The sequence below is a fragment of the Myxine glutinosa genome, chromosome 3 (assembly GCF_964187855.1).
Source record: "Myxine glutinosa chromosome 3, kmMyxGlut1.1, whole genome shotgun sequence".
Classification (NCBI taxonomy): domain Eukaryota; kingdom Metazoa; phylum Chordata; class Myxini; order Myxiniformes; family Myxinidae; genus Myxine; species Myxine glutinosa.
The window spans coordinates 88,376,759-88,520,937 of record NC_136263.1 but is presented as its reverse complement, the minus strand read 5'-3'; the positions used below and the strand labels follow the sequence as shown (position 1 = coordinate 88,520,937).

General features: G+C 44.6%; 1 protein-coding gene across 2 annotated transcripts; it reads right to left on the bottom strand.

Annotated features, from left to right (window-relative positions):
• Nucleotides 1-59,904: 59,904 nt before the first annotated feature.
• SRPRA (SRP receptor subunit alpha) lies at nucleotides 59,905-129,500 on the bottom strand. Of its 2 annotated transcripts, XM_068110535.2 has the most exons (15): nucleotides 129,313-129,500; nucleotides 122,385-122,465; nucleotides 117,488-117,648; nucleotides 117,206-117,378; nucleotides 116,981-117,058; nucleotides 114,520-114,667; nucleotides 95,831-96,005; nucleotides 94,110-94,234; nucleotides 93,820-93,929; nucleotides 80,270-80,356; nucleotides 79,776-79,948; nucleotides 69,237-69,450; nucleotides 67,227-67,390; nucleotides 62,235-62,333; nucleotides 59,905-61,372 (listed from the first exon to the last, which is right to left on the bottom strand). In XM_068110535.2, exons 1-15 carry the CDS (start codon nucleotides 129,427-129,429, stop codon nucleotides 61,244-61,246), a joined length of 2,034 nt encoding a protein of 677 aa, XP_067966636.1. In that variant the 5' UTR covers nucleotides 129,430-129,500; the 3' UTR covers nucleotides 59,905-61,243. The 2 variants fall into 2 exon arrangements, with proteins under 2 accessions (XP_067966636.1, XP_067966637.1); XM_068110536.2 differs by lacking the exon at nucleotides 116,981-117,058.
• Nucleotides 129,501-144,179: the final 14,679 nt, after the last annotated feature.

The following is a 144,179-nucleotide window of genomic DNA, read 5'->3' as shown; positions in this document are numbered from 1 at the left end:
ATATTCTCAGTGACAATGTAATGCACTGCTGATTTTGGTATTCTCAACTCTGTCTAAAGTTATTGAATTAGAATTCACTAAACTTGATGAAAGAGTTAACATTCAAACAGTGACATTGTCCTTACATCATCGGGTGGAAGGCATCCCTGAATCTTACACATCCGTTTTTCCTCCCTGAAAGAATGATGCCCTCAATGAACGTTGCTCAAGCGTGGACAAGTGTCAAGAATAACTGGAAAAAGTTTGTTGGTGAATTTTATGTGTGCACTTGTGCACTTTTATTCTGCATCACAATGGAGTAAACAAAAGTTTGAATGCCATTTTTTCCTGAAACTTTCTTCTGTGGCCAGATCCTTCATACTGAGTGTAATTTTTATTTTTTTGCAACAAAAACTAGTATGGAAACTTTATTTTTTTTGTTTACAAGACAAAGCAGTCAGTAAAATGTTCAACTGTTGATATGTAAATTCTGCAATATCGAGATAATTTACTTTAAAAAAAAAGAAGAAAGATGCACATAAATTTTGGGATGACCCTCAGATCAAGAGAATATTATTGGATATATTTTTCCCATCATACTAAAATACACAATTTGGTGTCTGTCTGACTGACCGCGATACATTCAGTCATTACTTATCCAATCTCAATCAAACTTAACAGAAGTACTAAGGGTCACATCATGGAGGATGTAGGGACTTCATTTGCCCCTCTCCCTTATGGGTTTTTCCGCCTTGCACGAAATCCATGATAAAAGTGTATATTTGTGTTAAGTTAGCTTATCATGGCGTTTTTCCAAGATACCAAAAGTAACTATAGAATGGCACTCGGTAGAGTGCATCCCTCCACCAGGCTGATTCTTGTCACAGACTGAACCTATCCACCTCGTTTCTTCCGGATCTGTTCAAAACCTTTTGCGTTATCGTGCTATATATCATTTTTCACCCTATCACCCAATAGTGAAGAATCACTTGGAAAATTATCTCCTCCAGATTCGGATCTTCACCAAAATTGAATCAATTCTTTCTTGTCACACACCCAACCTGTTCACCAGGTTTGAATGCATCCACAACCTTTTGAGATATCATGCAAAATATCATTTTTGCACTATCTCTCAATGGTGAAGAATCACTTGAATAATTCTTGTATCTGGATCCAGATTTTCACCAAATCAAATCAATTCATCCTTGTCACATACCCAACCTCTCCCCCAAATTTCATCCGAATCTGTTTACAACTTTTTGAGATATCCTGTTCACAGACAGACAGACAAACAGACAAGCAGATAGGGTTGAAAAAATAACTTCCATCCACCATAGGTGGCGGAGGTAATAACAATAGTAATGATAATATGAATGTTATTACAAAAACATGTTAATGCTAAAAAAAAGACCTCCCCAAGGGTTTTTTCCTACTTGGATAAATGCCATTTTACTGTGTATAATTAGCTTATGGTGGGACAAGCCTACCAGAAGTAAAAACATATTATAAACCACAAACACGTATGATTACCTTTTTAAACATTCGCTACTGTTTAACATGAAACAAAGAAATTTGGAGGAATCCCGACATCCTTGAGGCATTATATGCTTATCGCAACCACCACAGACTAACAGACCTGAGCCTAGATCTACTGTAATCTATATATCTGAGAGGGGAAAAAACATGATCCTTCCTGCTGCTCCCGTAGGGAGTGGGTTTACTATTCACCAAAAAAATATATTTCTGGTTGATTAGCCAGGACTGCAATTAAATTTGAATTGACTCGACCTTTTCCGTCATGCATACTTATGGTTGCCAAAGCCTCTTCCCTTTTCTTGAAAGGTTCTGCAAAGTTAAGGAATTATATTTCTGCCTGGTGTCCATTTTGTCCCAAGCATACTTGTAGGTCTGAAGCATTAGTGCAATAGGCACACTCTTTGCATCAGCCAATAGTAACATTATCCAACTGTTTTGTTGTGTTTATAGACAAGCTTTAATCACCGTGCCCAAAAATACAATGAACAATTTTCACACAAGTTTCTCTTGACAAGCTATGCAATGTATGGCATTAACAGTGATTACTTACCAACCTGGAAATAAAAGAAACAATCATTATTCCATGGATCACCCTATACGAAGAGTGATCTTGGCATTTTGTTTTGGGAAGCAACTTCATCTCACAAACCTAGCAGAGCGAGGGCCATCAAATTGTATTGGAAATTTTATATAATTAAATAATTATATAATTAATAATTTAATTGTACAATTAATTGTACAATTGTACAAATTAATAATTGTACAATTGCTCGTACAATTAATAATTAAATTTAAGAATTTTTGGATTTCCATTTTCACTATTGTGCATGAAAATAGTAATTGAACATAATAAAACTGTTTAGTATTCGTAGGGAATTGTATGATTAAACCAATACAAGCTGCAGGCCTCTTTATATAATGGCATTTCTTGAAAAATTCTCATTCAAAGCAGTCAGGTCACTTCCCTTAAGTCTGTTACGATGGGCACAAAAAGTTACACACAATAGTCCAAAACATGCCAAAACGAATTTATTTATTTTTCAATAAACAAGAAAATATTATTTGAAAGACAATCTACAAGACAGTGTATTTCTGTTTAGGTATAGGCTGTAAACTTTTTACCTCCGCGACCGAAGGTGGATGGAGGTTATGTTTTCACCCCTGACTGTTTATTTGTCTGTGTGTTTGTTTGTGAACAAGATATCTCAAAAAGTTGCGGATGAATTCGGCCAAAATTTGAGTTAGTGGATGTAACAAGGACGAAATGATTAGATTTTGGTGAAGATCCGCATTCGGCTCGTACAATTTTTTAACTGATTCTTCGCCATTGGGAGATATGGCCAAAAACAGGATATCTCAAAAAATTGTGGACGGATTTGGACGAAACTTGGTGGACAGATTGGGTGTGTGACAAGGACTAATCGATTCGATTTTGGTCAAGATCTGAATATGGTTTCGGATAGGATAATTATTTAATTCTTAAGTGATTCTTCACCATTGAGTGATAGAGCTGAAACCGATACAGTATATAGCATGGTATTTATAAAAGGTTATGGACTGATTTGGACGAAACTTGCTGGACCGGTTAGGCGTGTGACAATGAATGATCGTTTTAAGGCCATTTTCCCCGCTAGAGCGGGGGTTAGCCTTGCGGGCCCCATGACAATCATGGTTCCCTGTTTGAGGCAATGTTTTTTTTATAGCCGGATGCCCTTCCTGACGCCAACCCTTGGTCGCCTCTTACGATGCGCAGGGATACGGTGTACCTATTCTAAACCGGGGTACACACCGGGAGGAATGTGCCAAGGACGAATTAATTCGATTTTGGTCAAGATCTGAATATTGATTTGGATACGATAATTAATTAATTTATAAGTGATTCTTGACCATTGAGAGATCGGGAGAAATGCGATATATAACATATTTTAAAAAGTTATGGACGAGTTATGACTAAACTTGGTGGATGAGTTGGTAAGGTGACAAGATCAAGATTAGATTTTGGTTCAGGTCCTAATCCAGATCCGGCCGCCTATCAGTGGGATAGAAAACATAAACTGTTCAGGCTGACATGGTATACGCCGTTCTCGTTTTTTCTGTGTCTTGGACAATTGGATCCCGCGTATAGAATTATTTGAATGCCTCACGGATCCAATGTCAATGATAGAATCAGAGTACAGTCAACGTTGGACTTGGATTCTTGTAACAACTATTGTTTTTTTGTTTAGATGTGGCCACATTTTGACCATATTATTTAAATGTAAAATAGACAAGGGACACTGCCTGAACCTCTGCAGATCTTGTCCACAGGAAGTGCTACTGTTGGCTTGGCTTTTGAAAATATTCCCCTTGTGTCATCCTAACATAGGGAGATGACATACTGTCAAGAATATTGAAATGATATATTCATTAACAGTTGTGCGAATTCAAAATATGTTTTTGGAACAATTACAAAGGACTCATGGAGGAGCTTGCACATATTAAAATGCAGTAACAAGTTACAATATTACATTTCGGGACATAGACATGAAGAGGAGCTTGTCCCTATATTGCAATGCAAGACTTGGATGTAAGGAGACATCAGCGTACTTTTATATAAATTACAAGAACATGTGTAGACAATGGACAAATATGCAATACGTGGAATTTTAACACGCAGGAATTAAAGAAATGAGTCATTGTTCGTAGCAGAGTTCAAGAAGGTACCAATAATTGGGTTGTGCATTCAAAAGCATTATACTGTTGCGAATATGGAATTTGGCCTCCATATCCGCTTGTAAATATTCCCCTATTTTCTCCAATACTCCCCAACTTTCCCCAATCCCCCATTCCCTAGTCCCATTGCATGTAAACAACAATCAGTAGAGCCGACCTTCCCCTTATTCCCCCATTAAATGTCGTGCCCAGGTCCACCGCACCACACGTAGACAACTTTCGGACATCTTCCTAGTTATTCTTAATCTATGTCAGTTAAGGCCTCGTTTCCATTAATTATGACTCTTCGTTGCACCAGAATGTGATTATATGGCATCAGTAGTGAGTTTAGGACCTTTCCCATACCTCCTCCCATCTTCTTCCCCAAACAACAACAATAACAACAACTACAACAACAATTACAACTACAACTACGACTACAACAACAGAGGGGCGGGGAGTGTGCGTCCTCACACCGGCTCGGTTACCCGCCATGACCATGCGCTCCACGGCGTTACCCCGAAGGGGCTGGCTGTCAGCTCCTCGTCAAGGGCGGAGCCTGGTAAACCCCCCGCACGCACCCAATGAGAAGCAACGTGCCGATTCCATCTGGGGCGGAGCTAACGAGCCGAGGGCGTGTCACTCCCCGCCGGATATACGCGGCCCCGCGCCGGATGTGACGTCAGATGCGCCTCAGCTTGGAGAAAGAACGTCGCCTTCCGAGCGCTGTGACCTCCCTGCATCTCTGGACCGGACCGAGTCGATTCTGCCTTGAGCCAAGAGTGCACCTTGAGCCATCGACTGCCTGCCTTTCCTTGCCATCAATCCCCGTGTGAGTCAGCATTTTGTCCCGTTTATCTGTCGTCTGTTGGGGTTAATATAAGAGTGTGTCTAAGTGCTTGTCTTTCTATGCTGTCCCTCTTGTAGTTGTAATCTAACCTTCCGCCTTAATATAACCTCCTCCGGAGGTCTTGAGAACTGAACCCCTGGTGTCGTATTGTGTTATTGTAATCCAGCCGGGTGTCTTCTTTTTCTTATTGAGCCAGCATCGCGCGACTAGTCAACGTTCGGGCACAATCGGGTAACTTGTGCAGACGTGGTCATACCATAAAACCGCTCGGTAAATAACATCCAAGCCACGTCTGCAACAATTGGTGTCGAGGAGTGGAATTCGAACCCGGGACTAAATTTATTAGGCCCAAATTTGTAACAGTTAGAATCGATTTGGAGCGCGTTTCCCGCGCGAAATTATAACGGCGAAATTTGAATTTGTTTTACGAAAATAAAAAAATAAAAACCGAATTTTGAAAGTCGCGCTATGGCGGATCAAGACAGCTGGGGTCCGGTAGAGGAGAGAGAGGTAGGGTCGATCCAGGACCAAAATGAGGGACAGGAGGAGAGCGAAGCAGTGAGGGCGGCAGGTTCGCAAAATAGCGCCGTCACGCACGAAGAAGCGGGCGCGCAAAATGGCGCCTCGCTCATCACCGCGCCAGCGACCGTGGCAGCGCCCCCGGTGGATTTGAACTTGTTTTTTATGCAAATGAAGGCCCTTATGGACAAGAATAATGAAGAAATGGAAAGCAGAATAATGATGGGAATGAGGGCTGATAGGGAACAAATGGGGAACCGGATGGATGCTCAGAGTGAGCAAATGAGGGTTAATAGTGAGCGATTAGAGGGCCAAATGGGGGTAATGAGGGACGAAGCGAGGGGTACCGGTGAGGGGTTAGACAACGGGATAAAAGAAGTAAAACATGGGTTAACGGGGGTAGAAAACAGAATGGCCGCTCAAGAGAATCAAATGGAAGGGATGCAAAAAGGGTTAGAGGGGTTAGAAAACAGTATGGAAGGCAAATTGAGGGACATGAGGGACCAAGCGGAAAGGGAAGTTAACCAAATGGGGCAGCAGATAGAGGGGGTCAGAATGGGGGTAGAAACCAAACTGGATGCTCACAGGGAGGAAATGGAGCAGATGAGGGTGGCATCTGGGCAGGAGATGCAAGTGATGGGAGAGCAGATCAGAAGAGGAGTGAGTGAGGAGGTCGGAGGAGTGCGCGAGGAGGTGAGGCACTGTAAGGAGCACATGGAGAAGGAGGTGAGAAAGGGGACTGTAAAGTTACAAGGGGGCATAGAGGACCTGACGCAGGAGGTGGAGCAGCTGACGGTGGGACAGACGGAGTTAGTGGAGCAGGTTCAAAAGAACACTGCGGTATTAGGAGGTTTAAAAGCGACACAGAAAGAACTAAAAGATGACTTGATAGCGACGAAGAGGGAATGTCAGATGGTACGTGAGGGACTGACAACGAGGCTGGACGAGGTGATAGAGGTAATGGAGACGAAGGACCGGCAGGTGAGGACGCACATGGAAACGGTCAAGGTAGCCTTGGAGGACGAGCTTGAGGAGACGTACCGGGGAATAAAAGAAGTGAAGCACAAATTAGAAGAAGTGGAAGAAGGGATGAGCGAAATTAAGAAGCGACGGAGAGGGGATAAGAAAGAAATAAAAGAGGAGATAAAAGAATTGGTCCAAAGTCTGTGTTTGGATCGTGATGATGTGCTCATTAACCGGATGAGGGATTCGCAGGTGATGGAGGAGAAGCGAAGAGGAAGAGGACCCGGTGTAAGTGGTGACCAATATGGTCGTGCGTATGATGCGCCAGGTGATTTAAGAGGCTTGGGGGTCGAGATAGACCCGGGTGTTCGTGAGAGGCCGTGGGTGAAGTGTGCGACAGGTCTGGTGTGCGAAAGAGGAGGTGTGCAAGAAAGTCCGACTCTGGGGTGTGTGAGGAAAAAGTGTGTACCAAGGAGTGAGTGTGCAGGCGAGAGTGAGTCGGTCGTAGCGTGTGTGCGAGGGAGCACATGGGAGCGCGGTGTGGTGAGTGTTACAGAGGGTGTGACGGGAGAGTGTGCGCAGGAGTGTGCGCGAGAAAGGTGTGTGACGGACAGGTGCATGAGGAAAGAGTGCGCTGTCAGAAGTAAGGAAGAGTGTCCACCTGTGGTGAGTGTTACAGAGGGTGTAACGGGAGAGTGTGCGCGAGAAAGGTGTGTGACGGACAGGTGCATGAGGAAAGAGTGCGCTGTCAAGAGTAAGGGTGAGTGCGCTGTCAGGAATGGAGGTGAAAGTAGTGAGAGTGACATGGAGCGTGAGTTAGTTGTGACAGGTGAGCGAGGATGTACACCTGGGATGGAAGGATGCACACCTGGAATGGTAGAGCGTGAGTGGGAATGCACGCTGGAGTTGGTGGTGAGGCACGTGGTTGGGTGTGCGAATGAGAGCACACCTGTGATTGTCACAGAGGAGGTGACCGAGGAGGGGGCGCGAAGCGGTGTATTGGTGAGGTGTGCGAGCAACGAATGTGTGCCAAAGTGTTCGGTGGTCAGGTGTGTGACCAAGGCTGTGAGTGGAATGGGTGTACCTGGGTGTGTAAGGAAGGGTACGAGGAGCATGGGCACAGCTGGATGTGTGAGCAAGGAACGGGCTGCGGGGTGTAAGCGTCCAGGTGAAGCATCGACGTTACACGGGTTAGAGGTTAGAGCGACTTTTAGCCGAAGCAGGCCCTCGGTGCGTGCCGGGCCTCGCTTTGAACGGCCGCGTCCAGGCTCCACTAGGCGGAGCTGGCAGCCCGATAGGAAGGGTCGTTATGGCGACCACGTTTTGTTGAGACGTGCCGGCAGGTCGAGATCGGGGCATTGGATGGCTCCGTGCCGAGAAGGTGCGTGGGATCTCGGGCCGGGTAAACCTCCTTCCCTGCACCGAAGGCAGGATGCAGCCAGCCACTGGCACAGAACAACCAGCATCCATTGCTTGGCTTTACGAAGCCGGGCTTTGGACGGGAATTGGCGCACCGAGAGGTATTAGTGAGTAGACGGGTGATGAGGTTAGTGTTTTGGACCCAAAATTGGAGAAAAACAAAATTTGATGATTGGCAAAGGATTGGCAGAGTGATGATTGGTAATGGTACAGTGATTGGCAGATGATTGGCAAATTTTTGATTTGTTGAAATTTGATGTGCAAAATTGGTAGTGAGAGACCCCCGATGTGGTGGGATGGCATCCCTGCCACCCTTCCCATGAGTGGGGCAAAGGAGCAATAGATTATGGGGTGTATGGCAGTGAAAACTAGCCCGGGTGGGTTAGGTTATATTGTAGGGATCTAGCGAAGATGACATTAGGTGACGTTAAGGTTACTTAGTGACTGATACCTGTAGTGGGGACGCAGGTAGATTAGTGTGGATGATAATGACGTGGGAGCGCAATAGTTTAAAGGGACGACTGGGAAGCGCAAGTTTCAGAAGGGAGTAGTTAGCTGAGATGATGCCGTGTGTGTGTGAGAATTGAACAGGTGTGATTGCACAGGTGTGCAACTGGACAGGTGTGTGGAGCAGTGTATGAGTAGTGAGTGTGTGGATCAGCGCGAATGCGCTTGGGGAGAGAAGGGTGCAGGTGGCACCAGGTGTGAGAGCACAGGTGTGCAAATACAGGTGTGTGGAGAGAGTTGGAGTAAGTGGTACGGAGTGGTGTGCATGGTGTGAAGGTGTGAATGGGGGAAGAGTGGACCCCCATCACGGATACCCGGGGCGGGTAGTGTAAGTGTTAGGTAGAGGGTGCAGGTAAATTGTGGTTGGATATTGGCATTTGTGGTGCGGTGGCAGAATGGTGTTGTGGATGGGTGCATTAGTGTTGTGGAAATGGCTGGGCGTGTAGCCTGTTAGTGTGTGTAGTTGGTTGGGCACTCCACCACTGTGAGGATGTCGGCCAGGTGAGGCCGCAGGTGGGCTCTGGGAGCCGGTAGTTGTGAGTGGGTGCCTGAGGATCCCGGGTGTGGATCGGGCAGCCCAGTGCCAGAGAGGGCACGGAGTGGGGAGAGCGCCAGAGGGCCTTCCCCAGGTAGATAGGTTAGGGTAAGGAGCAGGTAAGCTCGGAGGCAACTGCAGTGGTGGAGGGGTGCAGGTGGGTAGACCCACTGGGAGAGGTCCACGCCACAGCCCAGAAATTGTACGAGGGCACCGGGAGATGAATCGGGGGAGTGAGACCCCAAATTGAAGAGCACCACAGTTTGGCCAATGGGAATTGGTTTTTAGAACCCATAGTGTAAGAGGGCCAATGGTTTGGCCGGAGAAAGACCCCGGGTAGTGTAAAGTTGTTAAAGTCATTTAGGAAATAGTTAGGATTGATGAACCTGTCGCACCATACGCAGCCACTTACCTGTGGTGATGATGATGACTCCACACCTGTGTTTTCTTTGTTTGTGTTGCAGAAATGAGAATTGCTGTTGGATTTGTGAGACGCATCACGACGTGGATGAGACATTGGGGTGATTCCATCTCTCCCTCCCTAGGAGGGACTGATGATGAATTGGTGATGGCAAATTTTGATGTTGAGTTGGAGATGGCAAATTTTGATGAGAGTTGAAAATGGCAAATTTGATTGGTTAGGAGGGAGAGAAGACGAATTTGGTATATGGGAGGAACGGGGAAGACAGTAGGGATGTTTGTTGATTTGTAAAGTAGATGTTTATGGGTAGTGTTGTGTTGTGTGGATACAGTAAGGGGTAAGGGAGGGGCCATGTAGGTTACCTGGTGGGGGGGGGGGGGGCGTACGATAGGAACGTACCTGTCTCACCTGGTTCCCATGTGCCCCCAGTGTGCATCACCTTACATTGCGTGCACTTTTGCGCCCTTACCACCTTACTCACTTGTTTCTTCTTTTGTCTCCCACCTCCGAGGATCTGGCTTTGGGGTAGAGAGAGAGGAGAGAGAGGTGCTGGCTGCGCAGTTGTGGGCCTGCACTTTCGCTGTTTGCTGCCGGGATCGATACACCATATGGACCGCAATGTTTGTGGCCACCCACAATGGACCGCAGTTCGTTTGCGGCCAAGCACCACCCGGGGATGGACCTATGGGTCAACGTGGCACCTATGCCATAAAGGTGAACCACTGTTAATTAACACCACTGAAGGCCACACGAAGAGCAAGAGACACCTGCAGGGTTAGGGGTTGTCGAATTTATTTTTATTCCAATGAACAATGGTGACTGCACCGATTGGTGGTGGGGTGGTGCTGTTGATGCTCGGGAAGGGTGCTCTGCACGTTATTAAAGGCCGTCGGCCACAGAGCACTCGTGGGTTGGTGTATCGATGTTGGCAAGCGCGCTCTCTCTATGCATAACATCTGCATGTGTTCCTCCAAAAACAGGTCCTGGATCGTAGTGTAAATAGCAGCGTAGTCTTGTAAATAATGCTCCCTACCGGCTGTATGTTTAGTTTGAGGATTCTTTCCGGATTCGGTTATCCTGTGGGTGTGTTTCTGTGAGGAGAAGGGTGCAACGTCGCAGGGGGACATATTTACTCATTTGTGAATATCTGTAAAACTGTCGCACTCAGGGTAGAGTTAATAGTAGAGGGAACTACATTGCGTGCCACACTAAAGTAGGTAAAAATTTATCGGGTCGGGACGCCCCGAGGGTAGAGAAGGGTGCAATGTTGCGAATATGGAATTTGGCCTCCATATCCGCTTGTAAATATTCCCCTATTTTCTCCAATACTCCCCAACTTTCCCCAATCCCCCATTCCCTAGTCCCATTGCATGTAAACAACAATCAGTAGAGCCGACCTTCCCCTTATTCCCCCATTAAATGTCGTGCCCAGGTCCACCGCACCACACGTAGACAACTTTCGGACATCTTCCTAGTTATTCTTAATCTATGTCAGTTAAGGCCTCGTTTCCATTAATTATGACTCTTCGTTGCACCAGAATGTGATTATATGGCATCAGTAGTGAGTTTAGGACCTTTCCCATACCTCCTCCCATCTTCTTCCCCAAACAACAACAATAACAACAACTACAACAACAATTACAACTACAACTACGACTACAACAACAGAGGGGCGGGGAGTGTGCGTCCTCACACCGGCTCGGTTACCCGCCATGACCATGCGCTCCACGGCGTTACCCCGAAGGGGCTGGCTGTCAGCTCCTCGTCAAGGGCGGAGCCTGGTAAACCCCCCGCACACACCCAATGAGAAGCAACGTGCCGATTCCATCTGGGGCGGAGCTAACGAGCCGAGGGCGTGTCACTCCCCGCCGGATATACGCGGCCCCGCGCCGGATGTGACGTCAGATGCACCTCAGCTTGGAGAAAGAACGTCGCCTTCCGAGCGCTGTGACCTCCCTGCATCTCTGGACCGGACCGAGTCGATTCTGCCTTGAGCCAAGAGTGCACCTTGAGCCATCGACTGCCTGCCTTTCCTTGCCATCAATCCCCGTGTGAGTCAGCATTTTGTCCCGTTTATCTGTCGTCTGTTGGGGTTAATATAAGAGTGTGTCTAAGTGCTTGTCTTTCTATGCTGTCCCTCTTGTAGTTGTAATCTAACCTTCCGCCTTAATATAACCTCCTCCGGAGGTCTTGAGAACTGAACCCCTGGTGTCGTATTGTGTTATTGTAATCCAGCCGGGTGTCTTCTTTTTCTTATTGAGCCAGCATCGCGCGACTAGTCAACGTTCGGGCACAATCGGGTAACTTGTGCAGACGTGGTCATACCATAAAACCGCTCGGTAAATAACATCCAAGCCACGTCTGCAACAATACGTATCAACCGATACATTTTATGAAACGGGGAAACCTAATACACACTTTTGTGGTTTTAAAATGACAGAATATGTCTTTATTTATAGAAAAAAATAAAAATGAACATTGAAGACGATGCTGCTAAACAATACACCGCTCTAACGCATAACCACGAGTTTAAACTAAATTTACAACAAATATGAAAACTATTTTCATATCACAATGTTAAATATAGAATATATAGAAGATAATGTTTAAAAAAAATGAGCCCTATCTTCCAATGGTAAAAAAATTCCCCAAATAAATTCCTGGATCCGGAATAATATACTGAGCTTCACCAAAAACTAATCAATTCTTCCTTATCCCAAGGGCAATCATCCCACCTAGTTTCATCCAAGTCCGTTCAGAACTTTTCCAGATATCTTGTTCACAAACACACGAACACACACACACACACACACACACACACACACACACACACACACACACACACACACACACACACACACACACACACACACACACTCGAATGCATTACTCGAGTAATAATTTGTATAGAACACCTTTCCAAAAATTTTATAAGTTTTAACATTCCGGTTTACCCCCTTTGCAGAAGGGCACCTTCAAAACGTTTAGCATATGACATAAGAGGTATGTGCTATTTAAATATTTTATTTCCAAATGTAAGATACTCTTTGAAGAATTTCACATAACACTAAAGCTTTTAGTAAAAGAGGTTATATATAATCTGTTCTTCAACAAGAACAATAATTGGGGTGTCACGAAGGCAGGATCCATTACCGCACCTTCATTACTCATATGTTCTCCAGATGTAGCTAAAGCAGGAATTTGGGATTCGGTTAGGACGTCAGCACACAATGACTTACAACTATATTTCAAAATGTACCATGGAATGCTTAACATTCTTGTTACTGCAACAGCTGACTTTTTTGAAATTACAAAACAGTGGTTAAAGGCATAATAAGGAGCTTGTATATCACTTGTAGGATAATGACATAATAAGACATCAGTGTACTTTGACGTGAATTACAGGGACATTAGCAGACAATGGAAAAATCAATACAGTGCAATATATGGGATATAAACCTGGGATACAAGCTTCATGAGCAATGAGCTCAGCCGGGAAAGCGAAAAAAAAATTTGATGGTGAATTAAAGCAATGCGTAGTTTAGCAAGCCTAGGTGGTGCCGAATAGAGCCTTTGAAAAACACCTGGTCTTATTCTGAAATGTAATTGAAATAACCTGCCATTTGAAAGGACAACAGTTTACAACAACACTGCTCTATTTTCTTGAAACCAATATTAGGGCGCCATCTTGTGACCGAACACTCCCAAATATTATTCGCAAGACCAAAAATTCAATCTAATCTGGATTTGACATTCTAGCTCAGCTTAGAAAGACCGATGGGATTTTAAAAGGGAGAAGACTTGAAATGATTTATACTTGTGAAGGTGTTCAGGAATTTTTTTTTGCAGACTGCAAGAAAAACATTTTAAAAATTGAAAATTAAACGACCACAAATCTGCATGGAAAAGCAAATGAATTGAATTTTTAATGCAAAAGCTACATTTTCTCATGCTACCTTATTATGAAAGAAAAATATATGCACAAGTCATCTTGCTTTATAATATAACTACTGAGGTACCCGGCTTCGCCTGGGTTGAATAAGAATAATACAAATATATGGTGAAAAGAACATGTATATTTTAGAGCAATATCACAGTACATTTCCTACATGACGTTTTCTCAATTGTCAATTTCTCAAAACCTCTTGGTATACAACATTTCTGGTTTTCTTACTTGGTGCCAAGACATAAAGATTGCTTGGTTTTCCAACCCTCGAGCAGCCCACGTACAGCTGGCCATGGGAAGTACCCGGCATTGCCGGGCGGGGGAAGGGAGGGGAGGAGGATGGGGAGGGGAGGGGGGACGGAGAGGGGAGGGGAGGGGGAGAGGGGGGGGGGGAGATTGGGGGGAAAGGGAGGGGCATGGGGGGAAGGGAGGAGGAGGAGAGGGGGAGGGGATGGGGGAGTGGAGGGGAGGGGGAGGGGAGGGGAGAGGGGAGGGGAGGGGAGAGGGAGGGGAGGTGAGGGGGGAGGGGGAGGGGAGGGGGAGGGGGGAGGGGAGGGGAGGGGGGAGGGGAGGGGAGGGGGAGGGGAGGGGGGAGGTGAGGGGGAGGGGGGAGGGGGAGGTGAGGGGGAGGGGGGAGGGGGAGGTGAGGGGGGAGAGGGGAGGGGAGGGGGGAGGGGAGGGGAGGGGGGAGGGGAGGGGGGAGGGGGGAGGGGAGGGGGGAGGGGAGGGGATGGGGGAGTGGAGGGGAGGGGAGGGGAGGGGAGAGGGGGAGGGGAGGGGAGAGGGAGGGGAGGTGAGGGGGGAGGTGAGGGGGGAGGGGAGGGGGAGGGGGGAGGGGAGGGGGAGGGGAGGGGGAGGGGGGAGGGGGAGGGGAGGGGGGAGGGGGGAGGGGAGGGGGGAGGGGAGGGGAGGGGGAGGGGGGAGGGGGGAGGGGAGGGGGAGGGGGAGGGGAGGGGATGGGGGAGTGGAGGGGAGGGGGAGGGGAGTGGAGGGGAGGGGGAGGGGAGGGAGGGGGGAGGAGGAGGGGGGTGAGGGGGGAGAGGAGGGGGAGGGGAGTGGGAGGGGGAGGGGAGGGAGGAGGGGAGGGGAGGGGGAGGAGGGGAGGGGAGGGGGAGGAGGGGAGGGGAGGGGGAGGAGGGGAGGGGGAGGCAGAGAGGTGAGGGGGGAGAGGGGCAGGGAGGGGGGAGAGGGGAGTGGGGAGGGGAGGGGAGGGGGGAGGGGGGAACGGCTAGCTTGGCAATCTATAACAGGCTTTTTACTTTTATTTTTACCTCAATGAGGGCTATATATATCGTCCGTGCTTGGAGCCTTAAAGTTCAACATAAAGTTTTTTTATGAAAAATAATGCAGATGTATAACAATCCACCAATGCAAGTTCAGAAATGAATGCAGATCCTTTACTTTGCGATACAAACGCAATTCCGCCATTTCCACTCACGATCGTGGCCTCCACAGAACCACGCCTCTTCTTCCTCCTATAACTTCGTCTCACTTCTTTCACTCAAAATGCACGAAATTCTGCCGCATGAAATTATGTAGAGGCCTCGTCGGGGGGATATAAGGTAGATAAGGAAGGCGTTGTAACAGAAGAATCAAAATAAAAGTGGAAGAACATAAGGAAATGGGAGCTATTCTGGACCCACAGCCAAACCCAACAAACCATTGCAATACACCCCGAACGTCTAGCGCCGCCACAAACTCCACCATGGAATTGCAGCTGGCGCGTTTTTTAAAACCATTGATATTAAAATAAAACGTAGCCTAAAACCACCGGGATTTTATGCTGATTCCGAATCTGGGTCTAAAACTTTTCTCCGATGTGTAGTTCTTGAGTTATAAGCAGACATCCAGACACACACACACACACACACACACACACACACACACACACACACACACACACACACACACACACACACACACACACACACACACACACACACACTCCTCCTTTATATATAGAGATTGCTTCTCCTATCTCAAAAAAAAAGAGGCCTGGTGTTGGCTTAGCGGTTAGGGTATTGGTTTGGGATCCTAGGATCCTGGGCTCGAATCCCGGTTGGTCGCTGAATTAACGCCAGGGGGGGTTGACTCAGCCTGTCATCCTTCCGGGGTCGGCAAATTGAGTACCAGTTCACTGGTAATTCCCTGTGTGTCGCAAGAGGCAACCAACAGGGTTGGCGACAGGAAGGGCATCGGGCCATAAAAACATCGCTTCAAAAAAGGGGGACCAAGGTGCCCAAACCCCCGCTCTGCGGGGAAAAATGGCCTCTAAAGGTGGTTCTTCTTTCTCCTATGTCAAAAAGAACAAGTACTTGAAACAAGAGATACAGATAAACCAATAAAAAAGACAAAATATTTTCCTTTGACCCTCAGGAATAAATTCAATCTCCATTAAAAGATTGTAAATGGTACAGTATGTAATGATTGTTAAAAAGTGAAGCTGCAAACCTATTGTCAGTCAGTAACGTCTATTTTCAAAATTGTTTTGCAATCTAACCTTGATCTGATGATATATGAGTATTTACAATTTATGTCTGTAGATATCGATCACCAAATACAAAACAAGATCTAAAAACTTTCCAAATATAAATACATGTGAAGGAAGGATTTCTAATTGAAACATCAACAAAAGTGACAGGATAACATGCATCTCAAAGTACAAGATCAAAATTGCTGAGACATTGCATACATCGAATAACTTTGTTGCTTTTCTCTTGATTTTTTTATTTTATAATTTTTAAAAATCTGATCAAAACCAAATATAACCACCGCAGATAAAAGGTAAGTTTTATTACATTTGCCATTGAAGGTGAACGGAGGTTGATTTTTTTCACCCATGATTGTCTGTCTGTCTGTGAGCAGGATATCTCAAAACGTTTTGGACGGATTTGGATGAAACTTGGGACAGGTTGAGTTTGTGACGAGAACGAATTGATTCAATTTTGGTGACGATCCAGATCTAATTCCGGATACGATAATCTTTTAAAATTTTCCAAGTGATTCTTCACCATTGAGCGATAGGGCCAAAGCCGACAAATTCACGATATCTCAAACAGGTACTGACGGATTCGGATGAAACTTGGTGGATGAGTTGTGTAGGTAACAAGATTAAGCTGATTCGATTTTGAGTAAGATACAGATGCAGATCCGGCCTACCAGTGGGCTAAAAAACGTAAACTGTTTAGCCTGGCGGAGGTATGTGCTCTACCGATAGTACCGTTCTAGTATTTTATATGTTATGGAATCTTTGAAAGATGTTCTTTATGGTGTACAGTTAATTGAGAGGGTGAAAAGGTGTGTGCCTGATGTTTTCACATCGACCGTATTTCTTCCAATAAACGCTTTGGGCATTAATTATTTTCAACCCCCTATGAGGCCAGTTGTTTATTAGAGGGAACATCCTGGACTGCAGGTGTGGTGGTTTAACATTTTTTGCATCTTAGCATTGAACTTCCATTTTTCTTCACACAATGAAGTCATTTATCGCATTCACATCAATGGACTTTCCCTTTGTTATAGCCGGCGAAGCCGGTGTTGTCAATAAACGCATACGTATTATGTCGAAAACCAGATTATGCCTTGGCTTGAGAATTCCGAAGCTCAATGGAGGCCGCCATCTTGCGGATGCAGAAGTATGCATAACAAATTGAAAAACGTTCAATAGGTGTTTCTTTCACCCGTCTTTGTTTGATTCACAATCTTATGCACCTCCAATTTATTATTAAAATACTTAAAGACCAACCTCGGCCCGCACGGGCCTGGTTATCTTCAACGAAAAGCGTCACCAAACACCGGAACCAATGAGATTCGAGCATTTGAAAAAATATTTCTAAAACTAAATCACGCAATGGAGGCCGCCATCGACCGGATGCGGAAGTTTGCATAAAACAATTGCGAAAAAGTTCAATATGAGTTTGTTTCACCCATCTTTCTTTGATTCACAATCTAATGCACCTCTAATTTGTAATTAAAATACGTTAAGAGCAACCTCGTTATCTTCAACGAAAATCGTCACCAAACACCGGAACCAATGAGATTCGAGCATTTGAAAAATATTTTTTAATAGCTCATTAATACGCGTTTCAGAGGGTGAAAACGGCGTCAAATATTCTAAAATTGACGAAGAATTATTTTTTAGAAATCTTGCGGCCGTAGGGGATAGTTTTTCACGGCCAGAAATACGGTATAAGCGGTTTACATAAAGAAAGAAAGCTCGGTTTGATTAACGACAGTCACACATTGCCGTTGCAACGGTGCTATCGTCTGATCTGTCGGCACTGATCTTACTGCAAGCTAACTTCTTCTGGTGGAGGAAGCCGCAGTGCCCATAGAGAACCAGTCCTGACAGCGACTGAAGTTAGAAGACTACACACATACTGTGAAAACGTATGTTAAGCCCAGTTAAAATTTCTTAAAATAGGCCTTAAGCTAGCACATCGTATAGTTACTTCCTTAAGCTTCTTGTGACATTTATTGTATGTAGGTATTGGGGAGGACTGTCTTCTCTTCTCTTTTACCAAGTCTTACCAGGTACGGTACCTACTACACCTACCTACTACCAACTACCTAACCTACTGATGCCATCATGATGGGTAAAATAGTGGCAAGAGGCTTTGGCTTCGCCGGGTCATTGCGGCTTTGCAGTCGGGTACTAGTAGCCGGCGAAGCCGGTGTTGTGAATGAACGCGTACGTATTATGTTGAAAAGCCAGATTTTGCTGGATCCCTTGAGAATTTCGAAGCTTTGACGCACCAAATCGCTCAATGGAGGCCGCCATCTTGCGGATGCGGAAGTATGCATAACAAATTGAAAAAAGTTCAATAGGAGTTTGTTACACCCGTCTTTTTTTGATTTACAATCCTATGCACCTCTAATTTGTAATTAAAATACTTTAAGACCAACCTCGTTCACCGGGCCCACACGGGCCCTGGTTATCTTCAACGAAAATCGTCACCAAACACCGGAACCAATGAGATTCGAGCATTTAAAAAAATATTTTAAAAAAGCTTTTTACCACAATTCGGATGCTGAAAACGGCGTCAAATATTCTAAAATTGACAAAGAATAGTTTTTTTTAGAATAGTTTAGAATAGAATAGGGGATAGTTTTTCACGGCCGGAAATATCCGAAGTTGAGAAGGAATTCACCGAATTAATCAAGAAGGAAGTTTTATAAATTTTAATCTCATCCAGAATGCAAATGGTGTCATTTTGAACGAGGTACGGTACCTACTACACCTACCTACTACCAACTACCTAACCTACTGATGCCATAGTGATGGGTAAAATAGTGGCAAGAGGCTTTGTTTGGCTACGCCGGCTCATTGTGGCTTTGCAGTCGGGTACTAGTAAGTACTCCCAGGACTTTCAATGGATGGAGAACAGAACTGAACTCAGCTAAACAAGCGGAGTGCATCTCACACATGACTGCCTTGCTTTGTTTTATGTACGACTAGCCGGGTATACCCGTCGCTTTGCTGATGGCTTTAATCAAAGGACAGCATGTTGCACTTCATAAACAAATAGCAAGTCTATCTGTGAGTCTCATTGAGGATGCAAAATTAAGTGAAACACACGAAAAAAGGAGCTTTTTTACCATGTTGTTGTTGTTCATTTGCTTCTTCCCCTGTACCATTACTATCTGTATTTTTAATGCTTCAAGAAGTATTACTACTTGTTACTCCCGCCAGGGAGTAATGCATTCGATCGTGTCCGTGTGTGTGTGTGCGTGTGTGTGTTTGTGAACAAGATATCTGGAAAAGTTCTGAACGGATTTGGATGAAAGTTGGTGGGATGATTGCCCTTGGGATAAGGAAGAATTGATTAGTTTTTGGTGAAGCTAAGGAGATTATTCCGGATCCAGGAATTTTTAGAAGGATTTTTTTACCATTGGAATACAGGGCTCATTTTTTTTTTTACATGATCTTCTATATATTCTATATTTAACATTGTGATATGAAAATAGTTTTCATATTTGTTGTAAATGTAGTTTAAACTCGTGGTTATGCGTTAGAGCGGTGTATTTTGTTCGCAGCGTCGTCTTCAAGGTTTTTTTTTTTCTCTAATAAAGCCATATTCTGTCATTTTAAAACCACCAAAGTGTGCAATAGGTTTCCCCGTTTCATCAAATGTATCGTTTGATACGTATAATGCTTTAAAAGTGTTTTTTTTTTTTTTTAACCTCAGAAGAGATATCAACATTTACCTCAACGAATGTCAATCGCGGTGTCAGTATTTGATGAACTTATAAAGACGTAGGTGAGTTATAAGTGTGACAAGCATGTGCACGGGATTCTTCCCAGAAGAATGAGTGGTCGCATTAGCTTGTACGACTTAAAATGAGCGAGTTTTGTTTTCACGTTTGGGCCGGTTTTACATGTTGTATCCCTAAGGAATGAAACGAACGTTATTCCTGGCTTACAATTTTATTTGAAGTCACACATGCCTCAAAATACACTCGCTTATATAGAATTGAACGCTGAATCCGAAAATGTAAATGAAATTGCCTTGGTTTTTTTTAAACATTATCTTCTATATATTCTAAATATATATCTGTGCAGTGTCTGTCTTGTGTTGTCTTGTCTTGTATTGTCACTGAACTACTCCCTCAAACTTTTGTGAAATCGTACTATTCCAACTTGACCCACGGCGGGAGTATGCGCTCTACTGAGTGGCGTTCTAGTGTTAGGTCAGTCTTTTGGGACTGCCGCTGGTAACATGTTACCTAGTGCTACCTACCGCATGGTCGGGTTGTCGGAGACTAAACTGACACCCCTCACTGGCTTTGCTATTGGGGAGGATGACTGTGATACCCTCGCAGGACTGAAAACAACACCTTCTTTGCAATACATGTCCCCTACTGGTCCCAATGAATGTTCTTCTTCCAAACACTCAGCAATTGTGAGCCATATACAGTAGTGTGGCGGACACGAAAGCACTGACGTGGTGACATCACCCCGCACACCAAGTGGGGATGGGCCACGCCAGGGAGAGAGGCGTGGCCTCACGATATACACGGGGCGCGCAGCCCTGAGGAGCTTAGTGCTGCAGTTTGAGTGCTTTGAATAAAGACTCTTTTATGAACCGCATTGTCCGCTTGCTCCTTGCGTAAGCATTAGCGCGCGCAGCATCGCGCTTTATATGGTGACCTCGACGTTGGATCTGCCGTAGCGATCCTTCCGAACACGACATCATTGCAATGGCAAACGACAAGGCAATGGCGATAAAACTTCCCGAATTTTGGGAGGCCCAGGCCGAAGTCTGGTTCGTTCAAGCCGAAGCCCAATTTCAGCTTCGGCGCCTCACCAACGACGACATGCGCTACTGCCACGTCGTTGCCTCCCCCGGGCCCGGCACGGCCGCTCGAGTTGTGTCCGTCCTTCGCCACCCACCGGACGGCCACAAGTACGAGGCACTCAAGCGGCTACTCCTAGCCACGTTCGGCCTCACGGACGACGCACGGGCCGACCGCCTCCTGGATCTCCCCGAGCTCGGCGACATGCGCCCGTCGGTCCGAATGGACCATATGCTGTCACTGTTGGGCGACGAAGCCCCCGGTTCTCTATTCCGGGCGCTTTTCCGTCACCAACTTCCAGCGCAGGTTCGCCTCGCGTTGGCCGGGACCGGGCGAACGGAACCCCGAGCATTGGCAGCCGAGGCGGACAGGTACTTCGCGGCTTCGGATATGCGGGCGAGAGTCGGTGCGGCCGTCACGGACCTCGAGGCTGATGCTGCTGATGATGCTGATCCACAGCATCAGCTTACACAGCATACGCAGCATGCTGATACGCCCCTCGTGACCGCCGCCACGCCCCGCCCACCGCCGCGGCGAAAACCGCCAACTCCACCGGCCTGGCGGAGCCAGCCACACTCCTCCAGCTCCACCACCTGGTGCTGGTTCCACGCCGTTTGGCCACGAGGCTCAGCAATGTCATCCGCCATGCTCCTTCAACAGGTCGGGAAACGCCCGGGCCGGCGCTCAATAGTGGCGATGAGCGCCGGCCGTTCGAGCAGCCTGCTGTTCATAACGGACACCTTATCCGGGCGCCGTTACCTGTGCGACACGGGAGCGCAGGTGAGTGTCGTTCCCGCCGGCACGTCAGACAAGCACGCCGCGGGCGGGGGCCCCGCGCTGCTTGCCGCGAACGGGACGCCCATCCGTACGTACGGAAAACGCTGCCTCTCTCTGCGGTTCGGAGGGCAGGTTTTCCGATGGACGTTCATCACCGCCGACGTGCCCATGGCACTGCTTGGCGCGGACTTCCTGTGCGCTAATGGGCTCCTGGTCGACGTAAAGCGCAGATGTCTTGTCCAGGCCGAGACGTTCAGCTCGCTCGCTTGTGCGCTGCTGAGCCCGTCGAGCAGCTCAACGAGCGGCTTGCCAAGTGGCTTGCCGAACGGTTCGGTTCCGGCCACGTTGATCTGTACGCTTCCGGCAGCGGACGCATTCACCCGCCTCCTCGCCGGCTTCCCGGCCCTCACGCGGCCCACCTTCTGGGCGGGGGCCGTCAAGCACGGGGTGGCCCATCACATCCCCACCGTCGGGCCACCGGTCTACGCCCGGGCACGCCGCCTCGAGCCGACGAAGCTGGCGGTGGCAAAAGCGGGGTTCGCTACCCTGGAGCGACTCGGCATCGTTCGGCGCTCAGAGAGCGCTTGGGCGTCGCCGCTGCACATCGTGCCGAAGCCCGGCGGGGGATGGCGACCGTGCGGGGACTATCGCCGTCTCAATGACGCCACCACTCCCGACCGCTACCCCGTCCCCCACATTCAGGACTTTTCCGCCCGTTTGGCGGGCATGTCCTTCTTCTCGAAGGTGGACCTCATACGCGGCTACCATCAGGTCCCCGTCAGGCCGGAGGACGTCCCGAAGACGGCGGTCATCACGCCATTCGGACTCTTCGAGTTCCTGCGGATGCCCTTCGGTCTGAAGAATGCGGCTCAGGCGTTCCAGCGACTGATGGACAGCGTCCTGCGCGACTTGGGTTTTGTCTACGTCTACCTGGACGATATCCTCGTCGCCAGCGCGTCCCGCGAAGAGCACCTACGCCACCTCCGCACGCTCTTCGAACGCCTGGGCCAGCATGGCCTGATTGTGAACCCGGCAAAGTGCCGGTTCGGCGAAGCCGTAATCGATTTTCTGGGGCACCGTGTCACCAAGCACGGAGCCGTCCCCCTGCCGGCCAAGGTGGAGGCGGTGAAGGGGTTTCCGCGCCCCCGCACGATCAGAGGGCTGCAGGAGTTCCTGGGCATGGTGAACTTTTACCATCGGTTCCTGCCCCGTATCGCCCAGCTCCTGCGCCCCCTGCACGAAGCTCTCCGAGGTAAGCCGGGCAAAGGCGACGTTACCTGGACTGAGCAGATGGACACGGCGTTCACGGGCGCGAAGCTCGCCTTGGCTAACGCCACCATGCTCGCGCACCCGGCGCCCGATGCACCGATCGCCCTCACCACCGACGCCTCGGACTACGCGGTGGGCGCGGTGCACGAGCAATGGGTGCGTGGAGCTTGGCAACCGCTGGCGTTCTTTAGCCGGCAGCCTCGCCCGCCCGAACGCCGTTACAGTACCTTTGACCGCGAGTTGCTCGGGCTTCACTTGGCGGTCAGGCACTTCCGCCATCTGCTCGAGGGCCGTGCGTTCACGGCCTTCGTCGACCACAAGCCGCTGATCTTCGCGATGGGCAAGGTCACCGAGCCGTGGTCGGCCCGGCAGCAGCGTCACCTCTCGGCCGTGTCCGAGTACACGACGGACATCCGGCACGTCGCGGGGAAGGACAACCCGGTGGCGGATTGCCTTTCCCGGGCTGTCGCCCACGCAGTCCACCTCGGCATCGACTATGCCCGGATGGCAGCGGACCAGGCCGCTGACCCCGACGTCCAGGCCTTGCGGACCGCCGTCACGGGCCTCCGCGTCACCGAGGTGCCGTTCGACGGCGCGGGCGCGGCCCTCTTGTGCGACGTCTCCCTCGGGCGTCCTCGCCCCATCGTGCCCGCGGGCTGGCAGCGCCAGGTGTTTGACGCCATCCACGGCCTGTCCCACCCGGGCGCGAGGGCCTCCCAAAGGTTGATCGCCGACAAGTTCGTCTGGCATGGCCTCCGGAAGGCCGTCCGCGGCTGGGCCAGGACGTGCCTCGCGTGCTAGCGCGCCAAGGTGCACCGGCACACCCAGGCCCCGTTGGCCCCGTTCACGGTGCCGGAACGCCGGTTTGACCATGTCCACGTGGACCTGGTGGGACCTCTGCCCCCCTCGCGGGGTTTCACCCACGTCCTCACCATGGTGGACCGCACCACCCGGTGGCCGGAGGCCGTGCCCTTGGCGTCGACGACGGCGGCGGATGTCGCGCAGGCTTTCATCGCCACTTGGGTTGCCCGGTTCGGCGCCCCCTCAGACATCTCGTCCTACCGCGGCCCCCAGTTCACCTCAGAGCTCTGGGGGGCGGTCGCGCAGGGGCTCGGGGTCCGGCTGCATCGAACCACGGCCTACCACCCCCAGGCTAACGGCCTGTGTGAGCGATTTCACCACTCATTGAAGGCCGCGCTCCGGGCCACCCTCCGCGACGGCGGCTGGGTCGACAGGCTCCCCTGGGTCCTGCTGGGCCTCCGGACAGCGCCCAAGGAGGACCTGCGCGCATCCGCGGCGGAGTTGGTCTTCGGGCAACCGCTGCGGGTGCCGGGCGAGTTCCTCCCCGACTCCACGGCACCATGGTCCGCGGCAGAGCAGCGCTCCGCTCTGCAAGAGACCGCCCAGAGGTTCGCCCCGGTGCCAACGGCATGCCACGGGCACCACCGACGCACGTCGCCCCGGAGCTTCGCACGGCGGAGTACGTCTTTGTCCGCCACGATGCCCACCGGACACCACTGCGGCCCCCGTACGACGGGCCTTTCCGCGTGCTGGAGACCGGGGCGAAGCACTTCACCCTGGACATCGGCGGTACTCCTGACCGCGTTTCTGTAGACCGCCTCAAGCCGGCCCACCTCGACGTGGACCATCCACCGCCAGTGGCCCGACCCCCGCGTCGGGGCCGCCCCCCTGCGGGCGGACCCCCGGCACCGCCCAGCCCCGCCGCCCCCCGGTCCTGCAGCCGGAGGCATCCCAGATGGCATCCCTGCATCCCAGACGCCGCCAGTCGACCCTTCAGCAAACTGACCCTTCAGGTGCACGGGGATTCTGAGGGGGCGCGTGTGGCGGACACGAAAGCTCTGACGTGGTGACATCACCCCGCACACCAAGTGGTGATGGGCCACGCCAGGGAGAGAGGCGTGGCCTCACGATATACACGGGGCGCGCAGCCCTGAGGAGCTTAGTGCTGCAGTTTGAGTGCTTTGAATAAAGACTCTTTTATGAACCGCGTTGTCCGCTTGCTCCTTGCGTAAGCATTAGCGCGCGCAGCATCGCGCTTTAGTAGGACAAATTGTTTTATGTATGCAAAGCCACAGAATAAGTTGCAGTTTCTGTAACTTATCATAACAAGCATTCTGAGTATTGCGCTGCAATACATGACCCCTACCAAAGTTCAAAGTGCCATAACTTTGTCAAAAATGATCGAATATGCAAATTTATGCACGGTTGATGCTGGTTTTCAAACTTGATCTGAGGTATGCTGAGACACATGTGTCACACCTCGCCTCCTTGATAAGCCCGCAAGGTCGCTCCGTGGAGCGGCCTGCACGTATTGCAGTGTGTGAATTATATAAATTATTACCAACTCACGGTCTGAGGTATTAGCGATTCAAGAGATATCCATTTTTAAAAAATATTTTCGTTTAATTAACGATATCTGCCAAACCATGTGCCCTATCGCAAATTCCAAAAGGATATTTTAGTAGACTGACATGCTGAACAGATTTGTGAAGTTTCCCCTCGATTGGATCAAAAATGAGGGAGGGGCTCGGTTTTAAAGGTTCATGCTTAAAAACGTCATTACTCTGAAACCATCAGTAATTTATTATATTTTTCGGTTCACGATCAATGATCGATGTGTATATATATATATATGTTGCTCGGCTTGGCTCCGCCCCTCCGGAAAGCGAGCGCTGTGTCGCGTTGTTGACGTTCGCAAGACGAGGCTGAGGACGCGCAGTGCGGCTTGAGGAGAACTCGAGAATAAACAAGAGATCTCCATTTTAAAAAAATATTTTCGTTTGATTAACGATATCTGCCAAACCAGGTGCCCTATCGCAAATTCCAAAAGGACATTTTAGTGCTGAACAGATCTGTGAAGTTTCCCCTCGATTGGATCAAAAATGAGGGAGGAGCTCAGTTTTAAAGGTTCATGCTTAAAAACGTCACAACTCTGAAACCATGTGACGCATGACGTCATGCTCGCTGACTTTTTTGTTCGTCATGGGTATGCGATTCTGCCTGCAAAGTTTGGCCTCGATCTGTTCAGCCGTTGCAGAGAAAAAGGGATTTTCGTGTTTTCACGAAAAACAATATGGCGACCGAACCACGTGACCTGTGACGTCATAATTACCATTAAAATATTCTACAGACCGAGTCCATCGTCTGGTGAAAATTTTATCTCAATTGGTCCTATTATTGCAGAGAAATTGGTTTTTAAAGGAAATTAAAATTTAAAATGGCACTGAGTTAAGGATCATCAGAATTATCAGAATTATCAAAGTTCAAAGTGCCATAACTTTGTTAAAAATGATCGAAACGTCGTGAAGTTCGAACTAGATCTGTAACTTATCATGAGGAAACCATGTGCCAAGTTTGAAATCATTAGCATTAAGCGTTTAGACAAAAAGTCCGGAAAACTGTTCTTTGCGTGATGGACTGACGGACTGACGGACGGAGGGACGGCGTGCAAACCTATAGCCCCCTCCAGTGTACACCGGTAGGGGACTAATAAAGCCATGTACCAAGTTTCAGTACAATATGTTAAAGGGTAAGGGAAAAAAGTCTGGAAAACCACAAGTGGGATGGACAGACTGACGGAGGGATGGACGGACAAACAGACGGAGAGCAAATCTATAGTCCCCTACGGTGAAACTGGTAAGGGACTAACAAATGTATAATATTACAAACAAAGTGACATAACCCCAACTCAAGGCACTTCTGCAGAAAGCTCAATGGAGGAAGAAATTATGAAAGAAGAAAGACAAGGTAACATAAAAGGAATACCCTGAAAAATGAGCGAGCAGGAAAACCTAAAGGTTTCACAATCACCAGTGAGCCCTCTAGCCTGTGTTTGAATCTCTGCCCAGCTGTACAAACTGTCAACCTGGTGTGTTCTCAGGCAGCTGGATACATCAATGTGTATGCTATCCCTCAGATGAACGATGAACTGGGTGTCCCGTCTGCTTGCATTTGTTGGTGGATATTCAAAATCTCACGGTGTCATTTGGTAAGAGTAGGGGAGTTATTGCCAGGACCCTGAAGCAGCTATCAAGTTGCCTCTCAAGTATCCTTGTTGGTGTCCAACTGTCGGCACCATGTTGAAGCAAACTTTGCACTGTTGCACAGATTTTCACGTTAAGCTGTCAATATTTCATTTCCATATAATATTCATCTTATTGAGAGATGTCCAGGCCTTGGCTTTCATTCAAAATCTTTGTTACTTTTGTTGATCCAGGACCCAAGATATTGAAAGTCAGCTACCCTTGTTAAAGGTTCTCCACTCGTCACTTTAAGTTCTCCATTTGGACTGAATAAAATGTACTCAGTCTTTGATACATTAATGAGCAATCCGACTGCTTTTGCCGGTTTCAACCCAGTTGAGTATGGTCTGAGTATCTCATAGTGTGTTTGAGATTACAGCAATATCGTATGCAAAATCAAAATCGATTATGTCAACCAAAGGAAATATTCTGCTTCTTCATTTTGTGACTATGGAGCTCAGAGACTCATGTTCACGGACTGTTTTTTTTTTTTTTGTATACAAGGTCGAGGTTCGAGTAAGAGCTAACGTAAAACACAAAAAACATAAATGGACACATAAAACATATAATAAAAGGAGCGGAAGACAAGATGGGGAGAGAGAGGAAGCACACAAGCACAACAGTAGAGAGCATGTACATTGTGAGGTCTGTGGAAGGAAGAGGGCTGGAGGGCGTGGGGGGAAGGGAACGGTGGTGGAAGGGGGGTACACGGTATAAAACAAATTGACACTACTAGGAATTCCAGAAATGAAGTTGGAGATTGAAAGAGGTGGATGTGGGGTGTGTTAACAGGTGTAGAAAAGATCAAGGTTTTGGATGGGGGAAGACAAGAGATGGTGGTGAACAGCTGTTTTCAAGACCTGGAGGGAGGAGTGGGATTGAAGAGAGTGTGGGAGTTTGTTCCAGAGGTGGGAGAAAAGAGGAATGAAAGAGTGAAGGTGAGCAGGGAGTCTTGATTTTGGCAGTTTCACCAGAAGAAGGTTGCTGGCAAATCTTGTGCGACCTGAAGGAATATTTGGGGGACAGAACACTGACAGAGCTGGGGGAGCTATGTCGGAGAGGAGTCGGTAGAAGACAGAAAGACCACCAACCTGCCTGCGGTGAGCGAGTGAAAGGCCCTCAGAATCAGCTTTGTCGCAGGAGATACCAATGATTTATAAAAGCCTTGGTTTCTACAGCGTGAAGCTGAGCTAGGTGTGAGGCAGGAGCACCAGCCCAAAGGGGAGAGCAGTATTCCATCAAGCTGCGGATGAAAGCTTCGTATGTGGTGAGGAGCTCAGAAGTGCCAAGGAAGGACTTCCCACAACGGAGGATGCCCGGTCGGTGATTGGCTTTGGAGGCCAGCTTGGAAATGTGGTTTTTCATGGAAAGATCATGGCAGATAGCGAGACACAAAAGCTTGAGTGACAAAACTTCTTCGAGAGGATTGTTAAGAAATTAAATGGGAAGGTTTTTCAGACGGTCTTTTCGGAGAGACATAGTGAGAGTGTGAGATTTGTCAGGATTGAAAGACATGTTCCACTTGTTTGACCAGTCTGTGGTTTTGTCCAGGTCTGCAGAGAGTGAAGAGGCTGCAGCCTGCCAATCTGAGGGTTGAGATATGGAGGGGCAGAGATTGGAGTCATCAGCACAGATAGAGATAGAGAGGATTTTCCAGAGAGTCGGAGAGATCATTAATGAAGACCCGAAAAAGCACAGGGCCCAGAACACTGCCTTAGGGAACTCCAGCCTGGACAGGAAGGGGAGATGAGAGAATTCCATTCAGGGCCACACGTTGACTGAGACTGGAGAGGAGTCCACAGGCCATGCGTGGATATTTCCATGGATACCATGGGAGGAGAGTTTGGTAAGCAGGGCGGAGTGCCAGAACATATCAAAGGCACGAGATATGTCAAGGGAGACAGCTCTGATTTTCTGTCTGGCGTTAAGCACCTCCATCCATTGTTGAGACAGCAGAAGCAGCATGTCCAGAGTAGAGTGACCTGGTCTGAATCTAAATTGATGATCAGAGATCAAGCCATTGAAGAAGAGGAAGGATTTGATATCCGAAGCAATGATGGATTCCATGACCTTGCTGATGATTGGGAACAAGCTGATTGGTCTGTAGTTGCAAGGATCTGTTTTTGCACCTTTTTGTGTAAAGTGGTAATGTTGATTGATTTTCAAGCAGATGGCAGATGACCTTGAGCAAAAGAGAGGGTGAAGAGGACAGAGATAGGGTGTGAAAGAGCGGCAGAGCAGGATTTTAGGACCCAGTGATAGAGCCACTTTGTCATGAGAGAAGGACACAGAGTCCAGGAGCAGCTGGGTTCAATTGGGTAAGATGGGTACAGAGAGAGATGGGTTTGGGACACAAGATTTAGAGGCAAACAGAGAGTTTCGGCATTCAGCTTTTTCACAAGTGGTGTCAGCTGTGTAGCGGTTTGAGGTAAGGGAGGTTGATGGAAGGGGAACAAACACCAGAAACAGATTTTACCAGACACCACCACGATTTGAAGGAGGGAGACAGGTTTGAGAGTTCAGTCATGAGGGTAGAGAGATATCGTTTCCTGGCTCTCCTGGGGGTAGACACACACTCGTTCCGAGCTCTGTGAAAGGAACAGAGATTGCGTTCCATTGGATTTGCCTTCCATGAGGCAAAGGCAAGTTGTTTCAGGGCAACTGCCTCACCACAAGATTCAGTGTACCATGGACGGGAGGAAATGCATGACAACTGAAGATGATATGGGATACATCTGTGCAGGACAGAGCAATTTTCTTTGGAAGAATTCCCAGGATGAGTTGATGTCAAAGGCAGTAGAGATGGGAGACCAGTCCAGATGATTGATGGCTGCTTGAAGACCGTGACCGTACCAGTCGGCCTGAGTGAAATGCCAGACTCGTCGACGCTGAGGAGGCTCTCTGAGAATGGCCAGAAAGATGTCCACTTTAACAAGAAAATGATCAGAAGAACCGATTGGAGCAGAAGAAGAGCAGCAGACATTTGCAGGGAAGTTTGTCATAACCAAATCTAGAAGAGAAGATGCTCCAATGACTGAAATCCGGATCGGAAAATTGACAGATTGTGTTATTCCCAATGAGTTGCAGAAGTCCTTTGCTGAGGTGCCATGGCTGGTGAGAGAGGAACCCACACCCAGCCAGCTGGCATGATGACAGTTGAAGTCGCCAAAAATTTGGGATGAGTGGATAGAAGTTAGTCCGTGTTGTCAGACAGCGAGATGTAAATGGAGTCATCACTGCTTGGTGGATGGTACAGAGCACCTATGATCAGAAGGTGGGAGTGGAGAGGAAGCCGTAGCCAGAGGTACTCCTGGGGGTGGGGTAGAGAGAGAGCAGTGCAGGGAGAATGAGGAAGAGAGTTTTTGATAAAGATAGCAACCCCACCACCAGGACGAGGCTCAGTTCTATCATACCGGAGGAGGGAGTAACCAGGGAGAGATGTTAAGGAATCGGAGACATCTTGGAGGAGAAAAGTTTCTGTTAAGCATATTACGTCTGGTTTGTCAGAAGCAACGTGTATGGAGAGATCAACCAGGTTTGAGCGAAGGCCCCAGATGTTTGTGGTCCATACCGTTAAGGAAGAGGGAGGGGGAGCATCGGATACAGGACAGGGGAGGGGAGGGATAGGGTCAGATGAGGGAGGAGAGGGGGAGGTGGCGAGAGCTGGAGACAGTGTGTCGGGGATTGCAGGAGAGCTAGAAGGGGAAGGATGAGGAGGACAAAAGGTTTGATGGTGATGGGATGAGGCACAGTGAGGAGTTGTTTGAGGGGCGGCAGAGTGAAGTAGAAGGTTGGAGGATGTGGAGGTATGAGTTGGAAGGGAGAGGAAGAGGGGAGAAGGCAGCTTTGTGAAGGAGTTAAGAGGCAACTTTTAGGAGGACGGGCGAGAGGGGAGAATTGAAGAAAAAATGGTGAGGGGGAAGATTTGAAGGGGGGGAGTGAGGGGGAAGATGAGAAGGGGAGGGGTTAGTTGGGAGTTTTGAAGGAGAGGAGTGGGTTGGGAGTTTTGAAGGGGAGGGGTGAAGGGGGAGATTTGATGGGGAGGGGTGAGGAGGGAGGGGTGAAGGGGGAGATTTGATGGGGAGGGGGATGGGGTGAGGGGGAAGGGGTGAGGAGGGCAGGGAGAAGGGGGAGATTTGATGGGGAGGGGTGAGGAGGAGGTTTGAAAGTTTTGAATGATGAATGAAAATTGAATATTTATTTCAGAGGTTTCTTGAGATATTCAAGTCAGAGATCCGTTTGAAAACGTTTGAGAAGGGGTGGAATGAAGGTGTGTTTCGAGAATGAAGAAAGGAAGAACTGAACAAGATTGAATTTTTTTTGTGGTGGAAAGATTTAATGCGCAAATTGATGACAGCCTATTGAACAGGAAGAAAAAGAGGGCGTTAAAATATACAAAAGAGTAGCCTACAGCAGGGCAGGGGGGAGTTTAAACATTTTTAAAGCAAACCGTGAACAGTCTGGGAAATTCCTGAAATGCAGAAGAATAGGATATTAACAAGCCAGGGGAGGAGAGCAAAGGAACTGGGAGGTGTTTAACAATTTGTTAGTGTGGAAGGAGAGGCCGCCTTTTTATTTTCTTCGTTAATAAATATTTTTTGAACATTAGGTGAAAGGGGATCTGAGAAAGAAGGAGAAAGGTTGAAGGGGTATGGTGAATTAAAATTGGAAAGGTGAAAATAATTGACTGTAGAGTATGGGAGGGGCGGACAACACATGGACACGGGCAGGGGAGTGGAGACCGCAAGGAGAGAAGGAAATTAATATTGATTTATTTTCTTTTCTTTTTTTCTTTTTGTATTTAAGACATCAAACAAAGGGTAAGAGGTAAGGGGGAAAGTATGGGGTGAAAAAAAAGGTAATTCAGAGAAAGAACGAAGGCCAACAAACGAAAAGACCGTATGAGGCGACTGAGCAGACCTCAAGGCTAACCAGGCCCCAAAACACGCACGACCAAGCTGACCGACACGTACACAAATTAGCACGAAATGCAAAACACAATCGAATTAGAAACACAGTAAACACATACACAGCAAAATAAAATACTTAACTTTGAAAAAATACAACTTAACGTTGATCGACGTGGACGAGCTCTGATGGCACAACCTCACCCGGGGAACCGGAAGAGGAATCAATCCTGAGCAGCTGTTTTCATGACAGTCAAGGAGTCCGGAAGTTTCGTGACGAACACCCATACTGCCCTCAGCACAATCCCTCCTGTTTAAGGATTGCTCATATCATTAAACATCTTGTTATCAATGTTGCCAGTGAGAGAGTTAGCCTGATTTAAAATATCAGGGCCTTTATCCCTGGTGCTATTTTTTGTCCTCATCATAAATCTTTCAATTGCTTGCCCTTCAATCTACTTGATTCCGCTACACGAGCGGCCGCAACTTCTGCTAGTGTGATTTTATGTTTGGAGTACCATCCCCTAGATAGGTTGCTTATGTTTGGAGTACCATCCACTAGATAAGTTGCTTATGTTTGGAGTACCATCCACTAGATAAGTTGCTTATGTTTGGAGTACCATCCACTAGATAAGTTGCTTATGTTTGGAGTACCATCCACGAGATAAGTATGCTGGTGAGAGCAGGAATTTGGAATTTGTTCAGGGTGCTGGCGATAGTTCACCTACTCTTGGTGAAGGACAACATGGGATCTTTATAACGTCCACAAACCAATGCAGGCAGACGGGATTCCCATCCAAGGACACATTGATAAATCAACCCGCCTGTGAAACACCGGGATGACAATTTATCGATATTCAGGACCCAAGATTCCTGATGTTGGGATTTGAACCCAGGCTAGACAACTTAGAGGCGATTGTGCATATAATGCAAGTATTGAAAAAGACCTTTATCAGATGGAGAACTGACATTTCAAAATTGGCTGGAATACAGCTGAGGAGAGCAACACATGGTGGAGTAAAATGTGTTAATTGAATGAGGCCTATGATTAAATTACACAACACACATCAAACATCAACAATGAGTGTCTTTCCATGTTCTTGCATCTTCCCTCACATCACTTACCAATACAACAATCATCCGTCCTCCTAATTTATGCATTTATGTGCGAATTGCTAATAGCCATCTCTGTATGAGAGTCACCGTTGGAAATTTAGCGTGGGAAGATGGAGGGTTGATGGGGACGCAGGCGTTGCGATGCATGTTTCCATTGGCATACATATTTTTCGATTAATGCGGTAAATTAGGATAAGTACAGTAGTCTCTCGTTATAACGAAGAAACCTTCCATCGACCGGTTGTTCAATCGAAAGTTTGTCAGACAACGACAAAACTAAGATTTCCAACTCTCTCCCCCAACTCACACCTTCCCAACGCCATCCCGTCCCAAAATGTAAAGGCATTCCCTAATAAACAGTGACAGTGTGAGAGTAACCTGAATGCCACGCAAAATAATAAGTTGACGACTCATCTTTGCATCTCCAGATGCATATGGCTGCCGAAGCAATGTCTTGGCTGTTGGGCACAATCCTCGTTGGGTCGCCACTCCGACACAGAATACTCGGATGGTTCATTCATCACAGTAAGCTGGTACTCATTTTGCCAACCTCAGAAGGATGATAAGCTGAGTCAACCCACGTGCTGTTAATTCAACGGCCTGGCAGGGGCTTGAATTCAGGACCCGAAGATCTCAAGCCAGACACCTTAACAACATGTAAAACTAGAACGGCACTAAGTAGAGAGCATACCTCCACCTGGTTGGCCATATCACTCAATGGTGAAGAATCACTTTAAAATTCCACTCGCTGGATCCGGATCCGGATCTTCACTAAAATTGAATCGATTCTTCCTTGTCACAAACACAACCTGTCCAACAAGTTTTGTCCAAATCCATCCATAACTTTTTGAGATATCCCGCTATGTATCGTTTTTTGCCCGATCTCCCAATGGTGAAGAATCACTTTAAAAATTATAGTAGCCGGATCCGAATCCAGATCTACACCAAAATCTAACGATTTCGTCCTTGTGACATGCGCTACATCTCTGCCAAATTTCGTCCGAATCCGTCCACAACTTTTTGAGATATTTTGTTCACAAACAAACAAACAAACAGACAGGGGTGAAAACATAACCTCCATCGCCTTTCTTGGTGGAGGTAAAAAAACTAAAAACCAAAAGATCCTCATCTCACTTTTCCATAGTTTAAGACGCAGTTCACGTTTTACCGGAATAGATTGCGTTTTACTCAATTTCAAATTGCATCGGCTCAATATATTTTGATGTTGAAAAAAACTATACGGTAAAAACTATTCATTATATCGACTAAAGTTCATTGAACATTGAGATTACTGTGTCAATTGAACATTGAGAAGAACGTTGAGATTACCACCCAAAAGTTCCATTCGTTAAAAGTGAATCCAATTTAACGGGTTTTCATGACAATGGAAGTAACGCATTTAGGCAATGCATCGGTCGAAATTGGTGCAAAAAATAAATAAATAATTGGACAAAATGCTGCGGTTTTTTTTTTGTATACAAAGTCGAGGCTCATATAAGAGCTAAAAGTGTGTCCAGGCTTGCTTGTATTTTCTTGTTTCTAAATAGGAGTCCAGGAAAGCACCGTGAAGCAGATTGTTGGATATATGGAGAGGCATTGACACAGTAATGCATGTGGAATCACATCCAAAGTCACAAACACATGCCAAACAAACCACTTGCCTTTCTCACATAATGAGAAAAGCCAATTCAATGGAGCACAATTTTTGAATCGTGATTTACTGGGCGCTAGCTGGAATCTCTTTTGTCCATTCCCTGCTACTTTACATAAACCAATTTGCATTGCTCTTTCACAGACACAACCCCTTGCTAACTCAAGCAGACAGTAATTAACATTGCATGTAATCAAATTACATTTACCGGTGTCCTTTAAATCCGAACATCCCTGATAATTTTGCAAAAAATGTTTCAACCGGGCAAAGGGCAAAGCGCAAATACGTGCTCGTGTCTTTGGCATTCTGCATGATCCTCCTTCATTCGAAAATAATTAAAGGACTACTAGCAAAAAAGAAAAGAAAACAAAAGCAATGCCACACATAGCGATTTTTAAATTAAAATTAAAAACAATCACAACGCTGCAAATACACCCGGCGGTGTTTCTTATTATGCCTTGAATACTGGATGAAGCCGAAACCTGACCATAGAATGCCAAGCTGTGTCAAGAAAATTATATTTCTCAAGAACTGTCACCTTTGGTAATTAAATATCGACAAGTAGTGACCAAAAATACATTCCTCCAATGAAAGCTGAATGGTATAATCGGTAGTTTAATTCCAGCGACAAGCAAGTGATATAATAATCGATGAGACAAGTCGCTATCAACATTTGTTAGTAGAATGCTGCACATCTCCAACATAAAACCAAGAATGGCACCTGGTCAAAACTGGCTAAACAATGGTTGTTATCTCCAAACGCGGGTTTCAGAACGTGGAACGTAATTTAACAATTCACCTCCGTTTCAGTAAGGAAGGCCTGATGTTGCCTTAGCGGTTAGGGTGCTGGCTTGGGGTCCCAGGATCCTGGGTTCGAATCTCGATCGATCGCTGAATTAACGCCAGGGGGGTTGACTCAGCCTGTCATCCTTCCGAGGTCGGCAAATTGAGCACCAGTTCACTGGTAATTCCCTGTGTGTTGCAAGAGGCGACTAACAGGGCTGGCAGCAGGAAGGGCATCCAGCCATAAAACATTGCTTCAAAAAGGGGACCAAGGTGCCCAAAAAAAGGCCAACCCCCGCTCTGCAAGGAAAAATGGCCTCTAAATATGGTTCTTCTTTGTTCGTTTCAGTAAGGGCTCATGATTCATGGACCAGTTTGTGAAGTTTACTTTTGCTCAAAGATTTGTTCTGAGAGCTCTTTTGAGGATCGTCACCGAACCTCGGACAGCTTCCAACTGCAGTTTGTTTGTCGTAATATTCCCAGGCATGGTTTTAAAGATATCTGGAAGGTTATTTTATGCCATTCCTGTTGCTCCAATAATCACTGGTACAATTTTGGCACTCTTCAGCTTCCAGATTCTTTTCACTTCATTTTTGAGATCTTGGTATATGGTCATTTTCTTGATTTCTGTGTTGTTTAGGCCAAAATTGCTGGGTCCTGCCAACTCAATTAGCAATGCTTTCTTTTATTTTTTTGTACCTCAGTGCTATATCCAGTCGCAATGCTTTGTTTTCTATGTTCAAGCTTGTTGGGATCATTAGGTCATACATGAGCATTACTTCCTTGTTTTCAATTATTGCTTTTGGTTCATGTTCCCACAAGTTTGCTGGAAATGGTATATTGAGACGTTTTCAGATGTGCCAGTGAATTTATCTACATACGTTGTTGTGCCTTCAGGTGTATAGCTGCTCTGACACGAGTTTTTTTACATCCTGATAGGAGGTGTCTCGTACTTTCTGTTTCTACCTTAAATAACCTACACTTGTCCAATTGAATCAGTCCCGCCATTTTCTTAAAGTCATTGATGTGGTGTTCTTGGTCTTGGGCATTTATAATGATTCATTCTCCATTCCAGTTGAGCTGACCTCCTCGTAACCATTTCAAAGTGCCTTCGTTGTCTACACCCAATCTGTCCAACTCTTTTTATACCTCCCAGCTCTGTTGTCGTTTTCCTATTTGTCGTTGTATATCTGTTGATGTGTGTGTGTGTGTGTGTGTGTGTGTGTTTCATTTTCAATTGACAAATTTTTTTTTTAGAAAAGAGGGATAAAACGAAGGATGATGAAATGCAACTTTCTTTTGATGCAGTAAATGAATACTGTAAAACCCCGACATTCGAGGACGCAATTTGCGGAACCCAGCTATTCGTGGATTTTGTAGGCATAAACCATCCCCCTCCACCAATGGACCATCCTCCATAAACAATGGTCACTACCCAAGCCTCCTCCATCTACCCACCATCCCCTTAGTGATAATCCCCTCCCCACAGTCCCCTGCGCAGGTCCGTCTGTGCAGCGTGTCCTGGGCCTAACTCTTTCTTCTCGTCCCACAGCCTTGTCACGCCATGATTCCTCAAGAATGTGAGCTCTGTGCTTTATTGTTTCAATTTTGTGATTATTGTTTTAATTCATCACTTATTGTTTCAATTCAACCATGGGTCCTAAACTTCAGAGTAGTGCAAGAGCACAGAGCTCACATTACCCAGCTCACAACAACTCGGTATGCTCCCAAAAGGCCAAAAAAGGAATGATCTTCAGCCAGAAAGTGGAATTTGCTTGACCAACTAGCAAGGGGGTGGGTAGACAGTATGGTATGAATGAGTCCTCTGTCCGATACATCAAGAAAAATGAGGTGATTCGTGAAAGTGTTGTGACTAGCGCTGCACCCAGTGCCAAAATCGTTACGCAGGACAGGGATATCCATATTGAAAAAAATGGCAAAGGTACTGAATGTGTGACTCGAGGACAATGAAGCTGTAATTATGTGCATTAGTATTTAGTGTAGGCTGCTATGTCTTAAAAATGGCTGTCGTGTTATTTTTTTGTTAAAAGCAAAATTCCACTTGATTCCTTGTCTTTGGGGTGTCACATGTTCGAAAAAATAGGTTGTTAATTTTTTAAAACGGATTAAGGGTGTCAAATCCAAGATGGCCGCCAAAATATATAAATTCCATTAAAACTGGTATTCTGAACACAGTATGAGGTCCAAATTAATGATAATACCCATAATTTCAATACCAAGGAGTTCAAAAACAATTAATTTCAATATGGCAGTCAAACACATCTCGATACAGTTGAAGATCAAACACAAGCAACACAAGAAAAATCAAAGTCTCAAGGAACATGGGGTGCTTTTAACTCCCTGCTATCTTCTTCAGCGAGCCGAACCAATGTCTCTTTAGTTCCACCACTGATACGATCACCACCTACAGACTACGGAACCCTTTATACTGGTCTGATGAGAGCACATAATATGACAACTCAGGTTCTTGAAAAAGACAAAATAACAGTGATGACACTTGATCTCCAACTCTATGATATGGCAATGAAACTATGGGTAGAAAGAGATGAAATGAAGAAGCAGTTCCTGTTTCGGCCTGGTGAGTTGCACGTAGTCTTCTGGGCATTGGCGGCATTAGGCAAATACGTGGAAGGAAGCGGCATTGACCAGGCTTGGGTCGAAGCTGGACTATATTCTCCAACAACCGTAATGCAAATCCTAAATGGAAAACATCTCTACAGGTCCCTAGAAGCACATACTGTATTGGCGGCATTAGGCAAATACGTGGAAGGAAGCGGCATTGACCAGGCTTGGGTCGAAGCTGGACTATATTCTCCAACAACCGTAATGCAAATCCTAAATGGAAAACATCTCTACAGGTCCCTAGAAGCACATACTGTAACATTGCTTGCCCTATACCATCTCTACTTTGACAGGTTCCTAACAAAAGCACCAGAAGAGAAAGTGTTCCTAAGTGAAGCATCCATTGATTTGGAAAAAGCATATCAGAAAGATATCAGCATGCACACAGGCAACCGTCAAAACCTCAGAGATGCCGTCAGAGAAACCATGACCATGTTCGAATCTAGAGATATCCTCACAAAGTTGGGACAGTTTGAAAGCAATCCAGCACCAATTCAACACTACATCCGTAACTACTTGAGGCAGTTTGAAACTATCCTTCAGTATATTAGAGCTACCAGACAACGGGACCTGCTGCTGCATATGGAAAGCACTGAAGCTCTTATCAAGTACTTCTTTGCTCACGACCACCTGAACTACGCACGTTTGCTCCCTTTGTACCTGTCAACAATGCAGCAAACAGAACATGTTTTTCCAGATGTCTGGGCAGAACTCCTGAAAGGAAATTTCTGTGTGACGAAGGGGATTGCTGCATTCACTTCAATAGGTCCAGATCACGGAATTGAGCAGGAGAACCGCAAACTCAAGGTCATTGGAGGCATTACTGGAATAACCCAAATTGAGAGAGCTCTAGACCGTTTCTTCCTGATTGCACCTGACTTGTCTAATCTAGTAGAGGAGTTTCAAAGAGAATATGGCATGGAAGGTGCTGATACCAGAGACCAACACCACGAGATCACAGGGGGAAAGTCCACCCGAGTAATGAGAAATTCCGCTAGATTGACAGAGGTATTTGTTGTTCATGGAGACCCATTCGTAACCGATGAGAGTGACCTGTGTAACCTTCTTACCAAGAAAGTAATTGATGAAAAGGTAACAAAGGACATAGTAGACCGCGATGCCATCGGACAACAGTTGTTCCAGACATTTGTCAAAGACCGCCTTACAGAAGGAAAACTTTCAGTGTGGGATCCAATGAAGAGAAAGAACATAGGCACTTTCAAAAGTGCCAACACAGTGAAGAAAGTGAAAGCAGGTGACAAACTCATTAAAGTCAAAGAAGAACGAGGACTTCTACAGAGGTTTATAGTAGCATCAAGAAGCCGGCCAGACCTTGATCTAAAGGACTGTATTGGGAAGTATGAATTTGGAATTGTTCCACGTGCCCTTTTCGCTTCGGATGGGTCACTTCTCCTAGCATATGACAAGGCTAAGGTCCTTCATCATCTTGAAGCGCTAGTTACCAAGGAGCAACCTAGCCCAACAGGAGCCACAAGCGATCCAGCTAATGCCATACCGAGTGTTTCTGGCGACCAAGTATTGAGTGAAAACTCCCAAACTGAAGTACCACCCCAAGCCGAGGCGCCTGAAGTACAAGAAGCGCAGCCTGAGCAAGAAGCTTCAACTGACATGTCCGACATGTCTGAGAAATTTAAAGTTGTAGTCATAGATGGCATGGCCCTCGTTAACTCCATCTCCAAGACAGACAAAATGAAAACATGCAGTGATTTTGCCATGTCATTTCTTGAAAAGCTTATCAGGATTGCAGCTAACTACGACGAAGTAAGACTGGTATTTGACAGATACGTCGAAAGTTCTCTGAAAGAGCAAATGAGAAAAAAGAGAACAAAGGGAAACTCGACCTACTATCACATCCAAGATAGTACACTGATCCAGAATATTTCCTTGAAGGACTTCCTTTCAAGTGTCAAAACCAAGGCAGAACTTGTAGAGTATTTAGCTGCAAAGACTCTGGATCACAGCAACAGCTCTGCCAACAAATTGAAGAAGTTCATGGTAACCTTCGGCACTGAGACAAAAGGCAATGTAAGTGTGCCTGATGAATTGGTAAAACACGGTCATGAAGAAGCGGATACGTTACTCTTGCTCCATGCCCTAACCGTTAACGGCGATGTAGAACTTGTAATAGACTCTCCAGATACCGATGTCTTCTTGCTGATGATCCACATGTATCCACAGCTACCTGCTGAGACATATTTCCTTACCGGAAAAGGAAAACTGAATAGGAAAATTGCAGTCAAACCTATCTTTGAAAAGTTAGGAGTTAACCGTGCCTCAGCTATTCTCGGGTTTCATTCTTTCACAGGATCAGATATGTGTGGCAGGTTCGCCGGCATGACAAAGGACTGGTGTATGAAGGTGTTCATGTCCTGCGATGATATGATACTGGATTCACTTGCTTCACTTGGAAAATCTGCTGCTACACCCTCTCCAAACGCAATTGACCAACTGGAAAGGTTCGTTTGCTTGTTGTACAGATCCAAAACACACACCAAAGTAAATGCACTACGATGGTTCTTGTACTCAAATCGACAGGCCGAGGGAGAGAGTCTGCCTCCAACCTCTGGATCATTGACACCACACATTCTGCGAGCACATTATATTGCAATGATATGGATGCAGGCATGCGAAAGTCAACCGTCCCTTCCTTCTCCCACTGACTACGGATGGAAGTCAGAGGAAAATAGATTTCTTCCGGTGATGTGTTTGAACCCTCCAGCACCAGAGGCCGTGACTAAGCTGGTAAAATGTGGCTGCAAATCAGGATGCAAAGGAAACTCCTGTAGTTGCCGCAGCAATAAACTCCCATGCACAGAGGTCTGTAGCTGTTTGAACTACGGCTGTAGCAACAATGAACAATCAGCTCAGAACATTGTGGGAGATGAACACGAGGACTTGTAAGGTAAAACGGATGATTGTGAGACAGGAATATTTAAATATGGTCAAACAGGAAATTACATTACGCTATCATTGTTAGAGCAATGTGGACCTTTGTGTAAAACAGTGGTAGCCATATTGGATTTTCTCACTATTTCTCACTATGGCTGGCATCCACGGATTTCAACGAATCAGTAACATGTTTCCCCAACGGCCTAGCATTACTTATGTGGGCATTACCACCAAAATGGACCTATTTCATCATTCACAATTTGTGTTATCAAGAACATTAAGTTTTTGTACTGTGGTTATTTAAGAAGTGGCGGCCATCTTGGATTTTCCACCATTTTGAATTTGACTGCCATATTGAAATTAATTGTTTTTGAACTCCTTGGTATTGAAATTATGGGTATTATCATTAATTTGGACCTCATACTGTGTTCAGAATACCAGTTTTAATGGAATTTATATATTTTGGCGGCCATATTGGATTTGACACCCTTAATCCATTTAAAAAAATTAACAACCTATTTTTTCGAACATGTGACACCCCAAAGACAAGGAATCAAGTGGAATTTTGCTTTTAACAAAAAAAAAACACGAAATGACATAACAGCCTACACTAATTCCTAAACTGACAAGTTTTCCCTCATGAATGAAGTACCACCATGAATGAACCGAACCCCCCTTTTCCATTTAAACAGTGCCCCGACATTCACGGATTCATGATTCACGGCAGTTTTCAAGTACGTATCCCCCGTGAATGTCGGTGTTATATTGTACACTGTATTTTTAGTGTATTTTATGATACTAACAATTTGTCCATACCCGTATGGGCTTTTTTTTAACGGGGATGGATGAAGGAAGGAAAAATGCAAATGGCATCTTCAGTCTTTGAGCCGGCAAGCTGGGAGCAACAATTCTTATTTATTTCCACATGTGATGCAATGCAAATGCTCTAATGGTGGCGAGGTGCTCCATTTGAACCTGCTTGTTTAATACAGGTAAGTTTTTGATGCCTAACGTCCATATGAAAATTTTGTATTGGTGTCAAGGCCAGTGTTCGATTTAGCCCATCGGCATAGTAAAAAATACGAAACCAATTGTTCAAATTGTTCTAAAAGCACCAAAATTGGCACACATGTAGATTAATACATTCTGAACAATTTTGGATATGGAGGCATTCAAGATTCTCTTTTCATTTTTTTTTTCTTTTTTTTTCTTTTTTTTCTCTTTTTTTTTTCTTTCTCTTTTCATTCATTCAAGATTCATTCAAAATGCACTCTTCCAATGTTTCATGCCATCACAGGGTGTGATACTGTGTCAGCCTTCGTCGGACATGGGAAGAAATCTGCCTGGGCAACATGGAACACGCTGCCAGAACTCACTGATGCCCTGCTGAGTCTGGCAAATGCACCCACAAGCATCCAAGAGGATACAATGCATGTCATCGAGAGGTTTGTATCTGTTAAACTAAATATCTGTTAAATATCTGTTATTTAACAGATATTTAAATTTAACAGATAACAGATATTTTGTATCTAAATATCTGTTAAACACTTATTGATGTTAATTCTGATGTAAAAAAAAGGAATTTTGGCCCATCTAGCACCATACTAACGACACATAATGAAGTCTATGTAATGACGCTAATGGTAAATGGCGGCCATTTTGAACAATGGCCGCCATATCTTCCACAGGGCTAATCTTGAATGCCTCCATATCCAAAAATGTTTAGAATATATTAATCTACATGTGTGCCAATTTTGGTGCTTTTAGAACAATTTGAACAATTGGTCTGCTATGCCGCAGGACTAATTGCAAATAAATAAAGTAGTAGGTTACTAGTACAAATTAGAGTGAAGTTGATGATGCGCAATCGCAAATTCCCACACTTTCCACCAAAAGCAAAGTAGTTTTTGCTCTGATATGCATTGTCAGCTGTGAGACCTTATATAGACAGGTGTGTGCCTTTCCAAATCATGTCCAATCAATGGAATTTACCACAGGTGGACTCCAATGAAGGTGTAGAAACATCTCAAAGATGATCAAGAGAAATGGGAGACATCTGAGCTAAATTTCAAGTGTCATAGCAAAGGGTCTGAATACTTATGTAAATGTGATATTTCAGTTTTTTCTTTTTAATAAATTTGCAAAACTTTCTAAAATCCTGTTTTATCTTTGCCATTATGGGGGTATTGAGTGTAGATTGATGAAGGAAAAAATTGAATTTGAACGATTTCAGCATAAGGCTGCAACATAACAAAATGTGAAAAAAGTGAAGGGGTCTGAATACTTTCTGAATGCACTGTAAACAAATGCCACCCACAAGACACTTTGTGGCAAACACTCCAATCCCCTCACCGGCCATGCCATCACTCTCACCCGCCCCCTTTCGAAATTACTCATGTCCCAATTTCTAAGCAAGTACCGAAGCCTGAGACAATAAAAATCAAGGCACCTTACCTCATGTGCAGGTAGTTGCAGGTTGTTCGGGTCCTAGAGTTCCATCCACCCGAGCCGAATTCCAAATTCCCATGGGGCCAATCAAATTTTCCTCAAATTTCCTTTTTATCCGACTGCACTTGCAAGTATGTGGATCCGCCTCCTACGGTGACCTTTACTACACTACTACTCTTGGGTACGACAGCTCCGCCCCCATAAAGTGCAAGGGCCATCGGGATAAGTAGAGCAGCCGAAACGCCAACATGGCCAATGTGTCCATAAGGGTGCGATCCAACATCCATCCTTTGACCCCCTGCGAGGACTACGGCTCCACTAGCCCCAGCTGGCCAATGTGGTGAGCACCTGCTGCCAACTCCGCCATTCCCAAGGCCTTGGACCTGGGGGGGGGGGGGGGGCATGGTCGCAATGCGTGGCATGCACATCACGTCCCCTGCACCTCTCACATCCCCCAGTCCACCCACACTTGACCATGCCCAAGGTCCATTTGACAGCCATGCTCCCCCAGGAGACTCAATCCCAGAAGACATGATCCACACACCTCAGCCACCCATAACCCCACATCGACCCCCAGACTACCCAACTCCATCCTTTCAACTCCACGTCCAAATATTGGCACCATCGCCCTCGTAGCCAGTTGAAGGCTGTGTCCTGCTAACCTATCGATTTTATCCCAGCCTCCAACACTTTGGTCTAACACACCTGGATCAATAATGGTGTCACTGGGCCAGTGTCCATCATGGCTTCACAAAATTCACCCTTAAATTTACATCTAACCCTCAGATTACCCATGCCAATTTTTTTTACAATTTACGATTTTCACCAAAGAAGGGCGCTTCTCCATACACTTGCCAGCCCAACATGGCCCCGTATGCTCGGCTCGTTCCAATTTCCCGATTCCATCCCTTGGCTCTCTTCCCAAGCCAAGAGTCCACAAATCACAACAGAATATCTGTGGAAGATCATGCTCGCACCATCCCATCACGTTCCACAGATACCCCAATGGTTGTCTGGTGGGCTATAATCCATCTCTGTCTGTGTCCATAGCCCAGCACAGCATGGCAGGTTATCTCATGCTGGCTGTCCCAGAGTCTCAGGAAAAGGCTTTCAGGGTGCATGCCCGGGTGGTCACCACACTAGGCCCTTGTTTGGCAGTCCATGGCACCGCCACCAAAGCGTGACCCACAACACCTCCCCCTAGAGGTCCTCATGATGCACCATATCAGGTGCCTGTGAGAAACCACCTCGGACCCCGGAGGTCTTAACCCCCCACCAGGGTCCGGCGACCCTGCCAGCCCGAGATACTCGCTCGGGCGGCGCCCCGATGGACAAGGGACGCCACACTCCACCAGACCCACCGTGGGGCCCAGGCCGTATCACAACACCCATGGTCGGACCCCACGTCCCAATCTTGCCAGCACAGCCCCCCAGCTGGCTGGCATAACCCAATTTTGAAATGGGCAATTTTTACACAAGGCCGACCCCAACGACCTCGGCTGGTCCACGGACCAATTACCTGCCAGGCTGTTCCAAATCAAATTACCATTTCAATTTCAATTTAGATTTTCTTTTAAAAATTTGCCTCGTGTGCCAAACGACAGCTGCAGGTTCCAACCGCTTCCTTGGGTTCTTCTGCCCCTCCCTGCAGCTTTTCCAAATTCACTATGGGGACCAGCTTTTCCAAGGCTCTATTCCGTGACTCTTCCAAGGCTCGATTCCGTGAGTCCAGCTCGGAGCCAAAACACTGGGTATCCATTTTCGGAGCCTCTGGTGCCCAATTGTTGCTCGTGGTGAGGGTCCCCTCAGTCACTTTAATCTCATCCTGGGGACATGTGACGGACCAACTCACCTAATCTCCCAGACTCTGTTGTACTCGAGCAACCCCTTCCTCGATGGTACTGTCCAAGGTCTTCAGCCGCTGTGTCAAATCATTACTCTCATCCCTAGTCAATTGCGGCCCCAACAGGTCTTTATCTATACATATCCGCTCCGGTTCTGTAACACACGGACCTCCAATATTTTTACCCTCTGTTGCTCCGAACCACCGCCCTGGTGCTGCAAAGTCCCAATTCCGCTCCCTGTTGGTGCATTCCAGCATTCACACAAGCCCGACAACCTTCCAGGTCGTTTCCAGCTAAGCATTCCCCATTTATTTCTAAACATGCCCCATTTAAATTTGATTTCCCCCCTTTACCTCTAAACATGCCCTCTCCTGTGTCCCAAGTCAATCAGACTGGGTTTCACCCTCTTCAATCTCAAATGCCATCTCTTCCCATTTTGAATCACATTCTAATGCCCATTCCTGCTCCTGTGCCCATATTTCATTATTTTGTTCTTCCATGAATTCACTCGTTTGTTCACTTTGGGTTTTCGTTTTTTCAGTCATTCCCTTCGCCAGTTCACTAAAGGCCTCCAATTGAGCCCCCAATCGTTCACCCATTTCCCTCATAAAACTGAACATGACCTGAAAAGTTATCGGACCCGTCTCCTGGCTTGATCGCTCAGGAATGGGGGAGGTTCCAATCCTATTCTCAAAACCATCTACCTTCTGCTCACTTCCGAGTTCTTCGGGACCCTCCACCTGCTCAGCCATCTCACTCGCTTCCGCCATCGGCGGTGACAAAGCAGTTACCGCTCGCGCGTATTTTTCTTTAGACCAATTTTTTTTTCAATTTAGCGATGCTTCCGCTGTCTTTCGCTCTTCTCGACACCAATTGACTTAAAAAAAAAAATTACACCCCGGTACTATGAAAAATTTGATTCCGAATGCTGAGCGCAATTTGCACCCAGCAGGTGTCGACTCGCAACCCTCGAACACCGAGTGCCCGCCGAGTCCGAATCCCACACTCCTGACGCCAAATGTCATGGTGTCAGAAAGTTCGTATCCCACTCCTCGACACCAGTTGTCACGTTCCCGGAGTGAACACCCCTGGGGACGGATAGCCGAGCAAGCTTTACACAAATGGAACAAATGGGCACTCAGTCAATGATGGCGGACCTTCTTTATACGTGCTGGGGAGGGCAGCGGGGTTAGCAAAGCTCTTACCTTCATGGACCTCACTGGACGTCTTTGACTCTGTTAATCAATGCAAACCGACACGGAATTAAAATGTAAAAATACCGGCTTTAGTGAAATAAATGCCTGTAACAAAAGAATGCACGGTAAACTAAAATTCCTAATCGCGGGACCCTCCATACGGACTCGTATACAACACAAGGGGAAAAATGAAGGTGAAAATAATGTGTAGTGTTTGTGAGGTGCGTTTGCCTGCACTCCGTCTGGCATCTGTGAGCGTCCGGGGCCGTCGAAGGTCCCGCGTCCCACGCGGGAAATGCACGCCCTGGCGCGAATGCGCGGGGACAGGCCTTGGCATGCAGTTCGCTCCTCTAGCCGCCAAGCGCGAAGCGAGCAGGCCGCGCCCGTCCACTCGCTCAAAAGCTTGATGAGCCATTCCAAGTAGCAATCCTTATCCCAGAAACAATAATACTTTTTATTTATTTTTTGTATACAAGATCGAGGCTCGTGTAAGAGCTAAGATCAATCACACACAAAAAAAAAATGGACACACAAAACATACAAAAAAGGGAGCGGGAGACATGATCGGGGGAGAGAGGGAAGCACACAAGTACAACAGCAGAGAACAGGGACAACAGAAGATCTGTGGGAGGGCTTCAGAGGGCTTGGGGGGGGGGGAGGAGGCTTAGGAAGGCGGGGAGAGTGGGGTTGGGGGGGAGGAGTATAAAACACACGGACACTGCTGGAACTTCCAGGAAAGAAAAATGTCGGTATTTCAAATAAAAAGTGGATTTGGGGTGAATTAACAGGGGTAGAAGAGATCAAGGTTTTGGATGGGGGAAGATAAGAGATGGTGGTGAACAGCTGTTTTAAAGACCTGGAGGGAGGAGTGGGATTGACGAGAGTGAGGGAGTTTGTTCCAGAGGTGGGAGAAAAGAGGAATGAAGGAGTGAAGGTGAGCAGAGAGTCTTGATTTTAGCAATTTCACCAGAAGAGGGTTGCTGGCAGATCTTGTGCGACCTGTAGGAATATTTGGGGGAAAGAGCACAGATAGAGCTGGGGGAGCTAGGCCAGATAGGAGTCGGTAGAAGACAGAAAGACCACCAACCTGCCTGCGGTGAGTGAGTGAAAGCCCCTTGGAGTTAGCTTCATCGTGGGAGATTCCAATGATTCTGCATGCTTTGGTTTCAACAGCGTGAAGCCGAGCTAGGTGTGAGGCAGGAGCACCAGCCCAGAGGGGAGAGCGGTATTCCATTGAGCTGCGGATGAAAGCCTTGTATGTGCTGAGGAGCTCAGGTGTGCCAAGGAAGGACCTCGCACGATGGAGGATGCCCAGTCAGCGACTGGCTTTGGAGGCCAGCTTGGAAATGTGGTTCTCCCAGGAAAGATCATGGCAGATAGTGAGACCCAAAAGCTTGAGTGACAGAACTTCTTGGAGAGGATTGTTCATTTCACCCCAATCTATTCAGCTTCCTGGAGTCTTTGGGCATGAGAATGGGGCATTTTGGGGTGGATTGTCATTTTGAAAGTGCTGGATTGTAGGAACAAACCATACATGTATAAAGCCTCTCCCTATTGTTACGTGCTCCTCCCCAAACCCGGTCACGTTGTACCTCCGAGCCCCGAGAGGAGTCACGGCAGAAAGATGTGTTATTCTGTATGTCAAAGATCAATGGTGAAACCACACCAATTGTTACCAACAAACAAGTATTGTATTAAGATCACACAAGAATAACAGTACAACAACAATCGTAATCAATTGTACAACCAATATATATTTCCTATGATGGTACCATCAGGTTCGTACAATATAAGTCACTGTGCTCCAAGTGAGCGAAAAGAAGAACATTCCCCAATGTCTCTATTCCGGCATCAAGCCAAAGTCGATCCGCTCCAGTGATTGTCAGAAGGATGTCCAATCGAGACCAGAATCCCGTTCGGATGACAGTCACAGTCACGCCGCCAAAGCTGCGCAAAGGTGCCCTCAAGGCGACTGGGAAATCACACCCTCGGGTATGGACGTTCCACGGCACCAAATCGGCGAACCGCAGATTTTCCACTCAAAAGTCACGTTACACACACACACCAGATTAACGTCTGAATGTGGTGAAAATGGTTGAAGCGAAGTGAAAAACCTTGAGTGAAGCGCAAATCCTGCGCGAGGTAAAAAAATGGCCGACGGCCCGTTCTTGTGGCGTAACGGCACTCTGATGATTCTCCTCGGAATCAACCGCAAAACCTGTCACGCAGGTTTATCTGTCACAGCGATGACAACTCTGTTGCAGGAACCCCTTTCCCGGGAAGCCCAAAGTTCACTCGTGACCCTCGTTCACCAATTGTTCACTCCAGACCTCGAAGCAGCTCGGCTTCTTGTCCGACTCACTCGCTCCGCCTTCTCTTCCTCCTCTTCCTCTTCGCCGTCGTCCGGTTCCGGTTTCATTTAAAACATTAACTTTTTTACCTTTTGAAAATAGTAATCTCTATTTCCCCCAAACGACAACAATAATAGTACATGGAATCAAAAATGTTTACAGTGGATGAAAACCACAACAACGGGAGTGACGAATCCGTAACACTATCCTATAGGGGAAAGCTTAATTATTTCTTCATGAATTAGCTTTACATCCAGTGCCGACAAAAGTAACCTCACCATATCACATTCCTTGCATATATTAAAACATCTTCCCTAATGCTATTTCCAGCCAGTAATCCCATACTATCCAACACACTTGATGGCTGAAATTATTAGCTGTGAGATAACCGTTGGATGAGTGTTGAAATTTATTTTGTATTAAAATATGAGAGCTTGGCATACAATTTTCCAATAAGCAAGAAAACGTGTGGGTGGGGTTGTGGGGTGAAAAGGTTAGAGGGAGTTCCTTGGGGGTGCATGGAACACTTCATGCCTCTGCTTCCTTTAATTGATGGAAAAGACCAATTCATTATGATTTCTTTCCTCAAGCATCAATGAAACGAGATTTAGATGGTAACACAATGCTTGAGACTTTATATTACTTTCAGAGACCATGAAAATGTTGAAGATGCGATCAAAAATATTTTATATGATCCCAAATGTGCCATACATGATTTAAAGCTAATAAGGTTTGTTATGCATTGACGAGTAAGATTTAAACAAATAAATACCTCGATCAGGCACAAATCCCTTGAAAATCACCAAACTATATTCACCAACCCTAAAAGACTACCTTATAATATTAAATGGCACAATATTTGGACTCTATCCCATCTTGCTCAATGGGAAATTGTCCTTGACAGTTTTCCGTCTCCTTTCATTATTCACAATTACCACAAACTTGACCTTCTTTACTACCCTTCTCCCAAAATCCTTCACCTATTCCTTTTCAATCACATCCTCATTTTCCTGATAACAAGTGGTCTCTTAATAACACCTCATAACTACAGGTGCATACCAACAAGGTAATCTAACAATGCTGCATTCAGCAATGGCTAAACAAAATGCACATAAAGTAACTCACATAAAGGGATATAAATAACTGAGATTAATGGTACACAAGGGAATTGGGCACTCTGCAATTACATCTAATGTAATTATCTTCCATTCATTAATGTCTTTAATATCATTACCATCCCCAAGGCGTAAAATTAAAGCTAATTGGTAGTCCATCTTATCAGGAGAATGTTATCTCGCCACATGCATGCTGTAGGTAAACTATATCATTTGTGGAACGGAAAACTAGTCTTGATTGTGAGATCTAGTGTTGTTTTGCGTCTGCGGACAGGTAGCTGCTAACAACTGAACTCGACTAGTGCTGCAAACAAGGCCCCAAAAGTGCTCTATTTTTCAAGATGGTGCAACCGGTGATACGAAAAGCTACCATGTGTTTTATGTGTTTAATAGTCTCCCAGGAGTCACGAGATGAATGATGCCACCATGGCACATCATTATTAATTTGCATAAATCCAATATGGCTGCCAATTTGACCTGCGTTCCACTATTTTGACCACAATTCTGCTTCTAATCAACATTTTTGAGTAATTTCTAAAGCTATTGCTTTATTCTTATGCCTCCGCCCACGAAGATGGCTTGAGGCATTATGTTTTCAGGTTGTCCAATGTCCATCCATCCGTATGTGCAAACATCTGTATGTACGTCTATGGGGTTAAACTTAGCTTTTTCTCAGCAACCACATGTCCGATTGGGACGAAATTTTCTGGATAGGAGCAACACCCATGTATAATATTGTTATGATAAAAAAAAAAAACACCTTTAGAGGCCATTTTCCCCGCAAAGCGGGGGTTGGCCTTTTTCGGGGTCCGTGGTTGTTGTTGTTTTTTGGTCCCCTTTTTGAAGCAATGTTTTACGGCCGGATGCCTTTCCTGCCGCCAACCATTTTTGTCGCCTTTTACGACAAGCAGGGAATTACCAGTGAACTGGTACTCAATTAGCCGACCTCGGAAGGATGACAGGCTGTCAACCCCCCTGGCGTTAATTCAGCAATTGACCGGGATTCGAACCCAGGATCCTAAGCTGGCACCCTAGCCGCTAGCCCAACACCAGGCTATCATAATATTGTTATGATAAATGTGACATAATAGGTCACGTGGTATGGCAGCCATCTTGGATTAAACGCAAATAATTAAAATATTTCATAACTATTATTACCTTTGTAATGAGAAGCAGCTTTGGAAAAACACCACAAAAAACGCCTTGGAAGAAGTCCACGTTCGCGGCAGGAAGGACCGTGTTATTATTCCATGTTGGGTATATAGACTACATTAGAGCTAGGATCAGATGCGTTCGGCGACGTGATAAGCATTGTGATGTCTGGATTCCTCCAAATTTCTTTGTTTATTGTTATAAAAAGCATTAGCGACTGTTTAAAAAGCTAATCATACGTGCTTATGGTTTATAATATTTTTACTTCTGGTAGAGGCCGTTGCTCACACGTAAACGCCATGATAAGCTATTTATAAATGTTGACTCAATGTTTGCTCAAGGAGGAAAAGCCCCTTGGGGAGGTGGGACATTATTACTATTAGTATTAATATTGTTTTGTAATAACATTAATATTAGGCTTTAATCATTCGTTTTGTTATTAGAAGCGTCCTTAGAAAAACGCCACGATAAAGCTAACTTAACATCGATATACACCTCAACACGCAACCCATTTGACGGCAAAAACAGGAAAAACCCGCTCGGGGGAGAAAACCCCAAATGGGGAGGGGGCAAAAGAATGCGCTACAACATTCATTGTGTGATCTTTAGTCATCCTGTCAAGTTTGGTTGATATTGGATAAGTAACGATCGAATGTATCATGGTCAAAGAAATCATCAGACAGACACCAAATTGCATATTTTAGTATGATACAAAGAAAATAACTACTATTCTGCTGATGATCGACATGCCCGTTGAAGCGCAGAAGAGATTCCTTGACGTTTTGATTTTCAAGGCATTAGTCTGGCTCACAATCCCAAAATTGCACCCTGAAGCTGGAGACTTACCAGTGTGTGAAGAAGCTGTCACACGTTGCTTAAACATTGCCTCTGATAATGTGACTACTCATGTAATCCTATACTCATGGCTCCCTCTGGTGATTTATCTACAGTGCGTACAACACTCCTCCCAGCCAGCATGTACAGCTGGGGCCCATATGAGTCCTATGTGGGCTAACTTGTGGGTCCCAAGTGTGTTCCCCACGTCGGCCCCAGCTGGATTTGTCCATAGGCTCCACCCGGGGGCCAACTGCATTGCCAACGTGGGCAGTGCATGGGCTTTTTGTGGACTACCCCACATCGGCTGGACATGAGATTTGCATGGGTTATACATGGATTTTTCCTGGGCCTCAGGTGAATCGAAATGGGGTGTAAATCAATCCTGCATTAGCTACATCACATCTGCTTTACTGTCAGTGCAAATATCGAATGGAGTGTATTTTTAGAGCGGCTTTTGCTTGAAGTGATCTTAAAGAACATCTTAACTTGGATCTGTCACAACAAGATAATAATAGTAAATACTTTAATAATTCAATGGTGTTCCTGTGGCATTGGAAATGTCTTGGAACATCTTGCTGTGGTATTCCTGCTTCCAGAATACCAAGTTTGTGAACCTCTGAAAGTTTGAAAAAGATAAGATCTGTTCACCCACCCCTGAGAAAAATGGCTGCACACACAAACATCTCTCTTATAGTATGTATAAAAAACCTCGGAAGGATGACAGGCTGAGTCAACCCCCCTGGCATTAATTCGGCGATCGACCGAGATTCGAACCCAGGATCCTAGGAATCCTAAGCCGGCACCCTAGCCGCTAGCCCAACACCAGGGATCTTATAGTATGTATAGATTTACTAAAAATCAAATTTCAACTCTCTACATTGAACCACCATCTGAAGTATCATAAAATTGACGATTCAAGTATTATCGATCTACATCTGGGTCTACAACATGGCTGCTGATTGGAAACTACAATGTTTCTTCAAACAGAATGTTTCACTTCAGACAACAATAAACTCACCATTAAAAACGGTTGTTGAACTGGTCTCGATACCACGTTGGCTGCCAGGTACTGCAATCCGCCATTTTAAAAAAACTTCTGAAACTAACATTGGCTTGGCTCACCTGGAACCCACATAGGGACTACTCAAAGTCCAGTTCAGCCCACCTAACTGACAAAAACCCAAATGGGCCCCAGCCAGCTTTGCAAGATGGGATATGATGTCAAAGGGTGTCGTTCTTTTTGTCGAATGACATCGGCAGCCCAGATGAGACCCATGTGGAACCCAGTTAAAAAACACCCAGAACCCAAATCCACCTTAGCCCATACAAACCAGCTATTTCCCAGCTGGTCCCCAGCTGTACATGCTGGCTGGGCTGCAACTGAAGAAGGCTGCAAACACATTGGCACAAAGCAAGAGCAAGTAGCCTACTGTGCTCTACATCAGTGATGGAATGGATTCCAAAACAATCAGAATCACTTCAAGTTCTGTTGCAGAAGTTCCAAAGGCGCAATCAAACCAAGAGTAGGCCGATGCCAGCCAGCATCATTCTCCAGACTGTAGTTGCAGCATATCATGGTTGAGACAAAATAGTTGTATACAGTCCTGGCACTCCTACTTCTTGTGCACCATCGGTCAGCTATTGCAGAATAAGAAATGGATTCCTCATAGGGGATGAAGGAAAGCAAACCTCATTAATTTTGGTACATACGAATGCATGACATGCACAATGCACTCACCACTGCACAGAGAAGCATATCGCTCTCTGTGTATTGCATGACCGGATGTGACGCGGTAAGCAAATTCTTTGGACATGTGTTCGGAACACTGCTGCAGAAAGCCCAGATATTCCAATATCTTTCCAGTTTGGGAAACACACCAGTCTTGACAAAGGACCAAGAAGTGGCAGCTACCAAATTTGTTGGAACAATGTATGGGGATGCGGAAACGGAGTCACTGAACACTTTGAGGTGTGAGAAGGCTTGCAATAGCAAGAATTTTCGGCCAATAAGTTTCCCCCAACGGAAGACAGCTTCCATCAGGGCTGTCCATCAATTGATGATATGTAGAACACCAATGCATGAACTCCCTGATGCCACATCGCTTTGATATATGAAATGTCCACATGCATCTCTGCAGACACAAGCGCCGAACCAGTTACATAGTCTGTGATTGTCTAACCTGTGACTGTAGCACCTGTGACACAAATTGTCCATGTCAGATCCATTATAATCACCCATGCCAATCTGCCTGTGAATGTGCAGCTGTACTTATTGGAGACGTGGATGGCATAGAAAGAAGACTGTTGAGTGAATCCTTTCACATTGATTATATATTTGCAAACTTTGTGGAAAATGATTCTGATGATGAAAGCAAATTCTGCATTAGTAACCCAAAGGAATTAATGCGTGACTGGGAATTATGAGTTTCATGCATGTGCGTTTGAAGTGATTCACATGAGAGTTTAGGTGCATATGTAATGTTCATGTGCCTTCTTAGAACCATACTACTTTTGACACCAAACTGCCTTATTTAAACAGGATATTGGATGTAGAAAGACATTGGCTTGTAGCAAATAACAGTATCAGTGAATATCTAATGACGAATGATTTTGACAGTGCAATTAACTGAAATATGATGGGGGGAGGGGGGGGGGGGGTTTACAATTTCTTGCTTTGTGTTCCAGATACAGGCAATATATTGTACATCTACATGATAAAACAGGAGTGTCTGTCCTTCTGTCATTCGTCCGTCCCAAAACTACTCCCTCAGTTTTGCTGCCCCAGCAGGTGTCCTAAGGTAGGTGGGAGGTTTCAGAAATTTCTCAATACAATTATGATTTTTTGATCCATACGATGTTTCATATCTAACGTTTTTCGACGACAGATTCGTCTGTATGGGTTACATGTCAGAACGGATTTAAATATTTGTTTATCTCATGAGTGTTCGTAACATTGTATTTTGTTATATTAATGCTAGAGTATTAATTTGTGATTGTAGTTATGATGTTTGGAATGAAACTATAGTGATTAATACAATTATGAATTTGAGTTTCCACCCGTACGGAACTGCTCCCTTTCTGGATGTAATGTCAGTACGGCATTTATCTTTGTTCACTTCATGAGTGTTTGCTTCCGCATTGTTTGTTCGCTTTTGAATGCCTGAAGGTACAACACGTACCACAAAAAAAAACAAAAGAAAAATAGTCTTAATGAGAAGAAACTCAGAAAAGCAGAAATGGGACAAAGCAGAAATGGGACAAAGCAGAAATGGGATAATGCCAACAGGACACAAGAACAAGTAAAAAACACCGAATGGGACAGAAAAATGAGACAAACAATGCTGAGTTCAGAGAGGAAGAACAGACAAGAAACACTGCAGCTCACAAAGAAGCCAGACAAAGTTCAAGCTTCAGAGACAAAGAACAGACAAGAAACACTGAGAATCACAGAGAGGCCAGACAAAATTCAAGCTTCAGAGAAAAAGAACAGACAAGAAACACTGAGGACCACAGAGAGGCCAGACAAAGTTCATAGTTCAAGTTCAAACAAAGTTTCTACTGTTGTGCTTGTATGCTTTCCTCTCTCTCTCTCTCTCGTCTCCCACACCATTTATTGTATGCTGTATGTGTCTATGCATGTTTTCGTGCTTAATGTGTTAGCTCTTACATGAGCCTCGACTCTGTATACGAAACAAAAAAAGCTTCAGAGAAGAACAGACAAGAAACACTGAGGATGACAGAGGTAATTGACAACGCAATCATTATGGATGAAGCCCCCATGATCCACGAAGCGTACTTTGAAGCCCGAGACCAAACGAGCTTCCGCATTCTCTGGTTTGCTTTCGGCCTCCCGCCCATACTTACCATGGATACTGTACCTCGCTAGTACAAAGTAAAACATACAAGTATCCTTTGGAATCACTCAAAAATGTTGATTAGAAGCAGAATCAAGGAAAATATTGGCATCTCAGGACCTCCGTTGCACTCCATGGGGTCTTGTTCATAGCACTATGAACTCTAACGAAGGGTCAGCTTCTCACGGCGGTTGGCATACCTCAATCAACGTCCTGCTAATTTCATCCATTATACTTCAGGTCTTCCGACCCATCAACAACCAACCTTCTTACGTAACAATCTCCAGCAAGACTAAATAGCTCTTCATTCTGATACTGAGAAGGCAGCATACCCACTTCAAGTACTCAAAAACTCCCAAGGATAGGCAGGAAGAGTTAGGTAAAGTATCCCTCTATTTTGGCCTTCAACTCCTGCTGTTGGTCTCTACTTTTCTTTTGCCATGTTGCGTGCTGATCTGTTCTACATATGTTCTCGCTCTTCCACAAGCATTTTTTTTTTGCCACATCCAGGGATTCCTAAACACATTTTAAAGATATTTGGATTTTTCTGTTTGTCTTTTAGTTGCGACTTGAATTTGTTAGCAAAATAGAGGGGTGTTTATGTGTTCGATTTGCTCAATGTGTCGGGGTCATGGCAACCTGTGACAGGTAGTAGAATAGCAATTTGTACTCGTTATATCAGAGCCTCTGCAAAGTAATCAATAGGAAATGTAATTTTAAAATATATTCCCCATTACTCAACACCACAGATCTAATTGAAGTGACATTCAGCGATATTTTCCATGACGCTTTGGAGTGCTGGAAGCCATTTGCACAAATGTTATGAAAGCAATGTTGCTGAACATAAACATTTTAGTTTCACCCCTGGGAGCACAAATGTAATGAGTAGAATTGATTTGCAGGCAGTGGAACAGGAGTGAGAGATGAGAAAAACAAAGACAAAGAAAAGGATATGGAGAGGATGTTATGGGCTCAATGAGTGGAGGCCGTTTCTAAGATTAATTTGGAATAATAAGATTTTCTCTCTGAATAAAGTTCAATGTTGACTTTTAATTTTAGGGCTGACAGAATGCAATGGCCTAGAGGTAGCTGCACTTGTCTCTAATATGTATAGTCTGGGTTCGATTCTTCACCCAATGACAAACTGTCATCCCGGCGTTTCAGATGCCCAGGGTGATTCATCAATGTATGTGCCATCCCTCAGCTTGACGTTAAACTTGGCATCCCATCTGCCAGAATTAGTTGGTGGGCATGAAATATCCTACCCTGGGTCCATGGAAAACGAATAGGACAAATCCCATAGGAAATTGGGCCAGTGGGATCTATTGGTTTCAATAAGGAAAGTGAAATACTGGACCAGTAGAAAATACCAATAAAAAACGAAGTCAATGGGACCACCCAGCACATACAGCTGGGCCACAGCTGAGAAATATGTGGTTTGGATGGGCTAAGCTGGGCTTGGGTTCTGAGTGTTTTTTAACTCGGTTCCACATGGGTCTCATCTGGGCTGCCGATGTCATTCTACAACTAGAACGACCCTCTTTGACGTCATATCCCACCTTACAAAGCTGGCTGGGCCCCACATGGGTTTTCGTCGGTTATGTGGGCTGAACTGGACTTTCAACTGTGGCCTAAGTGGGCCCTAGGTGGGCCAAGCCAATGTTAGTTTCAGAAGTTTAAAAAAAAAATGGCTGCTTGCAGCCGACGTGGTATCTAGACCAGTTCAACAACAGTTTTTAATAGTGAGTTTGAAGTTGTCTTAAGTCTGGGATTCTTAATCTGGGGTATCCATACCCCTTGGGGTATGGGGACCAAAATCTGGTGGTATGGGCCTCGTAATAAATTATAACAATAAATTGTAATAAATTCAATGAAATATCAACTTTATAATATACCAAAGTATCCATATGTAAAACTAAGCTATTGAGATATTTTGAAGTCACACTGGAACCTAATGGGATTGGTCATCAGGCGCGAACTTGGCCCATTTTCTGGGTAATAAGTTACCAATTTTCATCCAAAAAATAGGCAATTAAAGTAAAAACACCCCTCAGAATGCACCACAGAGCACCTAGAAATCAAAAAAATTCTAGAGGGACATGCACCCAGCACCCCCTAGCTCTGCGCACCTTCGGTGCGCCTTGATCAGTCAACAGTCTGGCGGAGGGGGTATGGGGACATCATGGGCAATCCGCTGGGGGTCTTGACAGGGAAAAAGTCATTCCGTCATTCCGTTTGAGGAAACATTGTAGTTTCCAATCAGCGACCATGTTGCAGACCCAGATGTAGATCGATAATACTCGAATTGACAATTTTATGATACTTCGGATGGTGTTTCAATGTCGAGAGTTGAAATTAGATTTTTAGTAAATCTATACATACTATAAGAGAGATGTTTGTGTGTGTCGCCATTTTTCTCAGGGGTGGGTGAACAGATCTTATCTTTTTCAAACTTTCAGAGGTTCACAACCATGGTATTCTGGAAGCAGGAATACCACAGCAAGATGTTTCAAGACATTTCCAATGCCACAGGAACACCATTGAATTATTAAAGTATTTACTATTATTATCTTGTTGTGACAGATCCAAGTTAAGATGTTCTTTAAGATCACTTCAAGCAAAAGCCTCTCTAAAAATACACTCCATTCGATATTGCTACTGAAAGTAAAGCAGATGTGATGTTGCAGCTAATGCAGTATTGATTTACACCCCATTTACATTCACATGAGGCCCAGGAAAAATCCATGTATAACCCATGCAAATCCGATGTCCAGCCGATGTGGGGTAGCCCATGAAAAGCCCATGCACTGCCCACGTGGGCAACCCAGTTGGCCCCTGGGCAGAGCCTACTGACAAATCTAGCTGGGGCCTATGTGGGGGAACACACTGGGGACTCACAAGTTAGCCCACATAGGACTCATATGGGCCCCAGATGGACATGCTGGCTGGGGAGTGACACCATGGAATTTTTTGCCAAGCTAAGGAGACCTCTATTTACCTTCGTGAACTTAGCACCCTTTATGTGGTGACTTAGCCACATATTCCTCAACCCCTTCACGAGCTCTCTATCCAGCCGACATCCACACGTGACCGATCACCACAGATCATGGGTGAGCTGTCCTTCCTATCTGATCCAGTGATCAGTCATGTGATCTGTCACGGGTGTTAAGGGTGATCTGTCCTTCCTATCTGATCCAGTGAGGAAGAGACAAGGTAAGACGAAGGGACCCTCAAGAGGGTAATTAATGAGCTAGGTCACCCATGCACAGGGCATGGTACAATTCCCGCAATGCATGAGGAGTTCTCTCCAGCTGAGATCCACATTCCACACAATTCGTGAGTTCTCTCCAGCTGAGCTCCACATTCCACACAATGCGTGAGGAGTTCTCTCCAGCTGAGATCCACATTCCACACAATTCATGAGGAGTTCTCTCCAGCTGAGATCCACATTCCACACAATTCGTGGAGTTCTCTCCAGCTGAGATCCACATTCCACACAATGCGTGAGGAGTTCTCTCCAGCCGACATCCACATTCCACACAATGTGTGATGAGTTCTCTCCAGATCTCGTCAGAGACGGCTGTCATTTCTTCATTATGATGAGACTTTTATTCATGCTCTCCTCCTATGCTTTTGATTTCTTCCTTTGCTTTCCTGCCTTCCCAGACCCTTCTCTGGTTGTCAAAGGAACCATAACCATAGTGGTATCAAGTTTGATAAATAATTAAGTGGATATGCTCTAAAGTGCATCCTGATTTGAGGTTATGTTGGTTTTGTAGTGTGTGTGTCGATTTGTACAATTTTAATTATTAATATATTGTTTCGCAAACCTATGAGCCTCCCTTCTTGTTATGTCACCTTGGTGGAAAAGTCCTCCCCGAATAGTTAAAAACCATTGGTGAAGGTGCAAGTTAGGGAGGTCACATGACTGTTCACCTGGTTCAAATTCAGCCAATAATGCTGCTCAATTTTACTTGTGGTGAAAACTGTTGGTGAGGCCATGGTATATCAAAACCTGGTCATGCTACTGTAAGCAAACCACCTTAAATAATAATTATACAACAGGCATCACACTTCTAAACAGCGGAATATTATCTAAACCATTTCGGTTGATACAATTTTGGTCGGGAGGCAAATGCGATTTCCAATTTTGGGTCGTGAACAAAAAAAAAAAGTTTGGAAACCATTGATCGAAAGTGTTCGGTTAAAAAGGTCACTTTTGGAAACATTCAATATTGAGGCGATTTGCCGAATGTGCACCACCAAGTGGCAAACTATGAAATAATTTGACAACGTGCAGTGAGGTAACCATTCAACATGCATTTAAAAACCAGCCACAGGCGATCAGAAGTAAACATGTAAATGTAATGGGTAAACCAATAACAAACCAAAAAGAAAAGAAAAATAAATAAATCAGAAAACAGAAAAATTATGTGAAAACAATGAGTTGGTAAAACAATGCTTTACAGATGCCTTTACTCCTACCAATCCTGTGCTGTATTGCTTCATTAATCAATGAAATAGCAGGAATTGACAAAAATAGAGTCTGCACTTGTACTGTAAACAGATTCTTAATGATTCACCCTGCAATGGTTTGTGAAAAATTCTACTTCAGCACTCGACGAGTTATGGTTCTTCATGGCAATCATACGAGTAAGTTCACATTACGGAAGATTGTTGTTTGCACTTTTCAATAAATAAACACGTGGTTTTACATGTACAATTAGGATGGTGTCGAAAGTAATAATCATGTTTCAACCTCACAGTAATTCCAGGTGTGAACGTACTGCGAATACATTCTCAGCTTTGACAATATTTACTAGCAATGGCTATTAAAATTTGTATTACCGAAGATGGAAGGTGCAGGGAAGGAAGAAAAAAAAAAAGCTATTTGGTAGACTGGGACGTTTCGGTAGCAAAATAAAAGTATATATTTGACACAGTGCCAGAAATAACATATGATGCATTTTGCTTCAAACCAAATGACGCTTTAAAAGTGCAAAGGCACATGGTGAGTCTCAAAGATAATTTCATGCAAGTGAAATTCAAAATACCCCAAGACACACAACTGCACAGTTTGATATCATACATGTGACATTTTGCTTTCTTTAAAGTTATGCAATCTCAATTCAAGCAAGTCAGGCACAGCACGTCATCACAAACTAGTGTCAGTTAGGCACATTAATAAATCAGAAAAATCTGTCCAAGGGGAATGAGATTCTTGAAACATCAAAATCCAAATATTTAAAAGAAGCCATACTATTCCCAATTGTGATACAATTGCAGGTGACAGCAAAACACCAAGTAGATTGAAATAGAGCATATTCATCCATACCTTCCAAATAATTTGAGGAACATCCCTGAAAATAATCCAGAGTAAGACACATTGCAAAAGGTGGCAAAGTACTGGAATACAAGAAATTGGTGGTGATACAAGATGGGCAAGGGGCCATCAACGTATTATATACACAAATACCATTTTCCCTCCATTCCAATTACCTATATCTCTACTACAATCAAACTTCCTTTACTCTACCCTCTTTAACCATCCATTTAATTCCATGATCCTCGACGAACAAATTATTTTAAAACCCAAACCCTCCCCCCTTTTTTGTGCATATAATAGGTGGATTTTATCCACGAGGAAAAGGAAAAATCTATTTTGAGAATCGGAATCTGTTGACTTCAGGCCTTCATGAGGGCATGCACAATGGCACGCGCGTTGAGGTTGCGTAGGTCATGGTAGGTTTGTCCAGTGCCCACAAAAACAATGGGCTGTCCAGTGATGTATGTCATCGAGACAGCTGCTCCCACCTACATTGAGCACATAACACAGATATTGTAATCATTCAAACTACAAATACCTATAATTAACATAATTGTTTTTCAATTAATCATCATCACTGTTGCACCATCAACAGTCTCCACTGTCAATATTAGCAAATCACATCTTCATGGATCGTCAGTGGAGTATATTATCCTGTGCCCTTTTTTTTGTAAATTATTTTCCATCCTGCCCGTTTTTGTCTCATTTCCTCCAATGGCTCGATTTTGTGCATAAAAAAAGAAAGACGGGATGTTTTACTCCAATCTCTTGTACCACTCGCCAATGTGCACTCGTGGTTTTGCTCAGCCTTGCGTAATAAATAGATACAAAGGTGCGCATTGAGGGTACATACCCTAATTGGCATCGCGAAACCACCAAAAAGGTAACGAGTTTGTAAAAGAGCGAGAACCCTGCTGGGTTTTCCTGGTTTGCTTGCCGGATTTGCCGGCGTAATAAATAGATACAAAGGTGCGCATTGAGGGTACATACCCTAATTGGCATCGCGAAAACCACCGAAAAGGTAACGAGTTTGTAAAAGAGCGAGAACCCTGCCTTACAAACACAGAAGCAGGGTACATTGATAAACATAAGGACCTTCATCACTTTAGTAATGCATCAAAGCTACCTGTGCAGCATTCTCCAAAATTTCACAAGACATCGTTATGAAGCACATGCTGCTTTAACCGTGCTAATGTTTGAGTGTGAGTTTCAAGTTTGGGTGTGCTGTCCCAATACTTTTGGCAATATAGTGTACTGCCTGACAGCCTCAATTAACCAGCAAAAGAGGAGACAAAGCATTATTTTTAATTTTGTTCAAAATCGTGATGAGGACAAAATAATCAAACAAACCTTGTCATCAATTGTGTCGAACTTGGTAAGCACAATTCCATCAATCAGCATGGGTTTCTGTAGTTGGGAATGATCAGCCAAAGTCTTGTTGAACTTCACCTGTACAAAGAGCACCAGCACAACCAAAGGAAATAAAAACTGCGACCACAAGTCATAATTCCAATACTTTGCCAATTTCCATAAAATATTAACCAAAATAAAATATAATCTATACTTATAAGAAAGAATACGCACCTCGACCATCAACGTCACTAAAGTTTGTGATGATGCAACAGTTTAGTAGAGAAATAAGCAGAGGTGGGCGGTCCGCTTCGAAAGTCCGCTTATCCGCTTATCCGCTGCAGCGGACTAACGTTTTCGAAGCGGATAAGCGAATCGGAACAACCCCCGGAAACCGAAGCGGATAAGCGTAAGCGGACTACCGAAAAATTAAAGCGCATCGCGATTCGCCAAATCAGCTGTTAGCCTGAGCCGTTACTCTAGAATTGTGAATATTTATTTAAGTGAATAATAAGTGAAACCCTAACAACTCGGCTCTTGCGACATAACGCATTATATCATAACGTTATGTTCACGTCATGGTTTACGACATGGTTGTAACATAACGCATTACATCATGACGTTATGTTCACGTCATGGTTTACGGCATGTTCACGACACCATGACGAATAAACGGCAGTCCGTTGGCCCGCCATCTTGTTGACTTGTTTGTGTCTGAATAACCAAACGTTACAGCTCTCGCCCAATCTCTTCCCGCTCGAGTTCCGTGATGCTTGGGTAACTCTGTTTCTCAGGCATAACACGCCGCTCCCGAGCTCTGCCTCGGTCGAGCGCGTGTTCAGCTACGGGTCGGACATCCTCAGGCCTAAGAGGTCGGCCCTGGCTGCACCGAACTTCGAGGCCCTCGTCTTCATGAAGGGCAACCTCCAAATCCTCAAGAAGGCCCACGAGGTGGAGGAGGAAGACGAGGACTAGTCAACAGACTGCTAGTGCTAGTCTGTTGACTAGTAGACTCTCTTGTCAAAGAAAGGACGGGCAAATTGATTTTTCTTTAATGTAACTTGCATATATTAAAATTATATTTAAATTAACTGTAGAGTAGAGTAGAGTCGAGTGGAAAACTTTATTTCAATAAATTTTGAATAAATTTTATTTAAATAAAAATGTATATTTTTGATCTTAAAAGCTTTGTTTGTCTTTGTAGTAGTTAGAAATGGCTATTTAGGCTTAAAAAGCATTAAATTCCCTTTAGAAACGTCAAAAATCGCTTTAAAAACGTCGAAGCGCTTTAAAAAAATCGAATCGAAGCGGATAAGCGGATAAGCGGTAAGCGGACTAAGATTTTCGGCCGCTGAAGCGGATAAGCGAATCGGACTACACGGGCTGGCGGAGCGGATAAGCGGTAAGCGGACTTAAAATTTTCCGAATCGCGCCCACCTATGGAAATAAGCGTAAACAATATTTTGAAATAGTCTTTCTTTTTCATAAATCATAGAAGCTAACAAAGTGAAGTTCATGAATTTATCTCAGCTGTTCAAAGGTTCAAATATAAAGCATCTCAAAATGAAAAGTCCGTACATGTCCACTTTGTATGCAAATTAAACTTGATGAAAACGACAGTTAAAAAATTTGTTCATTTTATTAATGTGTTCTCCGTATTATTATAATAATGGTCTATTGAAGATATCATATTGTATTGTATCATATTGTATTACCCTAACCGCCCTTTCACATTTTGACCCAATTTTTTTTTTCCTCCATATTCTCATAATAAACGTTTGTTGAAAATTTGATGAAAAAAGAACCACCTTTAGAGGCCATTTTTCCCCGCAGAGCAGGGGTTGGCCTTTTTCGGGCACCGTGGCCCCCTTTTTGAAACAATGTTTTATGGCCGGATGCCCTTCCTGCCGCCAACCCTGTTAGTCGCCTCTTGCTACACACAGGGAATTACCAGTGAACTGGTACTTAATTTGCCGACCTCGGAAGGATGACGGGCTGAGTCAACCCCTGGTGTTAATTCAGCAATCGACCGGATTTCAAACCCAGGATCCTAGGATCCCAAGCCGGCACCCTTACCGCCAAGCCAGCACCGGGCTCAAAATTTGATGACAAAAGCTCAAATGGTAAAAGTTATGGCCTGGACAGACAACAACAACAACAACAACATGCATTTTAAGGCCATTTTCCCTGCAAGAGCGGGGGTTAGCCTTGCGGTCCCCATGACAATCTTCTCCATTTTGCCCTATTTTCTGCATCTCTCCTTGTTAACCCCCTTGCCCACTGTCTTCTTCCACCGTCTTTAGCCAAGACTTTCTCGGTCTTCCCCGTCCTCTACTTCCTTCTACATTTATTTCCATCACTCTTCTCAACCAGTCACTTTCATCCTTCCTCAACACATGACCAAACCATCTCAACCTGTTCCTCTTCGCAGCATCAATCACAGGCTCTATTCCCATCATCTTTCGCAATTCATCATTTGTCTTCCTCTCTCTCAGCGACACTCCGCACATCCACCGAACCATTCGCATTTCCACCCTTTCCAGCCTTCGTTGCTGCTCTACATTCATGACCCATGTCTCGCTCCCATAAATCATAACACTTCTCACACATGCAGCATACACCTTTCCCTTCAGCTTCAACGACACTCCCCTCCTCATCAGCACGCCACTCAGTTCCCGAAACTTCTTCCATGCACATCTCACTCGAGCAACCGTTGCCGAGTCTGATCCACCTTCTCCATTCAGCATGTCTCCGAGACAGCAAAATGTTTTCACACCTTCCAGCTTCACGCCGTCTCCAAGATCCAACTCAACATTTCCTCCATCTGCAGCTCCCTCTGTGCACACCTTACATTTGAATGTAGCTGCCACACTGGTTAATGACCCTCTCAGACCACTACATTTTTGATGAACCCACTCAGCGCACATTGTACATTGAATGGAGTTCACTCCGACACCCTTCCTGCACACAGCACATGGCCACTTCCCAGTTCTTTCCACCTCACCACATGCTTTACCACTTGCCATCACCTTTGTCTTTCCTATATTCACCTTCAGACCTTTTGTCTCCATACTTTCCTTCCACTTGTTCATCTTTTCCTTCAGTCCATCCATACTTTCCGCAATCAACACCAGATCATCTGCATTCAACAACTCCCACGGTAAACCCTCCTTTACGGTCTGAGCCAGCACCTCCATCACAGCTACAAATAGTAGTGGACTTAGTACCGACCCCTGATGCACTCCCACCTTCACCGCAAACTCACCACTGTTCCCGTCCTTCGTCCTTACAGCTGTGCGCGCTCTATTGTACATTGCCATCACAACTCTGATCAACCATTCCTCCACTTCTAACCTCCTCAATGCCCATGTCAATACTTCGCGTGGAACCCTATCGAATGCTTTCTCCAGATCAACAAACCCAAGAAACAACTTCTTCCTCCTCTCCATGTACTCCTCCTGCAACTGCCTCACAATAAAGAGTGCGTCTGTCGTTCCTCTTCCTGGCATGAATCCAAACTGCATTTCGTCGATCTTCACCTTCTTCCTTATCCTCCTCTCCAACACCCTTTCCAATACCTTCATTCCATGCTCCAATAACTTTATCGCTCGGTACGAGCCACACTCCAGAGGGTCACCTTTCCCCTTGTATAGAGGGACAAGGGTACTCAGTTCCCAATCCACTGGAATGCGGCCTTCTTTCACCACCAGATTACAGATCTGTCATTCTCTTCACACCCCAACTTCCTGCTGCCTTCAACATATCTCCCACAACTCCCGTCGGCCCTCCCTATTTTCTACTCTTCATTGCTTTTATCGCTTCCTCAACCACTTTCTCAGTTATCTTCTCTGCCGGTCCTAAAACTGGGTTACTCTCTATGTTGCCATCCCATTCATTCTCTGTATTCAACAGCATTTCCATATATCTTTTCCATCTTCCTTTAATTCCATCTGGGTCCACAACGATTTGTCCCACTTCATCCTTCAAGCAACTCACCCCCATCACATCACACCTGGGCAGACACAGACACACAAACGATTGCAAGCCCCCATCTCCTGCTGCACATGGGGACGGGCTAATATCCGGTTGGAGGCAATCATGGCCGATGCAACTCATTTATAACGATTCCCCGAAAAGTGGTATCTCATTATAGATAGTTCCGTCAAGTTGTGGCTGACTTCTGGCGACATTCATGATAAGATTCCTCCATACATCCCTGTCCTGCACTGCTTCCTGAAGCTCCATCCATCAGAAACATACAGCCTGCATCTTCTTATATACCAGGCATGGTTGACTTCTCCAGACTTTTGTTTTCTGCACATATGATTCGTGGAATCTTAAACTGTATATTAAAGATGAAGTAGAATTGGGAAAGTTACCATTAGAAAACATGGTCATGTCTGTTTCGTTACTGGAATAAGGTTTATATCTACATTTTCTGTTTTATTATTTATTTCCAAAGCTTTAGCTTCAGGTGATGCCCATTAGTCAAATAATTACTCCCCCGCATCAACCCTCTCCTTACACTAAGCCCTGCAAGGGAGCATAGCGGATTTGAACCTGTTCTTCTCATCGGTCCAGATGTGAACAGAAAGGAGGTCAAACCCATTCCTGCTTGTAAACTTGACAAATTGAGTTTGACACTTTTAACAGCTTTGTTCAATTTAAAGTTTCTGAGAACACATTTTCAAAAGATGCAAACAAAAAGGTCAATGTCAGGCGAACACTTATTTAACAATTTCGCCTTATCAAAACACATGCCACTTTTTATGCACAAGCACTTGAAGCAGGAAACAAGAGATCAAGTGCATATGAAGTGACCACAGAAGGATACTTATGTTATTAATTGAAAAAAAATCAGCATTTCCTGGAAATGCAAAGAATAATTCAGTCTAAGAGCTTTCAGATGCAGTTGTAAGGGGTGTCAGGTGGGGAAATAAAGATTGAGTGAATGGCAGAATTCAAACAAAGTAAAATAGGGTGTGGGTTCACCAGCTGATCCACAGCTTCGTTGCCAACAAGTGCTTCTCCAACAAACAACACCAGGTCAGGCATGTTGACGGCAATCAGCTTGGCCAATGCAGCCATAAGTGGCCCGTTATCTTGCATCCTGCCAGCAGTGTCCACCAGCACTACATCCAGACCCTGTTCACGTGCTGCACACAATAATAAAGGAAAATTTTTTCATGTCTCATATTGAAAGACACACCGTCAGCAGAGTTGTTTGCAGAAGCTAGTGCACGACCGCCTCTGACGGTCAAAAGCTCATGAGGGAGCTGAAACATGCATTCAAACCACATCAAGAGACATCAACCTACTCTTCCACATGAACTATATGAGCACAAGGAAATGCAAAAATCAACAAAGTCGACGGATTTGAGTCTGGGATCTCAGCATCATGTACCATGTGATGAATAGGTTAATGTTAATCAGTGTAAAAAGCCATTAACATTATTTATATTATGTACATGAATCAGGAGGCTCTGTTAGTTGTTTGTTGGGTATGCAAAAATTGAGACATGCATCTTTCATCTGTTCTATTTATCTTCTATCTTCTTCTTCTTCTCTTCTTTATCCCAATTTATGAACAACTGTTTGTTCGGTTGTGCCTCATGGACAGCCGAAAGAAGTGACTTAGAGAGGGAAGATGGGGTCAATGGGGGGTAACTTTTCACGACAAAAAACATGGGTGCATCAGATTTAGACTAGGGGCGTGTCCAAGGGGCGTGGCAGTCTCTGACTATAAAAAGCCCACGACAAATAAACAGAATATCAAAACTAAATTGCGTGATTGACTATTTTCCAGGCAACGCCGGCTAACTCTGCTAGTTCCTTCTCGAAAATCACTTTTCCCTTCTTCCTGTCAGCCCAGGCAAACCAACGCTTTGGTTTCTTTATTTCAACTTTATTTAGCCACCTCAACACCACACTGTTCCTTTATGCACATCCAAATATATTGTGGAAATGACACCTCAGGGGTAACATTGCAGAGCATAGTTAAGTTATCCCCATAGTAAAGGTAATAGAGTAGGCATGAGGTAATTAATCATGACATTAGATATGCATCAATTATGTCCAAACAGATGATGTACACCCTCCCCCTCATGTGTGTTTGAAAACTGCCAGCACTTCAATCCTTTATTTGAGGTCATAGCCTCTGTAATCTGTCTTTTATGCCTTTTTGCCACTTGGGTAGGCCGTGAAGCAGCAGTTTAGGCAGAAGTGCCTCCATCCAGAGCCATAGCCGCTGCCCAGATCATTGGGGTGAAAGGTCAGGGAAGGGTCATCCCAACCACAGACTGTGCTTCGGCAGAATGGTGAAAGAGCGGGAAGGGGCACTGCGAGTCACTGCATAAGGTGGGTGCCAAAGGCTATAAAGTCAGTTACGCCGGGCAGAAGCCAGGAGATACCCAGGCGCCAAGGTACCGAAGACTGCGTCAGTTGGATAGTGGGTAAGGGGTTTTGTTGGCTGCACATTTATTGTTATTCATTATTTGTCGAATTCCTGTTCCCCATGTGCCATTGAATATTAAATATACCGAGTCTCAGGGTGAATTTGAGCCGCAGTGATAGATATTGCAATTGGGTAAAGTCTGTTAAAGGAATGATTAGTTATGGGCGATCAGCAACATAACAAGACCAAGCCGAGCCCCTCACTGGCTCCGTTTGACCGGTAATTAGTGATCAGGCGTGTGGCACTGACAGCGCAACGCGTTGCCTTCCTCAGCTGCCCCATTGGCACGGTACGATAATGGACATGTGATTCGGCTCAGGGCCAATGAGTCAGTCAGCCTGTGAGGCCGTTGCCGACGCGGACTGCCACGACTCGCACCAAACAACACTAACCCTCACAACTCGCTACAACAATATGGATATCCCCTTACTACATTCAGATTTCTACAAATGACAATAAAACTTCAATTCAAGACCAAGATGGAAGAAATAACATCAAACGAATTTCATTTTCGAGCAACCTTGTACCATCACTTTCTGAAGACCCACCAAAGTTGATGGCTTCCAAGGCGATACCAGCAGCATCTTTTCCATAACCACGCTCATACAGGTACACCATGTTGCGGCCACCATGTTGCTCTGGGGGGTGCAGTGCACTGAGGCGTCGTGTGTGTGTGCGCAGCTGCTCCACTGCGCCGGCACGGAAAGTGTCACAAGCTGCCACCAGCACGCTAAAATCATTCTCCATCAACCAAAAACAGATCTGTAACCATCAGGGCAGGAATTACCCAGAGAGCACCACAAATAACAAATCTCACTTCTACTCTTCCTACAATTTCAAAATACTGTCGATTCAAAATAAAAATGAAAGGGCCGAATTTACGAAAGGTTCTTTGTGAGCATCTTGCTAACACATGCCTAACACTTAAAGTCTTAAACGATGACAAAAACAATGTTTTATGTGCATGTCTAATCGCCCGTCGAGATAGCATTTTCTGGAGGGAGATAAACAGTTGATCAGTTGTGCATGTCTAAACAGCCAATTAGCCTGTAAAACACCACACATATCTCCAACATCCAATCAAAATGATGCACTTGCATAAAATTGCAGAACCACGGACAATTGTTGGAGGGGGGAATTCAGTGCATTGCTTCTCATCGTAGGTTGATCCAGAAGCCAACAAAATGAGTCCCTTGATAGTCTGTAACTCTGGACAAATTTGATATTGTCATACTTCTCCATGGGATTGCATCTGTCCTCAAAGTTCTCAATGTACGCTGGCAAATTGCCCTATTGTACACCGCTCCTTTCCTATTCCATCACCTGGCGCTGAATGATGTCATCACCGGGCACCGAAGGGGGCCCGGCTATGCCGTGCGCCGAAAGGGAGTACTCAGTTTTCACTCCGGTTTCATTCTTTCTTTCTTGTTCGTTTGTCCGGGCGATATCTCAGCCATCCTTTGAGCTACGAAGCTGAAATTTTGGCACAATAGTGAGCAAGTTCTTTGGCAAAAACAGCATTTTTTTGTTTTTTGATGAATCAATTAATTGATTAGTTAATTATTATCGATTAATTAAGTTCTTATTTATTTCCTTTCTCGTCTGGGCATTATCTCAGGCACCATTCGAGCTCAGAAGCTGATATTTGGACACGACCATGACCAAGTGATTTGGCTGTAAAGAGTATTTTTGATTTATTGATGAATCAATTAATCGATCAATTATTTATTGATGAATCTATTAATCAATTAATTCTTTAATTTTTTCGATTAATGACTTATTTAATTAATTTTCAAAAAGTTACAGCTTCGGATGAAACTGGTGGTCGAGGTATGCTATTAGCCAATTGATCAAGAAATTATTTTACGATTATTTATTCATTTTAATTATGCAAATAAAAACAATTATTGTACATTTCTCCCTCCCAATACAGTCTCTATGTGCTGCATGGCGGTATCGCTGGGCGCCGAAGGCACCACGGCAATGCTGCGCTGGAGGATATTTATTATTTGGCATGGAGGCGGTGTACTTTTAATGTATCTGTACTTGTTCCTATCTTCTTCTGTCTCTTTAGCAAATTCACGCACTCCTAACGCATCCATATTCACTGTCTCACGTAAACTATCAATTATAAGCCATGCAATGCTTGCTTCAAAGCCATAAACATGCCCTCGCTGGTGTCTAAATGTTTGTTATTTAAACGCTTGTGATTAGGTTTTGATTGCGCATTGGATAATCACTCTTCAGTGATTGGCGACTAACTTTGAACAGGTGATCATCACACGATTTGCGATTCTACACAATTAAATTAAATGCCTTTTGTAAAGTCGGCCCTAAATGGCTACAGAAATAAAGTAAAGATAAAGCTTCACCCGAAATTTATGGATGATGCACTGCATCATTAGTGCCATGCTTACCAACATTTTTTTTTTTGTTCAACAATGCCAGAGCAGCGTGTAAAGTGTAAAACCAGGTGATCAAAAATAATTTTCCAACTGTATGCGTGAGTTCTTTGTAAGATCTGGTACTGTCGTATCTTTAAAAAGGAAAATACATGTACGCGTTGTTAAATTTGTGCTTCTCCGTTGTAACACAAAATCATGTCCATTGGGCAAAATAAGTTAATTACACATTTCTTAAGAAATGGCATACATTCCTTAAAGAAAGACTCCAGCTGCCAATTTTTTTTTTTAGTTAAATGCTTCTACATAATCTTTGATCAGTACATAACATCATCTAAAAAAAAAAAAAAAAAATCAACTCGCGAAGTCGTTTCCTTGTAATCCGACCTTAAATGCACCAATAATAATAGACCATCAACGAAAACGCTTCTGCAAATCTTAGACCACATGCCCGTGCACAGTATGACGTCACACGAGGTGATCGGGGAAGCCGGAAATACTTTACAAATGGTTTACAATACAATACAATAGTGTGGAATGTTTCTATTCCAGTTACAGTCATGTGAAAAAGTAAGTCCACCCCATGTAAAGTTTTGACTTTTTCAACATATTTCAACATACAGCTATTTGATCTTCATTTCAACAATATTGATAGATAAAGATGACATAATATAACAAATATCATGAAACATTTAAATTTTGTAGTCCATTGTATAATTTAAATAAACACAAATGCAAATTTCGCATGTGGAAAAAGTAAGTACACCCCAACATTTATCACTACTTCAAATACCTAAAATTAGAATCAGGTGCACCAGCTTAGGTGCAAATGATTAGAACATCGTTGGAGAAGATCTTGGAGGAACCTGTCTTATTTAAACCTCAGACATTTAGTTTGGTTTGCTCTTTGTTGTTGAAGTGTGCGGCATCACCATGCCTAGATCAAAAGAGCTCTCTGAGGCCTTCAGAAAGAAGGTTATAGATGCCTACAAGTCTGGGAAGGGATTTAAAAAGATCTCCAAACAATTTGAAATCAATCATTCGACTGTCCGGAAGATCACCCACAAGTGGAGAAGATTCCAAACAACTGCCAACTTGTTCAGGCCAGGCTGCCCCAACAAGTTCAGCCCGAGAGCAGACCGCAAGATGCTGAAAGAAGTCTCTAAGAACCCGAGAATGTCATCACAGGACCTGCAGGTAGCTCTTGCCACTGTTGATGTCAAAGTGCATGAGTCTACCATTAGAAAGAGGCTGCACAAATTTGATCTACATGGGAGGTGTGCCAGGAGGAAACCTTTGCTGTCCAGAAAGAACATCAGGGCAAGACAAAAGTTTGCCAATAAACACCGAGGCAAAGACCAGCACTTCTGGAACAATGTGCTCTGGACAGATGAGTCAAAGGTAGAGCTATTTGGCCACAGTACCAGAAGACATGTTTGGCGAAAACGAAAGACAGCATTTGACCACAAGAACCTGATACCAACTGTAAAGCATGGTGGTGGAAATATTATGGTTTGGGGCAGCTTTGCTGCATCAGGGCCTGGGCAGCTCACCATCATAGAATCCACGATGAATTCTTCCTTGTACCAGAGGGTGCTGCTTGAGGATAATGTGAGGCCATCTGTCGGAAAGTTGAAGTTCAACCGAAGGTGGACCTTGCAACATGACAATGACCCTAAACATACCAGTAAATCCACCAAGGAATGGCTGAAAAGAAAGAAATGGAGGGTTCTGGAATGTCCAAGTCAAAGCCCGGATCTAAATCCCATCGAGATGTTGTGGGGGGATTTGAAACGAGCTGTGCATGGAAGAAACCCCTCAAACATCACACAGATGAAATAATTCTGCATGGAGGAGTGGGCAAAAATTTCTCCCAGTCGATGTCAAAGACTGGTACACAGTTATAAGAAACGCCTACTTGAGGTTGTTTCTGCCAAAGGCGGCAATACCACCTATTAGAGCCAAGGGTGTACTTACTTTTTCCACATACGAAATTTGCATTCATGTTTATTTAAATTATACAATGGACTACAAAATGTAAATGTTTCATGATATTTGTTATATTATATCACCTTTATCTATCAATATTGTTGAAATGAAGATCAAATAGCTGTATGTTGAAATATGTTGAAAAAGTCAAAACACTTACATGGGGTGTACTTACTTTTTCACGTGACTGTATATTGTCCTGCATATCGGATTCTAAATGGTTTATAGTTGTGTTTTGTACGGGTGCAGCAAAGTCTCAGAGCCTTTTGTGCGAACACTGCATGAATTTCCGAAGGATGTTGCCAGTAATAACACTTGGAAGAGGTTTGTCCGACAAACTGGAGCATGATGGAAAGGTCCTACCAAGTTGACGAGGCTTTGCAGTGAACATTTTGAACCAGAGTGCTATGTAAACTTTTTGGCTTGGAGTATAGGACACGCTGCCAGACCAGATTTGAAGCCTTTGCAAATCCCATCCAAATATCCAGAGGGTACCTGCAGGACACCTGCTTCGCCAGCCACCACGTCGAAAAATATAACGCCGTCTACGTCGATGATGATGATGTCGTCCCACTCAGGCCACTGGCGCTGACACTGAATTTGCGATGCCTACCGTCTTGCCCCAGGCCCAGACTTCATGTTCCACGCCGACTTTGAAGAGACCTCGAACTGCTGTCGCTAAACAAGAGTTGATGAGGGTAAGAAATCTCTTTTTATTACTACTTAGGCCTCGGCCTTGTGGATAATAATAGTTCGCTTCAATTGACAATTCATCATGCAGGTTCGCTGTTTTCCAGAATTTTCGCTCTTATTTCCACAATTTTTATCAGAATTTGCTGAAATTTGGCTGAAATGCTTATTATCTTGTCACAACTTCTGTGAAATTTTCAAAAATATTAGTTTAGAAATAAAACAAAAGTTTACTTTTTGCAGTTATTTTTCATTGCAAAACAATGGGGTCCCCTTGAGTAGCTCTGTACTTATTCATTTGAGGCTGAAAGTTTCTGAAACTTTTACATTTCAATTTTTTAAAGTCAACTGATTGAGAAAAAAATACGAGCCAAAATTGCAATCCTGTGCAAATAATGGATACAACAATAATTATTCAATGTAATTGTATGCCGCCCCCCACACGCCCTCCCCCCACTCCAATATAAAAAGGTAGGGCCACTGCTTAATTACATCATGTTCGAGCACAATGTGACCCTAGTGACATCACTGCAACAGAGTCTACGTCACCTCGCGCATGATTCAACAAGCGTTACGCCTAGGTCCCCTGTCGGTGAAGTGATGTGAGTAGACAAAGTGGAAGACGCAAGGCGGCCATCTTGGATTTTGACGTGGCAACCCAATTTTTGTCCCGCGTCGCTCAGCGGAGCGAAAGGGGGACTATGGCTTTCCCCCTCCGTCCGTGTGTCCGTCCGTCCGTGTCTGTGCGTGCGTGTCTGTGCGTGCGTGGGGGCGTAAGCGAAGGACCGACCGCATTCGAATTTGGTGTGTGGGTGCAACCCACGTCAAAATCCAAGATGGCCGCCGCCATGTATGTCTGATGCCATGTATGTCTGAACCTTGTAACCTGCATATCTTGAAAAATAAGCGAAGTACCAACTTCTAATCTGGTGTGTGGGTGTATCTCGGCATAAGAAAGAACGCTATTGAAAATTGGGTCGCCACGTCAAAATCCAAGATGGCCGCCGCCATGTATGTCTGAAACTTGTGAGCGAAATATCTTGAAAAATAAGCGAAGTACCAACTTCTAATCTGGTGTGTGGGAGTATCTAGGCACAAGCAAGAACGCTGTTTAAAATTGGGTCACCACGTCAAAATCCAAGATGGCCACCGCCATGTATGTCTGATGCCATGTATGTCTGAACCTTGTAACCTGCATATCTTGAAAAATAAGCGAAGTACCAACTTCTAATCTGGTGTGTGGGTGTATCTAGGCACAAGGAAGAACGCTATTGACAATTGGGTCGCCACGTCAAAATCCAAAATGGCCGCCGCCATGCATGTCTGAACCTTGTGAGATGAATATCTTGAATAATAAGCGAAGTACCAACTTCTAATCTGGTGTGTGGGTGTATCTCGGCATAAGGACGAACGATATTGAAAATTGGGTCGCCACGTCAAAATCCAAGATGGCCGCCACCATATATATGTCTGAAACTTGTGAGCGAAATATCTCGAACAATAAGCGAAGTACCAACGTCTAATCTGGTGTGTGGGTGTATCTATTGGGTCGCCACGTCAAAATCCAAGATGGCCACCGCGATGTATGTCCGAACCTTGTGAGATGAATATCTTGAAAAATAAGCGAAGTACCAACTTCTAATTTGGTGTGTGGGTGTGTCTCGCCAAAAGGAAGAACGCTATTGAAAATTGGGTCGCCACGTCAAAATCCAACATGGCCACCACCATATATATGTCTGAACCTTGTCAGCGGTTCAATCTTGAAAAATAAGCGAAGTACCGACTTTTAATCTGGTGTGTGGGTGTATCTAGGCATAAGGAAGAAAGCTATTGAAAATTGGGTCGCCATGTCAAAATCCAAGATGGCCACCGCCATGTATGTCCGAACCTTGTGAGATGAATATCTTGAAAAATAAGCGAACTACCAACTTATAATTTGGTGTGTGGGTGTATCTCACCAAAAGGAAGAACGCTATTGAAAATTGGGTCGCCACGTCAAAATCCAAGATGGCCACCACGATATATATGTCTGAACCTTGTGAGCGAAATATCTCGAAAAATAAGCGAAGTACCAACTTCTAATCTGGTGTGTGGGTGTATCGAGGCACACGGAAGAACGATGTTTAAAATTGGGTCGCCACGTCAAAATCCAAGATGGCCGCCGCCATGTATGTCTGAATCTTGTGAGAAGAATATCTTGAAAGATAAGCGAAGTACCAACTTCTAATTTGGTGTGTGGGTGTATCTCGACATAAGGAAGACCGCCATTGTAAAGTGGGTTGCCACGTCAAAATCCAGGACGGCCGCCACCATATATATGTCTGAACCTTGTGAGCGAAATATCTTGAAAAATAAGCGAAGTACCTTCTGGTGTGTGGGTGTATCTAGGCATAAGGAAGAACGCTATTGAAAATTGGGTCGCCACGTCAAAATCCAAGATGGCTGCCGCCATGTATGTCTGAATCTTGTGAGAAGAATATCTTGAAAGATAAGCGAAGTACCAACTTCTAATTTGGTGTGTGGGTGTATCTCGGCATAAAGAAGACCGCTATTGTAAAGTGGGTCGCCACGTCAAAATCCAGGACGGCCGCCACCATATATATATATATATATATGTCTGAACATTGTGAGCGAAATATCTTGAAAAATAAGCGAAGTACCTTCTGGTGTGTGGGTGTATCTAGGCATAAGGAAGAACGCAATTGAAAATTGGGTCGCCACGTCAAAATCCAAGATGGCCGCCTCCATGTATGTCTGACCCTTGTGATCGAAACATCATATCATAGCATGTTTTCTGCGTGTTCCACTTTGTCAACTCACATCACTTCCCCGACGGGGGACCGAGGCGTAACGCTTGTCAATATTGTTCTCCCTTAAGCCTGGTGTTGGGCTAGCGGCTAGGGTGCCAGCTTAGGATCCTAGGATCCTGGGTTCGAATCCCGGTCGATCGCTGAATTAACGCCAGCGGGGTTGACTCAGCCTGTCATCCTTCCGAGGTCGGCTAATTGAGTACCAGTTCACTGGTAATTCCCTGTTTGTCGTAAAAGGCGACAAAAAGGGTTGGCGGCAGGAAGGGCATCCGGCCGTAAAACATTGCTTCAAAAAGAGGACCAACAAAAGCAACAACAACCACGGTGCCCGAAAAAGGCCAACCCCCGCTTTGCGGGGAAAAATTGCCTCTAAAAAGGTGGTTTTTATGCGTAGATACATCCACACACCAGACTAGAAGTTGGTACTTCGCTTATTTTTCAAGATATTCCGCTCACAAGGTTGACATACATGGCGGTGGCCATCTTGGATTTTGAAGTGGCGACCCAATTTTCAATAGCGTTCTTCCTTATGCGTAGATGCACCCACGCACCAGATTAGAAGTTAGTAGTTCGTTTATTTTTCAAGATATTTCGCTCACAAGGTTCAGACATATATATGGTGGTGGCCATCTTGAATTTTGTGGTGGTGACCCAATTTTCAATAGCGTTCTTCCTTATGCCTTGATACACCCACACACCAGATTATAACTTGGTACTTCGCTTATTTTTCAAGATATTCCGCTCACAAGGTTCAGACATACATGGCGGCGGCCTTCTTTGATTTTGACGTGGGCTGCACCCACACACCAAATTAGAATTCGGTCCTTCGCTTACACACGCACGCACGCACGGACGGACGGGAAAACCAGAGTCCCCCTTTCGCTCCGCGGTGCGACGGGGGACAATAAAGTGCACCTTTAAGTGCCCTAAAGGGCCATAACATTTGGCTGGGCACTCTGTTAGTACTTGGAGTGCAGTCCTAGAAACAAAATATAATGTATAATAGGTAGGCAATATATTTTGCTGGTTTACACCAATATTTGCATGTAAATTGTAAACAACGTTTCATGATTGAAGAGCCCCTTTAAAGTATGTACGCAACCATAAATTTAGAGATTATGAACCCCCCTTTCATTCAAGACAAGCGTTATGCCTAGGTCCCCCGTCGGTGAAGTGATGCGAGTTGACAAAGTGGAAGACGCAAGGCGGCCATCTTGGATTTTGACGTGGCGACCCAATTTTCAATAGCGTTCTCCCTTATGCGTAGATACACCCACACACCAGATTAGACGTTAGTAGTTCGTTTATTTTTCAAGATATTCCGCTCACAAGGTTCAGACATACATGGCGGTGGCCATCTTGGATTTTGACGTGGCGACCCAATTTTCAATGGCGTTCTTCCTTATGCGTAGATACACCCACACACCAGATCAGACGTTAGTAGTTCGTTTATTTTTCAAAATATTCTGCTCACAAGGTTCAGACATACATGGCGGTGGCCATCTTGGATTTTGACGTGGCCACCCAATTTTCAATAGCGTTCTTCCTTATGCCTAGATGCACTCACACACCAGATTAGAAGTTGGTACTTCGCTTATTTTTCAAGATATTCCGCTCACAAGGTTCAGACATACATGGCGGCGGCCATCTTGGATTTTGACGTCGGTTGCACCCACACACCAAATTCGAATGCGGTCCTTTGCTTACGCACGCACGCATGCCCGTACGCACGTACGCACGCACGCACGCATGGACGGACACACGGACAGAGGGGAAAACCATAGTCCCCCTTTCGCTCCGCGGTGCGAAGGGGGACAAAAAACAATGGTATTATAATCATAAACACAGGCTCGAATGCGAGTGTACTGTCACTGTGTGTCCCCAAAGACACTTGCAATGCATAGGCCGAGGCCTACACTAAATCGTAAATGACGTTTGTGTCATGTATAAAATGTGGGCTGGGTCTGGAGTCTGGGTCTGGAGTCTGGAGTCTGGCTGGGACCCAAAAAAATTTTTTGGGGTCTGGAGTCTTCCTTTAAGAAATGTGTAATCCCCGGAAAATGATCACTTAGATCCGTGAAGGGAGAAAATTCTTGTAATTCAACTTCATAGGTTTGCAAAGAAAAGCTTTGGTTTCACCATCTTTAGGCATTGCCCATCTTGGAGACAGTCGACAGGAGTGTGACAACATTATGCTGTGCCTGGCAGCAGTCAATCACAACAGTATTGGACTTTCCTTGTTTCTGTGAATGTAAAAACAATTCTGCTATTTTGCAAACAACAAGAAAGCAGAATTTAAAGTAATTTTGTGTGTAAGCATTAAAAAAAAAAAAATTCAAAGAACAATCAATTGCTGCCAGGAGGTTCACTGGGGAAGTTTTAAGAGTTATTATGGGATATTAGAGGACTTTTTTAGGGATGGCTTCACTGAAACAGAATAAAATGCAGTTCTGTGGACTGCTATAGTTACATGATCAAAGGTGTTCTACGGGCAAGACATAAAAAATAATTACTTGCGTGAGGAAGGAATGTTAGTGATACACCTGTGGTATGAAGTGTGCTGCAAGGCCTACAGGCTTAACTAGCTCCTGACTGGCCGAACAGTTCAACAAAGTTGTCTAATTTAACCATAAGTTGATTTTATACTTTGAAAATTCTGATTATGTCCAAGTTTGCCGTGCACATGCCCAAGCGCGTTTATCCACAACAATACCTACTGTAATCTACATCATTGATGTTCGTCATTAAAAATAAATGTCACACGCAGGCTGCGCATGAAAACAGGGTTATAAATTTTGCATACAAATGCTTCATTATAAAAATAGGAGCAATGCCCCTGGGCTCACCTGGTAGAACCAGGGAACCACTGGTAGACGTGGATGATCCGCAAAATATGTAAATTAGGCAATGGTTTGAACAACGTCGTGAAAGCACCATGCAGAGATGATTCCTACCAAGTTGCATCTAAATCAAGTGAATACTTTTTGGAGAAGTCAAAATTAGTGATCCCGGAACGGTAATGGACTTTGACCTTTAAACTTACCTATTTAATACGCAATTTTTGGTAGGATTTGCAAGGCATCAGGAAGGCTTCATGCTCAGAAATTCTACAAATTTTGGTGAAATGTGGACGATTAGTGAACTTAATCATAATATAGAACAGAAGTTCAATAATGGGTTCTTAGGCCGGACAAACCTTAGCCAGATTGGTAGATTTTCCAACTCCATTGACTCCACAGAATGTTATGACGAATGGTCGGCGTTGCTTCTGCGCTTCCATGACATCACGGAGAATGTCCACTCGACGCTTTGGCTGCAGGATCTGTACGAGGGAGTCCTGGAGTGCTTGCTTTACAGTCGATGAAACAGCTGGAGGTGCAAGCAGCAACATAAAGTCAGCAGAAAAGCTGGAAAAATCGACAATAAAGCTTCCTACAAAACTCAACAAAGCAATGGAATGAGTACTGCAGTACTCATCAGCTCTGATTTGCAGGCATTTAAAAGTTAATTTAAGATCTCAGTAGCGAGCATTGCATGGTCAAAATGTGAAGAAAAAAAAAACCAGGTGGTTAGACAAGGACAATCAATTAATTGAGAACAAGTTGTTGTTGTTTTTTGGGGGGGATGAGGGGGGAGGGTTGGAGAGAGGTGAACAACCAGTAAATAATAGCAGTCAAACATCAGCCTTACTGTTGAAGGTTCCAAGGACTTTTCCCTCCAGCTTCACAGCCACAGAATCACACAGCTGGGAAGAAATTTCAGCTGCAACATTTTTGGCTGCAAGTATGGAAGAACACGAACAAATAAAACCATTCATTTTTCACCTCACCACAATATGTGCATATTAAAAAAAAAAATGATGCTGCTGCAAAATCTCAAAAATGCCTTCAAACTATGATCAACAGAACCACAAAAACAAAAACAAAGATTAAAGAATGATTGCTATCATGTATTAAATGTTGAGATGAAAAACGCAGAAATGTAATAAATCCATATCCACAAAAGAATAATTGGACATTCTAATTAATTAACTGAAAAGTGTGCAATCATTCAACTTATGAAACATTTAAATGCCAAGGGTTTTTAACATTTAAACATTTCCTAAAAACAAGAAAGCCATTAATTGTGCTCAAAGTTCATAAGGGATATCATACAGATAGCACAACTAAGAGGATGGATTAATATTGAGCTCAGCAATGTGATCTGCAAAGATGATGTTGCATTTCATGAGACAACTGCGCTGATGAAAATCATCAGCTCTCAAGAATACACTGTGAATATTAGAACGGTACTCGGTAGAGAGCATATACCTCCGCCTGGTGAACAGTTTACGTTTTGTATCCCACTGATAGGCCGGATCTGGATTCATACCTGAAGCAAAATCTAATCAGCTTGTTCTTGTCACCTAACCAACTCATCCCCCTAGTTTATTCATAACTCGTCCATAACTTTTATGAATATCAAGTGATATATTGCTTTTCACCCGATCTCCCAATGGTGAAGAATCACTAAAAATTAAATAATAATCGTATCTGAATCCATATTCAGATCTTCACCAAAAGCGAATCGATTCTTCCTTGTCCCACACCCAACTGGTCCACCAAGTTTCGTTCAAACCCGTCCACAACGTTTTGAGATATCCTGCTATATATCATTTTTTGCCATATCACTTAGTGGTGAAGAATCACTTAAAAGATTATACTACCTGGATCCAGATCCGGATCTTCACCAAAATATCATCATGTCGTCCATGTCGCATATGGTACCTCTCTGCCAAATTTCGTCCGACTCGGTTCACAACTTTTTGAAATATCTTGTTCACAAACAAACGGACACACGGACAGAGACAAACCGGCAGGGGTGGAAACATAACCTCCAACCGCCTTTGGTGACGGAGGTAAAAATGACTTTCCAGGGTGAATCATTTACTTCTTCATCAATGCTAGAATAAGACATCTTGTAGCACCCCACTTAGCAGTTGCTAGAATGGTATGTATAGAGGAGAAGTGTCACCCTAAACCCTGTGTCTGTCATCTTCTACCTTTAACTCTCTGTATTGAATGTCCATTAATAATTTGCATGTGTGCCAAATGGTGTGGGATTGAGATCCCACGTGTGCTACATCCTTCTGAAGAGGGGTAGTTGGCATGTGACTTCAGGCCTGAGAGTATTTGAGCGATTGTAGAAGCAGAGTGGAGGCAGTATGGCCAGAATGGGAAACTGCAGTGCAAGAGGCTTGGAGAACACAGCCATTAATTAATTAACCAACACACTGCGTGGTTTTTACAGCATGTGCAAGTGGCGCTGCCCCTCACACTTAAGCATTCTGGCAGTTTATCTCCTGTGATGTTGGGTTATCTGCTAGGGAAACCAGCTACAATATCTCAAGTTCTCCAGGTTAAAGAATGAGTAACAAGAATGGAAGTTCAATTTTTAACCTGCTAAAAATATTAATTTAGATAAAGTTAAATGGATTTTAACAGGAGGATAAAGTTGACCGAGTCAACAATCTGCCATCCTTGGCAATCTGCAACAGTTACTGCCGGCACCTTGGTCAAATCTCAAATTCCTGCCACCTTCGGTCAAATGTAGACCAGACAGCTGGTTAGTGAATGAATGGCATGGACCATATAAACAGAGATCTCAGTTCTTCCTCAAACTACTCGTCATTTCTTGATGCAAGGTGAATCTGAGGTCTTGTATTTTGAAGTATATACAATTACTGAAATAGAAATTCCATCAATAATTGGTATTGAGGAGAGGTGAAAATGATTCCAGCTCAAGATAGGTGAGAATATGTCTGTGTTCACAACCTAACAGTCTACTTGGATAAAAACAAATCTGTCAACATTATCAAAATCTCCTTCAATCTTCCCCCATAGCTTATGGTAGTTAGTGAACCTGCTGCCCTTTGTCATTCAGCTCCTCCACAAGCTCAGAACATTAATTGTAAATAAAACAGAAGATATTTTAGCCTCTGAAAAGAGTTTCTTTTCATGGATCACCAAGTAACAGTTCCAACAAGAAAAAGAGCAATCGGTGATTGCAAACCCTCGCCAGAATATATTTTCAGTGGTTTTTAAGGCTTTTGTGTTAAAACAAATATGGCGGCGAACCACGTGACCGATGACGTCATTATTTTTTTCTCCACCAATTTATGCCTACATGATGCTCAAGCAATTTCATCTTGATGGGATGACGTTTTCTACTTGTCGAATTAAAAAAAAAAAAATTCGACAAGTACAAAACTTCATCCCATCAAGATGAAATTGCTTGAAACACCATAAGTTTTGTACTTGTCGAATTATGAAATCATAATGCAGGCACCTATGACATAATCATTAACATATTTTATTCCCCATTGATTAATCAAAAAACAAAAAATACCGTTTTTGACAAAGGACTTGCTCACTATTGTGCCGAAATTTCAGCTTCCTTGCTCAAAGGATGGCTGACATATCGCACGGACAACCAAGAAAGCAAGAAAAACAAACAAACAAACAAGTACAGCTACAAAACAAGTACAAAACAAGGGACGAGTACAATCGTCCCTCTATACAAGGGGAAAGGTGACCCTCTGGAGTGTGGCTCGTACCGAGCAATAAAGTTATTGGAGCATGGAATGAAGGTATTGGAAAGGGTGTTGGAGAGGAGGATAAGGAAGAAAGTGAAGATCGACGAAATGCAGTTTGGATTTATGCCAGGAAGAGGAACGACAGATGCGCTTTTCATTGTGAGGCAGTTGCAGGAGAAGTACATGGAGAAGAGGAAGAAGTTGTTTTTTGGGTTTGTTGATCTGGAGAAAGCATTCGATAGGGTTCCACGCAAAGTATTGACATGGGCATTGAGGAAGTTAGGAGTGGAGGAATGGTTGATCAGAGTAGTGATGGCAATTTCCAAAAGAGCGCGCACAGCTGTAAGGACGAAGGATGGGAACAGTGGTGAGTTTGAGGTGAAGGTGGGAGTGCATCAGGGGTCGGTACTAAGTCCACTACTATTTGTAGCTGTGATGGAGGTGCTGGCTCAGAACGTAAAGGAGGGTTTACCGTGGGAGTTGTTGTATGCAGATGATCTGGTGTTGATTGCGGAAAGTATGGATGGACTGAAGGAAAAGATGAACAAGTGGAAGGAATGTATGGAGACAAAAGGTCTGAAGGTGAATATCGGAAAGACGAAGGTGATGGCAAGTGGTAAAGCATGTGGTGAGGTGGAAAGAACTGGGAAGTGGCCGTGTGCTGTGTGCAGGAAGGGTGTCGGAGTGAACTCCATTCAATGTACAATGTGCGCTGAGTGGGTTCATCAAAAATGTAGTGGTCTGAGAGGGTCATTTACCAGTGTGGCAGCTACATTCAAATGTAAGGTGTGCACAGAGGGAGCTGCAGATGGAGGAAATGTTGAGTTGGATCTTGGAGACGGCATGAAGCTGGAAGGTGTGAAAACATTTTGCTACCTCGGAGACATGCTGAATGGAGAAGGTGGATCAGACTCGGCAACGGTTGCTCGAGTGAGATGTGCATGGAAGAAGTTTCGGGAACTGAGTGGCGTGCTGATGAGGAGGAGAGTGTCGCTGAAGCTGAAGGGAAAGGTGTATGCTGCATGTGTGAGAAGTGTTATGATTTATGGGAGCGAGACATGGGTAATGAACGTAGAGCAGCAACGAAGGCTGGAAAGGGTGGAAATGCGAATGGTTCGATGGATGTGCGGAGTATCGTTGAGAGAGAGGAAGACAAATGATGAATTGCGAAAGATGATGGGAATATTGCCTGTGATTGATGCTGTGAAGAGGAACAGGTTGAGATGGTTTGGTCATGTGTTGAGGAAGGATGAAAGTGACTGGTTGAGAAGAGTGATGGAAATTAATGTGGAAGGAAGTAGAGGACGGGGAAGACCGAGAAAGACTTGGCTAAAGATGGTGGAAGAAGAAATGCGGGCAAGGGGGTTAACAAGGAGAGATGCAGAAAATAGGGCAAAATGGAGAAGATCGTCATGGGGACCGCAAGGCTAACCCCCGCTCTAGCAGGGAAAATGGCCTTAAAATGCATGTTGTATTCCCCATGGAGAGTTCTTTACAATGAGCCATGTCTCAATTTTGTGTATTCAGCACTTTCGGAGATATAGAGTAGTAAAGATTTTCGGTTTTTCCATGATGGCGGCCGAACCACGTGAGCTGTGACGTCATAATTATCCTAAAAAAATATATACAGGTGGAGTTGCACCTATGGTGAAAATTTCCTGTCAATCGACCCAACGGTTGCAGAGAAAATCATATTTATTCTGTGCGGACAAACAAACAAACAGACAGACAAACTAGAAATCGGTCAGAGACCGAGGACTTGCCGGAATGTACTTTTTTTCAGGGGTGTGGGTTAGAAGGGAATCGGATAATGTTTGACAGAGTTATTAGTAAAAAAAACAATTTTTGACCTTGAGTTTGACCTTTCAAGGTCACCCAAGGTCAAAGGTCATGGTGCCAAATGAAATGTCGAATGTGACTTCCTATATGTCAGTGACAGTAAGTGTATGCATATCTCTTGTACTTTTAGAGTTATAGTGGTTTGAAATATATTTTAAATGAAAACTCAACCACCCTGATTTCATGTTTTGGGTGACCTTGAGCTTGACCTTGGGCCGAGAGAGTTAAAAATTGGGCACAGTCTATTCCAGGGCAAGGCAAATGTGTGTAAAGTATGGCGATGCTATGTGCAACGATGTAGACGTAGTACTGCGCACAAACAGACAGCCAGACCAACCAACCAACATACTTGCCGGAATCTATTCCGGCAAGTAACAAACAAGCTGACACAAATGCAATACCCTCTCCTCTGGCGAGGGTGATAATCCTTCGCAGATTAAAAAAAAAAAGAAATAATAATAATAATAAATAAATATATATATATATATATATATATATATATATATATATATAGTTGCGGTTTTAGAACCCACACTTTCTTGTAAATATCCCATCATTAAAAGGTTAAAGGTTGCACCCCTAGTTAGGCCACAAGCAACACGTAGGCTACCATAGGACTTCAGTTATTTCATTAGTATGTGTATTAGATAAGGCCGTGTTTCCAATAGTTAAAAATCTGCGTTGTGTCAATCAAATAAGAAGTAGGCCCATTCCGTTCATTTTGACAGCCTCGCTCTCAAGCGACGCCATTACGCGCCCTCCAGTCTGCCATATGGCTCTCCCAATTTGTTACGTGCCTTTGTTAGCAGCGTTCGCTGCCTTGAGCTGGAGCTCGCTCAAACGCCGCCAGAAGCCACGCGGTGAGGCCCGGAAAAAGGGGGCGGAACGCCAAGAAGAAGGTGTGGCCACGTCATCCAGCCGTCAAAGGCGGGGCCAGTAAGCCTTAACCAGCCAACCAGGGCTGAAGTGACATCACCGACAGGCGTGGCTTTGGGGTTCGCAGAGTGATCGCTTGGTGAGTTATAAAAGCGAACGCAAAGCCCTTTTACAGGACTGCGCGTAGGACTGTCGTGATGGCAAGGACCGACCTATGAGATATACGGCGCGCTTGATGATAACTTACTTACTGATGGGAGAGAGCGCATTTGACTTACTGGGAGAACGCGCGTTGCATTGAAAGGACTCGTGCAGTGGCGCTGATGAAAGAAGGACCTTATCAAAGGAGTACATTGGAGAGGGGCGTTTGGCGGCTTTGAATAGTGTGCACATATTACGTACGCAGCGTACCAGCTTCCCCCCGCTATATAATTGTCCGGTCGCGTTCAACTACACGCGGAGCTGCCTGCCGGGTTTCGCCCGCTGGACTGGAGCCTGGACACCATCGCCGGACCCTCTACCTGTTCCATCAACCATCTACAATCCCCGTGTGAGTGTGTATGTGTGTCCTGGGTATTAAGAATAAGACTGTTTTAAGGCTGCCCTGTGTAACTGCTTCTTACTCTTCCTATCCTGTACATTCTTTTATTTCCTCTTCTTTCTGTACATGTGTAATAAATTGCCCTGTTCTTTCTTGGTTTCTTCTTATCCGATCGCATCCGTCTTTTCTCTCATTGGGTAAACGTGGCACGATCGCAACCGCTCAGAATCGGGTGCAGTCATTTGTTAATAGCTCGGATCGGGGATTAGTATCCGCTCGGCATTTTCCATCATATCCGTGGTTCGAGCGGGAGTTATTCCCTCGTTTCCGGCCCGGTTTTGAATCAAGTGGTGGTGAGGTATTTTGAATTATGTGGTGGTGAGGTATTTTGAATTATGTGGTGGTGAGGTGTTTTTAAATGACGTGGTGGTGAGGTGTTTTTAAAATCACATGGTGGTGAGGTGTTTTGAATTACGTGGTGGTGAGGTGTTTTGAATTACGTGGTGGTGAGGTGTTTTGAATTACGTGGTGGTGAGGTGTTTTGAATTACGTGGTGGTCAGGTATTTATAATTACGTGGTGGTGAGGTGTTTTTAATTATGTGATGGTGAGGTGTTTTGAATTAGTTGGTGATGAGGTGTTTTGAATTACGTGGTGGTGAGGTGTTTTGAATTACGTGGTCAGGTATTTATAATTACGTGGTGGTGAGGTGTTTTTAATTATGTGATGGTGAGGTGTTTTGAATTAGTTGGTGATGAGGTGTTTTGAATTACGTGGTGGTGAGGTGTTTTGAATTACTTCGTGGTGAGGTGTTTTTAAATGATGTGGTGGTGAGTCGTTTTTAATTTTGTGGCTGTGAGGTGTTTTTATTATGTGTTTTATGGCTGTGAGGTGTTTTAAATTACTTGGTGGTGAGGTGTTTTAAATTATGTGTGGTGAGGTGTAATCGTCACAAATTTCCAATCTGAACCTACCCCTCCCCTATGTATGTGCTGAGGGGTTCTTTCTTGAAAAAAAAAAACATTCAACCTAAATCTTCAGCCTAAATTGCCTATAATAGTCAGGTTCACTATGTCAATAAATTATATTTCGTTCAAAATCATGGTAGATTAGCAAACCTATACATTTTTGGAAAGGTTATAGCATAAAGAAACTAAAAATCAATGTTTACATTTGGAGAGATACCTGTATGGCGGCCATTTTGGATTTTCAAAATGGCCACTGTAAAATACATATTTTGTTCTATTTCTGCCTCTAATTACCCTAAAAACTTTTAAAAATAGACTAAACCTATATTTTCAGGGACAAGGAATCCAATGAAAGTATCAAATTAGTGCTATGGGGAATGGTAAGACACGAATCAAAGGTTTTGAATTGCAAAATACTGTCTTTATATTCGCGATAAGTTGCATAATCAAATACATGTTATCATTTTATACAGGCAGTTAATAACATCAAAATGTGTCACAATAATTCATATCACCAAACATACACAGGCAGTCAGCAAAATCATACATACACATGCAGTCAGTATAACTTCACATCTACACAGGCAGTCAATGACAAAATATACACAGGCAGTCAATGGCATCAAACATACACGATTACAGAATATGCCATTTAGAGTTCGTCATCACTGTCCTGTGTGTCGTATCCGACAATATAGTCCGCATCGTTTTCACGGTCCGTTCCACACAAGCAAAGGTCGGTCAAATTGATTGGCAAATCGAATTGGTCGATCGAATCGAATCGAATCGATCAAATGGTCGCTCGAAGCGATTGGTCGAATGGTCGAATTGGTCGAATGGAATTGGTCGATTGGTCGAATCGAATTGGTCGGAATTGGCAAATGTAAACATTGATTTTCAGATTTTCCATGTAATAACGTTTCCAAAAATGTATAGGTTTGCTAATCTACCATGATTTTGAACGAAAAAACATAGTGAACCTGACTGTAAAAATGTAATATCACAAACACAACAAATACATTTGTGCAAAATAATTGTTTGTGTTATGATTGGTGTAAATCATGACAACACAGCAACTCAGGTACAGTCATTATCCTCAGCTAAAATAAGCCCGTTCCTTTAACGACTCGTGGTGAGGGGAGCGTGGTGAGGCGATCGCAGCAAGCCGAGCCAAGCTAGTATATACATATATATACATACAAACATACACACTACATGGCCAAAAGTATGCGGACACCCCTTATTAATTAGTGGATTCGTCCGTTTCAGCTACACCCATTGCTGACAGGTATATATAATGAAGCACACAGCCATGCAATCTCCATAGACAAACATTGGCAGTAGAATGGGCCGTCCTGAAGAGCTCAGTGACTTTCAACATGGCATCGTCATAGGATGCCACCTTTCCAACAAGTCAGTTCGTCAAATTTCTGCCCTGCTCGAGCTGCCCCGGTCAACTGTAAGTGCTGTTATTGTGACATGGAAACGTCGAGGAGCAACAACAGCTCAGCCGCGAAGTGGTAGGCCACATAAGCTCACAGAACGGGACCGCTGAGTGCTGAAGCGCGTAAAATTCGTCTGTCCTCGGTTACAACACTCACTACCGAGTTCCAAACTGCCTCTGGAAGCAACGTCAGCAAAACAACTGTTCGTCGGGAGCTTCATGAAATGGGTTTCCTTGGCCGACCAGCCGCACACAAGCCTAAGATCACCATGCGCAATGCCAAGCGTCGGCTGGATTGGTGTAAAGCTCGCCGCTAATGATGACTCTGGAGCAGTGGAAACGCGTTCCCTGGAGTGATGAGTCACGCTTCACCGTCTGGGAGTCCGACGGACGAATCTGGGTTCGGTGGATGCCAGGAGAACGCTACCTGTCCGAATGCATAGTGCCAACTGTAAAGTTTGGTGGAGGAGAAATAATGGTCTGGGGGTGTTTTTATGGTTCGGGCTAAACCCCTTAGTTCCAGTGAAGGGAAATCTTAATGCTACATCATACAATGACATTCCAGACAATTATTTGCTTCCAATTTAGTGGCAACAGTTTGGGGGAGGAGTATGAAAATAATTAAGAGGAAAATAAGGAGGAAAGAAGAGTATGAAAAGAATTAAGAGCAAAAGAATAAAGAGGGAAAGGAATGAGGTGAGAAGAGGAAAAAAAAGAACGAGGAGGGAGGAGTAGGAAAAATAATGAGAAGGGAGGAGGAGAAAAAAGAATAAGGAGGGAAGAGAGGGAGTAGGAGGGAAGAGGGAGTAGAAGGGAAGAGAGGTAGTAGAAGGGAAGAGAGGTAGTAGAAGGGAAGAGAGGTAGTAGAAGGGAAGAGAGGTAGTAGAAGGGAAGAGAGGTAGTAGAAGGGAAGAGAGGTAGTAGAAGGGAAGAGAGGGAGTAGTAGGAGGGACGAAAGGGTGCAGGAGTAGGAGTGAAGAGGGGGAGTAGGAGTATGAGAGAAGAACGAGGTGGAGGTGAAAGAATAAAGAGGACAAAGAGGGGGATGAGAAGAAGAAGAAGGAGAGGATGGGAAAGAGGGGGAGCTGGAGGAGGAGGAGCAGGAATAGGAGGGGGAGGATGAGCAGGAATAGGAGGGTGAGGAGGAGTAGGAGGAGGAGGAAACACTACTGGCAAGAGAGGCCAATTCAGAAGAAGTCAGGGTGTGAGATATTTGTGGATAAGAGAAAAGGGAAATTAATATATATATTTTTTTCATGTCATTCGGAAGGTTTTAATCAAATAACCAAATTAATGCTTTGAAGTAATATTGTTATGTCGGTTGGGTAAGCATATCTAGATCTAGGTAGATCTGTATTGGTATCATGCTCCGTCTGTCGAGTTAGAACAATCTCGATGTAATAAGTCCTGTTAGTCCGGTTTGTCGGATCAAGTGTGTACTTGTGATACGAGTATACGAGGATGATCCAGTGATAAATAGTTCTAGGGAATAAGGATAAGACTCCCCTGTGTGTCAGACCTGGTGATCATCCCTTTGTCCCTTATGGCAACACATCACATACACTAGTTAGCCCCATTAGTGCACACATTAATGAATCCCCCACCGCCATAAGGGCTGAACAGAAAGACAAGCAGAAAGCAGCCGCGTACAACGGCACCATGGCAAGCAGACATCGTGCAAGGCAGGCAATAGCCACGCCCACTTCGCGAGTGACTGGTCAAGAGGGTTTTGATGGGAAGATCGCACCATGGGGTAAGAAGCTGGCCACTGATTGGTGGAAGGAAGCGGCAGACTGATTGGCCACAGACGGATCGCATGACATGAAGGGCAGAAAGAGCTCGGTCAATGAGAGGACACCAACGCGGTGAGAAGATTTGAGAAGTCGAGGGGCACCGCGCTGGTTGGGGGAGAGGAGGGCTGACGTCACGTGACGGTGAGTAAAACCTCTCGCTTGCCGGCATTTTCCGCTCTTCCGTTGGCCTCTTGCTCTGGACTGTCACTTCGTGCTGGACCTGTTCTTGCCTTTGGACATTGGAAGGACGTTGGTGCGCCAACGATTCTCTTACCCAGATTCACGCACGAACCTCGCGAACAATCGCGCGGGGACACGAGGCTTGGCGTGCGGCGGCGCCCGTGGGCCTGGTGGAGCGCAAAAGGGGGCGGAACGAGGCCTACTTCCCGCTGACCGGAGCCGCGGTCGGACGACTGCGCTCGGAGCCGGACCATCCTTGACGACCGCAGACTACTGAGACAGATAAGCACAAACGCGCACACAACGGTTCCTTTCGATTATCCTTCCATTTGTCTTGTATGTGAAGTGAGGTGTGCAGGATCCCGATTTAGGAACATTATTTACTTACCGTCGCGTCCATCGTTCTCGGGTTCCGTAAAATAAATCGTTTCTTGTTGTACATAATTCCATGTTCGTGTGAATTTAATCACTTCGCAGGTGAAGACATCGTCGGGGCCGTAAAGGTAAGCCGCGGCATTTCCCCCCAAACCCCCCTTCTCGTGTATCGATCCGCCATTGAATTGGAAACGCCTCCAAGTAAGCTCGAGTCCATCCGCGATCCCCCGGTCTTAACCGAGGGGCAATCGCACAACAATATAAAGGAGAAGGATAAATAATAACGAAGGAGGTAATAACAAACAAAATGAGATGGCAATTTAAATGTGCATTTGTTTTTTTTTTGCTTCGAGCAGTTTTGAGAATAAGAGGTACAAATAAGAGGACACCCAGGATAAAATTAAGAGTGCATGATACACCTGAGGTCTAGACGGTAGGTAGATGAGCTTCAGGCATCGACAGACACAAATTTGACACAACAGAGACAAGTATATGCACAAGCTGAAAAAGCTGAATGCCTCAACTCTGTGTTTGCCTCTAAATCTTGTGTCCCAAACCCATCCCTCTCTGTACCCACCGTACCCAGTCGTACCCAGCTGCTCCTGGACTCTGTGTCCTTTCCTCCTGACAAGGTGGAAAAGTTTCTGGCAACCCTCGACTCTGATTCTGCAACTGGTCCTGACGGCATCAGCCCACGGGTCCTAAAATCATGTTCTTCTGCACTTTCACTCCCTCTTTCTGTTCTCTTCACCCTCTCTTTTGCTCAAGGTCATCTGCCATCTGCTTGGAAATCAGCCAACATCACCGCTTTGCACAAAAAAGGTGCAAAAACAGATCCCAGCAACTACAGACCAATCAGCCTTCTCCCAATTATCAGCAAAGTCATGGAATCCATCATTGCTTCAGATATTAAATCTTTCCTCTTCTCCAATGGCTTGATCTCTGATCATCAATTTGGTTTCAGACCTGGTCACTCTACTCTGGACATGCTGCTTCTGCTTTCTCAACAATGGATGGAGGTCCTCAACGCCAAACAGGAAATTAGAGCTGTCTCCCTTGACATTTCACGTGCCTTCGATACGGTCTGGCACCCTGCTCTGCTCTCCAAACTCTCCTCCTTTGGTATCCATGGAAATCTCCACGCATGGCTGGCGGACTTCCTCTCTGGTCGTAGTCAACGTGTGGCCCTGAATGGGTTTCTCTCATCTCCTCTTCCTGTTCAGGCTGGAGTTCCCCAAGGTAGTGTTCTGGGCCCTGTGCTTTTTCTGGTCTTCATCAATGATCTCTCTGACTCTCTTGAAAATCCTCTCTATCTCTTTGCTGACGACTCTACTCTCTGTCGCTCCATTCCTCATCCCTCAGATCGGCAGTCTGCAGCCTCCTCACTCTCTGCAGACCTGGACAAAATCACAGACTGGTCAAACAAGTGGAACATGTCTTTCAATCCTGACAAATCTCACACTCTTACAATGTCTCTCCGAAAGGACCGACTGGACAACCCTCCCATCTACTTTCTCAACAATCCTCTCCAAGAAGTTCTGTCGCTCAAGCTTTTGGGTCTCACTATCTGCCATGATCTTTCTTGGGAAAACCACATTTCCAAGCTGGCCTCCAAAGCCAGTCGCCGACTGGGCATCCTCCGTCGTGCGAAGTCCTTCCTTGGCACACCTGAGCTCCTCACCACATACAAGGCTTTCATCCGCAGCTCAATGGAATACTGTTCCCCCCTCTGGGCTGGTGCTCCTGCCTCACACCTTGCTCGGCTTCACGCTGTTGAGGCCAAAGCTTTCAGAATCATTGGAATCTCCTGCGATGTAGTCAACGCCGAGGGCCTTTCACTCACTCACCGCAGGCAGGTTGGTGGTCTTTCTGTCTTCTACCGACTCCTCTCCGGCCTTGCTCCCCCAGCTCTCTCTGTGCTCTGTCCCCCCAATATTCCTACAGGTCGCACAAGATCTGCCTGCAACCCTCTTCTGGTTAAACTGCCAAAGTCTAGGCTCTCTGCTCACCTTCACTCTTTCATTCCCCTTTTCTCCCGCCTCTGGAACAAACTTCCCCCACTCCCTTCAATCCCACTCCTCCCTCCAGGTCTTTAAAACAGCTGTTCACCACCATCTCTTATCTTCCCCCATCGAAAACCTTGATCTTTTCTACCCCCGGTAATTCACCCCAGAGTCCTTGCAGTGTTCATATGTTTTAATCCTCTCCCACCTCCCCCCAAGTCCTCCCGATGTCCCTGCTCTCAAATGTTGTGTTTGTGTCCTTCCCCCTCTCTTTTGTGTCCTTCCCCCTCTCTTTTGTGTCCTTCCCCCTCTCTCCCCATCTTGTCTACCGCTCCCCTTGTTTTTTGTGTTTTGTGTGTCGGTTTGTCTTTTTGTGTGATTAATGTTAGCTCTTTCACGAGCCTCGATCTTGTATACAAAAAAAAAAAAAAAAAAAAAAAAAAAAAAAAGACATGGGAATGGATACGACAAGACAGACAAAACAAGGGAATACAGGACAATCCAATGAGAAATCTTAGCTGTTGGCAAAATTTTCAAGGAAAAGCAAAACAATGTCCACACCAAAATGGTTCACTGGAAGTCTCCCAAGTTCATGAAGTTATTGTGAAGTGCAAAATTCCCCGACCATGCCCACAGGAGACCATTCACCATTCAGGTGGTCCTTCATCTTCTCAAGAATTGACTCCATGTCTTCTCGAGTCAGACTCTTGGAAGACACCAGACCACGTAACATACTGAACATACCACCAAGGCGACCCCTGTAAAGCAATACACTTTTTTGTATTCCTGTGTTTGCAATCTTAATTTTTGATATAAAATTTCAAATACATTGTCTTTTACAGATTGAATGAAGAAAGCAGTCTGTGGAGGCCACAGAATCTAGAATTTGCTGTCAACATGAGGTTCATATGGTACTCTTTACAAACAAGGACATTCACCTCGACTTCTGAGTCACCTTCACCTCTTCTTCCTCCATGTTTGCCAACTCCTCCTCCTCTTCCTCTTCACTGCTGTCAGCTTCCACATTCGGCAAATCCCCCCGCATGGTGCCCACCATGGGTTCCTGAGTGAACATTTAACATAAGTGATGACGCATTTTACACCTACCTTTCCACATTGCCAATGCCAGTAGACTCAGAGCAGAAAATTAAGGCAAAGATGCCATTCTTGCTTTTCTTGACCGCTGAAGAAAACAGCATAATATAGCCATAAAATTCCTCCACCATTAATGCCACAAGTCACCTCAATCACACTAAGCATAATTGTTGTGGAATTCTATTTTCCAAGGGAACCAAGTTGCAATCCATAATGGAAAGCAAATATTCTGGATAAAAATTAAGGTTACACATATAGAGGATTATCAAACCCACCATATTATATTTTTCTTTTCAAAGTACAGTACCATCTATCTATAATTCCAGCAATCTCTGTGTGTCTGTCTGTGTGTCTGTGACCGCTGTTTCTCGACAACCACGGGTCCGATATACTTGAAACTTGCCAGGTATATTGCTGGGGACCCGAGGATGTGCCTTTTCAAGGTTTGTAATTAATCGGACAAGTACCTACCGAGCTATGTCCAAAAAACGCTTCAACCAATCAGAGAGCAGCGAGCTATCACGTGTGCCGAACCGTTAATGCAATGCAAGCGTTAATGCGTTAATGCAAGGCTTTTCTTTTTTTCCCTCTTCTCTTTCTACTTTTCCTTGCGATTAAATTGCAAACAGCCAAAATACGTTGGCGCTAATTGAATAATTGGCCATTAACACTAAAATAATCGTAACTGCGATATGCCAACTTCCGGACAGTGCAGCCTTCCATGTTGTTGTTGTTTGCAGCAGCTGTTTGCAGCAAAGCAAGGCTTTTCAACTATGTTGCCGTTAAACTATGTTTTAAAACGAATTCAAACTGCGATTAAATTAAAACGATTCATCCTAACTGCGATTTGCGAACTTCCGGACAGTGACGACTTATCTTCCGGCAGCCAATCACAGAACGCTCTGTTGCGTAGGCGTGGCCGATGTGAGACGAGCGGAGCTGAGCGCGTTACGAGCTGACCGCCATTACGGTACGTAATTCGATTTCTTATGCGCATTATTTCTCCCAATTCAGTCAGAGCGAAGGGCGGAAGCGAAGAGCGTTGCTTTTTTTGTTTACGGGCGTACGGGCGGGGTAGAGCGTACGGGTAGCGTTTTTTTTTTTTTTTGGCCACGGAACGGGCACCCACGTACGGGCAATGCCCTAGTTATATAAATTCTGCCACTCGACATAATGTTTAGGCCAGAACAGAAGATAATCCCTCATAAAAAAAATTCGTGGTTAATAATCTTCAGCCGTATTTGAAATAAGTGAAGTTTCCATCGCCCTCAGTAAATATCCCAAAAACGTACTACAGTATGTTGTAAATATGTACTTCTAATGTAATGTGTCCATCTACATAAGTTGTCCATTTTGTAATAAAAACAGGAACAAGATGAGACTTTGGAGGCTATACACTTCTTACAAACCGAAAGAGAATATTTCCATAATGCCGATTTCTTTCTCTGAAAACTCACTTGACCAAAGATTATTCCACTCAATTATTCATGGATATTGAAGTGAAAGACAATGCGGTGGCAGTTTAATAACTGGCAGTTTCCCACCGAGGGCACTGGTAGCTTACCATCTCCTCTGTGGCAACATTACTGCTGTTGGCATTGTCAGTACAATTGGTACTGATAATTTGACTACTATAATCTAGAGTCTTTGCTTCTGCAGCTGAGACTTGAAATTTCCAGGTGCGTGGCTCCTTTCCCTTCGGCTTTTTCTCCTTGATCTTCTTTGGCTTCGGAGACTTGCTGTTGAAAATGAGCACACACCATTCAATCAATAAAATGTTTGCCGATTGCACAAGGCAGCACTTCTGCAGCCCAATGTTGGGCTACATTTTATTTTCCAATTTGTGATTCTGTGAGAGATAAGTTTTGAAAAATAATCCAATTCATGAAGTTTCCATCATTCCGTGGCTTCCATCACCCTCTAATATAACAAGACCGCCTGATATACACAGCAACATTGGTCACCTTCCCGGAGTGAAGGAAGGTTCTGTTGAAGCACAACAGACAATAGGCACATTGTGGGGGGGGGGGGGGGGGGGAGGGAGAGGAGATGAATAGTGAGTGGTGCATTTTTGGTTGAGCTCATGGTGGGGGGCAGCGGGACGCACAGTGGGGGCGGCTGTAATGTACAGACAAGGAAGAGTTAATGGTCGTCAGCTGACATTCATTATACAGACCGTATTTATTTAGAGGATTCTCAATTCTTTCACAGACAAGACAGACATCCTGATCTGGCCAAAATGATGGTCTAATAAAAGCACAAAGGAATAAAGGGCTATAAGATATGGGTGACAACACATGGGGTGCAGACTTGCAAGCATGCCAAACCTGTATGTATGAACACAGGCTACAGTGATGATAGAAACAGTTGTCAAGTGGATATCTACAATAAGCTTTTTCCAAAAGACATTTTTTCTCTGGACCACAAATTATATATTGGCAATTATGGGATTCCTCCATCTATTTAAGTTATTTATCAGACATTCAATAAGATGAAACAGGAGGTTCAAAAATGTGAAACTGCACTTCAAATTGCAATACTTAATTTCCAAATGTTACAAGCAAGAAAGAGCAATCAGAGATTGCAGACCCTCGCCAGGACGTGCATTTAGTGGTTTTTAAGGCTTTTGTGTTAAGACAAATATGGCAGCCGAACCACGTGACCGATGACGTCATCTTTTTTTCTCCACCAATTTATCCGTTGACTATGCTCAAGAAATTTCATCCTGATCGGATGAAGTTTTGTACTTGTCGAATTATGACGTCATAATGGAGGCACCTATGACATCATCGTCAACACATTTTATTCCCCATGGAGAGTTCTTTACAATGAGCCACGTCTCAATTGTTTCTATGCAGCGCTTTCAGAGATATAGAGGTGCAAAGTTTTTCGGTTTTTCCAAGATCGTGCCCATACCATGTGACCCATGACATCATAATTATCATTTTAAAAAATCGGCAGGAAATGGTGCACCTATGGTGAAAATTTCCTGTTAATCGGACCAACAGTTGCAGCGAAAATCATTTTAATTCCGTGCGGACAAACAAACAGACAGATGAAAAATCGGTCAGATACCGAGGATTTGCCGGAATATACTTTTTTTTTATCGGCCATTTTGGACAAATATGGCGGCCGAACCACGTGACCGATGACGTCATCATTATTTGTTTACTATCATCTATTTCGTCATCATTATCTAAACTAATGTATTCCTAGATTATGCTCAATAAATTTCATCTTGATCGGATGAAGTTTTGTACTTGTCGAATTATGACGTCATAATGGACATATGACATCATCATTAACATATTGTGTCGTGGAAATCAATCAGGTCCACAACTTTGTCCCACAGGTTGGTTTAATCACAATTAGATCTCTGACATCATCCTGTATAAAATACAATCATGCAATAGATATCAGGATCTTGGCATCATATAGAAAGGACCGATAATAATAGTCAAAGCAAGCGAGTCTAGCATATAGGTGCGGGTACGTACCATTCAAGACTACAGGACTACATGTCATAGTAAATGTCACAGGAGTGGCTCTGCGTCGCGGATGTCCCAGGTCTTATAGACGCCCCTCAGTGGCTTAAGCGAGTATCACTCCTGGGTTCAACTTTGGTAAAATTTCACTACATTCTCCCCGCCATTAGAACTATATTGCCGCTAGGCAGATTCCAAGCGTGCGTCAGCATTAATTGATTGGGGACGTCATTCCATGTCAGTCGGTCCACCCGTAACGGTCGGGGTGGCGAACTACCCTGCCAGCTCGTGTCCGGAAACTACCGGGTACGGCGTCCCCAAGCCCGGAGTCCCCTGCGTCGGAGTAGCCGCTGGAGGCAGGTGTCGGAGGGGGCACCGCAGAGCCTTCAGGCAGGGGTGTAGGTGACGACAGAAGTGTCAGCAAAAGTTCCATAGAGGAAGCTTCGGTAGAGTCCATAGACTCGTAGATCGGTTCGTCGATATCTCTATAAGGGTTGATGACCCCACAAGGGGCGAGATGGCGTACGGAGACAGTGGACTCGCATCCATCTGCCGTCATCACACGAGCATGCTCGGAATTCGCCTGGAGTACCTGCACCTTATCTACTAAGGGGTCGTACTTGCTTGTGCGCACCGCTCGTTTGAGATAGGCCAGCCCCGGCTCAGCGAGCCAGCTGGGTAAAGATCGGATACTACCCGAGCTTCTAGGGTGGTGGAACAGTCTTTCGTGAGGAGTCTGGTTGGTGGCCGAACATAGGAGAGCCCTGATCGACTTCAGAGCCGCAGGTAGCGACCAAGCCCATTTATTGAGACCCCGGCCGAGGGTCCGGAGGCTTAGCATGACGGCCCTCCATATAATCCCATTGAAGCGTTCGATCTGCCCATTCGCCTGGGGTCTGTACGGTGTGGTGTAACTCGAAGCAACATTATTTTGGAGCAAATAACCTCTCACCTCCTGAGACAGGAACACCGCACCCCGATCGGTATGCACGTAGGCCGGATACCCAAACATAGAAAACAAATTCTGCAGGCACCGTATGACCGCAGCAGCCGTCATATCCCCGCACATGTAAGCAAAAGGGAATCGCGAGTACTCATCAACGATAGTGAGCAGATAACGAGAGTTGCTCGACTCCGGCAGCGGTCCTTTGAAATCCATTGCCAATCTCTCCCACGGTCTAGTAGCCCTAACCAGTGTCCCCATGGGAGGGTTGTAAAAACGCGGTTTGAGTTCCGCACATATAGCGCAGTCACGGCAGATCCGGCGGATGTCCTCAATCGAGTATGGCAGATTACCACTACGCACAAAATGAGCGAAACGCGCCACCCCTGGATGACACAGTGTCATGCAAAGCGCGCAGTCCCTCCAAAGTTACGATCCCCGCGCACGTAGCCGGCCTTGATAAGGCGTCGGCGACCAGGTTATCCTTCCCCGGGCGGTATTTGATGGTGTAGCAGAAGTCGGCGAGTTCGATACGGCAGCGAGTGATTTTCTCATTCTTAATACGTTGAGCATGTAAGGTGTCGTACATGAACGCAACGCTTTGTTGGTCCGTGATGATTTGGAAGCATCGCCCAAGTAAGTACGGTCGCCATCGCCGAATCGACTCGACGATCGCGTACGCTTCCTTTTCGACAGACGAATGCCTCCGCTCAGCGGAGGTGAGAGTCTGCGAAAAGAAAGCCACAGGGCGCCCCCCTTGGGAGAGAGTCGCCGCTATCGCATGATCCGAGGCATCACTTTCTAAGACGAAAGATTCGCTCTCGTTGATCGTCGCCACAGCGGCGCCAGCGATGTCGGCCTTTTGGCCCCCGAAGGCCGCCAAGGCGGCCGGCTTCATGGGGAACGTGTCGCAGGCCACGAGGGGGCGGAGCTTCGCGGATAAATTTTGCACCCACTTCAAATAGTGGGCGAACAGCCCGAGAGCACGCTTCAGCGAAGCCCGATCGCTCGGCGGAGCCATATCGAGAAAAGGTCGCAGACGCTCCTTATCCGGAGAGACTGAGCCATGGGTCACGGTGTACCCCAGAAGATCTATCGTGCGTAGAGAGTAACGACACTTAGCCTCATTCATGGTTAGGCGATACCTCTGCGCGACCTCGAGGAAGCGCTTCAGATTAGCATCGTGATGCCCCTGGTCATACCCACAAACCATAAGATTGTCCAGATATACAAAGACATCTGTCAAGTTCTCCTTAGTAACGAGGTCGTCCATAGCCCTCTGAAAACAGGCGACCCCGTTCGTCACCCCAAAAGGTAGTCGGGTGAACTGGTATAACCTTTGACCCGATTCAAAGGCAGTATAGATGCGATCAGCCCTAGAGATGGGGATCTGATGATACGCACTACGCAGATCGAGAGTGCTGTAGACGGAGTACTGGGCAACCTGTCGTACTAGCGCATCCATCCCCGTAAGGGGCAGGCGTCCAGCTGTGTAAAGCGATTAACCGTCTGAGTAGTCGATTACCATGCGCCGGCGATGGGCCTCACTTCGCACCACTACGACCTGGGCCCACCACGGCGACCGGCTAGGTTCGATAACACCGTCCTTTAAGAGCTGGGCCGTTTCTTCCGCAATGAATTGCGCGTCTGCTCGGGAGTAGCGCCGCGATTTTACCGCGACAGGAGTGCAGTCAGTGGTCAGGTTGGGGAACAGCGAAAGAGGCTCAATTTCCATTTTCGCGAGCGCACACACAGCAAGCGTGTCCGTCCCTCCGAATTCCATTTCCAAACGTCCATGTCGCTTAAGAAAATCATGTCCTAACAGAATGTCAGCACATAATGCAGGCAAGACCTTGAGATGTACATCGGTAAACATGCGCCCCTTCATCACAAGTTTCAATCGACATTCCCCCTTTGTGCTGAGCCTAAGTCCTTGGGAGGCCATGAAGATCCGTTGTGTAGTCCCGAGGACCGGCCACCCATGGTGACGCACCAGCCGCTGATCGACAAAACTATCCGTAGATCCCGTGTCGACTAGGGCCCGCGCAAAAATGCCTTCGACCAAGAGCGGAACAATGGCCTGATCAAGGCCGGAAGATCCGGCAGGTATTGTGCCGTCCGAGCGAGAAGATCGCGCCTCTCGTGTGGATCCCACACCGGCTGCAGTTTTCCGGGCGTCTGAGGAGCCCACGGAGGGCCCCCGTGCCAAACGCATAGTTGGTCGTGCCGGAGCAAGAGCGTGTAGTTCGTACGAGCCGCCGTCAGATGGCGCTCGTGTCACGTGCGAAAGATCGCAGTCAATTGTACTTTCACGTGCTCGAGCAAGAGCGTATAGTTCGTACGAGCTGCCGTCGGATGGCGCTCGTGTCACATGCAGCGTTTGCTGCAAAACAGGAGGAGCTTTCAGAGCAGAAGCTTGTCGTTTGTTCGAGGAGGGCGTTTGAACGCCAGTCAAGGTAGGTCGCTCCGCGGCCGGTCGTGTTCGCACCATTTGTTGTGGCGGCCCGATGTATCTCACCAAGGACGTGCGTGCAGCCAGGGGCCCGCGAGGAGGAGGTCCGCTCATCAAAGCCGAGTGAGGCGCCCCGCTCTGTGCTCGGTCCGTTGGCTCAGCGATAAGCCCATTCAAGGTCGCGCAAGCTCGCGCGCCCCGCGCGGTCTTCTTGCAGACTTTTGCAAAATGTCCTTTAGTCGAACACAAATGGCATATGGCTTCCCGAGCCGGACACGCCGACCTGGGGTGCTGTCGATTGCCACAGAAGTAACACGTCGCGTGTCGTTCAGGCCTTGGCCTGGCTGCTGTAGCTGCTGCCAGGCCGGAATCTGAGTCCACCTCGGGAGCGGCCAGGGGCTCGGCCGTAGTCGAGTCCGCTCCCGTATCCTCGGCGGTAGCCCTCTCCGGTCGCGCGAGTTGAGTAGTCCCCGCAATGACCCGTGCGTGGTCATAAGCGGTAGATTGTTCCCGGGCCTCGGTGTAAACGTTGGCCACCCGTAGGGCCTCCGCGAACGACTGGTCAGCTGTCTCCAAGAGTCTGAGTCTCAGATTTGTAGAGCTGATCCCAGAGACGAAAGCGTCTCGGACAAGATCGTCCTGGACTTGCTCGTGTGTCCGTACCTCTTGAGCACTGTCCGCGAGGAGGTGTCGCAGCTCCTGGGCGAAGCGATCGATCGACTCGGTTGGCTGTTGACGCCGCGTTGCGACCAGATGCCTGTTGTACACCACGCTCCGTTTCTTCATGTAAAGTCGCTTTAGTTCTGCCACGGCGGCATCGTACGTCGTACATCGTGCGATGCTCCTGTAGACGCGGTGGTCGACTTTGGTCTGCAACACAGACAGCTTCGTTTCAGCGGTGGGAACGGCATCCTGGGCGCCGAACTGGTTCTCCAACGTTTTGAGGCAGTGAGTGAACTCCGAGCCCGAATCCTCAGCTTGTGGGTCGGCGCCGAGTGTCGGTACATTGATCATCTTGTGTCCCGCCATTTCCGTAGATCTTAATTGTGATTAAATGTCGTGGAAATCAATCAGGTCCACAACTTTGTCCCACAAGTTGGTTTAATCACATTTGATCTCTGACATCATCCTGTATAAAATACAATCATGCAATAGATATCAGGATCTTGGCATCATATAGAAAGGACCGATAATAATAGTCAAAGCAAGCGAGTCTAGCATATAGGTGCGGGTACGTACCATTCAAGACTACAGGACTACATGTCATAGTAAATGTCACAGGAGTGGCTCTGCGTCGCGGATGTCCCAGGTCTTATAGACGCCCCTCAGTGGCTTAAGCGAGTATCACTCCTGGGTTCAACTTTGGTATAATTTCACTACATATTGTATTCCCCATGGAGAGTTCTTTACAATGAGCCATGCCTCAATTTTTTCTATTCAGCACTTTCGGAGATATACAGGTGCAAATTTTTTGGTTTTTCCAAGATGGCGGCCGAACCACGTGACCGATGATGTCATCAATTGGGCACAGTCTATTCCAGGGCAAGTGAAATATTTGTGTAAAGTTTGGCGATTCTACGTGAAACGGTGTAGATGTAGTGCTGCGCACAGACAAACAGACAGACAAACCAACCGATCAACATACTTGCCGGAATCTTTTCCGGCAAGTAACAAACAGACTCAAATGCAATACCCTCTCCTTTGGCGAGGGTAATTATTATGTCTATGTTCTATTTCATCTGAACAATAAGAAAAATAAAAAAATTCAATCCAGGTTTTAATCTATATTCAAAAGAAATCATCTTAAAAAGATGAGACGTTGGAAAAGATGGTTCTCCCTTCAAGGTATCAAGATAGCAGGATATCGATTTGTTAAATTACTATACTGACCAGCCCACCAGAAGGCAGACCAAGAGATTAATGATACAAAACAAAATCCAGACATGAAAAATGCAAACCAATCAATTATCCAAAGCTAATAAATGTGAATGACTTGGTGAGGTACAAATATCTGACACAGCATCTTACCTTGAATAAAATGGCTCAATATTTCAAAAGTACAATGAGGAAAGTGGTTATGCCTGCAATTCCATCATACTACAAACTTTCTTTAAAACAAACTTGTGCTGTTCACATGCACAAAATATCATCTTAGTTCCACAGCATGCATGACTTGGGGTACAATTGCATGGTTAGTTTAAATAATTGCTTAACAGACTTGTGAGAGTTAAATCGGTCTCAAAAGTAAGAATACCATCTCCTTGGTGAGGGGGTTAGTATATGTGCAACTCCTATGAACAAGGAATAACGAGACATAATTTGATGTCGCGACGTCGACCAATATGCCTCCGCCCACATTATTACATCATTATAATACTTGTACCACGTTTGATTTTAAATTCCATTAGCTGTTCTTACACTACTCACAATAAGTTAGGGATATTGTGGGAGTGAGTTTATTTTTTTTATAGGGGTTAGGGTTAGGGTATTGAAATCAAGAATAGTGTTTTTTCACACTCATTAATAACCATAGAATTAGGACCAACAACTTTTTGCAACATAATTAATACACAAAATCAACCACACCGAAGAACCTGCCGATATGCCTAACTTATTGTGAGGAGTGTAAGTATCACGTTTTTACCTGACATGTCCTCTGACCTTTGACATATTAATGTCAAAATATAATTAGTTTCTCTTTGCATCATAATATATGTGTATACCAAGTTTGGTTAAAATCCCATCACTGGTTCACAAGTTAGCTCGGTAACAGAATTTTTTTCATCCAACGGGACCTCTGACCTTTGACCTCAATGTAATCAGTTTATCTTTACATCATTATACATAATTTTACCAAGTTTGACTTGGATCCCTTCAACTGGTCTTAGGTTATCGCGGGAACCAAAACCTATCACGGATGCTTGGATGAACAACCCGAAAACACAATGCCTCTGGTGACTTTGTCGGCATAAAAAGACTTAAGGATAGAAAAAAAAAAGTGAAAATCGTTGCCATAGTATACATATGCCAAAAATAGATGGTACCAAACTTTTAGTGTCTCGACATACAAACCAAGCTTTACAAACAAACCAATATGTTCTCCGTTAGATGGGCGGTGTTTTATTCTATCATACCTTTCATTCATTTCTGATAGATTCATGTTGCAAAAAAGACGAGGTTCAAGAAAATTATCAGTTTCGTGTCCAAGTGTCCAAGAATCTGCTTCCTCCTTTGCGATGAAGCCGATTCTGAGGGCCTTATCACTCGCTCACCGCAGGCAGGATGGCGGTCATTCTGTCTTCCACTGACAGCTCTACGGCCTTGCTCCCCCAGCTCTGTCCCGCGAATATTCCTTCAGGTCGCACAAGATCTGCCAGCAACCCTCTTTTCGTGAAACTACCAAAACCAAGACTCTCTGCTCACCTTCACTCTTTCATTCCTCTTTTTTCCCCACCTTTGGCAAACTCAATCTCTTCAATCCCTCTCCTCCCTCCAGGTCTTTAAAACATCTGTTCACCACCATCTCTTGTCCAAAAAAACATTATTATCCCCCATCCAAAACCTTTATCTTTTCTTCCCCCATTAAAAAACCCCAAATCCACCTCTTTCAATCTCCGACTGCATCCCTGAAATTCCTAGTAGTGTTCAGTTGCTTTATACCATGTACCTCTCCCCTCTTACCCCAGCCCTCTCCCTTCCACAGATCTACCGACATCCCTGTTATCTACTGTTGTTGTGCTTGTTTGCTTTCCTCTCAGTCCCGCTCGTCTCCCGCTCCCTTTATTGTACGTCTTATGTGCCTTTTCATGTTTCATTTGCTAGCTCTTACACGAGCCTTGACTCTGTCTACAAAAAAAGAAAAAAGGAAAAAAAAAGTGTATTGACAAGGTCAAGATACTTGTTACAATAAAATTTAAAAAAACAGATGATATTATGCAAATAGTAAATTTCAATTTCATGAGTGTTTTTACTCTGGATTTGTTAAAGCTACAGAAAATTAGTCAACATGGAGTTGAAACGAAGGATCACAAAGTTGAGGAAGGTAAAGGATACAGAAGAAGAGAAAAGTAAAGTTGAAATGTGTGTTGAAGAAGGACCCTAATCTCTGAAGTGGACCTAAAAATAGGGTTGATAAAATTTTAATGAAGCAATATTGATTAGGGCAATTTCATGATACAACAACAGGCATTTTCAGGCCATTTTCCCTGCAAGAGCAGGGGTTAGCCTTGCGGTCCCCCATGACAATGTTCTCCATTTTGCCCTATTTTCTGCATCTCCCCTTGTTAACCCCCTTGCCCGCATTTCTTCTTCGACCATCGAAAGCCAAGTCTTTCTCGGTCTTCCCCGTCCTCTACTTCCTTCTACATTCATTTCCATCACTCTTTTCAACCAGTCACTTTCATCCTTCCTCAACATGTGACCAAACCATCTCAACCTGTTTCTCTTCACAGCATCCATCACAGGCTCTATTCCCATCATCTTTCGCAATTCATCATTTGTCTTCCTCTCTCTCAATGATACTCCACACATCCACCGAACCATTCGCATTTCCATCCTTTCCAGCCTTCGTTGCTGCTCTACGTTCATTACCCATGTCTCACTCCCATAAATCATAACACTTCTCACACATGCAGCACACACCTTTCCCTACAGCTTCAACGACACTCCCCTCCTCGTCAGCACGCCACTCAGTTCCCGAAACTTCTTCCATGCACATCTCACTCGAGCAACCATAGCCGAGTCTGATCCACCTTCTCCATTCAGCATGTCTCCAAGGTAACAAAATGTTTTCACACCTTCCAGCTTCACGCCATCTCCAAGATCCAACTCAACATTTCCTCCATCTGCAGCTCCCTCTGTGCACACCTTACACTTGAATGTAGCTGCCACACTGGTTAATGAACCTCTCAAACCACTACATTTTTGATGAACCCACTCAGCACACATTGTACATTGAATGGAGTTCACTCCGACACCCTTCCTGCACACAGCACACGGCCACTTCCCAGTTTTTTCCAACTCACCACATGCTTTACCACTTGCCATCACCTTCGTTTTTCCGATATTCACCTTCAGACCTTTTGTCTCCATACACTCCTTCCATTGTTCATCTTCTCCTTCAGTCCATCCATACTTTCTGCAATCAACACCAGATCATCTGCATACAACAACTCCCACGGTATACCCTCCTTTACATTCTGAGCCAGCACCTCCATCACAGCTACAAATAGTAGTGGACTTAGTACCGACCCCTGATGCCCTCCCACCTTCACCTCAAACTCACCACTGTTCCTGTCCTTCGTCCTTACAGCTGTGCGCGCTCTTTTGTACATTGCCATCACTACTCTGATCAACCATTCCTCCACTCCTAACTTCCTCAATGCCCATGTCACTACTTCACGTGGAACCCTATCGAATGCTTTCTCCAGATCAACAAACCCAAGAAACAACTTATTCCTCTTCTCCATATACTTCTCCTGCAACTGCCTCACAATAAAAAGCGCCTCTGTCGTTCCTCTTCCTGGCATAAATCCAAACTGCATTTCGTCAATCTTCACTTTCTTCCTTATCCTCCTCTCCAACACCCTTTCCAATACCTTCATTCCATGCTCCAATAACTTTATCGCTCGATACGAGCCACAGTCCAGAGGGTCACCTTTCCCCTTATATAGAGGGACGAGGGTACTCAGTTCCCAATCCACTGGAATGCGTCTTTCTTTCACCACCAGATTGCAGATCTCTGACATTCTCTTCACACCCCAATTTCCCGCTGCCTTAAACATATCTCCCACAACTCCCGTCGGCCCTCCCGCTTTTCTACTCTTCATTGCTTTTATCGCTTCCTCAACTTCCTTCTCGGTTATCTTCTCTGCCGGTCCTAAAACTGGGTTATTCTCTATGTTGCCATCCCATTCATTCTCTGCATTCAACAGTATTTCCATACATCTCTTCCATCTTCCTTTAATTCTTCCCTACCTCTTCCTCCTTCTTTCTCCTCTTCCATCTTCCCTACCACTTCCTCCTCTTCCACATCTTACCCTACCCCTACCCCCCCCCCCCTGTTCTGGACCCGATGCTCCCCCTTCCTCTTCATTAACGGTATGGACCTCAAACATCCGGGGCCTTCGCTCAAACTTGACTGATCTCTCCATACAGGTTGCTTCTGACAAACCAGATGTGATCTGCTTAACAGAAATTTTCCTCCTTCATGATGTCTCTGATGCCTTGGTATCTCTCCCAGGTTACTCCCTCCTCCGGTATGATAGACCTGAGCCTCGTCCTGGAGGTGGGGTTGCTATCTTTATAAAAAACTCTCTTCCTCACTCGCCCTCCACTGCCCTCTCTCCACCTCACCCCCAGGAATACCTTTGGCTACGGCTTCCCCTTCGCTCCCACCTTTTGTTCATATGTGTTGTACCGTCCACCAAACAGCGATGACTCCATCTACATCTCGCTGTCTGATAATATGGACCAACTTCTATCTACCCATCCCAACTCTCTCTTCCTCATATGTGGTGATTTCAATTGTCACCATGCCAGTTGGCTGGGTGTGGGTACCTCTCTCACCAGCCATGGCTCTTCAGCAAAGGACTTCTGCGACTCACTGGGACTGACACAATCTGTCAATTTCCCGACCCGGATCTCAGTCAACGGAGCATCTTCTCTTCTGGATTTGGTTATGACAAACTTCCCTGAAAATGTCTGCTGCTCTTCTTCTGCTCCAATCGGCTCATCTGATCATGTGCTTGTCAAAGTGGACATCTCTCTGACCATTCTCAGAGAGCCTCCTCAGCGTCGACGAGTCTGGCATTTCTTCCTCTTCTCGTCAATCTTCTTTCCAACTTCATCATCCCACCACCATGTTTCCGAGTGCCTCGGTGGTCCTTTTGTCCATCCACATACCTCACCAGCGGCTCCCAACAGACTATCTTTCATTGACATCCAACCACTTTCAAGCTCAACCACATCATCCTCGACCCTACTCAGCCTCTCTTTTAATGCCTCCCTCACTGTCACCTCTTTCAACCTCCACACCTTCATTCTCGGTTGGTACTTCACCCGCTGAGCTCTCCTTGCACCTTTCACCCTTATGTCGCAGACAACCAAGTGGTGCTGTGAAACAGCCTCCTCCCCTGGGATCACCTTTGTGTCCCGGAGGTGCCCCCTATCTCGCCTACGCACCAGCAGGTGGTCAACGGTTGTCGTCGACCCACCTGACGTGTATGTAACAAGCTTATTATCCTCTTTCTGGAACTGAGTATTACAAATCAACAAATCAGCTCCAATTTCATGATGATGGATGAAAAACATGAGGCTGATACGGAAATGTTCTAATGTTCCTGATCCAAAATAAAGGAGAGGTTTATTGTACGAAAACTAATATGGGCGACCTTGAAATTAGGCTTGGGTAAACAATGTAAAATACACAGTATACATAGATGGTTAAAAAGAAGCCTTTTAATCTGACGATGTAACACAACCTGCTTGTCGAAATACTGAGGAATACAAAAAAAATGAGCCGAGGATTTGCACAAACCCATCATCAGAAAATTAATAAGGAGAAAAATCTTTCACAACTATAAATGTTGATCTGTCTGTCTCTCTGCATGTCACAAATACATACACTCCTACACATCTGTATGGATTTGGACAAAATTTGTCAGAGGGGAAAGGTTGTACCGGCCAGGTGTTACCAGGATTAGTGGCTCCTTCGGCCACAGGGAAATGCCCTGGAAAAATGATGGGGGTATACTTCCTCGCTGCTGCAGTTGGTTTGAATAGTGTCACCTTTTGTGAAGTTGAGCACGACAGGATGGATTGAATTTCCCCAGAAAACTGCCTGTCATCTTCTGTGGTTATTCTTGCCACCACCATGGATGGCTATCTTTTCCTGTCACTGGGGACGGGTACCTTTGCTAGTATATTCTAAAGCCACTTATTAGTCCCCTACCGGTGTACACCGGAGGGGACTTTGGGTTTGCACACCGTCCCTCCGTCAGTCTGTCCGTCCGTCCGTCCGTCCATCCGTCCGTCCGTCCGTCCGTCCGTCCGTCAGTCAGTCAGTCTGTCACGCAAAGAACAGCTTTCCGGACTTTTTATTCTAAATGCTTAATGCTAATGATTTAAACTTGGCACATGGTTTCCTCAAGTTTTTTGTTTTTTTTACAGATCAAGTTACAGATCAAGTTCGAACCTCACGACGTTTCGATCATTTTTGACAAAGTTATGGCACTTTGAACTTTGGTAATTTCCCCAACAGTTTTCTGGACTATAATTTGGAGTGCGGTAAGTCAAAGCCGTTAATATTCCTTGTTTTAACTCCAATTTACATTCTGTTTCCACTTTTAGTGAGAAGTAGGGGTCTGTGCAACCATTCATGAACTTTATTTGGTGCAAATCGGATAATTTTTAGCCGAGTTACCTCAGACCGTGAGTTGGTAATTATATAATTCACACTGCCGGTAGGGGACATGTATTAATAATAATAATAATAATTCATTTATTTTGTATAGCGCTTTTCCAGAAGCCCAAAGGCGCTTTGACAGAGTGGCAAACATAATGCATAACAATACATGAAAACAACAATTGCAAAAAGACAAGAATCAATAGGGAAATATTTAAAGCAAAAGGAGGGAGAAGGAGAAGAGATAGTCAGGGGTTAAATGCTGTGGGTTGAATGTTGAATGCAGTGTTGAACAGGTGGGTCTTGAGTGATGTTTTGAATGTGGTGAGTGAGGAGGAGTCTCTGATGGTGTGAGGTAGCGAGTTCTAGAGGGTGGGAGCAGCGATGGAGAAGGCCCTGTCCCCCCAGGATCTAAATTTGGTCCGGATGGAGGGGGTCAGGAGGTTGGTACCAGCAGAGCGGAGGTTGCGGGTGGGAGTGTGTCTGGAGAGGTCAGCCAGGTAGGATGGGGCCAGGTTATGGAGGGCTTTGTATGTCAAGAGGAGGATTTTGTACTGGATTCTCTGGGGGATGGGGAGCCAGTGAAGCTTGTAAAGGACGGGGGTGATGTGGTCACGGGTCCGGGAATGGGTGAGTAGACGGGCAGCGGAGTTCTGAATGTATTGGAGTTTATTGGTGATTTTTGAGGGTGAACCATAGAGGAGGCTATTGCAGTAGTCCAGACGGGAGGTGATGAAGGCGTGGATGAGGGTTTCTGCAGCCGTGGAGGAGAGGGATGAGCGGAGACGGGCAATGTTATTCAGGTGAAAGAAGGCTGACTTTGTGATCTGTTTAGTGTATTTGTCGAAGGAAAGGGTTTGGTCAAAGATGATTTGCAGCGCAATACTCAGAATGCTTGTTATATTTGGTCAGGTGATTTGATTGAACTTAAAAATGGAAGGAGTTACATGTACAGTGCCTAGAGAAAGTCTACACTCCCTTTCAAAATTTTCACATTTTGTTGCCTTATAGCTTGGAATTAAATTGCATTAAATCAGACTTTTTCTACCTTTATTTACATCGTAACCCACAACTTCCAAGTGAAAAACAAATTCTACAAATTTCAGAAAATTCATTAAAAATACAAAACTAGATTATTTTGGTTGCATCAGTGTCCACCCCCCTTATAAGAGCAATTGTAAATTAGCTCAGGTGCAACCAATCATCTTCAAAATCAAACACCAAGTTAATTGGCCTCCAGCTGTGTTAAATTGTAGTGATTCTGATTATTTCGGAATAAAATCAGCTGTGTCTGTCGGTTTCCTCTGCTGGGTCATGCATTTAATAGCAAAGACGCAACCATTAGCACCAAGGAGCTTTCAAAAGACCTCCAGGATAAAGTTGTGGGAAGGCACAGATCAGGGAATGGGTATAAAAATATTTCAAACGCCTTGAATATCCTTTGGAGCACAGTCAAGACAATCATTAAGAAATGGGAGGCGTATGGTACCACCAAAACCATGCCGACATCAGGCCGTCCCTCCACACTGGATGACCAAGCAAGGAGGAGGCTGATCAGAGAGGCCACCAAGAGGCCAATGGTAACTTTGAAAGAGATACAGCCCTTTATGGCAAAGACTGGTCACTGTGTGCATGTGACAACAATATACCAAGCACTTCACAAGTCTGGCCTGTATGGTAGGGTGGCAAGAAGGAAGCCATTACTCAAAAAGTAATGGCTTCCTTGAGTCCTATTTGAGGTACCACTCCGGAGATTCGGAAGCCATGTAACAAAAAGTTTTGTGGTCTGACGAAACCAAGGTGGAACATTGTGGCCTAAATGCAAAACGATACGTTTTGGCGCAAACCCAACACAGCACATCACCAAAGAACACCATCCCTACTGTGACGCATGGCAGTGGTGGCATCATGTTATGGGGATGTTTCTCATCAGCAGAGACTGGGACATTCGTCAAGATAGAAGGGAAAATGAATGGAGCAAAATCAGAAATATCCGAGACGAAACCTGCTGCCTTAAGCAAGAATGCTGAAATTGGGACAGAAGTTTACCTTTAAGCATGACAACGACCCGAAACACACAGCCAAAGCCACACTGGAGTGGCCAAGGAACAAAAAGACAAATGTCCTTGATTGGCCCAGTCAGAGCCCCGACCTAAATAGAATCCAAAATCTGTGGCATGACGAAGTTGCTGTCCATCAACACTCTCCACGTAACTTGACTGAGCTTGAACAGTTTTGTACAGAAGAATGGGCAAATATTGCCCAATCAAGGTGTGAAAAGTTGGTAGAGACCTATCCCAACATACTCCAAGCTGTAATTGCTGTCAAAGGTGCTTCCACCAAGTATTAACTCAGGGGGGTGGACACTTATCCAACCAAGATATTCTAGTTTTGTATTTTTAATTAATTATCTAAAATTTGTAGAATTTAATTTTCACTTGGAAGTTACGATGTGTAAATACAGGTGGAAAAAGTCTGATTTAATACATTTTAATTCCAGGCTATAAGGCAACAAAAGGTGAAATTTTTCAAAGGGGAGTAGACTTTATATAGGCACTGTACATGAGTGAAACTGCAGTTATTTATAAATTTTAAAAAAAAAAAAGAAAAAAAAAAGGTAAAACAAGTCCTTTCTAGGGGGGTCCAGGGGCATACTCCCACAGACAATTTTGAAAAATTGATGTCAAAATATGGAAATTTTGGGGTGATCTTGTCCAAAATGTACCAAAAAAACCTATGCAAATGCAAAAGTGATATTTGGAGGAATTTTTTATTATTTCACATGAACATCCCAAATGGAGAAGATTGTCATGGGGACCGCAAGGCTAACCCCCGCTCTAGCAGGGAAAATGGCCTCAAAATGCATGTTGTTGTTGTTGTTGTTGTTGTTGTCACCTGAACATCCATTGCTCGTACATTATTTTCCATTAACACAAAATAAATTAATGTTGAATACCACATAAATACCGTTGAAATTAATGTTGAATACCATAATTTTGATTTCCAGGGCCCGGTTGCTAGAAGCACAGATAAGCCTATTACGTGGATAAATCACATATCCAGTGCATTAAATATATCCACAGGATAGCTTCTAGTAACCGGGCCCAGGGCTTTTAATACACTAGTGGAATTGATTCAATTTTGATGAAGATCCAAATCCAGATACAGATCCGATAATTTTGTAAATGGTTCTTCACCATTGAGTAATGTGGGGCTAAAATAATATACAACAGGATATCACAAAGCTATGGATGGATTCAGACAAAATTTTGTGGGCAGGTTGGGTGTATGGCAAGGCCAAATTGATTTGATTTTGGTGACGATCCGAATCTGGATACGAGTTAAAAAATGTTTTAAATTGATTCTTCAGCATTGAGAAATGGGGCCAAAAACGATATATTAGCTTGATATCTCAAAAAGTTGTGGACAGATTCAGACAAAACCAGGTGGATGAGTTTGTTAGGTGACAGGAACAAGCCGATTAGATTTTAGTTAAGGTCCGGATCCAGATCCGGCCTTTCAGTGGGATACAAAACGTAAACTGTTCAGCCAGGCCGAGGTATACGCTCTACCGAGTGTCGTTATCTAGTTTTATCTGCACCATAAGCTACAGAAAAGAAACATTATTATATATTCTTCAATTACAATGCAGTGGGTTAAGTCATCAAATGGTTTAGAAAAGTAGAAAGGGAGGTTTCAGGCCTACCTCATAAAATGTGATAGCCATGCAGTTGAATTATTTTAGATACAACTCATTTTACCAGCTGTGCCAGTCAAAATAAAGACCAATTACTGCACTGTAGTCCCAAGAAGGAAGCTGGACATTTGGGGTTCTAAAGGGTCTCATGAATATTGAGAGTATAAGGGGGCTTAAGGTTTAGGTTTCCTGGAATTTGCTTTTCTAATGAGTATAAAAAGTCTTTGGTGTCTTAGGTTCTAGATAGCCTTAGTCTCTTGGGGGTCTTTGGGTTCTAAAATGTCTAAATTGTCTTAGGGGTCTTAGGTTGATAAAGGGTAAAACGGGTCTTAGAGGTTTTAAAGGTCTTTGGGTTTTATGATTTCTAAAAGAAATTTGGCCTAAAACACTCCCCAGAACTCATTGATGAACCTCTGAAAGTTTGATGAAGATCCGTTCAGCCATCTCTGAGAAAAATGGCGACACACACACACAGCCACACATACTCAAGGTGAACAATGGAAGAATATACAAATGCAAATCTCATTTTGTGAAACATTATACCAGGAGGAAGACTAGCAGGCTATATAAAATCGTTGACACACCCACGCACGCACACGCACACACACTGACTGGTTTCCCAACTGCCCGGATCATCAGCTGGGCACCGTTTTTCATCGAGGTTTCAATCCTTTCAGCAAAGAACTTCTCCTTTCTTTTCAATTGCTAAACAATATTTTCTGAATGCACCCCTAACAACTTGTAAGCCTGAGTTAACTATAACCGATAACTGTTTGGTGGTACAGTGCCTGGTACACTGCCTGACACCCACTATAAACCTACACTTGTACGGGTTGTTATGAAGCTTTGGGATCAGGAACACAACTTGCACAGAATACTTCGGGCATACAACTTATTTTAGCAAGCGAGTTATTTTGAAATACTCACCCGTGCATTTCACAACAATGTGTGCGCCATCCAAGGACGTTAAGACTCAGTAACCTGCTGCCAGTACTACTGGTTGGTGGATTTAAAGACCCCATGATGCATTTCACAAAGAGGTGGAGAGTTATCATCAACACACTGGCCAAACTGCATTTCTAAGATTAACATTAAATCTGACGTACGTCGGACCTTTGCGTGCTGCTCTTTGCAGATCACACAGAGTGGCATTTCCCCCTTCCGTAATGTGATGCAGTTAAAAAAAAAAAAAAACCCGGCTATCTTGCATTCTTTACTACATAAAGTATACTGCACCAACCATCAAGCAGAATTCCAAGTTAAAGCACCCACCCTGTTTGCTTCTTGATAAACTCCTCACAGTTTCGAGTGATCTCTGCAGCACTCAATTGGCCTGGATCACAACCAGCCTTGCCATTCACCATGTTCTTGGTCTTTTGCTCTGGAATCTCTGGTTGAACTGCATTCAAGTTGCACGGTGCTGAAATATACAGGTAATAGCTGGATCTTACAAAGCAGCATTGCCAAACAGACCTAACATGAGGGTGTTTAAAATGTAACCTGCACTTTTTGTTATAGAAAACTAAAAAGTCCAAGATGCTTCTGCATATTTTTTCCAACCTATTCTACTACTGCACATAGGTATTCATCTTATCAGTGTGGCAACAGCTTCGTGTCAGAAACAAGAAGCATATGCATCTTTATAACAAGTACACAGCTACAAGTACACAGCTACTTCCAAGACATCATCGTCACTACAAAACTTGACGTCAACCACATCCTTGAATGATGCAAATATATGAAAATCACCTGCCAAAATATTAGGACTTTTGGTAAGCTCAGTTAAACACTACAGCAATAACGTACCTCGCTTAGCGCTCAGGATACGTTCATGGAGAAGAGTGCGCAAATCAAAAATATACTAAAAGGAGTGATTCGACAATTGTTGATATAGAGATGCTCTCACGACAGCATTATTTATTGAGGGCTTCAATTTGGTATTGGTAATAATGCTAATAACAGAGGGCAAACATATTGTTTAATAAATACTGCAATGCAGATGGTAAACAGCTTGGGGAATTCAAGGGCTACCTGGTCAGTCATCAGCAATCGCAGCTTCACCACTTATGTGGATTCTCTGCAAATTACTGCGGTGCTTAAACCTGTCGAACCAATCTTAACCGGCTTTACACTTCTCCTTGAACGAGCTAACTTTGTTTTAGTTATCAAAGTAGTGGACTTGGCAGGAGCAATCATCTTATTTGCATTGTTGAGAATTGTTATAATGGTCGACGTAGCAAAGTCTAAAGCACGACCTGCTTTTACCTGATTGGCTCACAGTGTGTGAATGCACAGCAATGGCGGTGGGTGCGTTTACTTGCCGAGCACTGCGTGTTATGGGTTTTCCTAATTTTCTTTTGTTTTTAGGAAAACATTTTTAGTGGAAAATTTCTCCAGGACAAAAGCTTTATAACGAATCAGCATTCTACAGGATAGCGAGAAGCGAGGCATTACTGTATATTCCTTCTACATTCTGTTCAACCGAGTTCTTTTCAAAGTGTCCTCTCCAATGCTTATTTTATTTATTTCCAGTGCAAATGAATGATGGCTTCCATTCATTTTTTTTTAGTGGCATTTTTGAAGTGCTCCCATTGCTGGTCCTTGCTGTAAATAATATACTTTATTAATTTATATATGCCATGGTTCTTCAAAGACACTTCTGCATTTGAGACATAATACCAAACTGCACAGCTAACCTCATGCAAGTTTCAAATATTTTTATATTTAGATTTGCCAGAAACGTTATTACACAACACTGCCCGCACACCCCATCACACGACAACCAGTTCACCACTATCATACTAAAATACCCCATTTGGTGTCTGTCTGATGAATTTTGACCCCAATACATTCTGTCATTACTTCTCAACCAAATTACTTCTCAACTTCTCAACCAAACGTGACAGGATGACTAATGGTTACACAATGAAGGTTGTAGCGCATTCATTTGCCCTCCTCCCCAAGGCGGTTTTCTCCCCCGAGCGGGTTTTCCCCGCCATTGCCGTCAACGGGGTTGCATATTGAGGTACATATCAATGTTAAATTAGTTTTATCGTGGCGTTTTTCCAAGGCCGCTTCCAATAACAAAACTAACGACAATAGCATAAAATAATGTTATTACACAAAACAATATTAATACCATTAAAATCCCACCTCCCCAAGGTGTTTTTCCTCCTTGAACAAACGTCGAGTCAACGTTTATAAATAGCTTATCAATGGCGTTTTCGTGGGAGCAACGGCCCAACGGCCTCTACCAGAGGTAAAAACATTATAAACCACAAACGCGTATGATTAGCTTTTTAAACAGTCGCTAATGCTGTTTATAACACCAAACAAAGAAATTTGGAGGAATCCCGACATCCGTGAGAGAAGTTTTACTTACAGAACTGAGCAAAGATCTACTGTGTTCTATATACCTCACAAGGGTTGGGTAAATAACATGACCCTTCCTGGCGCTGACGTGGCGTTTTTCGTGGTGGTCTTTTGAAATTCGCTCCTGCTGTTTAACATGAAACTGAAAGGGAGGAAGCCCGGGTAGTGGTCATTTACCAAGCTGCTAGCTAGCGCATGCCAAGCCAGCCATTCCTTTACGGTTTTGAATGGAGTGCTTGCTCGAATGCTTAAAACACTTGGCGATCTCTCCACAAGAAACTTGGTAAATGATCACACACCCAATGTTCTTGAGACCCGACCATAGATCGACTGTAATCTATATACCCCAAAGAGGAATGACCTTTCCTGCCGCTCCCGTCGTGAGTGAGTGAACTCGTGCTGTAAAAACCCAGAGTGCCTTTGTGTAGCTGTAACATCACTTCACACATGCAATATTAGCACAAACACTTGAGAAAATGATCGAATTCCTTTATGACCATCGAGAATAAAAAGTGCAGGACAACCTGAACCACTCTTGTAGATGAAAGTAAGTGTCATACCAACGAAACTGAATAAACAAACTTACGAACTGCGTTGATGGTCTTTCCATTTTTCTTGCTGCCTTTACCCTTCTTGCTTTCTTTTGTCTTGTCTGCTGGCACTTGAATCAAGGAGTTTACAGTCTTCTGAGACTTATAAGACTCTGCATAGGTCTTCATCTCGATTGGTGCTTGCTTTTTGCTGCATTTCTCTGCTTGCCTGGATACACACGACACCACCAAAATATGCCATGCTTAAATGTATACAGAGAAATAACGATCATGCTAAATATTGCATCCTTCAGTTTTGTTACCCAAATTAAGCATACTTGCGTAGGTGATGAAAATCATTCTCAAAATTGAAGGAGCCATTTAAGAGTGCCAAGACGCCTTGCCGCAATTCATTGCGGTACTTGTCCCTAAACTCTTTGCGGACATCATCAAGAAACTTGTCTACATAGGTGAGTGTAAGAATCTTCTGATAACCGACCTGGTGAGGAGGGGAAGGGAAGGCCAAACAACAACGACAACGAAAAAATGAATATATATATATATATATAGAAAACAAAAAAGGTTTACGAGGAACAAGTACCTTTTACACTTATAAATAATAAATATAACTGGCCCACAATTTTACGATTCTGGAGTATTTTTATAACAATCTATAATTAATATAAGGGTGCCAGCAGAACAACGACCTACATTTTTGAATTGTAAGAGAATATTAATAGAAGATCTTACAACATGCAGGGGATAACCTTGTCATTATTATTTTGCCACAATGTATATGATGCAAAAAATGTAAACATAGACAACTTACTATATCATATGATCATATACAGTGCATTCAGAAAGTATTCAGACCCCTTCACTTTTTTCACATTTTGTTATGTTGCAGCCTCAGCCCACTTGGAGTTTGCAAAAAAGCACCTAAAGGACTCTGACTGTGAGAAACAAGATTCTGTGGGCTTTCATGTGTCTTTCACTGAGGAGAGGCTTCCGTCTGGCCACTCTGCCATAAAGCCTCGATCGTTGGAGTGTTGCAGTGATGGTTGTCCTTCTGGAAGTTTCTCCCATCTCCACACAGGATCTCTGGAGCTCAGCCAGAGTGACCATCGGGTTCTTGGTCACCTCTCTTACCAAGGCCCTTCTCCCCCAATTGCTCAGTTTAGCCGGGCGGCCAGCTTTAGGAAGAGTCCTGGTTGTCCAAACTTCTTACATTTAAGAATTATGGAGGCCACTGTGCTCTTGGGAACCTTCAATGCAGCAGAAATATTTTTGTAGGCTTCCCCAAATCTGTGCCTCGACACAATCCTGTCTCTGAGCTCTGCAGGCAGTTCCTTCGACTTCATGGCTTGGTTTTTGTTCTGATATGCATTGTCAGCTGTGAGACCTTATATAGACAGGTGTGTGCCTTTCCAAATGATGTCCAATCAATTGAATTTACCACAGGTGGACTCCAATCAAGGTGTATAAACATCTCAAAGATGATCAAGAGAAATGGGAGGCACCTGAGCTAAATTTCAAGTGTCATAGCAAAGGGTATGAATACTTATGTCAATGTGATATTTCAGTGTTTTCTTTTTAATAAATTTGCAAAACTTTCTAAAATCCTGTTTTCTCTTTGTCACTATGGGGTATGGAAAGTAGATTGATGAGGGAAAAAATGAATTTAAACGATTTCAGCATCAGGCTGCAACATAACAAAATGTGAAAAAAGTGAAGGGGTCTGAATACTTTCTGAATGCACTGTACAATGACATTTTATCTCGTTTTAAATAATATTATGTGCCTATATTTAGCACTTTTTGTCTTCTTTCAATCACCAGTTTTTGAAAAGGTGGTTGAAAGAAGACCAAGAAGAGTTGTAAATATAGATAACATGAACCAGTTTGGTTTTATGCCAAGAAGATCACCAACAGAGGCGATTTGTATTATAAGGCAATGCCAAGAGAAGGATTTGGCAAGGAAGAGGAAACTGTACCTTCTTGTTGTTGACATAGAGAAAGTATATGATCGAGTATCAAGAGCAGTTGTTGATTAGGGATCAGAAGGCAACTAGTGCCTGAATAAACAATAAAAGTATTCATGGGAAACAATATTTTAAAAAAACACAAGACCGAAAGTCTAACGTAGCCGGGTGTAGCAGTGTAGCCGGGCTTATTTGATACTTTAAAAGTTTAGTTGAAGAGGATCGATGACCTGGTTGGGGATACCAGTTATCAAATAATGTAAGTATTCAATTATTTTGAAGTACTGTAAGTCTCAAAGCTGCATGTCACCATGGAAGTGAAGATATTGCATTGAGACACTGGTTTATTCAATATGTTCCGAGTCAACAATGAACCAACCATACACCGCTTCAATCCAGTAACTTTGCAGTCACAACAAAGGGATTGCAGTGTTACAATTATATTTACTATATTATTATAATTACGAAAACGATACTACTGTATTAAGAAACCTGGGTGAACTTGTCCGAAGGAGCCTGAAGGTGAGGCATGAGGGCATGAAGCCTAAGGCCTATACGTACTGTGTCATTAGAAGCCCCGTAATGCCGATGCTTTCAATATTTGATGATCATTTTAACAATCGATTTGTTTGTGTTTCACACTGAATGAAAAACTTAAAGGTAGAGTATGGTGATTGCGATATACGACAGGTTTGACGATATGTTCGGCCTGAATGAAATTGGAATCAAAATGGTGGTGTGTGGAGTCAGCCGTCATAATGACATCACAGATGTAATCACATCACATCACCCCTGTCATGTGACCAGATCCTCAGCTCTGATTGGTGTACATTTTTGAGGGACACATACATGCATACGTGCAGACATACAGACAGACAAATACTGTTCTAGATGGCTTTGTCCTAAGGACTACGCTGTGTTAATGTAATAATGAATGATCGTTTTAAGGCCATTTTCCCCGCTGGAGCAGGGGTTAGCCTTGCGGGCCCCATGACAATCATGGTTCCCTGTTTGAGGCAATGTTTTTATACCTGTTTTATACCTGTGTTAATAATAATAATAAAAAATAAAATAAAAAAATATATTAAAAAACACCTTCCTAACTAATGTACATGATCACTACTGTACACTCATGTGTAATGGATCTTGAACATCCGTAAACTAATGCTGGCAGATGCGACACCAATTTAAGGTAGTAGTGGTGATGGTAAACTATACAAGATGAAAAGATATGAAGGTGCTACACAGATAGTGATTTTCGTAAAAGTGTAAATAAATAAATAAATATTTAAAGGTTGCATGTTGGTAGTGGAGATAGTAAAGTGTATATAAATAAATAATGTTTCCCTAAAGCATGTTCAATCTTGTACTATTCTCTCCCATAAAAAATGCAATTAGCAAAATTCTAGATGGTCTCCATTCTCAAAACCATTTGACGTGCCTCATGACCAGATATGATTGCATACATCTGCTGAATATGAAAGAAATGTGTTGTCATATTTGATTAGACTTAGAGGATACGGACAGACAGGACACAAAGTACAAGCCCGCAGCTGCGGCAATAATATAGAAACTCAAAATACCATACAAGGACGCATTAATGAACCCATGAAGTCATTCTACACAAATTGTGATTTTCACAGATGCAGAGTTTTTGCTGTTACTGTTAGCAGGTTTAACCAATATATCATTTGATTTGCACCGCTCTAAGATTTCTAACGTGCATGCAGTACACCAAAACATTTTCAAAGTTGCCTGCTTACTAATTTGATATGAAAAATAAATAAATAAATCTCTGACATCTTCCTGACAGGCTATACTGATGATTCTGTTGCTCGACAGCTTCCTATTGAAAAATATTGTAGGCAAAGCCTGTTTGGGGGAAAAAAAAGTGTTAACCTCGAGTCTTGTTGCCTGTTAACCCAAAGTTCTGGCTTTAGGTTTCATTTGAAACACTAGGGCATGCCCGTACTATATATATATATCTAAAATTATATCCCCCCCCCCCTCTATTTACATGAAATGGTTTGGTCCAAAGCGAACGGCTTGCGAGTATGGTGACAATCCCCCCCCTCTATTTACATGAAATGGTTTGGTCCAAAGCGAACGGCTTGCGGAGTTTGGTAAAGAAATCGCCATAGCATGCACAAACGCGCAGGAAAGCGAAAGAATCGCAAATTAGTTTTAATTAGTTTTAAAACATCGTTTAACGCCAACATAGCGGCAACATAGTTTGCCAACGTGAAATAAATGAATACGCTCTCAAATGTGCCGTCCGAGGCAGAGTCTGTTCGCCACGTTCGGCACGTTCGGCACACGTGATAGCTCGCTGCTCTCTGATTGGTTGAATCGTTTTTTGGACATAGCTCGGTAACTACTTGTCCGATTAATATGAAACCTTGAAAAGGCACATCCTCGGGTCCCCAGCAATATACCTGGCAAGTTTAAAGTATATCGGACCCGTGGTTGTCGAGAAACAGCGGTCACAGACAAACATACAAACATACACACAGAGATTACTGGAATTATAGATAGATGTCATGTCAAAATGATCGTTGTAATTGATACAATTTAACATGAATGGAAACCTATTCAGTGATGCCATTCCCAACTGGGGATTTAAATATTGTTTGCCATTTATATAATCATGTTTACCTTCGAATTGCTTTATCATCTTATCAGGTGAATCAACCACATGGTGTCAATAGCAACACTCATAAGGGTCAAAGCACGTCTCCTCACAGGTGTTGTAAACTAAATCCAGACAGTTGATACACTGGCATGGTAAAAGCTTTGCCCCAAAATGGAATTCATTGAGGGGGACATCAATCAATCGCGCAGGCACGCTTTAAGCGTTGGGCTTAGATTGCAATTAAAAGACATAGTTTATCAATAATATTTTTTGTAGAAGATTGGAAAATGTAAAAGAAAAAAAAAAGTCAAGGCATTTGGTTATGAGATAAATTTCATAAAATACAGTAAAATATTTTTAAATTTATCACATTTGTAATGCAGTTGTTCAAATATTTTCTCAATGACTTTTAGAAGCAAACAACCTTGTTCCACAAATTAAATGGACAGTACTTTCCGGAATAACCTATTTATATTCGATGGACTAAACATGTCACATTCAGTGTAAATAAATAAATAATAAGAATAAACAGTTGTAACAATCCGAGCAACAATGCATGATGATTCATTGTAAATGCATGGACAAGTAAATAGGTACCAGAACGCTTTTAATTAAATCTTACCACAAACACAAGTTCAAATTCATTATCCAGCTTGTACTGGAGCTTGAGGGCTTCATGGTTGAAGTTATTGATACCCTTTTCCTGCAGGTGACATGGGGAACACCTCATCAGCGGTCAGGTTGGATCATGCCATTGACAAATGGGGTGGGAGTGGAAGGTGATGGTGCAGGTGAGGCGTAGGTCAACGTTTGCCTCGGGACCAAAGGGTAACAGAATTAAAGGCAAGCAAATATCAAAGCATTACATTAGAGAGGCAGATTGGTTTGTACTTTGATAAAATGTGTTAACAACACCTGCCATGTCTCATTAAAACTTGCATTCCCAACCATTGATAGGAGGGTAGTAAGAAAAGAAAAAGTGCAAAGCTAACAAAGGATAAAACAAAAGAGAGAAAAAGGAAAATCACTTAATACTTTCATAAAGGGGAGGAACAGAGGCTACAGCAGGTACTCTCAAATATTATCATTAAACATGGGGGCAATACCCCTGGCACTCACCCGGTAGAATAAACTATACTGCACCGACTAAGGGTATTTAAACCAATTTCAATGGTTGCTAGAAGACAGGGCAGCATGTAGAATCATACTAACATAATCATATGACTTTAAACAAAGAAAAAAAATACCTATTTTGGGGTGCAACACCCCCACCGCCCCGCCCCCCCCTCAACCCCTTATACCTCCTAAGAACCCAAATTTTTCTCATGCCTTGATCAAACATTGGTACATCATGGGTGATTAAGGTTGTGGTGAAGTTCCATCGAAATTGCATGTGTAGTTTATGAGAAGAAAGCAAATAACTATTTTAGGGGGAACCCCTCCCCCCCATAGACCCCCAAAGGGGCAGATTTTTTTAAAGCTGTGAACAAACTTTGGTGCATCACGGGTGGTGAAGGTTGTGGTCAAGTGTCATCTAAATTATGTGTGTAGTTTGAGGAAAAAGCAAATTACTATTTTGGGGGTCAAACCTGGTCAAACCTGGATCCACTTTGATCCCGGTAAACCCCCTTAGACCTCGATTCTTTTAATGCCGTGAACAAACTTTAGTCACAACACAACAAATATAATTTGTGCCAAATCAGCGGTTTTGGAGAAGAAGTTTCAAGTGTTTACTGACTGACGGACAGACGGGCGAACGCGCAATCGCATAAGCTCCCCTGAACTTCGCTCCAGGTGAGCTAAAAAGTCATTGGAATAAACAGTTGCTTTTGTTTGAAATTCCTAAACCTGAAAAAATAAACGTTGTTTCCAGCTGAAAATCATACATTTTTATTTCAAAAAACGTCAAGGGGGAAATTTTTTTTTGTTCGTTTCCAGCTCATATTGTAGAGGGTTCAGAGTGTTCAATCCATTCAGCATTTATCACCAATTTTGTCCCCCATTTTTACACACTTTTATTTAACTTCATCTGAACTTTGTTTGTTTGTCCCATTTCAAACCTTTGAGCTGTTCGTTTTCTTGGTTCCATATGACCGAGAGAGCTGAAATTTGGCCCACGGTCCTCTTTTCTGGTACATTTTCATCTATCAAAATTTAATAAATAAAAAAAGTAGGTTTAAAACTTTAAAAATAAAAACTTTGTCGACCTAAAACATGTTTTTTTTCGTTTACTTGTTAGATAGTTAAACTCTTCTAGATTGTCCACACAAGTTTTACTGCCCTGCATCTTCATCAAAAGAGATTCTTTATTTTACTTAAAGCTACAAGCTCATGGAAGAGTGATATGATGTTCAGAAGGGTGTGAACTGGCAATCCGCAGTGGAGTAACAGTTGGACACAATACGCAAGGAAATGAAGGAACAGAAAAATAAGAGAGAGGGAAGTTGAAGAAAACCAGCAAGTAAGGGGTTGGGTAAAGAAGGGTCCATGAGGACAAAATAAAATTATGTACATAAGAATTGGGGGGAGGAGGGTAGCATGAGATGGTGGTGCTCCATCTGCTTGAAGCCCTGAAAGGAAGGGTAGATTAGAACAGCTCAAGGAAAGTGGTTCCACAAATGCCAAGTCAGTTGAGGTGTGCAATAAGCCAGGATTTTGGAAGTTTTACAAGGAGGAAGTTTTTGAAAGACATGTCATGGGGTTTCTGGGGAAGGCCAACGGGCTGAGAGAGTAAAAGAGCAGCAGAGCTGAGAGCAGAGTAGAGGCAGTAAAAAAAGAAAAAGTTGAAATCATTAAGAAAATTTGAGAGGTTATGGTTAATATTTTGCCTGAGAACTGGGGCAAGGAAATCGCCCTGTTTGAGAACTAATGTTTGACATCCAATGGAAACCTTACAGAAATATTACAGTGGATTCACTATCCGCAATTACTCATCATGATGCGGAACTAGTTTACATCATCCATTGCTATCCTCAAACAGGTGAGGTTTGTAAAGCACTCCCCACCCACGTTTCCTCCCATTAAAAGTTTACGCAACAACCTCAGGCCAAGTCTGGCACGTCAATAATGTGACAGTTCTAGGAAGCCATCATTCCCGAGGCAATGGCACACAACAAACAGGTTCCCTAGTTAGTTATTCCATTGGTACATGTGCAGATGGTCCTACCCTTTTGTTTAGTGGGTTTATTGGGTCAATATGCGTTGTGAGGGATTAGCTAGGTTTTTCCCTCCCCTTTTCTCCCCATTTCCTTAAGAACGAACCAGTCCAAACTACGAAGCTGTCTTACAAGCTTCAGTTTCCTTAAACAGTAGATCACAGGCATAAGCTCTTACCACCAGTACCCATTTCCCGTAATTGGCAGTAAGCCTTTACTACCTGTGCCGGACAGATTGTTTCCATAAACCCAAAAGAGGACATACCACGGGATAAGCCTTTACACCTGGGCCATGTCTGCAGCCAACCCTTTTCCCATAAACAACAAGTCTGGGTAAGCAGGCCGCTTCAGCAGCTGAAGTTTCCCATAAACAACAACCTGCGAAATGTCAGCTGGGTGTTCTGTGAGGCAAGAGGTCGCAAACAGCCTAGTACTTTATCCTTTCTTTCTTACTTTATTTCTCCAGCTACCCTTGCATGGCTGTTTCTGATGGGACCTTATAGTTTGTTTTAGATAGTAGTTGTACAAGCTAGAGAGACCAGGACAAGCTCTGCTCTGTGTCCCTGCCCTTTGTCCATTTTTTTTTATCCCTTGTGTGTTCTTGGTCCCTTGTATGCTCTTTCATTGATTGCTTGTACATTACATGCTCATTCATTGATATGAATATTCAGATAACATCTGAATATTCATTATTTATGAATGAATAAACCCCTCTTCCCCACCCTCACGCCCATCCTTTGAAATAAACCTCCTCTTGTTGGATTGTTCTTCTGACCTGCTTGTGACGTCTTTTCCATTATTGGTACAGTATATAGCCCGCACTAGCATAGCCGGAATGTTCTACACAACTAATTCTGAACAATAACATCTGAATATGGATTTGGATATGATCATTATTTACCTTTTTAAGTGATTCTTCACCATTGGGAGATTGGGTCAAAAACCATATAGAGCATGACATCTCAAAAAGTTGTGAACGGATGATTTTGATTAAATGTGATTCTGTATTGTGATATTCTGGTCTACTCTGGGATACAAAACGTAACCTGTTCACCTGGCAGAGGTATGCTCTCCACTGAGTGCCATTCTAGATTTACAGTATGGAGATTTTTTATCCAAATCGTTCATAACTTGAGATATCATGCTGTACAGTATGGAGCTTTTTATATAAATCGTTCATAACTGGAGATATCATGCTGTACAGTATGGAGCTTTTTATATAAATCGTTCATAACAAGATATAATGCTGTACAGTATGGAGCTTTTTATCCAAATCGTTCATAACAAGAGATATCATGCTGTACAGTATGGAGCTTTTTATCCAAATCGTCCATAACTTGATACATCATGCTGTACAGTATGGAGCTTTTTATCCAAATCGTTCATAACAAGAGATATCATGCTGTACAGTATGGAGCTTTTTATCCAAATCGTCCATAACTGGAGATATCATGCTGTACAGTATGGAGCTTTTTATCCAAATCGTTCATAACTGGAGATATCATGCTGTACAGTATGGAGCTTTTTATCCAAATCGTTCATAACTGGAGATATCATGCTGTACAGTATGGAGCTTTTTATCCAAATCGTTCATAACAAGAGATATCATGCTGTACAGTCTGGAGCTTTTTATCCAAATCGTTCATAACTGGAGATATCATGCTGTACAGTATGGAGCTTTTTATCCAAATCGTTCATAACTGGAGATATCATGCTGTACAGTATGGAGCTTTTTATCCAAATCGTTCATAACAAGAGATATCATGCTGTACAGTATGGAGCTTTTTATCCAAATCGTTCAGAACTGGAGATATCATGCTGTACAGTATGGAGCTTTTTATCCAAATCGTTCATAACTGGAGATATCATGCTGTACAGTATGGAGCTTTTTATCCAAATCATCCATAACTGCTGTACAGTATGGAGCTTTTTATCCAAATCATCCATAACAAGAGATATCATGCTGTACAGTATGGAGCTTTTTATCCAAATCATCCATAACAAGAGATATCATGCTGTACAGTATGGAGCTTTTTATCCAAATCGTTCATAACTGGAGATATCATGCTGTACAGTTTGGAGCTTTTTATCCAAATCGTTCATAACAAGAGATATCATGCTGTACAGTATGGAGCTTTTTATCCAAATCGTTCATAACAAGAGATATCATGCTGTACAGTATGGAGCTTTTTATCCAAATCGTTCATAACAAGAGATATCATGCTGTACAGTATGGAGCTTTTTATCCAAATCGTTCATAACTGGAGATATCATGCTGTACAGTATGGAGCTTTTTATCCAAATCGTTCATAACAAGAGATATCATGCTGTACAGTATGGAGCTTTTTATCCAAATCATCCATAACTTGAGATATCATGTTGTACAGTATGGAGCTTTTTATCCAAATCGTTCATAACAAGACATATCATGCTGTACAGTATGGAGCTTTTTATCCAAATCATCCATAACTTGAGATATCATGCTGTACAGTATGGAGCTTTTTATCCAAATCGTTCATAACTAGAGATATCATGCTGTACAGTATGGAGCTTTTTATCCAAATCATCCATAACTTGATATATCATGCTGTACAGTATGGAGCTTTTTATCCAAATCGTTCATAACTGGAGATATCATGCTGTACAGTATGGAGCTTTTTATCCAAATCGTTCATAACTGGAGATATCATGCTGTACAGTATGGAGCTTTTTATCCAAATCATCCATAACTTGATATATCATGCTGTACAGTATGGAGCTTTTTATCCAAATCATCCATAACTTGAGATATCATGCTGTGCAGTATGGAGCTTTTTATCCAAATCGTTCATAACAAGAGATATCATGCTGTACAGTATGGAGCTTTTTATCCAAATCGTTCATAACTGGAGATATCATGCTGTACAGTATGGAGCTTTTTATCCAAATCGTTCATAACTTGAGATATCACGCTGTGCAGTATGGAGCTTTTTATCCAAATCATCCATAACTTGAGATATCATGCTGTGCAGTATGGAGCTTTTTATCCAAATCATCCATAACTTGAGATATCACGCTGTGCAGTATGGAGCTTTTTATCCAAATCGTCCATAACTTGATATATCATGCTGTACAGTATGGAGCTTTTTATCCAAATCATCCATAACAAGAGATATCATGCTGTACAGTATGGAGCTTTTTATCCAAATCATCCATAACTTGAGATATCACGCTGTGCAGTATGGAGCTTTTTATCCAAATCATCCATAACTTGAGATATCATGCTGTGCAGTATGGAGCTTTTTATCCAAATCATCCATAACTTGAGATATCACGCTGTGCAGTATGGAGCTTTTTATCCAAATCGTCCATAACTTGATATATCATGCTGTACAGTATGGAGCTTTTTATCCAAATCATCCATAACTTGATATATCATGCTGTACAGTATGGAGCTTTTTATCCAAATCGTCCATAACTTGATATATCATGCTGTACAGTATGGAGCTTTTTATCCAAATCGTCCATAACTAGAGATATCATGGTGTACAGTGTGGAGCTTTTTATCCAAATCGTCCATAACTTGATATATCATGCTGTACAGTATGGAGCTTTTTATCCAAATCGTCCATAACTTGATATATCATGCTGTACAGTATGGAGCTTTTTATCCAAATCGTCCATAACTAGAGATATCATGGTGTACAGTGTGGAGCTTTTGGCCGTACCTCTCTATGGTGAAGAATCACTTAATAATTTCTAGTACTGTATATTCACCAAAATCTAATAAATTAACCTTTGACACAAACCCAACCTGTCTACCAAGTTTTGGCCAAATCCATCCACAACGTTTTTCAGATATCCTGCTCACAAAGACAAACAAAATGGGTGAAAACACAACCTCCATCCACCTTCGGTCGCAGAGATAACAGTTGGAGTTAAACATTTAATTCGTTCTTTCAAGCAGCATTATCTGCTCGGTATGGAAAAATGATGGGCCGGGACGTGTTTGGGGGCACACCTGGGGTACATCTCTTTAATCCTGCTCAGGTTACTTGTGTAACTCTCAAATATTTAAAAACACATTTTGCTCGGGGAACACCGAGCGAACATCGAGGACGAGGACGACGTATGATGCCACGTGTCTGTAACACAACGTACGAACATCATGTGATGATCTAAAGAGATACAGATAGATGGAGACCGGTCACGACGTCAGCGTCTTGAATCCAGATCACAGAACTGCACGTTTGTTGGTGATGATATTTAGCGTCCGTGTCACGAACAAGCTCTTCTTCCTTAACCCGAAGCGAAGGTTGCCTTTAAGTTTAATGTACGTTGAAACCGATAAGAAAATTCCATTCGTAGCCTCGTAATCGAAGTCCAAGACAAGCCCAGAAAGCCGACGTTCCTCACCTGAAGAATGACGCTCTTAATGAGAGCATTGATTGACTCTCCGAAGCATCCGTTCACCTCTTGGAAGCAGAATAAAACGATACCACCCTTGGTAAAGATGGAGAAGAAGTCCAACATCTTTGCCCTCTTCCCCAATACTATTTCCCTTCCCGGCGAACCAGACAGGACGTGACGTAGGCATGACGGAAAAACTCACTCTTCGTTTTAAATTATTTGTTGAGTTGTTGGGTGAATGTCGGTGAAAAGGACTCATTGATCTTAATACGGCCATATTTTTTCTGCCGAAGCAAAAAAAAAAATTACCCATTAAAATATTAATTGAAGTGCCGTGTCATTTACCTCAACATTTCTCCTGCCATAGGGAGTTTTACAATGACGTCACGCCTTCGTGACGCGGGCAGGCGCCGCCATCTTAGAGGTAACAAATAGTGTAAGCGATGGAGCGAGAAAGCACATATGGATTGTAACGTCCGAGTGATTTTGAATGCTTTTAGTTCACGAAGCTTACAATAGATGTTGATCTGACCGTGACCAGCACAATGGTTAACGGTTGTGCAGTGTTTGGGTGTTCAAACCGATCAAATATAGGACAATTTAAGCCGTTCTTACTCCCATCAGTGGTCACTAAACTGCATGATCGATCTCAGCACAAATGTTGAAAGAATGTACGGTAGTCTATGTTTCACTTACTTTTGTATACATACCGGAAGTCGAGGTTCGTGGAAGAGGTAGTGTTAGTAGGCAACTCTAATAGTGCAGCGGCATAGCAAACCAATTGTGCATTTTGTGATGGAAGCACCAAATTTGGCAGAATGATAGAATATTATATGGAGAACATTTTCAGATATGGAACCACTTTGGAATTCACCCCAATGTGGCCGCCATATTGGATTTCAAAATGGCGGCTTAAAAATCTTTAATTACAAATATTTCTGGTTCTATACCAGCTACAGCCTTGATTTTAGTGTCTGGATGTACAAACTTGAGGTCAAGGAATTGAATGGTTCTACTTAGAAGTTGATTTACTGATGCCATAGGCATATTGGATTCCAAGATGGCGGCTTCCGAAAATCTGCTGACCGATATCTCTGGTTCTATGCCAGCTAGATACTTGATTCTGGTGTCTAGATGTACATTTCTGAGGTCAATGAATTGAATGGTTGTATTGAAATATGTTTTAATGCACATAAGCAACTGATAATCCCATATTACGTACATTGTATACACACGTTCAGCAAGAGAACTAGCGAGCGTATTGCATCAAGTCATGCCAAGTGTCACAGTTCCAACTCAATGTGAGCAGTCACCATCACAGGCACACAGTGCTGTGCATTTCAGAGCCGCTTTCTTGCACTTGCATCTCCCACTGCAACCGTTTTCGCACCCACAACAGATGAGTTCATAGCAGGATTTGGCAGCTTCTGGTAGTGTTGTCCACAGAGGATCGAACTGTCCGTCATTGTCCACCCACCCCCAGTCGCATGGTGATGGGAGATAGCAGTGTGGGACAAGAGACTGTCCCCAACAATGTCCACCCTGGTAAGTTGCTCTCTTCACGTGTTGTACTAGGGCGGCCTGTGTTGGAGGTATTGCTTCAATGGATCGAGATTTCTTTGCAAAGAGTTTCTTTCTTGCCAGATTCACCTCAGAACATGTGCATGTGCGGTCGTACAGAAGCACTACGTATCTCTCCAGGGTTGCCAGTGTATCCTCAGAGATCTCACTTGGTGCAGATGCCAGGTCCAGGAATGCATTGGTCACTTCTGGAAAAGTTTCCCATACTGCCCATGCTGTTTTCTTGCCACGACCTGCAAAGCTCGAGACGGTATCACACCCTGTGATTGCATGGAAGATTGGCAGTGCCTTGGCTTTGTCTGGTCCCAGGGTAGCAGACAGCTCGTGTGCTGCTATGTAGCGGAAGTTCTTTCCGGTTCCAAGCGCTAACCAGAGTTCGTCCACTACCTCATTAAGCTCCTGGGCCATCCACACAGCGAGAACCACCACATCTGTGTCCACGGTGCGGTTGAGTACTCTGCGGTGTCCAGATTTCATAGCAGCTGCTGCGTGGAGCATCATGCGCGTGTCTGCTTCCTCGTGATTGCACGGGGCCAAAGCGGCTGTGTCTGCACATGGTGGTACAGCAATGACCTGTTGGTGTAAGCATGAACAATACCGTGATGTAAATTAAATGTGAATTCCTTTGGTGTAGGTGGTCACGAATAAAACCTGACATGAATCTGCATAACATTTATTAATTTATTTCAGTACATTATTTCAAGTACATAAATACAGGGCAATTATTATTATTATTATTATTATTATTATTATTGTTATTTACTTGGCATCAAACACATGAAATCATACAATATGACATTGCACATATAACAGTAGCCTGTTCATGTACACTCCCCCAAGATGCCAGGAAAGAAAAAAGCAATTCAAGAACACTATGGCCAATAGGCCTTTCTTAACAATTTGAGGGAGTGTACCGTGGACAGCTAAAGATTATATATACAATACAAAATATTATTCCGAATAGATAATACAAATCGGGATTATATAATCAAAATTAAATTATATGAAAAGAATACACATATGTGGGTAAGAATTTACTCTACAACAGCATAAATCAATAATACATTGTATAATATGTACTGAAACCACAGAAGATTGTACACACACTCTCAAACACACAAGCAGGCACGCACCCACTCTCACCACCCAGACACATACACACACTTTCACTAACACACACTAACATACATCATGCACATTACCTGTTCACCGTCAGTAGCAATCACCTGTTTGTCTGGCACATCGATGGACTCCGTGACCTGCTTAGACAGAAAGCTGAAGAGTTCCTCCTTGTTCTCGTCGACACGGAGGAAACTGTGCCAGTTGCCTGGTAGGAGGGCAGAGCCAGTGACACGTCTGCGTATTCCCTTGCCTCTGTTGGTCCTTGCAGTTGCCTTCAGGCTGCCTGACTTTGCATAGCGGTCCCACACTAGATCGAGACGAGATCGATGTTGAAGCTGTGACATAATGTATGGAACGAATACTTTTGTGGCATAGTCAAGAAATGTTTTGGTCTGGCCTGGGCTCAGCATTTGAATTATTACAGCTCCATCGAGGATCACAGAAGATACTTGTGGTGGGTCCGACTTTGTTTCGACAAGCTGTTCTAAGGGCTGCAACAAGTCAGCTTTGGAACCAAAGCGGAGCTGTCCATTTTGCGAGAGTGCTGGCGGATGTGCGCTGTTCTCATGTTTGAAGAACTGCTCGAGACCCCCATCTCTGGTTTGGCATGCGATGTATAGTCTGGAGAAGAGCTCTGAATCACTCTTTGCAGAGGCTACTTGTTGTTTGCTCTTCTGGGCAGCTTTGACCTTGATGGATGAAAACAACGGGAGTTTGTTGCGTTTGATGACATCATTGAGTGGCTTGGATCTGTCTGCCAGACGTTCCTTCTCAAATGAATGGAACTGATCTCTCCCAATCTGTACAGCTGTACGCACAGTATCTACAACAGCTGGGCCCAAGATCTCCAGTGTGCCCAGGACCAGCAAATCTGTGCTTTCTTCTTCAAAGGGGCTGCCCATCTCTTCGATGACTGTTGTCAGTGCACGGACATCTTGGACGAACTTCTTCTGCACACTGTCGGTTTGCTCATGGTGGTGGGTGTGCTCTCCCCTTTGGCGCAGTTGCTGTGAGGTCTCAAATTCTGTGATGACCCGAGCAACTTCGGGGCCAGCCACCATCCACCGTCGAAGGGCACTTGGATTTTCAGTTAGGCCCACTGCCCCGCCATCGCCTTTGACCGTGGCATTGTTTTGTTCATGAGCCTGGTCTAGGGAGATGGCGGAGAAAGCATGCCTAGTCTTCTTGGATGTGAAGTGCCCCGCATGGAACTTGGCAGCAACATCTGGGTGTTTCTCTGCAATGCCAACCATGTCCCTGATGTGGACTGGTAACCAGCGAGCATAGTGGATATGGTCCAATGCAGCGAACCATGCAGCTAGCTCTGGTAGGGTGTCCATGTACAGCGTGAAGTTGGACTCTCTCAGTGAACGTATGTAGAGGAGTATACAGAGCTCCAGGTTAAGTACAGTGGCCCAGTACTGAAACTGTGGACATGCCGCTGCTCTCTGGTCACACCATGCCTCGAACTCCAATGGTTCCTCATCTCTTGCAGTTGCTCTTTCGTTGTATATGTCATATGCACGATGCTGCAGTATGTGTAGGGCAGCAACAGTTACTTGGTGGGCGCGTCTTGTACGGCTGACGTGAGCTGCACGCAAGAAGGAGTCTGCTGTGCCAGCTGTTGCTATCTCTGCCTGAACCAATGCCTGTGTCCAACCGCTGTCTTGCAGCCAGTCTCCTGCTGTCTTCAAAGCTGCCATCTCTGTGGGTAGACCACCCAGCATGACCACAAAGAGATCTTCACCATGTGTGTCTGGCCAGTTCCATTGCACCTGCTTGGCGATCGCATAAAGTGGTTGGTCCAGTGTGATGACGGGTATCTGTCCAGGGTTTAGCTCATTGATCGCTGCTTTCACGACATCCATGGCATGGCGGATCATTGGCACTGAGTGGGCTTGGTCATGGAAGAGGGGAAGCAAGGCAGTGGGTGTGACTGTGATACTAGTATCCTTGGCCGATTGGTTCTCTGCGTGATGTGCAGCCCAAGAAATGTTTCCTGGATTCTGTGTGTCACCACTGTCACATGCATCCTTCACAGTCTGGAGCCACCTCTTCTCTTTATCCAGTTCAGCTTGTGCAGGATTCCTCTGCAGCGACGCCTGGGTTCCAGCTGGTACAGGGTGGCTTTTGGCAAGTGAACTAACTGGTTGTACATCTGTGTAATACCGTGGAAGGTCCTCCACAGTCTTGACATTTGAGACACCCCCGATGATGACAATACCTCGGTCTGTGCCTTGATTGTCATAGTCTGGATGTTGTATCAATGAAATACCAGTTCCGTGGAAGGAGTCGTGTGCTGTCGTGGAACTGGGATTGTGGTCTATATTATCCACAGCTGATGTGGTGAACACTCCACCGCGGAGCTTTGGGGGACAGACCACCTTCTCCGCCCGAAAGCGCTGACAGACCCCGTTCCCCAGCTCTGCAGAGATCCGTAGCACTCTATCATAGGCAATGCTGATCCCTAGTCCAGATAATGTGTCAACCAGTTCCCTCTTTCTCGTATGGGCTTGAAGCATCAAGCCAAGATATATTGGCAAAGGAGTCTCTTGACTAATGCTGTGTCGTACGTCTGTGCCTGCACCTCTCCTCTCATGCTTCACACTGTTGTATTTGAGAAGTTGAGCTATTGTCACAGACGCTGATGCCGATGACTGACATGCCTGATCTTTGATGCCTGCGCCCTCTAAAATCATGGAGACCATTGTCAGCAGCAGTTGTGGCACAGACTCTTCTTGACATTTGTTTGAGAAGGACCCATTGAAAGGCTGAGATGACTGGAACATATCCTTCCTTATAATCCCTGCAGCTCGTGCCAGGTGCACAACATCACTGTCAATATCATGTTGACATGCCTTGGCTAATGCACTGCCAATGTCTTCCTGAAACACCAGCAGGACATCTCTTCCCTGCCTGTGCTCCTGCAGATCAGGGAAGTGTGCCAGGATACGCTCCTTGAGTCTGGTTGTATGGACTCGTGTTTCCAGCACAACTCCGAACTGTTCCATTCTCATTGTGTAGAGCTTGGTGAGGTCTGCCATCTTGAATACAGGAGCAGTGTCTTCTTCGTTAGCAGTTTCCTCTATGTACGTTACCAGTTCAGCAAGGACTATTGCTGAAATGACATCTACCGTGCTCTGGCTTTGCTCAGCAAGCTTTTTTGCTGCCCTCACGCGGTTGTATAGGGATGTCAAACATTTCTTATGGTACTTGGCCTCTCTTGCGACCATGTCCCCAGCACTCAGTTGGGCTAACAAAGTGGTATCCTGAAGAAACTCTGCAGCCTTGCGAACGTGTTTATCTAGTTCCAATGTCGCTGCTTGATGAAACTCCAAACCAAGCTCTTGCTGGCAGAAGAAGCACAAATTGTCGCATATGCTATCAACACAAGCTGCCTGAGACCTAGTAAGCTTGTACTTATCTGTGATTGTACTGGGGATAGGGCTTCCCTCTGGATGACTTCTCTTCTGTACCCACTGTAGCTTGGTCATGGGCGGACTGGCCATAGGGCATTTGGGCAATGCCCAGTGGGCTGGGACCGCTGGGTAAAAAATGGGCCGCTGGGCTGGATAAAAAAAACTGCTGAAAAAAAAATTTGTCACGGAAAACTTCTGCCTCCATCCCCAGGGATTCCCCGCTAAATATCAAAAGTTCAAAAGGTCGCCCCTGACGCCTCATTATAATATTACTAGCAACGGTACCCGCCCAGGAACACGTGCCAGAGAAAACAAATCCTTTGCGCAACGGGCTCTCCAATATTCGATGTGTTCAGGGAATTACGTAACGTAACGTTTGTGACGATGTTTGTGACTTTTGTGTTCACGGTAGTGTTTGATGTGATGGTGTGAACGTAATTTCGTAATGTTTTTCGTTTTTATTTTCGTAATCGTTTAATGAACGTTTAATGAACGTTTAAGGAGCGTAAGAATAATGTTTAATGATCATGAGATGAATGAATGAATGAATGAATGTTATGAATAATGCCATGGCGTCGTGTTGGCAGCAGTGACAATATCAAAATGTTTACCAAGAACTTCAAAGAGAGAAAAGGAACTTTTATCAGCAATGTCGTCTATCCTGAAGTTCTAAGCTGAAGAAGAGGTACCGTACAAAAAATCATTCCATTTTTTTTCCTAAAGAAAAGCGTACAGTTCATATCACTAATCACGATTTGAAACACAATGGAATAATATTTACCGAAATGAACAGTGATGTGGTTTTTTTTATTTAAATTCTAAAAACAGTTTAGATTTTGATGATTTGCGTGATATTTAACGGATGTTAAAATAAATCGCGCCTCCTAATTGAATCCCCGCCCCTAGGGCGGGTACCGTTGCTCGTCATATATAAGGGTGACACAACAATTTTTACCGCTTTGCTTTGAAGAACGGGAATGAAGGGGGATGAGCGTGTTAATATGTCTGGTTGAAGGCTGTGAGGTGAGGGGGTTTTAAGCCAGATTTTAGTCTTACAGCCGCCATATTGGTGCTCACTGTCACTGCGATGCGAAGCGAAAGACACCTCAGAGCTGCTACATTCACAATCGCTATGTCGTATGTACTCCGATACGTGTTTCCTTCATTGTAAAAACTACCAAATCAACAGTAAAAAGGATTTTGAGCCGATAGGCCAAGTAAGTTTAGATAGGTCTACTGACTACTGATCTAGTATTGATAACAATGTTGCGAACTGGCTTACGATGTTAAAAAAAATTTTTTTTAAATCAGCATCTGCATCTGTAACCAACAATGGATAAAGCAAACCAGAAGAGAAGAAAAGGAGGTGCTGAGAAGGAGTGTGATCGAAAGAAAAATAAACTGTCAGATAGTGCTTCAAAGTGCAGAAACCTTTTGGATCTGTTCAAGAGTACTAATACTGGGCCTGGTGAAGTCAGTGAACACGGGGATAAGGATACTGAATCGGTAGCTGGACCATCAGCAGCTGAATTGGTAGATGATCAATTGGCAGCTGAATCGGCAGAATTTGTGCAAATTGGTGAACACGAACAGGTGCGGTCAGCTGAGAGAGATGTACCTGCTGCAGCTGTTGCACTTGCAGAGGAGGGATACCCCTCGATTAACTACTTTAAGAAACCATGTAGAGATGAAGATTGTTTGCCGTTTTGGAATTACCACCCTAATCAAAAAACTGACAACCGAGTGGTCAAGAGGTATTTCATGCGAAAAGATGGTACAAACAGAGATGGTGGTTGTCATACAAGGACAATCATTCTCTTCACTGTTCAGTGTGCTTGGCGTTTTCCAGCACCTCAGACTGGTCCACGTTCATCAAGGGAATGACTGACTGGCGACATGTACATACACGTGTTGAAGAACATGAACGCTCTTCTTTTCTTTTGAGATGCTCTACAGCATACCTGGTAGATCGACAACAGTGCAGCGTTTCTCACCTGCTCGCACGTAGCCATCATGATGAGGTTAGAAAGAGATGACAAGTGATGGAAAGAGTTGTGCATGTGGTCAAACTCATTGGTAAGAGGGGACTGAGCTACAGAGGAAGTAATGATGAAGCAGCATACACACTTGACAATGAGGAGATAGACCATGGTACATTTCTGGAAGTTGTAAAACTACTTCGGAAGTATGAATCCTGCACAGCCGATCATCTCTTTCACGTTGTCCAGAACAGCAAGAAGCAACATGAGAAGGCAAAGAGTTCACGAGGTCGAGGCTCCTTGGTAACTTTGCTGTCTAAAACTACAGTGAATTATGTTATCACAGTTATCCAGGATAAGATAAGTCAGTGGATTTCTGAAGAAGTAACAGACATGTTTGCTGTGGAAATTGATACCACTCAAGACATCTCAACACAAGACCAGTGCTCTGTTGTTCTTCGATATGTTGATAGCACTGGCACTATCCAAGAAAGATTAGTGAGTGTGGTGAAATGTGAGGAATCTACTGGTGAAGCTTTTGTGCAACTTGTTTCTGAAGTCTTGTTAGGACTGAATCTTGGCCTCAAGAACTGTGTTGGAAACTCAACTGATGGTCCAGCAAACATGCAGGGGCGCTACAAAGGTTTCAGTACTCTGCTATCAAAGGAAGCTCCAATGCAGATCCATGTTTGGTGCCACGCACATGTGTTAAATCTCGTTGTGACCGAAGCTACAAGTGTTGTGGTCACTAGCACATCACTGTTCTCACTAATGAATGACATTGCAGTGTTCTTTCGGGAATCTTATCAGCGAATGAACATCTGGAGTCGACACTCCACTACTGTGAAATGAATGGGAACTATCGGAGAAACTCGATGGTGGTCAATGTAGACAACTCTTGTATGGTGCTGTTCTCTATTGCATTCTCATCTTGTGTAATACTGCGCATTGTTATTTGCATATTCTGTATCTATTATCTTATTCTAATATCTACCATCGCTTTCTTTGTCTTGCAGATTGATTGTTCATCGTTGTTGCTAATAAACCTGCATTCAATTGATACATTCTTGTTTATGAACAATCAACTCATCTGAAGATGCCTGCTGCAGTCTGCCCCTTCCCGAGCTGTGTCTACGTTACTGACAGCACTGACAATGCCATTGCTGCTATCCAGCTCTCCATCCACGCCATGACTCACACGTCCATTGCACCAGCCAAACCGGACAAAGTCAGCCGTCCTCGTATCCAAACCGGCGGTACCAGCGAAGATTGGCAATATTTCACCAGAAGATGGGATGGTTACAAGGCAGCGACCCAGATAATCGGCAATGATGTTCGCGTTCAACTCCTTGAATGTTGTGATGATAACCTACGACGTGACCTCCACCGCAGCAACCCACGCATTGAAATCAAGGACGAGGCAGCTATACTACAAGCCATTCGGTCCCTTGCTGTCCGAGAGGAGAATACCATGGTGTCCCGCGTAAACCTCCACAACATGCGACAGGACCGAGAAGAACCAATTCGTACCTACGCAGCCCGTCTGGCTGGTCAAGCTGAGATCTGCAAGTTTTCTGTTGTATGCTCATGCAATCCCCCTACTGATGTCAACTACACCAAGGACATGGTTCGCGATGTCCTATGTCGGGGACTCGCCGATCAAGATATACAACAGGACATTCTCGGCGATCAAAATCAGAACATGAGCTTGGAGGAAGTTCTCATTTTCGTCGAGGCCAAGGAAGCAGGGAAACGTTCCCAGAATGCCTTGCTCGATAGTGAAGGCGCTCATGGCGCAAGCCAATACAAAAACTGGAAGAACAAAAGAGCCCTGATCACTACCGACAAGCAGGCGGCCATTTGTAGTTATTGCGGCAAAACTGGTCATGGCAAACAGCCGAACATCGACCAAAGGCGTCAATTCTGCAATGCCTACGGGAAAACATGCAGTAAATGTGCCACTCGCGGCCATTTTGTACATGTCTGCCGGGGAGGCACGAAAAAGGCGGACAACAAACCTACGGACAAATCAATGGATGCTCATGATGTGGAAGAAAGCAGCCAGGTCCACGATCTCCTCTGCTCTGTCACGGAACGAGAAACGGCCATTTGGAAGCCGCAAATTAAAAGGGCCATGGCCACCTTGTCAACTCCACTACACCTCGACCACCATATATTTGACCACCTCTCTGGCTGGACCAAGAAGAAGTCTCAACCACAGCCGTACATAAAACTCATAGCACGGATCGATAAGGAATCTTATGACCATTTCGGCCAGCCACTGTCATCCCGACCAAAATCGGCCAGGCTCCAGGCCATGGCCGACACTGGCTGTCAAAGCTGCCTCACAGGACTTAATATTTTCCACAAACTCGGGCTGCGTAATGAAGACCTGTTACCTGTCAACCTGAAGATGAATGCTGTTAACAGTGGAAGGGTCCGGATTATCGGCGCCATGCTCCTACACCTGTCTGGTCGCACAGCCAATGGCGACATTATTGAAACCCGACAAATCTGCTACATCTCACCTGACACACGGAACATGTATCTCAGTCGTGAAGCATGCGTCGATCTAGGCCTCGTGTCTAGTAGCTTCCCAACCATTGGCGAATCCAACACAGTTGGTGCTGCAGTGGCAGCAGTTATCGATGCAAATTGTAACTGCCCGGAAAGATCGCTTCCCCCTACACTGCCTACATCTATCCCATTTCCGGCCACTGACGAGAACCGAGAGAGGCTGGAGAAATGGCTACTGGAGTACTACAAAAGCAGCACATTCAATGTCTGCGAACACCAGCCACTACCCCACATGGAAGGTCCGCCTCTCACACTGATGGTTGACCCCGAGGCAACACCAAAAGCGGTGCACACCCCAGTGCCTGTCCCCTTACACTGGCAGGCAGAAGTCAAGGCTGGTATCGATCGCGACATCAGGTTAGGGGTTCTGGAACCGGTGCCAATTGGTGAACCAGTGACATGGTGCAGCAGAATGGTCGTCTGTCCAAAGAAGGATGGGACCCCACGGAGGACAGTTGATCTGCAACCACTGAATGCGCACTGCACACGTGAGACCCACCACACCCAGTCACCCTTCCATCAAGCAATGGCGGTGCCACATAACACCAAAAAGACGGTAACAGACGCCTGGAATGGCTATCACAGCGTTCCAATCAGAGAATGTGACCGCCATCTGACAACGTTCATCACACCATGGGGCCGATACCGTTACTGCACCACTCCCCAAGGTTACATCGCTTCAGGTGATGGATACTCCAGACGATTTGACGAAATTGTATCGGACTTCAAAAACAAGTCCAAATGTATTGATGATACCATCATGTGGAGCGACACATTGGAAGAGAGCTTTTTTCAGACATGCAACTGGCTCGACCTGTGCGGCCGTAATGGGATTACGCAAAATCCGACGAAATTCCATTTTGGTCAGGACACGGTCAAATTCGCTGGATTCGAGATCACCATGGACAGTGTACGACCATGCCAAAGGTATCTCCAAGCGATACAGGACTTCCCCACACCAAAAACAATTACTGACATTCGCTCCTGGTTTGGGCTAGTCAATCAGGTAACATACTGCTTCAGCATGACCGAGAGGATGCGACCTTTTCAGGACCTCCTAAAACCATGCACCCCCTTCTACTGGGATGCAACACTACAATCCCTATTCGAAGAATCAAAACGACTCATCATATCTGAAGTCGCAAATGGGGTCCGGATCTTTGACAAGGAACGGACAACATGTCTCGCAACTGACTGGTCGAAGGATGGGATTGGCTTCTGGCTCCTCCAAAAACACTGCAGATGCCCTGGTGAAACCCCACAGTGCTGCCCCGATGGCTGGAAAATCACCCTTGCTGGAGGCCGCTTCACCCATGCAGCGGAGTCGCGCTATGCTCCGATAGAGGGTGAAGCTCTAGCAGTGGCGGACAGCCTGGAAAAAGTAAAGTATTTTGTGTTGGGATGCAAGAACCTGATTATTGCCGTCGATCACAAGCCCTTAATCAAGCTTCTTGGTGACAGACGATTAGAGGACATCCATAACACGCGGCTTGCCAACTTGAAAGAAAGGACCCTAGCATATCGTTTCCGAATTATCCACATCCCGGGAAAACGACACTGCGTACCAGATGTGATTTCACGACATCCATCGGGTGCCAGACCATCGGAACGACTGCCACTGGTGGATGACATTTCCTCCATTATGGATGTGGCCACATCGACTACACTAAGACAGCACACCTTGACTGGGCTGTGGACCACAGATGACGACACTGGCATGGAAATGGCTATTTCTATGGCAGCCATCAAGACACTCGATTCTGTGCGGTCCGTCACTTGGGACGATGTTCGGGACGAAACAGCAAGTGACACTCAGATGCTGCAGTTACTCAATTCTATTGAGCAGGGTCTACCTGCCAGTCGGGACGATTTCCCTGTGTCCATTTTGGAATACTTTCCCTTCCGTGAACACCTCTACACTATTGATGGCATAGTGGTCTACAAGGGGAGGATTATCATCCCACCGAAGCTACGGAAGCTTGTCCTTGAGAATCTTCATGCTGCTCACCAAGGAGTCACGGCTATGACCACCCGGGCCAGCAGCTCGATCTTTTGGCCTGGAATCACTCCCCAGATTCATGAGATGCGCAATCGCTGCTCACACTGCAATCGGATGGCCCCATCGCAACCAAGCGCTCCACCTACAGCCTCAGCTGAACCTGCCTACCCTTTCCAGTACGTTTGTTCAGATTACTTTCATCACAAGGGTCGGAGTTATTTGGTCACCGTTGATCGTTACTCTAATTGGCCAATCATTCAGCTAACAACTGGCGGGGCACAAGGCCTAGTGAAATGTCTGCGGTCGAACTTCGCCACTTATGGTATCCCCGACGAATTGGCATCTGACTGTGGGCCAGAATTCACGGCACATGACACCCAAGACTTCTTGCGTCGGTGGGGCGTTAACCATCGGTTGTCATCCACTGCCTTCCCACACAGCAACTGTCGTGCCGAGATCGCAGTCAAAACATCGAAAAGAATGATCACCGATAACACTGGTTCCAATGGTGAACTAGACACTGATCGGTTCCAACGTGCAATACTCCAGTACCGGAATGCACCGGATCAGGACACTAGGTTGTCTCCAGCCATGATCATCTTCAAGAGGCCAGTCAAGGACTTCATACCCATCATCCCAGGCAGATACTTGCCATCGGACACCTGGCGGGAAACACGCAACAATCGTGAGGAAGCTTTGCGCATTCGGCATGCCAGGGAGATCGAAAGACTCTCTGAACACACGACAAAACTACCTCCACTGGCCGTCGGGGACCATGTCCGGATCCAGAACCAGACCGGCCTGGAACCAGGAAAATGGGACCGGACCGGAACCGTGATTGAGGTAAAACAATTCGATCAATACGTTGTCAAGGTGGATGGCTCCGGAAGAATCACTCTCCGGAATCGTAAGTTCCTGCGACGTTTTACGCCTTTCAGCATGACAACTCCCACTACGACTGGCAAAAGTGGCATGCTGCCAACCGTTATGCCAAGTGTTATGCCAATCGTACCGAAATACTTAATGTCTGGTACCCAACCCATCGCCGCTCCAAGAGTCTGTCTCAATCCTGTTACCACTCCCCAGAAGGGTGAACCCCAACATGTCATTGCGCCGGGCTTACCATCACAGACACTCCGCTCCACCACCGCGATGACACCACCCGCGAGAGTCGCTAACCAACCACATGTGCAGACCACCGCCACACCTCCACGGTCACTGCCTATTTCTGCCCCCTTGACGGTTCGGGTGATGATGGACCAGCTGGAGGGGACTCCGGCGTCGGACAGGGCGATAGTGAACCACCCACCGGAGACTCCCACAATGGACCAGGAAATTACGAACTGCCCTCAGAGGACTCCGACGATTGATCGGGTGGTGACGGGCCGCCCGAAGCGAATTATCAAACCACCAGCCCGATTCAATTCAGAAGAATATCAATTATAAACTCATGTGATCCTTTTTCTCGGTCTCCAGTTTCGTTCTATTCTGTGTCACAATTGAACGTTTTTGGGAAAGGGAGATAGACAACTCTTGTATGGTGCTGTTCTCTATTGCGTTCTCATCTTGTGTAATACTGCGCATTGTTATTTGCATATTCTGTATCTATTATCTTATTCTAATATCTACCATCGCTTTCTTTGTCTTGCAGATTGATTGTTCATCGTTGTTGCTAATAAACCTGCATTCAATTGATACATTCTTGTTTACAATGGATGCCGCCTTGAAGAAGGTTTTGGGTTTATTCAACAACCCAACTGGAGCACTTTTCATGGAAGTTATCACCACTCTTAATGCCATACTAGTTGCTGACCAGATCCAAGCAGCTGTTAAGGCCAAGGTGCAGGGATACATTGCCAGTCTCCTGCAGTTTGAAACAATTCTGACTGCACAAGTATATCTGCAAGTATTCTCCCGCACTACAGCGCTCTCCAAGTATCTACAAACTGTGCAATTGGATCTGCTGACTGTGCACCGGAGGGTGGATGAATTGCTAGAGAATATGCAGATGCTACGGGATGACTTCCAAGCTTGTCATGATGCAGCTGCAAAGTTTGTTCAATGGGCTAATGACCAGCTGGATGAAATGGATGTAAAGCTTGTTATGGAAGAGTCCCTTCCTATAAAACGGCAAAGACGGCACAAACGCATTGATGACGAACTGTTCATAGATGAGGCTACATCAGCTTCTGACAC

Excerpts from the sequence above, each read along its gene's own strand:
- SRPRA (XM_068110535.2), bottom strand. The coding sequence starts at position 129,429 with ATGTTGGACTTCTTCTCCATCTTTACCAAGGGTGGTATCGTTTTATTC. Across the intron at positions 117,059-117,205 it reads AAAGACCATCAACGCAGTTC|TGATGTTACAGCTACACAAA; the intron begins GTAAGTTTGTTT and ends GCATGTGTGAAG. Across the intron at positions 80,357-93,819 it reads GATGAAGGACCACCTGAATG|CCAAAAATGTTGCAGCTGAA; the intron begins GTGAATGGTCTC and ends CCATACTTGCAG.